The 135463-nt window shown below is 38.4% G+C and overlaps 3 protein-coding genes across 12 annotated transcripts; all 3 read right to left on the bottom strand.

The window, feature by feature from the left end:
* Window positions 1-7305: 7305 nt before the first annotated feature.
* MDM2 (MDM2 proto-oncogene) lies at window positions 7306-31729 on the bottom strand. 7 transcript variants are annotated; one of them, XM_082351677.1, is made up of 12 exons: window positions 31334-31717; window positions 30763-30831; window positions 30545-30629; window positions 27758-27832; window positions 25506-25639; window positions 23428-23477; window positions 20116-20183; window positions 19892-19988; window positions 15890-16050; window positions 12022-12177; window positions 10898-10975; window positions 7306-9217 (listed from the first exon to the last, which is right to left on the bottom strand). In XM_082351677.1, the coding sequence occupies exons 3-12, from the start codon at window positions 30623-30625 to the stop codon at window positions 8642-8644; spliced, it is 1476 nt and encodes a 491-aa protein (XP_082207803.1). In that variant the 5' UTR covers window positions 30626-30629; window positions 30763-30831; window positions 31334-31717; the 3' UTR covers window positions 7306-8641. The 7 variants fall into 7 exon arrangements, with proteins under 7 accessions (XP_082207803.1, XP_082207802.1, XP_082207804.1 ...); XM_082351676.1 differs by having other exon boundaries at window positions 30763-31004; window positions 31334-31707; XM_082351678.1 differs by lacking the exon at window positions 30763-30831 and having other exon boundaries at window positions 31334-31729.
* A 20858-nt stretch (window positions 31730-52587) lies between these two features.
* SLC35E3 (solute carrier family 35 member E3) lies at window positions 52588-79691 on the bottom strand. 3 transcript variants are annotated; one of them, XM_082351730.1, is made up of 5 exons: window positions 79053-79688; window positions 78106-78216; window positions 74032-74190; window positions 70281-70363; window positions 63480-65936 (listed from the first exon to the last, which is right to left on the bottom strand). In XM_082351730.1, exons 1-5 carry the CDS (start codon window positions 79452-79454, stop codon window positions 65750-65752), a joined length of 942 nt encoding a protein of 313 aa, XP_082207856.1. In that variant the 5' UTR covers window positions 79455-79688; the 3' UTR covers window positions 63480-65749. The 3 variants fall into 3 exon arrangements, with proteins under 3 accessions (XP_082207858.1, XP_082207856.1, XP_082207857.1); XM_082351732.1 differs by lacking the exons at window positions 63480-65936; window positions 70281-70363 and adding an exon at window positions 52588-53212 and having other exon boundaries at window positions 79053-79691; XM_082351731.1 differs by lacking the exon at window positions 78106-78216 and having other exon boundaries at window positions 79053-79690.
* Window positions 79692-81933: 2242 nt separating this feature from the next.
* NUP107 (nucleoporin 107) lies at window positions 81934-125481 on the bottom strand. 2 transcript variants are annotated; one of them, XM_082352949.1, is made up of 28 exons: window positions 125337-125481; window positions 123507-123598; window positions 122914-123000; window positions 122137-122255; window positions 118541-118685; window positions 113944-114047; window positions 111426-111553; window positions 110684-110732; window positions 107964-108035; window positions 107475-107563; window positions 105351-105429; window positions 103481-103594; window positions 99840-99930; window positions 99327-99403; window positions 97374-97433; window positions 96174-96319; window positions 95998-96046; window positions 93314-93383; window positions 92875-92993; window positions 92125-92163; window positions 91673-91823; window positions 90813-90925; window positions 89775-89877; window positions 89157-89317; window positions 88371-88496; window positions 87870-87983; window positions 82637-82804; window positions 81934-82268 (listed from the first exon to the last, which is right to left on the bottom strand). In XM_082352949.1, exons 1-28 carry the CDS (start codon window positions 125342-125344, stop codon window positions 82161-82163), a joined length of 2781 nt encoding a protein of 926 aa, XP_082209075.1. In that variant the 5' UTR covers window positions 125345-125481; the 3' UTR covers window positions 81934-82160. The 2 variants fall into 2 exon arrangements, with proteins under 2 accessions (XP_082209075.1, XP_082209076.1); XM_082352950.1 differs by having other exon boundaries at window positions 122137-122252.
* Between the last annotated feature and the right edge of the window lie 9982 nt (window positions 125482-135463).

Genomic DNA, 135463 nt, shown 5'->3' with positions numbered 1-135463 from the left:
CATAAGGCAACTGCTAACAGCTATAAAAGAGGAAATCGACAGTAACACAATAATAGCGGGGGGCTTTAACACCTCACTTACACCAATGGACAGATCATCCAAACAGAAAATTAATAAGGAAAAACAAGCTTCAAATGACACAACAGACCAGATAGATTTAACTGATATTTATAGGACATTCCATCCAAAAACAGTAGATTTCACTCTCTTCTCAAGTGTGCATGGAACATTCTCCAGGATAGATCATATCTTGGGTCACAAATCAAGCCTCAGTAAAGTTAAGAAAACTGAAATCATATCCAGCATCTTTTCTGACCACAACGCTATGAGATTAGAAATCAATTACAGGAGAAAAAACGTAACAAACACAAACACATGGAGGCTAAACAATACGTTACTAAATAACCAAGAGATCACTGAAGAAGTCAAAGAGGAAATCAAAAAATACCTAGAGACAAATGACAATGAAAACACGATGATCCAAAACCTCTGGGATGCAGCAAAAGCAGTTCTAAGAGGGAACTTTATAGCCACACAAGCCAACCTCAAGAAACAAGAAAAATCTCAAATAAACAATCTAAAGTTACACCTAAAGGAACTAGAGAAAGAAGAACAAACAAAACCCAAGGTTAGCAGAAGGAAAGAAATCATAAAAATCAGAGCAGAAATAAATGAAATAGAATCAAAGAAAACAAGAGCAAAGATCAATAAAACTAAAAGCTGGTTCTTTGAGAAGATAAAATTGATAAACCATTAACCAGACTCATCAAGAAAAAGAGGGAGAGGACTCAAATCAATAAAATTAGAAATGAAAAAGGAGAAGTTACAACAGACACCGCAGAAAATATAAAGCATCCTAAGAGACTATTACAAGCAACTCTATGCCAATTAAATGGACAACCTGGAAGAAATGGACAAATTCTTAGAAAGGTATAACCTTCCAAGACTGAACCAGGAAGAAATAGAAAATATGAACAGACCAACCACAAGTAATGAAAATGAAACTGTGACTAAAAATCTTCCAACAAACAAAAGTCCAGGACCAGATGGCTTCACAGGTGAATTCTATCAAACATTTAGAGAAGAGCTAACACCCATCCTTCTCAACCTCTTCCAAAAAATTGCAGAGGAAGGAACACTCCCAAACTCATTCTGAGGCCACCATCACCCTGATACCAAAACCAGACAAAAATACTACAAAAAAAGAAAATTACAGACCAATATCACTCATGAATATAGATGCAAAAAACCTCAACAAAATACTAGCAAACAGAATCCAACAACACATGAAAAGGATCATACGCCATGATCAAGTGGGATTTATGCCAGGGATGCAAGGATTCTTCAATATACGCAAATCAATCAATGTGATACACCATATTAACAAACTGAAGAAAAACTGTATGATCATCTCAATAGATGCAGAAAAAGCTTTTGACAAAATTCAACACCCATTTATGATAAAAACTCTCCAGAAAGTGGGCATAGAGGGAACCTACCCCAACATAATAAAGACCATATATGACAAACCCACAGCAAACATCATTCTCAATGGTGAAAAACTGAAAGCATTTCCTCTAACATCAGGAAAAAGACAAGGATGTCCACTCTCACCACTAGTATTCAACATAGTATTGGAAGTCCTAGCCACGGCAATCAGAGAAGAAAAATAAATAAATGGAATACAAATTGGAAAAGAAGAAGTAAAACTGTCACTGTTTGCAGATGACATGATACTGTACATAGAGAATCCTAAAGATGCCACCAGAAAACTACTCGAGCTAATCAATGAATTTGGTAAAGTTGCAGGATACAAAATTAATGCACAGAAATCTCTTGCATTCCTATACACTAATGATGAAAAATCTGAAAGAGAAATTAAGGAAACACTCCCATTTACCATTGCAACAAAAAGAATAAAATACCTAGGAATAAACCTACTTAGGGAGACAAAAGACCTGTATGCAGGAAACTATAAGACACTGATGAAATAAATTAAAGATGATACAAACAGATGGAGAGATATACCATGTTCTTGGATTGGAAGAATCAATATTGTGAAAATGACTATACTACCCAAAGCAATCTACAGATTCAATGCAATCCCTATCAAATTACCAATGACATTTTTTACGCAACTATAACAAATCATCTTAAATTTGTCTGGAGACACAAAAGACCCCGAATAGCCAAAGCAGTCTTGAGGGGAAAAAATGGGAGATGGAGGAATCAGAATCCCTGAGTTCAGACTCTACTACAAAGCTACAGTAACCAAGGCAACATGGTACTGACACAAAATCAGAAATATAGATCAATGGAACAGGATAGAAAGCCCAGAGATAAACCCACACACCTATGGTCAACTAATCTATGACAAAGGAGACAAGGATATACAATGGAGAAGACAGTCTCTTCAATAAGTGGTGCTGGGAAAACTGGACAGCTACATGTAAAAGAATGAAATTAGAACACTCCCTAACACCATACACAAAAATAAACTCAAAATGGATTAGAGACCTAAATGTAAGACCGGACACTATAAAACTCTTAGAGGAAAACACAGGAAGAACACTCTTTGACATAAATCACAGCAAGATCTTTTTTGATCCACCTCCTAGAGTAATGGAAATAAAAACAAAAATAAACAAATGGGGCCTAATGAAACTTCAAAGCTTTTGCAAAGCAAAGGAAACTACAAACAAGACGAAAAGACAACCCTCAGAATGGGAGAAAATATTTGCAAATGAATCATCGGACAAAGGATTAATCTCCAAAATATATAAACAGCACATGCAGCTCAATATTTAAAAAACAAACAACCCAATCCAAAAATGGGCAGAAGAACTAAATAGACATTTCTCCAAAGAAGACATACAGATGGCCAAGAAGCACATGAAAAGCTGCTCAACATCACTAATTATTAGAGAATTGCAAATCAAAACTACAATGAGGTATCACCTCACACCAGTTAGAATGGGCATCATCAGAAAATCTACAAACAACAAATGCTGGAGAGGGTGTGGAGAAAAGGGAAGCCTCTTGCACTGTTGGTTGGAATGTAAAGTGATACAGCCACTATGGAGAACAGTATGGAGGTTCCTTAAAAAAAAATAGAATTACCATATGACCCAGCAATCCCACTACTGGGCATATACCCAGAGAAAACCATATTTCAAAAAGACACATGCACCCCAATGTTCATTGCAGCACTATTTACAACAGCCAGGTCACAGAAGCAACCTAAATGCCCATCTACAGATGAACAGATAAAGGAGACGTGGTACATATATACGATGGAATATTACTCAGCCATAAAAAGGAATGAAATTGGGTCATTCATAGAGACGGGGATGAATCTAGAGATTGTCATACAGAGTGAAGTAAGTCAGAAAAACAAATATCATATATTAATGCATGTATGTGGAACCTAGAGAAATGGTACAGATGAACCAGTTTGCAGGGCAGAAATTGAGACACAGATGTAGAGAACAAACGTACGGACACCAAGAGGGGAAAGCTGCAGGGTGGTGGGGGTGGGGGTGTGATGAAATGCAAGATTGGAATTGACATATATACACTAATATGTATAAAATGGATAACTAATAAGAACCTGCTGTATAAAAAAATAAAATAAAATTCAAAAATTCAAAAAAAAAAACTATAGGACATCGATGAAAGAAATTGAATATGACACAGACAGAAAGGTATGCTGTATTCATGGATTGGAAGAATTAACATTATTAAAATGACCATACTACCCAAGGAAATCTACATATCAATCTAATCCTTATCAAAATATCAATGGTATTTTTCACAGAACTAGAACTAATTCTAAAATTTGTATGGAAACACACACACACACAAAACCCTGAATAGCCAAAACAATCTTTAGAAAAAAGAACAAAGCTGGAGGTCTCACGCTCCCTGGTTCAAACTATACTACAAAGCTAGTCATCAAAATAGTATGGTACTGCCACAAAAACAGACACATGGATCAATGGAACAGAATACAGAGTCCAGAAACAAACCCACACACTTATGGTCAATTAATCTGTGACAAAGGAGGCAAGAATATACAATGGGAAAAAGACAGCCTCTTCAATAAGTGGTGTTGAGAAATCGAGACAACTATATGCAAAAGAAACTGGACTAGGCTCTCACACTATTCACAAAAATAAATTCAAAATAGATTAAGGACTTAAATGTAAGACCTGAAACCATAAAACTTCTAGAAGAAAACAGGTAGTTTGCTGTTTGACATTGGTCTTAGTGATTATTTTTTTTTTTTTGCATATGTGTCCTCAGGCAAGGGAAACAAAAGCAAAAAATAAACAAATGGGACTACATCAAACTAAAAAGCTTTTGCACAGCTAAAGAAACTATCAACAAAATGAAAAGACAACCTACTGAATGGGAGAAGATACTTGCAAATGATATATTTGACACAGGATTAAAACCTAAAATATACTGGTATAAAGAAGTCATACAACTAAGCATCAAAAACACAATCCTATTAAAAAATGGGCAGAAGACCTTAACAGATATTTCTCCAGAGAAGACATACAGATGGCCAACAGGTACATGAAAAGACGCTCAACATCCTTAATCATCAGGGAAATACAAATCAAAATCACAATGAGATATGCCTCACGCCTGTCAGAATGGCTATTATCAAGACAACAAATAAGTGTTGGTGAGGAATCCTAGTACACTGTTGATGGGCATGTAAATTGCTGCAGCCATTACAGAACACAGTATGGAGTTTCCTCAAAAAACTAAAAACAGAGCTACCATATGCTCCAGCAATCCCACTCCAGGGCATATATCTAGAAAAAACCAAAGGCACTAATTCAAAAATTTACATGCAGCAGGACTTCGCTGGTGGTCCAGTGGTTAAGACTCCGCACTTCCAACGCAGGGGTCACAGGTTCAATCCCTGGTCAGAGAACTAAAATCCCACGTGCCTCGTGGTGCAGCCAAAAAAAAAAAAAAGTACATGCACCCCAACGTTCACGGCGGCACTGTTTACAACGGGAAATATATGGAAACAACCCAAGTGTCCATTAGCAAACAATGGGTAAAGAAGGTGTAGTATACACACACACACGGAATATTAGCCATAAAAAATAAAATCCTGCCATTTGCAACAACATGTATGGACCTAGAGAGTATTATGCTAAGTGAGAAGTCAGACAGAGAAAGAAACACACTGTATGCTTTTACTTATAAGTAGAATCTATAAAACAAACACAACAAAACAGAAAGAGTTATAGATACAGAGAACAAACAGGTGGTTGCCAGAGAGAAGGGAGGTGAAAGGAGGAAAGAAGTAAGTGAGGGCTATTAAGAGGTACAAACCTTCAGTTGCAAAGTATTTAAATGAGTCATGGTGTAAAATTTACACTGTGTGGATTATAGGCAATAACTATGTAATACCTTTGCATAGCAACATATCATAATGAGACTTACTGTGGTAATCATTTGAAAATGTATAGCAATACCAAACCACTCTTGTGTAACATGAACTAACATATTGATAGTACTGCAGGTCTTTATACTTACAAAAAAACCAAATAAATAGAAGAGATCAGATTTTTGGTTACCAGAGGTGGGGAGTGGGGGGAGAGGGAAATGGATAAAGGCAATAAAACGGTACAAACTTCCAGTTATAAGTACTAAAGATATAATGTACAACATGATATATATAATTAACAGGTGGTATGTTATATATGAAAGTTAAGAGAATAAACCTTGAGTTGTCATCACAACAAAAATTTTGTCTTTAGTGTTGTATCTATGAAATAATGGATGTTCACTAAACTAATTGTAATAATCATTTCATGAATGTAAACAAGTCAAATTATGCTGTACACCTTAAAACTTATACAGTACTGTATGTCAATTACCTCAATAATACTGGAAGAAAAAACTCATTATGGGAAAATTGCCTATAAGATCCAATAATCACATTTTTTAAACAATTCTTAAACATTTAATCTTTTATTTGTAAATCAATAAAACGTATGCTACACCTAAAAATTTAGACAATCAAGACTGCATTAGTAATGCATATATATGGTGAATGAAACTCTATTTGCACCAATTTGAATGTTTTGTAAACAGCAGAATCACTGAATAATATACAGTTGCCCCTCAGTATCCATGGTGAATTGGTTCCAAGATGCCCCCCCCCCGCACCCCGGGACACCAAAATCTTCGATGCTCAAGTCCCTTAGATAAAATGGTATGGTATTTGCATATAACCTATGCACATCCTCCCATATACTTTAAATCTCTAGATTTAAATACCTGACACAATGCAAATGCTATGTAGCTGCCAGTGCACAGCAAATTCAAGTGTTCTTTCTGAAACTTTCTGGAATCTTTTTCCTGAATATTTCCAAACCAATGGTTGGTTAAATCCATGGATGCTGAATCCACAGGTATGGAGGGCTGACTGTACAATGTTTATAATCTCATCTTTATTTCTCTGTCCTCAGAGAGGATCAATTCTACTTAGTTCTAGTTGAAGTATTATAAATCCCAAATTAATAAAGCTTTACTGTATTTGAGGACCACTCTTTGGCTAAGGTGCTGATCCTTCAGCCATTACTTACATATCCATACATGGGTAAGTCATATGTGTGTGTGGTTTTTGTTTTTAAAGTTTAATACAATGTTCTGTAACTGGCACACAAACTTGCTGTGCAAAATTATCCCTCAGTTCTATTCTAAACTCACAGCTGTTAATTTTATTGTCCTCACCTGAGTATGTACGACTGACATATATGGGAGAAATACACTGGGACCTTAAATCAAAGTTGTTATTTTCCACTATTTCGTTGAAGATTTAATATAAATCAAGATGTTAATCTATACAGTTTGAGAGTTATTTCAGAATTTTATGTTCTGATCCTGTCATTCTTATAGGATGTCATTCTTATAATTTTTGGACAATTTAGAGAGAAGTTAGGACAATTTCAGCTAGTATAAAAACAAACAGTCCTTCTGTTTATTATATCCCTTACCATATCAAAGAGACTGGAGAATGAGAAATATGTAAGTGCTACTTACATAGCACCAAAACGATCTACCTATTTCTTTTATCTAGAAAGAATACAGTAAGTCCCCTGCAACAAACGAGTTCAGTTCCGAGAGCCCGTTCCTAAGTCCAATCTGTTCATAAGTCCAACAAAATTAGCCCAGGTACCTAACACAACTAACACAATCGGCTATATAGTACTGTACTGTAATAGGTTTATAATCTTTTCACACAAATAACACATAAAAAACAAACACAAAAAATAAAGAAAACATTTTTAATCTTACAGTACAGTACCTTGTAAAGTACAGTAGTACAGTACAACAGCTGGCATACAGGGGCTAGCATCAAGTGAACAGGCAAGAAGAGTTACTGACTGGAGGAGGGAGAGGAGGTGGGAGATGACAGAGCTGAAGGATTGTCAGCAACAGGAGATGAGGGCAAGCTGCAATTTCACTCACACCAGACGCTGATGGCACAGGTTCTGGTTCCTTGCTGGATTCAATTCTACCTACCCTCTTGAAAAAACGATCCCATGATGTCTGGGTAGCAGCTCTTTTTTTCTCCTCATAGGTAACACGGTAGCACTGGACTGCATTCTGAATGGCTGCTGCAACCTTCGTGTACCATTCTATGTTCGGGTCCTGTGCCTCAAAAACTAACAGTGCCTCCTCAAATAAAGAAAAAACCCTTGCCATTTTCTGCGTCGTGAATCTCTGTGGTTCTTCTGTTACTTCTTCCTCTTGTCACTCCACTCTCTCAATTATTTTCACTTTTGTTTCCATCAGCAGTACCAGCTACATCACTGCTGCTTTTATGCTTGCTTCCGGACATCCTGGGCTTGAAATAAAGATACTATACTACTGTACTCTATAAAGTACACAAAAGCACAACCATTTGTAGAGGATGCACGCACGTGACAATGTACTCCACTCACGTGACCTTTCGTGACTGGACATGCCAGCTCACGTTCACATCTTTGAAAGTTGGCAATTTGAAGGTTTGTATGTAGAGGACTTATATTTTAAGAGGCTCTGAAAGACTAGAGAAACTAAGGATTGGAAAGTTTAAGAGTATGTAAAATTTAAATATTAAATCTTTCACACGAACTTTTCCTCCTTACATGAAAGGTACTGAATAAGTTACATTTAAATGTCCTACTTATATATTTTTTAAAATGTAAGATACTTCTCATTTAAGAGAAAGTGGAAATTATTTAAAATAATGAGCGGTAGGAATTTCCCTGACGGTACAGTGGTTAAGACTCTGCACTACCACTGCAGGGGGCGCGGGTTTGATCCCTGGTTGGGGAACTAAGAGCCACATGTGGAGCAGTGCAGCCCAAAAAAAAGAAAGGGGTAGAGGGGCAAAGGATGAACTCTATATCCAATCCAAATTACATTAAAACCCAAATATAAAATATCAACAGAAGGGGCATTTTCCTAAAAGGAAGTAACTATTCACTACTGGGAGAAATCTACATGTAGTAAGATACTTTCTTGCTTTGATACAGCTAAAAAAATAAAAATAAATTTCATGTCTAAATTTTGGGGTTTATATAGTTAGAAATATATAATTCTACTTTTATAGGTAGTTCAACTAGGGGAAATAAGTTAGCACAATCATTTGAATTGGTTGTCTGCATACGGGGCAGGGCTTATTCCTTTTTTTTAGCTTCTTTGCACATGTAAAGCATGCCATAAGATGTCCTGTTTTGCCATGGACGATGCAACCATTTTTAGGTCGACCTTGGCAAATCACACAAGGTTCAATGGCATTAAGAGGAAAACTAGATTCCACACTTTCTTCTTTGTCTTGTGTTTCTTCCCTCTCAAACTCTTTGACATCTTCTTGGCTACTATAAATGATACTATTAGAAGTTGATGGCTGAGAATAGTCCTCACTTTCTTGGGATAGGGAGGCTTGTGTGATCTTATCATCATTTTCCTCAACACATGATTCTTTGGAATCATTCACTGTAGATTTCTTACAGTCAGGGACATCAAAGCCCTCTTCTACTTGTGCTGAGTTTTCTAGTTTGGCTTTCTCAGACATTTTCCCTTTATCTTTCCCTTTATCTTCAGGAAGCCAATTTTCACGAAGGGCCCAACATCTGTTGCAATGAGGTGGAAGGGGAGGATTCATTTCACTGCATGAAGTACACTTCCAATAGTCCTTCAAGGAAACAAGACAGTTAGCTTCTGTAACCCTTCAATAACCAGTCACAGCAACGCTAGCAACTTGTTCAATATGTCTAAGGTAAAATGTATCATACAGCTCAATTTTCAGCATTCCATGTCTTATATAAAGCACTCAACAGTCTTTCCTCAAGCATGAGCTTGTAAATACATTTTTTTCCCAGCCAAACTATGCTAAGAATTCTAAAATGAAAAACGTATTCACCATGACCTTAACCATGTACCTGTAAAGTTATCTGTTCAAGGACAGCGTTGGTTCATTTCGCTGAAGCAAGTGCTATGGGATCTTCTCTGTAATGAGGCCTGTACCCACTCCACTGCCTTAAAGGCTCAAACCTGATACGGTGCCCAGTCCACCAAATCAATCTAGACAAAACTATCAACCAGTCTGCCATTGACTAAGACTCTCTTAGAAGTGCTCTAAAACCAGGGCTCAACTGGGTGTTCCCTAACTTCACCCACAAAGGAAATGCTAAAACATTCTTTTCAGCAATCACGGCCAGCTAAACTCTGCCATCCTTGTCACTATCCAAAATGTATGCCCCTTACTTGTCTATCCTTTTCTGTGTTCTCGTCTCTGTAACTGCTCATTGCTTCATCCTTATTCCAACTTATTTCCCAAACCTTTCCACCCACTATGCAATCTGGATAACAAACTCCCCCACATTCCAAGCCTCTTTACTGAACATATCCTTATCTCCCTGCCTTACGAGAAGCATGGTTTTTGCCTGAGGACACTGTACATGTAAAACTTGCCATAAGAGGTCCTTCCAAACTTGCCATGAATAATGTAACCATTTTTAAGTTGCCTGACAAATGACATAAGATATTAGCAATAAGGGTGGAAACTATTCATTCTCCCACAATGGTTCTCTCAAGTTGTAAAAGCAGGTTATCTACTAAATGATAAAACCAAAGACAAAGGTCTTGTAATACGGGAAGAAAGTGCTTCAAGAGTCCGATAAATTACAAGACTATGTCTAAAACATTTCACTCAGCCTGACATCAAATGACTCAACTAGTTACTTGAATTATTTTCTAATATAGCAAAATATTTTCCTAAGATTTTACAATTTCTCCTCCTTTTTAGTATTTGGATAATTAATAATTGTTTCTATCTCAGAAAGAGAAAAATGAGATTTCCTATCCAAATATAACAAAAGGCAGTATTAAGAACAAAAATTAAAGCAATGATATTTAGTTAAAAAAACACACATCCAATACCTGAGGAACCCTGTGAAGCATGCAATGTAAATGTTTAAGTCCAGATTTCTTTAATAGAAAATCCCACCACATTTTCTAATACAAATCAATATGATATTCATATTTGATAAGATTGGCAAAATGTTGGTAACTGTTAGACCTGAGTGATAAGTACAATGGAGATACATTATACTATTCTCTATGCTGTACATACCCAAAATTTTCCATAATGAAGTTCTTCAAAAGTTCAAATTCCAACACAAAAAAACTAAAAAGTATAGCAACAGATCCCAACCCAATAAAAGAACAAAAATATTTTAAATCATTAAAACTTAAAAAAAAAATGTTAACTTTATAAAAACTACCTCATGTCAAGTAGTAGACTAGACATATTTTTCTAATCTTGACTTCAATGTTATTGTTTGATTCCTTGAAAAAGTAAATGTATACTTACAGCTAAGGAAATTTCAGGATCTTCTTCAAATGAATCTGTATCACTCTCCCCTGCCTGATACACAGTAACTCGATATACCTAAGAAAAAGAAAAAGAAAAAGAAAAACAAACAAAAAAAAACCATTAGCATCAATTCATCACCTTTTTTCTTCAACCAGTAAGGCTTCTTAGTGATAAGTCCTAAACAAACAACATGTACTCAGTCATCCCTCCGTATCTGTGGGCAGACTGGTTCCAGGACCCCCAAGGATACCTAAATCTTCAGATGCCCAAGTCCCTTATGTAAGATGGCATAGTATTTGCATACAATCTATGCACATCCTCCCCTACACTTCAAATCATCTCTAGATTACTTATAATACCTAATATAAGTGCCATGTGAAAAGCTGTAAATACAACGTAAATGCTATGTAAATAGTTGATGGCCCACAGCAAATTCAAGTTTTGCATTTTGGAACTTTCTGGAATTTTTTTTTTTTACTCCAGTATTTCCAATCTGCACTTGGTTGAATCCGCCAATGTGGAACTCGCAAATACCGAGGTCCAATTATGTTATATATGAGAAATCTGAGACAAAGGTCCCATGGAATGAGTGAATATAAAGGGGGAGAAATGGAGGACAGTAAAATCCTCACCCACTATGGTAAAAAGTCAACATACAGGGATGTTTAAAATGAATAAAGTAAAATATTCAGTACAAGCATTTTTGTTTTATAAATATGGAAGTATTAAATTACAGTGAAATAGCTAGAAATGTTGAAGCTGGTCACTTCCAGGAAACAGATCTGGTGATAGTATGTGACTTTTAACTGCATGTGTGTTTTACTTTTTTATAAATTAAAAATGAAAAAGGAGAATTGAATTAAATATTTTTAAAAACGAGTAGACTATTGTAAGAATGCTCATTAAGGCCTACTGAATTCTTGACATTAATTTTTAAAAATATAAATAAGACAACAAGGAATTACAAAGCCTCAAGTCCTCAAACCAATATTCTAGTTTGAATAAATCAAGAGTCAAAGATTGTGATGCGAAATCTGAATACATTATTATTTCAATCTCATCAGTCAACGAATATGGAAAGTATTTAAGAACTTTAAAATATAATCAGAAAAAAAAACTACCTCATCATCTTCATCTGAGAGTTCTTGTCCTTCTTCACTAAGGCTATAATCTTCTGAATCAAGAGACTCAACTTCAAATTCTACACTGAATTGATCTGAAACTGAATCCTGATCCAACCAATCACCTGAATGTTCACTTACACCAGCATCAAGATCCTAAAATCGAGGGGGAAAAAAAGTGACTTAATGTACATTACCTGTTGGCCTGTAACAGCTTAACTCTTCCCTGTGCACCTAATTCCCCCTCAGTTCCATCCTGCACACTGACACTAGGTTAAGCTTTTGGGTTATGATTAGATAAATATTTTCTCTGTTCAAAACCCCATTATATAAAAGAAAAGGCCAAATTCCCTTGGCATTCAAGGTACATACAGGAAGTCTATATTAACATTTTCATATTATATCCAACTAGACACCCCCCTACCCCCACTAAACAAGAACATTAACCAGATCTAAATTGTTTCCTAAACCAAACTTCAACTTCCACACCTTCCCTCTCTAGCTGGAATAACTTCACAGTTTTCAAATTCTGCTCATCCTTTTTTGCCAAAGCCTTTGTCAATACTATAACTAAAAGAGCACTCCCCACCTTTAATTATCTGTACTACTTATATTATTGAGTATTATATATTTCCACACACAAATTTCACAAAACATAATTTTGCACACATTTCTTATCTGAATTATACATACTGTAAGAGTTAAGACCATGTCTCAATCATCTTTATATCTTCCAACTGGTAGAATGCTAGTAGCTACAACACATACAATAATTATGATTTATGTTTAATGAACTTTGAGAATAATTTCTTTGGAAGAGCTTTGAGATATAATTTTTTAAATCTATTTTTAAAATTCTGTATTTGCTCATGTGATTCATTTTAAAACTGATTAATAGTATAAGAACCTAAGAGAACCTTCAGTCCCATAATATTTGCCATCAGTGGCTAAGGGTAGGAACATACACAAAGAAGAAGGCTAGAACCAGAAAAAGTACTTTGGTCTAGTAGTCAGGATACATACATTCTTATTCTAGATTTGCCACAAAGTAACTTTCAACCTAGACATATTTAACTTGTAAAGGCCATAGCTATTTCATCTATGACACATGAGTTTGGATTAAATGATCTCTAATATTCCCATCATTTATAAAAACAAAAACAAGGTATTTATTTTACAACCACTGAGGTCAAAAGACTGTTTTAAACTGTGATGATAGGAAAGTAGTAGTAAAAGCAACATTCATTGAACTGCAGTTCTAATTCCTAAAAAAAAAGGCTCTATTAACAATCACATTAAATTCACAAGTCAAGCTAGAATACAATAACAGCTCTAATAACCTAAGAAACTGGACACTTCAATTAACTAGGCTTTAGTGTACTATGTTTAGAATAAGGGGGTAAAAATCACGATAAACATTAAGTCTCAGAAAGCATCTTCTATGGCAGGAGTCAGCCAACTGTGCCTCACCACCCATCTATTTTTATAAATAAAGTTTTCCTGAACACACCCGTGCCCGTTGTCTATTAGACTTGTTGTCTATGGCCGTTTTTGCCTCACAGCCGTAGAGCTGAGTAGCTGAAACAGATACCATATGGCCTGCAAAGCCCCTAATAGTTATTATCCATCCCTTTACAGAAAAAGTTTGCCCACTCCTATTCTAGGGTTCTATGAAGAAAGCAAAATTAAAAGTAGTTTTCAGGACTTCCCTGGTGGTGCAGTGGTTAAGAATCCGCCTGCTAATGCAGGGGACACAGGTTCGAGCCCTGGTCCGGGAAGATCCCACATGCTGCAGAGTAACTACGCCTGTGCGCCACAACTACTGAGCCTGCGCTCCAGAGCCCGTGAGCCACAACTACTGAAGCCCGCGCACCTAGAGCCTGTGCTCCACAACAAGAGAAGCCATGGCAATGAGAAGCCCGCGCACAGCCCCAGCTCGCCACAACTAGAGAAAGGCCTCGCATAGCAGTGAAGACCCAACACAGACAAAAATAAACAAATTTAAAAAAAAAGTTTTCAAAAGTTTTAGCTAATGTTCAAAAAAGAAAAACCTAAAAACTTTTAAATACTGTATATTTAAAAAGTATCAGACAGGCTTGATCTGGAAAGATCTTAAAATCCCTGTTTTTCTGAATTCCAACTGTGACAATTACTAGTTATGTGATCTTAAACAAGTTATTTGAAACACCCAAGTCTTAGTTTTCCCATCTATAAAATGGAGTTTGAGGCTGCTGAGGTGATAAAATATGTTAATTGCCTGGTATAGAGCCTAGAATATAGCCTTAGTTCTCCCAATGTATTAAACCCAAAAGAAAGAAAAGATGGGAGGCAAATGCACTTTCCTGTAACTCCCTTCACAAATTGGTGAATGACAAGACCAAATAATGTGACGTAAGCTAAAATGAAGGAAAAAAATTAGCCTTACCAAAAGCTTTCACAACTAGGGACTTTGCCTGAAAAACAACAGATCTTTAATAGAGAGGATTTTTAGAAGAGAGCGTAGAATAGGACTAACAAAAAGAAATACCCTCTATACTGCTTTGATAACAAGGCAGTGTCCCAGGTAGAAAGAACAAGGACTTTTAATACCATTTAGCTAGAATTCTGAAACAACTTTAACAAAGACTATAAGTTTAAATGGTGCATAGTCGTTGTATTAAAACCATTCGTAAGGAATAAAATTATCCAAACATGAAGTTGGTGACACATCAAGTTTTATTTAATTGGATTCAATTTTTAGATCACACATATTTGCTCTCAAGAACCTGTATATTTTTCATAGCATTTATTCACTGTTTTAATTATTTGTTTGATTGCTGATGACCTATCTCCCAATGAGGGCAGGGATCATAACTACCTTGACCACCACTGTATCTCCAGTGCCAAATGGAACCTGGCATAGAAAAGACACAAATATCTACTGAATGAAGAACTTGCTCTTGGAGGAGCTCACCATGCCATCTAGTGGTCTACATGAGTAACAGCTCTATTAAATACTAACTCTAGAAGGCGCCTCTGCATCCATAAAATCACTGCTTTGGAAGAAAAAAAATGTAAAGATAATAAAGAATACATAAAAAGAATATGGTTACTATCACAATTGGTTCAATCCTTTACATCTTCTAGAGAACTATAAAATAATCACTAATATCCAGAATAATCACCATGAGATGTTGCCATATCACAATAAAGATCCCAATTTTAATAACATTTTAAAGACAAATGTGTAATGACAAGAAAGAAAACATTCCATTTGTCAAGCATTCTTGTTAGCAAAAACTTCTTTATAAAACTTCCTTCAGTGATATCTCTTAAGAATGTTAATGCTGGCTAATACTTTGGAATATTGTATCAATGATCAAAAAGTACTGATACTTTCCCATCATGCATGCAATAATATACCAATATTTCACAGTCTTATTAAAAAGACCTTCCCTGATGTCTAGACCTACGTATGGCAAATGTGGAGATCAGGCTATGTTCACTTACTTGCTGAGAGCTGTAATAAGATATTTTTACTCTAAATATGCGAGACAAAATTGCTTAGAATCTTAAGGTATCTTTGGTGCAGTGGCCCACAAAGGTTCTCCAATACGTAGGGTGACATTAATAACTAACATTGGTACTAATTTTACCAGCACACTCCAGTGCAACTCCATTATCTTCCACCCTTCTCCCCAAACCCGGGGTTGGGAGTGGGGAAGATCTATACAGTTTCATTTGAAAGAAAATTTTACCAAGTGTATAGCAGCAATCAAGCAGCAATCACATATCATACATATGCATTCTATCTGGATGCTTATTAGGACTGCCAGAACTAGACTTTAAAAATAAGAGAGTCCTGTTTTATTTAAAATGAGAGGATTACCGGATTTGACGGAGTCCCTGTCGATTCACTGCTACTGCTTCTTTCACAACATATCTCCCTTATTACACACAGAGCAAGGCTTTCATCAAAGGAAAGGGAAATATTATCAGATTTGTGGCGCTTTCTTTGTCGTTCACCAGGTAATTCATCTGAATTTTCTTCTGAATATGTAAAGAAAAACAAGTTAATTAAATTGCTATACTGTAATGTATTTAGAAATTGAGCTGTTTTAAGTTACCTATCTGTACTAAAATTGTTTCAGTGAAATTAAACAGAGAAAAATAGTGAATTACTGTTTCAAAAGTCAACACTCTTATTGGATCTGTCCAACTTAGAGTTACAGCAGAACACTACATTTTTAAAAGCTTTTTAAGCTTGTTTCAGAACTTTATCAACTCACAATTAATTTAATCCATCTAGACCTTTTATTAACCAGTCTACGATTTTTCTGTCAAAATCAAAATTTAGGATATAAGATTTCACTTTTTTTCCTGGAAAGAACCAAAACTGTTTAACTTACTTAGAAGGTATTCCTAATGTTTCAATTTCCTTAGTATCCAGTATTTTCAACAGGAATCAAAACCAGTTAAAACTGGTCCATTTTATTTTATTTATTTAGTTTGTGGCCACGCGGCATGAGGGATCTTAGTTCTCCAACCAGGGATCGAACCTGCACCCCCTGCGGAAGCACGGAGTCTTAACCAGTGGACGGCCAGGAAGTCCCTGGTCCATTTTATTTTAAATAAGAAATTATCTCTGACTTAAAGTGAGAATGTTACCAAATCTGTCAGGAACATAAATGAGAGTCCTACCTTACACCAGACATAAAAATAAATTCCAAGTGGATTAAAAACCAAACACAAGGAACAAAACCATCCAACTACTTATAAAAGAGAATATACCAGGGTGGGAAAGTATGATGTGACACTACAAAGCCCTCAAGAAAAAGACTATCAAGATTTAGTTACTTAAGGCTTACATGGCAAAATAAAATACTATAAAAAAAAAGTTAAAAGGCAAATGTCAGACTAAAAAAAATCTGCAACATATAATAGAAAATGGTTAATATCCACTTTATACAAAGTCCTCCTACCAACCAAGTAAAAGACAAACTTAATTTTAAAAAAAGTCAAAGATATGAAAGGGCAATGCATAAAACACAAATGACTAATAAACACATGAAAAAATGGCTTACCTCCTAGTGATCAAGGAAATGCAAATTGAAATGAGATACCATGTTACTTACACCCATGAGAATGACAAAACTTAAAATGAGAGACAGTCTCTATACACTACTGGTAAAAATGCAAAACAGTGTAACATTTTATGGGCAGTTTCTCTATCCTAGACAAATATCTGCATAATCATTTAAGGATTTATGAGCAAGGGTGCTCACTGCAGCCTTACATGTTAAGTATCTAATAGGGTTATGAGATTAAATATAATCCATATGCCTGAAACAGGTACAGCTCACACCTTTGCTCACTCCATTTCCCTCTCTTGACCTTCCTAGTCAGAAGTTATCTCTTCTTCCTCTGAATTCCCAAAACACGCTTATATCCTCTACTTTAATTTTGTATTTATCTCTACAAGATCACAAGTTATTGATATAAGTTATTAATGTTTGTATTCCCTATAAGAAAAGGTGATCTTGGTTGAAAGATGTGGGCTAGAAGGCCAAAACCATGCTGTTGATCTATATTTTTTAACTCTATTAATAACATTTGGGGCTTTTTTCTGATTATTAAAGTATTATATTACTCATAGTAGAACTCTCTAAAAAATAGAAAAAAATTTAAATGTAAATCATCTATAATATTACCATTGAGATAACTACTATTAACATTTTAGCATAATAATTTTCCAGCTGTCATTTAAAAAATTTATTTCCGTCTAAAAAACATATTTATATCACACTATATGTATAATTTGGGGTTGTTCTCTTTTTTTTTTCCTTTGGCCATGCCACATGGCTTGCAAGATCTTAGTTCCCCACCCGGGGATCAAAACCAGGCCCCTGCAGTGAAAGCACTGAGTCCTAACCACTGGACTGCCAGGGAGTTCCCAGGGGTTGTTTTTTCTTAAACATTCTTTTACATTATTTTTAATGGCTGCAGAATATGGTATCCATAATATAGGTTCATCATAATTGAACCATTCAGTCCACAAATCTGAGCACCTTCTTCCTGTCTGGCACAGTGCTAGGCAGTGGGTATACAAAAATGAAGTCAGCCATCATCGCTACCACCAGAGGAAGTTTACGTTCAAACATCAAGGCAACCAAAATACGATCATTTACAAGCTATAATGAGTGCTATGAAGGAAACAAGCAGGGTGCTAAGGGAAAGAATAACAAGAGGGGATCCACTTTTCCGGGTGGTTAGGGACAGCCTCTCTGAGAAAGTAATAATTAAGCAAAAATAGAAAAATGAGGAGCTGGTCTTACAAGACTGAGGTAGAAGAACTTCTGGCAGAAAAAAACTGTGCAAACAGCCTTAAAGCAGGAAAGAATGCTGACTTGTTTGAGGAACCAATCAGTGCAGTTAAAACACAGTGAAGGTGGGGAAAAAGGCCAAAAACCAGATTAAAGGTAGATCAGGGCCTTGTAAGCCAACATGAAAGTGTGAGTTTTATTTGAAGGTCAATGGTAAATAAACAAAGTGGGGAAGTGACACAATCCAATTTACCTTTTATGATCCCTTTTGGTACTGCGATGAAGGACAGAAAGAGCAAGTAACTAGAAACAGAAAATCAGAAGCTGCTGCAGTGGTCTCAGTAAGAGATGACAATGGCCTGGACTAGAGTGATGACATTCTCTAGCATCATATATGTTTTCAACTATGAATAATGCTAAAATTAATATCTCTACATATAATCTTTGCATTTCTGATTATATCCTTAGGATAGATTCCTAGAAGTGGATTGCTGTGATAATGGTAAGAACGCCAAGCCTTTTTATAATTCATGAAGGTTAACCAATTTACACCAACTGATACACCAACAGTGCATCAGTGCCAACACAGTTAGCAAGGATAAGTTAAAAAAAAAAAAATCATCTTTCCTAATGTGAAAGACCAGAAAAGACACCTTTTTTGCATTTTTTTGTTACCTATAAACCTAAATCACTAAAATCCACTCCTCCTCATATTTATCAGTCATTTCTATTTACTATGAAAAAACTTTTTTTTGCAAGTTGGATTTTTAATACTTTTCTTATTGACTTTTGGAAACTTATAATAAGGATATTAACACTGTCAAATTTAAAGTAAATCTATTTCAATATGTTGTAATTTTTTTCATTTATCTTTTAAACTCATCTATCTTTTAAACTCATTTAGTATTCATTTTGGCATAAGGCACAGATATAACTTGATTTTTTTCCCCCCAAATAACCATTTGTTCTACTCCCATGTATTTACTCTGCACTTGCTGCCCTTTGCCCTCATGTACAAAACTCTACTCTGGGTTTATCTATTCTACTTCACTGATTTGCCAAACTCTTTTTTTTCACCTGAATCATACAGTTTTAGTTATCATAACTTTCATCAGGCAACCACCTCCTCCTCTACTCTTTTCTCTGTTAAAAATGCTCTCAGCTATTTTCTTTACCTCGTCCTCATTTCTAAGATGCTATTTCTCTGTTTTTAAACTCATTGGTGTGTTTTATTTATTAGAAACAACAAATACTTTAACTGCTAAGGTGACTAAGAATGATGACTAAAATAGAGTTTATATCCTTGTCCTCTGTTATCGTGCACAGCAAAGAGCTGGCTAACTATAAAATCCAGCAGGACACAGTAAACTGTGCCTGCTGTAGTCAACCAGAAAAATGTTGCTAAGGAAGCAATTTGTAAACCAAATAAATCATATAAAAATAAGAAACTCAAATTCATTCATCTAAACCAAAAAAGCACAATTTCATTAAGCCTAAATGCACTAATTTCAGTAAAGAATGAACACTGAAAAGCTGTTTGAAAGTGCCAGTTAAATATTCATATATACCTGTCTCACTAACTGCTCTCCTTCTAGATGAGGTAGATGGTCTAGAAACCAAATCTGAAGATGAAGGTTTCTCTTCCTGTAGCTCTTGCACAAGGTCCTAAGCATTCAAGGGAGAAAAAACAAAAATAAACCCACAAATTTATAACACCAAGAAGCTAAAAATTCATTGTTTTAAACACTCCCAATTTTCAAGAAACATCAAAGTAGAATGAGTTCAAGATTACCTTTTGAACACTCCCACCTTCAAGGTGATACCTGTTTTCACTCACAGATGTGCCTGAATCTGATGGTTCTGACAGAAAATAAAAACAAAGAATCACAAACTAGGAAAGCAAGGGTTATTCAATAGATGTTATCCAGAACAAACTCCTCATACAATTTAACCTTTTAACCAACACTGAACGTGTAGTCTCCCAAGTGCCATCCTTTGCTGAATACTAGAGATGTAAATAGATAATTCAATTTTAATATAGAAGATACATAAGAATAATTATAAAGTACAATAAAATAAGCACACTAAAAGAAGTATTATAAGATAAATTAATGGAGAAGACGAAGCAATGGTTATTTGGTAGAGATGCGGCAAGGTCTGAGTAACAAGCAATCAGGAGAGGTTTCATAGTAGAATATGTGGAAGTACGACTGGGAAAGGCTATTCCAGACTGAGGAAACACTGTGAAAAAAGCATTCAGAAGTGAACTACCAGTGTTTGTTGCAGGAACTACAGGTACTTCATTACTATGGGAATGTAAGCAGGATCATAAAGCATCCTGCCTGTCTTGCTAAACAGCACAAAGATATCAACAAGCAATACTCCTGCCACCAATCCCAAATCACTGCAACCTTCCCAGCTAATACTTCACATTCCTCCCTAAGGCACTGCTCCAGCCACGCACCATTAAAAAGGTTTAATCTAAGAGATAAAACTGATTTGCTAGTTCACAGCAAGTACTTTACACCCATCGAGAGATAAGGAACCCCTAAATGGTCACTATAAGCAGAAGAGTGACAACTCCCTCTGCCAAAATAGGAGAAAAAAGAGAACAGAGGCAGGGAAACCAGTATTAGCAACTGCAATAACACAAATGAAAAGCATTAAAGTCTAAACTAAGACAAGGAAAAAAGATCAATTCCAGAGAAATTAAAAAGGTAAAAACTGACAAAAACCTGGTGTCTGACATACAAGGCAAGGGAGAAAGGAGTCAAGAATTCCAAGATTCTACCTTGGGTGGATAAGTGGGTAGTATCATTCAAACTTCAGATGATGAACAGATTTGGATGGGAAGATAACAAACTGAAAAGTAGATAAAACTTTCAGGTAGGTAGGTTTAGTCTGTATGTGGATGTACAGACTTGGAGCTCAAGTCAAAATTTCAGATGTGGGATATATACCATCACCTAAGATCATAATCAAATACCCTTTACTACTCCCTTGGAAACATTTTCGTCTTAACACTGAAGCCCGCTCTGAGTATTAACATTTTGAAATTATATGCATTATCATAAGAGTTTATTTATTTTTTATATTATGGGCAAGGTATTATACTGATTTAAGTTGTCCATATAAGTAGGTTATATTTTGTTTTAGTATAAGAGATGTTACAAAACAGATGTAATAAAAAGGAAGCACTAGGTGTGACAAGTTTGAGAACAATGATATAGGAGTTCTGAAGTTAATTATATTAAACTAAAACCTGAAACAAACTCAGAATGGAAATAACATAAGTAATCTACAGGTTACCATCTCATTAATATAATTTTCCTAGCAATCAACCAAGATTTAAATGAATGAATGAATACATCAGGGATAATAATACTTCAGAAAACTGAAAATACTACAACAGATACTGCAGTTGTTTATTTGCCTTCATTTGATTTCCTTTGATTTGATTGCCTTTTTTTGATTTTTTTTTTTTTGTAAAGGGCTTTGTAAAACAAAATGTCAAGTCACCAGCCTAATAATTACTTCTATTCCGGGATAAGACGGTGATGCCCTTTTCTGGGTCTTAAATCCTAACTTTGGAAGAATAAGTATTCAATTCAACAAATTTACTAAACATCGTATTAATAAACACTGTACTGTGTAATGCAGACTGCAAACCTGAATAGGACACACTTGTATAAGTAAGTGTAACAAAGTAATATAACAATAAAATCTAGATACGAAATAATGGGAGCACTAAGGAGTGGTCAGTTCGTTCTGTAAAGTAAACAAGCTTCTGAGAACAATTCTTAATTATAGATCAAGAATGGACTTCGGGCTTCCCTGGTGGCGCAGTGGTTAAGAACCCACCTGCCAATGCAGGGGACATGGGTTCAAGGCCTGGTCCGGGAAGATCCCACATGCTGCAGAGCAACTGAGCCCGTGTGCCATAACTGCTGAGCCTGCGCTCTGGAGTCTGCAAGCCACAACTACCGAAGCCCGCGCACCTAGAGCCCATGCTCCACCACAAGAGAAGCCACCGCAATGAGAAGGCCATGCACTGCAACGAAGAGTGGCCCCTGCTCACCGCAACTAGAGAAAGCCCGCGCACAGCAACAAAGACCCAATGCAACCAAAAATTAAAAAAAGAATGGCCTTTAAGAAGCCTGTGGTGCAACTACTGAAGCCTGCGTGTCTAGAGCCCATGCTCCGCAACAAGAGAAGCCACCACAATGAGAAGCCCGCACACCGCAACAAAGAGTAGCCCCTGCTCACTGCAACTAGAGAAAGCCCGCGCGCAGCATCAAAGACCCAATGCAACCAAAAATAAATAAATAAAGTAAAAAAAAAAAAAAAGCCTGTAGTGCCAGCTCCTACCAGCACTCCCAAGCAAACTGTGTACATCTCTTCCCAACTGCATGTTTGTGGCTGAAAATGGTCATGGTGAGGGTATTTATATTATGGAAACCAGTAACCGCAAATCAAGTCTCTCCCCCTGGAGAGTGGATTGTTAAACATTTACCAGCATATCACTGTGTATGTTTAGGTGTATCATTATGGAATAAGAACCTAGCACTTTCATCAGATTATCAACAGGGTATGTTACCCAAAAATAACCAGTTAAGAACTACAAGTCTAAAGGAAGGGAAGTAAAATGGCACTTACCTGAACAAACTGGTAAACAAAGTTTTGTCTATTATAAAAAACACACAAGACAAGGACCCTTCCATTCAAATGGCCCTACCTAGGTATCTGTATTACTTCCCAAAGCCTTTGAAAACGTTTCAAGGTTTGCTCCTATCTCTACTATGCAGAAGATTTTGAAATTATCTACCTTTCAAAACAAATTCTAACCTGATATCCCAAGGCTTAAATTTATGTAATAGGATATTTAAATATCCACTGCAAATAAATGTGCATAAGAAACTTAGTATTCTGTTGTTTTAGCTCATATGTATTTCTTCCTGTTAAATTTATCATACCCTTACTATAATTAAATATACAATGAGAGCAACTTTTAAAGAAAATCACAATTATAAGATGTCTGCACATCCACAGAATGTCTTTAATATATTTTTACAGTACATGCTTATGGAATTCAAAATGAACTTACCCTGCTGATTGACTACCACCAAGTTTCTATAAATCATTGTATATATTTTCCTTGTAGAGAGAAAAAAAAAGAGATGTACATTTTAAAAATGTATTAAACTAGACTTAACAAGACTTTTAAATGCATATTAGTATAAACTATCGTGCTACAACCCAAAGTTTAAATCACTACATTCAAGTACTGATAAGCTTCTAGACACTAAAAACCACCATAATAATTATTGCACAGTGATTAAACACAGCCACTTTTAATAATCACTAAGGTCTCCCTAGTGCAAAGATTTCACATCTCCATTTCCTGAAACATGCCTTGTTGAGACTTTAGCAAAAGTCCCCAGAGAACTGGTGTGAACACACGAGGCAGGTTAACATACTTATTTTCAAACAGAAAAGAAATTATCTAGCTCCGGGCATAGACGAAGACTGCCTAAAAAAGTAGCAGGTTATGCAAAACCCATTATATAGGAACTTCATTATAGTTTTGACTTTTATCAACCTTAGACCAATCATCTAATGGATTTTCTTCCTTGATCTGAAAAGTTATTAAAAGATAGAGCAGTATACAGTCATTTAATACAGACTGAGTACCAGTCACTGTTCTAGAAATAGGGGAAAACAAAGAATGAAATAAAAACGAATCTCTGCCCTCCCGGAGCATAAGGAAACAATTCATTTATGCCAATACTCAATGAAGTCATGGTACATTTTTCTTTTTTATCAACTAATGACTTTAGAGAACATTTATTGGTCACAAGATATCATTTCTAACTCTCAAGGTTAAGGAGAAAGTGCCAATCCCAACTAATTTTTTTCATTCTTGGGACTGACGATACAGCTCCTTAAACTCACAAAAAAAATCGATATTCCTACTCATATCTTTTTCCCAAGTCAGTAGTTTCCCCAGTGTTGAACCTCTCAACACATTAGAATTCAAGTCAAAGATAATTTTAAATTTGTGCTTTCAGTATCAGAAATTACAGCTCCAAACATTATCAAGATTCAATACTCAGATGGTGCAAAATTATCAATATAGTTATTTCTTAAACTTATAAAATTAGAGCTTATATCCCAAGGCCAAGTATAAAATAACATAAATATTAAACATATCTGTCAATGGAAAGAAGCTTGTATATTAATTTAAAAGCAGGATGAAATTAAATATAGTATGTTCACAATGGGGTTAAAACACATCTGTGCATAATATATTGTAAAAACAACAAGTAAAAATACCTTTCAATGGCAAATTACACTCTTTTTTTCCCCTATCATTAGCTTTGTCTTTTCTTAATATTCAATAATGAATATATACATATAATAATAAAGTTATTTTAAAGTTATAAATATCCCACTTAATTATCTTTTTAGCTGTAATATTATTGAGCATTAAACACTAGTAGAATCTAGGTAAATGTTTCAGGTGAAAAGTATTCTTCTCATTAATTAAGATACACTACAAAGAGACTAACAAAATGAAACAAGGAATTCCACATGTAAAGTAAGAATGACTGAAAAAAAATGTCTTCAGTTCCTGGTAGAGTAATTCTAGAAATGTTATCTGGGTTAAATTCAGTTGATTAAGTGCCATAATGGCATATGAGAAAGAAAATGATCTCCAAAGTAACTAGGGCTCAAATTTAAGCCATTACCACAGGGTATTATAAAGACTGTCTTTGGAAGTGACTGCAATAATAATATTTTTTTAATATGCAGTTACTGTAGCTCATATTTAGATGCTTTCCATGTGCCAAACACTATGCTTTTTACACATTGCCTCTTTATAACCTCCACATAAGGTATTTATATTATTCCTACTTCATATTCAGGGGAAACTTAAGGCTTAAAGAGGGTAAGTCAATTTACCTAGTCTAACAGCTAGTAAATGACTAAGCTGGGTCTCAAACCCAGGCTTGTAAGATTCCAGAACTCAGGTTCTCAAGTAATATGCTATTTTACTAAGAAATTAAATTTCAGCATCTTTTATATATATTATAACAATTTTCTCTGACAAAAGGGAGTAAGGATGGAGGTGAACTGAAATGTTTGCCCAGCTGGCATTTTACAATAGACTAAAGAACTTACCTGTGCTCTTTCACAGAGAAGCTTGGCACTCCAAACAAATCCCCTAGAAGATCATTTGAACAATACACAATATGCTGTTGTTTCTCATCATATAATCGTTTAGTCATAATATACTGGCCAAGATAAAATATAACCTGAAATAGAAATACGATTTCTGAGCATTAAAGAAAATTAAATGTTAGTTTCAAATACATTCAATAACATCTCATTTATCTGAAGAGGGTTAAACAACCAGCAACCACATCAATAACCATCTAAATAACAACCATTTTGTACTCCTAAAAAAAAAAAAAAAAAAGCTGATTTTATATATTTTTCTTTTAATTTGATCAAAGTAGAGACACTGCTTCTGATTTACTTAAACTTTAAAATGTGTCTTTTTTTTTTTTTTTTTTGGGCAGACTTTAACTTTGCCCAAATATCTAGGTACTACTTATTAGGAAGAAAGGAAAAGGCAGCAAAATGCAAAACCACTGATCACAATGAAAAGTTGCAGAATCAAAAACATCAACTAAAATATAGTAGTGACCTGGAGTCATTTAGTCAATAGTCCTGCACACCATATACCTCGACAACCTCTGAGGTCATCACAGATGAGAAGACAATGACCAATTACATCTACACAACAGTTTGGGAGAATTCAGTGAATGAAATAAACCCTTAAAGATATCATTATAATCTACACAATAATCAAAATAATGACCCTGAATCATGCACATACAGTTAAATTATATTTTGTGTGCTCCATTAAAACAAAGTAGGCAATACATTTTTAAGACATCCACATACAAACCTATTAACAACCACCTAAACACATATGGTGTTTTACAGTTTACAATGTACTTTTACAAGTACTGTCTCATTCTTCTGATTTTTCTTAGAATTGTTATCACCACATGAGAAATAAGAAACTGACTCGGTCTTCTGACTTCTAGCCCAGTGTGCTTTCTACTACCCCATACTAGCTTTCATTACTCTCCCACATACCACAGAACAAAGATTCTACAACTGAACACTGTGTCAGACAATATATACATCCCTGTTACACGATTTAATATAAGCATTCTAAGTCTTTATGATGACCTTGATCAATTTTCTCCTTATTTCTACCTACTATTAGTCATACTTTTTTGTTTCCTTAACTGGTTATATAATGATAATGTAAGGTTAAACCCAAGTTAACATCCCAAAAACATCATCTACCTTGACACTTCCCTGCAAGCACCGTCTACAGACTTAAATGGCTAAGCAGGCTTCAGACTTAAAGGAATATTCCTATGTGACTATGGATGGAAGAGATGGTAGACAGTGGAAAGGAAGAAGGAGGAGAACCTAGACTCTTTCTACCAAACATCCCATAAGGAAACTTCTGAATGTGGTTAAAAAGGAAAAGGGTCTGGAATCTTTTCCTGCCCACTATCCTGATGTAAGGTCCTTCAGTGTTTTAAGTAATCTGAGCCCCATAAACTAAGTGTGAGAGATGGGGAAGAGGCACATTTCATTCACATCGAAATTTTCCCCAAGATGGCCCATCTCTCAATGAACAGCATGCTTCTGTGCACAAATTTAAAGCTAGAGCACAATACATTGAAATGTATCCATTAAATAGAACATATGTTCACGAATCAGCTCACCTCTATCCCAGAAAGATCAGTACACTGTACTCATGTATCTCTAGTGCAGAAGTTCTTAACCTGGGATCCATGGATGCCCAATAAGTCCTTGGATAGAATTCAGGGGGTCCATTAATTTGGATGGGAAAAAAAATGTTTGTCTGTATTTTCACTAACTTTTAACTGAAATTTAGCTTGCCCTTCAATTATGAATATAGGCAACAAATCACAAAGTATTAACAATAACTGTGATTTTGTCACCAATAAAATCACAAGCGTTTTTCATATCATACATACTATGCTTGATGTAAACGTCTCAAAATATCAGTTATGCTCCTCACTACTTCCAAATTACATTTATTAGATCTGCTGCTAAATCTTAAGACTTTACCAGTGCGTCAAGTGGGTTCACAGCACAAAATGGCTAAGAACCCCTAAAGAGTTTCCCTTTGTCTGAGTTCCTGGCTGACAAATGAAATTCGAGTATAAACTGAATTTTCAGCTTCAAATTATAGTCCAAATGACCACAATACTTAATATTCCTGCTTACTGAAAATCCCTCTATATGGCCAATTTCTCCCCGTGGCTATATGTAACTAGTAAGACATTAAGTTATCTTTTTAACTTAGTTCAGCTTACCTCTTTCATAGTATAGGTGTCCTTCTGTGCACCAACAGACTTCAACAACTTCAAAAGCAATGGCTTTGGTCTAACCTATAAAGGACAAAGAGTTGCTATTATACTTCCAAATTATTCCAGAACTATAAGCCTGCAGGAAACTCATCCATAAAGAATTTCAATAAAGGTAGCAAACACAATGTTATCTCACAAGGTTAGAGACCTCAAAAACTAAGTCATAATGTTTTCACTAAATGTAATAGACTATGTAAACTGAATACCACAGACTGTGTTTGGGAAGAAAATGCTGGGATCTAATTATTATGCAAATAATCACAGAATCCTCAAGTATCATCAGTTGCCATCAAAAACAGTACCCATGCCAGGGCAGTGAAAATTATTCTTTTCCCTCCAGCTATTTCTATCATCTGCTTATTACCTTACAAACTCAATGGTAAATGGAATACCCCAATGAGCTTACTATAAGCTAAATTACAAAATACGAGAGAAAACAGTAAATCTTTACGGTGGGTGCTTTTACCAATCTTTTCTTTCTACAGATTAGGTTCCTGAAGGCTGGGGAACTTTAACCCAAGCTGACACGGATAATTAAGAACAGGTGTGGAGACTGCGACTCACATCCCTCAACTGCAAGCCAGCATTTTCTTCCTACTATAATATCATGCTGCCTTTTAGTTGGTCTACATTCTAAATATCTACTTGACAAACATTTATTGAGCTTCTGCCATGCACCAGACAGCACTGGATACTGCACACACACACAAATGACAAATAAGACATATGACCTGTATTGAAGGAGCCAGCCAACTAGATCAGGGTTCAATTTTTTTCTTTAAAGAGCCAGACAGTAAACAGTTTATAGCTTTTCTCACCAGATAGTATGACTCAGAAGCGTAAATTATATGTAAACCAATGGGTGTGGCTCCATTTCAGCAAAACTTTATTCACAAAAGTAGGCAGCAGGCCAAATTTGGCACATAGGCCGTAGTTTGCCTGCCTCTGACCTAGAGGCTTTGCAAGTTGTACTAAGAAAATAACTGGCAAGGGAGCAGGGATGTAATGTGTTTATGCTCTTTCTCCCTATCTGTTGCTGTATCAAAATCTTCAAAACTCAAGTATCTTTACAACTACACAGCCACCCCTATACAGACTGGTGCCTCCGCACTCCCTTCAATATACTCCCGTCTTGTCTAACTTTGAAATCTGACAGCAACCCAGTTTGGGATCTAACCCTCAAAACTAGATTTAAGAAAACTGCCTATTTCCAGTTAATCAACAGAATATTATTTAATAACTGAAAGTTATAAAATATACAATAAATGTATTGAATCATTAATTGTTCTGATCATATGTTTTTTCCTATGGGCTTACACATGCGCTTTACTCTCAGGCTATTTAAAGAATGAATTATCCCAGAAAACAGAAAAAGTTACTTTTTTCCCTCCTAAAATTTTATATATATTAACTTCAAATTACATAAAACAACTCAAAGTAAAAGTCTCCAATGGAAAGCCATCAGCTTTTTGTTGACTAAAAAGACATCCATTAATAAGAAAACTACTATGAAAGACAATACCATTATTAATCTTACATTTAAGAACAGAAAGATAAATTCTAGATGAGAAAAATCTAGATGTAAAAATAAAAAATACTAGAAGAAAATACAGCAGTATATCTGTATAATCTTGGGATGGGAGAGTTCTTCCAAAACATGATATGAAATTCAAAAGCCAGCAAAAGTCAAACTTTACTTTATAAAAATGTTCTCAATGAGAAAAAGAACAAATAAGCAAAGTTAATTTTTAACATTTGTAAATGATAAAAATTAAATACACTTGAAACACAGAGACCTATTACAAATTGTTAAGAAAAATACAATAAGCCTAAAAGAAAAGTGTATAGATAAGACCAAGCAAACCTCAAAAGAAACAAATGACTTAACCAATGATGTGATGCCCAACTTCACCAAAGATTAGGGAAATACACATTTAAACAATAATATAATACCTTTTGCCAAAAAAGGGCAAAATAATAGTGATAATATTCAGTTTTGACAGAGAGGAAAACTATTACACATAACACTTGTGTTAGGATACATATGCAAAGCAGCACCATCTGTAATACTCAAAAACTAAAGGCAATTTTAGAAAACCTATCAGTAAAGGCGTAAATTTCTTAAATGGTACACTAATGCTGTGCATTACCATGCAGCTGTTAAAAAAGAATTCTGTAGGTTTTATTGATTGACATAGATGCTATTTGCTTAACATCTCTAGTATAATCCTATTTTAGTAAAACAAACTGAACCGCGACAGATTAAAACTCACATGTGCATATATATATGTGGGTATGCACACAGATAAAGATCTAAAAAGGAGAAATGGTCAAAACAGAAGACTGGAATTTTCAGTTTTTAGCTTATACTTTTCTGTAATGCCTAACATCTTTACAACAAGCATGAATTATTTCTGTGACTTCTACAAAAGTTAAATACTGACAGGTCAAAACAGAAAAAAAAAACCAGTCATATAATAAACATAACTTCAGCATCCATACTTAATAAGATAACGAAACTGACTTTTAATTCAGTGTGGTAAAAAGCTAAGAAAATAAATATTGATTCTTACAGTTAACTTTTGCTCCACAGTTATGCCTGAGTGGCAGGAATTTAAGCTATGTACTACAACTTCACTAAGAGCCATGCTATAACTGGGGTCTATGAAATCTAGTTGATCACCTCATAAAATAAATTTTTGTTAAAGTTACACCGGAGACAAAAATACCAACCAGGGTCTCTTGTTCCGAAGCTGGAATCTGTGAGGTGCTTACAGCACCATCAGTAGACACAGACATGTTGGTATTGCACATTTGCCTACGAGTACGAAAAGAAAACACACGATAAAAACTTGAAATACTGAAACACCTGTAAAAAAAAACAAAAACAAAAAAGGCAAATCATATAGAAATGAGATAAATAATGCTTTTATTAGCAAGTGGGTCCTCACCTGGATCAGCAGAAAATGCTACAGCTCGGTGACCACAGGCTCTCTCTCTCAAACAGCCAGTGAATACAGCTGGAGAAAGGCATGGTTTAAATAGCCCCAGCTGGAGACAAGTCAGGGCTTAGCTCCTTCTACTGCCGACGCGGAACGTGTCCGAACTTGACCAGCCCCACAGGAAAAGCTGAGTCAACCTGCCCCCAGTACCAGTCCAATCTCGCCCAGACGTAGCGCCCGGTAGATACAAGCTACCGAACAGGCACCTGTCATTATTTTGACGACACCCCCCCCCGCCCCTGCAGCGCCCCCCGCGCACTTGACCTTTACCCCCGTGCCCGCGGAACCCCCTCCCAAACCCCCGCCCGCTGGGAGCGCGGCCCCAAAAACCAGCCCTCCTCCCGAGCGACGACAACCTCGCCTCCTTCCAACAAAACCTCCACAGACCCATGTGCCCGGCGCCCCCCACCACGAAATGCACAAAGGCTGCGCGCGGGGCACAGGCGGGGGGCGACAGCGACCGGGGAGACCCAAGTCACAAAGCAAACCCAGAACTGCCCACGCGCTTCCAGGCCGATACCTGCTGCTCACTAATTGGGGTTTGCCGCGCCTGGAGTCGGAGTCGGCGGGGTGGGTGAGGGAGCTGTCCCTCGAGGCTCCCTAGTTCCCGTCACGGGGCGCGCGGAAGCCCGACGCCCTGGGCCTCGGCGACCATTCCACTCGCCGGGCCCAGGCCGCCGGGGCGCTCGAACGCACTAGGTCCGGAGGAGAAGGAGGTTCCTAGCGGCGAAAGCGGCAGGACCTCGGTCAGAGGGGTAAGAGCTACCCCTCAGGCTAGGCGTCTTGCTCCATTTTCCTTCCAGTCACACCGGGCCGCACAGGCCCCCAAAGATGCCGAGCTGGCCGAGGTGCGCCGGATGCGCGCCCCCTGCCGTCCGAGCGCAGCTCGCCGGAAGCCGCGGCCCATCCGGGCTTTTGCGCGCGCAATCCCCGCCGCCCCCGCCCATTGGGGGCGGGGCTGGGCCCGACAGCCTCGGCGAAGGGGGCGGTCCCGGAATTGGGCAAGCGGCCTCGGCCGGTGGGGAGGGGTTGCTGAGCGCGCGCGACCCGCCAGAGTCGGTTGCCCGTTTTCTCGGGGGGAGCTGAGCCCTGGTACTTCCCGCCGCCGCCTGGTTTGGTGCGCCAAGCTTGGGACTTCTTTGTCCCTTGGCGCTATTTTTGTATTTCTGTGTTTGCACCTCCCTACCGCAATGGAAACTCAGGCAAATACGTATCTAAGTGCCGCTACCAAAAAAGAAACCACAATTAACAGCTGTGCGATATATTAAGCCCGCACCGCCAGCCGCTGGAGTTGTTTTTTTAAAAAGTATGATTAAAAATAGCACAGTATGGGCTTGTTCAGGGATGCATACAGTATTCTAGTTGGAGGAATAAAAGGCTGGTGGTTACCGTTAGAGATGGGTGGGGTAAAGAACGGTTACTCTATGCTTTTAGAGTGTTTGGGTTTCTTTTGTTTATATGATGAATGTATTCATTCCCATTAAAAATATCTGTTTCTATATTAGGCATTCAGTTACTGAAAGACTCACCTACTTGCCCCTTTTGGCACATAGGCATGGCAGTCTCAGATATGAGCCAGGACATGAGAATTGAGTTGGCTCACCCCAAAAAGCACAGTCATCGCAAAGAACAGCTTCTTTGGCAAGGAAGTGACTAGCTCCTTGTGAACGAGGAACTTTTTGATAAAGTTACATCTTTCCTTTCTCCCGCACCCTAGCCTACTAGAAAGCAATCTTCCTTAAACATAGTGGTCGCTCAATTAATTTAATTGCTAACATTATCTTCAGGGATTTGGTTTGGCTTTTTAAAAAAATCTCCTCTTTGTCAAATCAAATATAGTGAGGTTTCTGGTTGTAAAAGCGTGTGCTTGACACAGGACAAAAGAAAATCTCAAGAGATGGAGAAAATAGCATAAAAAGATAAATTATACAAGTTGGCATTTGTTAATGCCAAGTGAAGGAACGGGTATGTGCTACAAGAGTTCAAAGACAGGATTGCTCAGTGAATACCCAGGTGGTTCAAAAAGGCCTCAGACACGTTTAGATATATCTTGTGGCTTGAAGGACGGTAAGACTTAAATTAAGACAGAGGAGAATATTCCAGGCACAAGAAAAATATTCTCCAGAAAGCCCAGAAGTGAAAATGTTGTTTTGTTTCTGTTTTTTTTTTTTTTGGCCGTGCCTCGCAGCAGGTGGGATCTCAGTTCCCCGACCTTGGATCGAACCTGCGCCCCCTGCAGTGGAAGCGTGGAGTCTTAACCACTGGACCGCCAGGGAAGTCCTCAGAAGTGAAAATGTAAAGGACCATTTGAGAAACAATAAGTTTGACTTACAACCAAGGAAAAGAAAAACCAAGAAAAAAAAATTTTCAGAATTTGGAGGTTCCTTAAATGTCAAGCAAAGGAATTTGGGCTTTGGACAGGGTAGGCAGTGGTCAGGGGGGAAGAACGTAAACAAGTGAGTTGTTTCAAACTGTTTTTAACAGCACCACCATGACCAAATTCATGAATAGCATGGCCAGCCTCCTCTGGACCAACTTTCCCCCTTCTCTTTGGCCCTGTGTTCTGAAAAAATCCTCCTGGCAGAATTAGTAGAGCAGAAACAAAAGGGCAGAACTGATAGGATTAGTCTTTTTCTAATAATGGAACCAAAAAAGAAGGGCAGAAATGAAGTGATAGGATTTGGAGTGTTGGGGGAAGAGATGAATGAGGCAAGGATTCTATCTTTCAAGGAATTGATATTGAAATTTTACCGAGTGTACGAAGCACTCCCCAAGGCCCCTATTGGTGAACAAGATGGTCATATCACCTGCCATCATAGAACTTAGCAGGATGACTCTGAATTTCCACCCAAAGAGAATAATGATACTGCTGACCAAAAGTCTAGAGGAAATGAAGTTGAGTTGTTGAGTTTTAGATGATGTACCACAGAATGAAGAGTTCAGTGGTAGAAAATGTAGAACTGAAGCTCAGGCTGGCGACAGAGCTATCAAGGTGATGGTTGGCTCCACACTTAAGACCTGATGAGTTCCCCAAAGGAGAGAAGAGACTAGATTGGGATAAGGCAGCAGGGGAACAAACAGCAGAGAATGAGAGGAATGACCAGAAAGCCAACCAACACAGGACCGTATGGTGGCGTCTTAAAACCAGAGGAGCCGGGGCTTCCCTGGTGGCGCAGTGGTTGAGAATCTGCCTGCCAATGCAGGGAACACGGGTTCGAGCCCTGGTCTGGGAAGATCCCACATGCCGCGGAGCAACTGGGCCCGTGAGCCACAATTACTGAGCCTGCGCGTCTGGAGCCTGTGCTCCGCAACAAGAGAGGCCGCGATGGTGAGAGGCCCGCGCGCCGCGATGAAGAGTGGTCCCCACTTGCCGCGCAACTAGAACGAAGACTCAACACAGTCATAAATAAATAAATAAAAGAACGTGAATTTCTAAAAAAAAAACCAGAGGAGCCAAGCAATAGTACTGAATACTGCAGAAGTCAAAGAAAACGAAGAATGAGAAAACACACTGGATCTGCTCACTCTAAAAACAGTTCCTGTTGTTTGTGACTTTACCGTTATGAAAAAATGCAGACCAGCTGCTGCTGTTTCCCTGCATTCCACTGTTGTCCTATGTCACTCTGCCCTTGCTGTGCTTCCTGGAGGCTTCTCTGGGGGCATCTTCTGCTTAATATTTCGTAGCATTGTTCTTGACATCCTCCTTTGTTCTAAGAGATGGAGATACCTTGAGCATCTTTATGTTCTTGGCACCTAAACTCTGCAGACACATGCACAATAGACTTCTATGCTGGTCCAAGAACCATTTCATACTTGCATTTATTAATGACAACTGACTAATCTTTAAAGAATGGTAGAAAATAAACAAGATTTATCTCAGAAACAATGTTTAGAATGCTAAAAGTTTTGCAGTATTTATGAGACCGTCTAAAATTACAGAATTAGTTCAAATGCCTCATGTATTTGCAGACATCTGGAGATAGTGTTATTTAAAAAGCAAAAACCCAGCAAATGGTGGCTATAAATACAGGGTTTTTATTTCTATTTGGAGAATTAATCAACTAACTTTTTGTTTATTTTGGCAAGATTCAAGTATGCAGAAATATTCACAAAACAATTAATATCCAATGTAACCACTGCCTATAATACACATTTGTCATTTCTGCTTTGGATATATTTTAAAAAGGGAACATAAAAAAAGTTGAAATTCCCCTATTCTCATTCCTAATCCCATTCCCCTCCCTCTCTTGAGACAATAATAATTATCAACTTGATGTTTATCTACTGAGTCCACGTTTTTATACATTGCCTCTATAAACAGCACAATAGACCATATACACATACATATAAAAGGAATTGCTGGCCCATAGGGTATTAATCTTTATGGTAAGTTTCAATATCTAACAGGGAAAGCTGTCCTTATCTTTTTCACTATTGTTTTGGCTCTTCTTGAATGTCACTTTTAGAATCAGTTTGTCTAATTCATAAAAAAGAATCTTACTGGGATTTTGATTCAAATTGCATTGGATTAATAGATTAAATTGACATCTTTTCAGTTTGGATTCTTCCCAAATGAGAACATATCGTATTGTTCCTTTTTTTTCACGTCTCTCTTTTACATCCTTTAATAATGTTTTAACATTTTCTCCCTAGGTCTCTAGTATCTTTGGCTATTTTTTCTGAGGTAATTTATAACTTTTATTGCTATTATAAATTATATCTTTTTTCTGTTTTATTTCTAGTTGGTTATTTTTGACATATGGGACAATTATTGATTTTTGTATTTTGATCTTAGAGCCAGCAACACTGCTGCATTTTGTTTTATAAATATAACTAGCTTTTCAGTAGATGCTTTTGAATTTTCTATGTAAATAATAATCTCATCTGTAAAAATCAATTTGTCTCTTCCTTTCTTATGTATATGTGTGTGTGTGTGTATATTATATATATATATATATATATGCAGTTGTTTTTTTGTTTTTTGTTTTGCCAGGCCGCGTGGCTTGCAGATCTTAGTTCCCCGACCAGGGATCAAACCTGGGCCCTGGGCAGTGAAAGCACAGAGTCCTAACCCCTGGACCACCAGGGAATTCCCTTATTTTCTTGTCTTAAAATCATTATAAAAATTATTTCTTCAGGGAATAGTAGCAATGAAAGTGGGCATCCTTGTCTTATGCTGGACTTCAATAAAAAATGCTTTTAAAGTTTGATGTTTGCTGTAAGTTTTAGGTAGTTGCCCTTTATTACACTATAAAACTTTCCTTCTATTCACGGATTTTTTAATTTTTAAAATATATGAATAAGTGTTCAGTTTTATCAAATACTTCTTTATGCATCTGGAGATGATCAAGTGTTTTTCTCCTCAGTCTGTTAATATGGTAAGATTATAGTGATACATCTGATAATATTGAATCATCCTTATATTTACTCAGATAAACTCTACTTAGTTATTAGTTACTTAGGGCTTTTTTTCTCTTTTTTAAAGACACTGATGAATTAAATTTGTAACAAGAATTGTGCAACAGGATAATATGGAGCATAACTGATGTCCTGTCCTCAGAGGTTACCAGAGGCTACAGTCCTTAGAGGATTTCAGTGGGGATATTGTACTGTTGAGGACAGTTACTCAGTTCTCCAAGACTAAGTTCAAATTAGGCCCAGTTCTTGACTTGAGACTCTGGTTCCCACAGGGACAATACAGGTTCAGCCAGTTTGATAACTTTTACCATTGAGAGTTTAAAGGGAGGACCAGGAAAAAATAGGTCACCTTTTGGAGGAACAGAGAGTTTATAACATCCCATACCCCCAACTAAATCTGAAACTTGTGATCATATCTTGTCTGGAAGTTGATGAACCGCTCAACTGGCAGAAGAGACATAGTGAGTTTGAGTAGCATCCTCTGCCTTGATGTGGAAAGTTTGCAGGAGTTTCTCACAGGTCAGTGGTCCCTAAGAAGATGGCAGGGGTGTTAGGAGTTTTACTGGTAGCCCCTAAAATGGACACTGCCTTGTAATAGAACCCTGGCAGCAAAAGACTGTAGGATATGTATGGTAGAATGTGCTCAGTTGGGGCAAAAGAAATTGAACTTCATTCAGATCCCCCTTGTCCAATTTCCTGCCAGGACCAAGCCATAGGACCCCTTTGGAGAACTAGCTTTTGGACACCTGCCACATGGAGGGAACTGATGTCCAACTGGTATTAAACAGGAATCCAGGACAACCAACAGAAAGGGGACAGAAATATCTCCATCATTTAGCTGGGATTGTTCATATAAAGGAACCATGATTATGTACAACTCATATAAGGGAAACAAACTTCAAGGGCAATCATTTTCCCCTCCTTCCACCTTCCCAACCCAATACCAAAGGAGTAATGTAGTGGTTCTCTATTGCTGTGTAACAAATCACCACAAACACAGTGGCTTAAAGTAACACAAATGTATTAGCTCTCAGATCTATGTATCAGAAGTCCAAGTGAACTCAGCTGGGTTTCTCTGCTCCAGGTCTCACAAAGTCGAACTCAAGATTGGCCAGCTTGAGCTCTCATCTGGAGGCTCTAGAAAAGAACCTGCTTTCTAGCTCATTCAGATTTGGGCCCATATTCAGATTGTGTTGATTATAGAACCACGGCCCCCTTTTCCTTGCTGACAGTCAGTGGGGGCCACTCTTGGCTCCTGAAGGCTGCCTGCATTCCTTGACACATGGCTCCCTTCATCTTAAAGGTGGCAACAGTATGTTGAGTCGCCCTTATAGAGGCATATCTCATTTTATTGTGCTTCGCTTTATTGCATTTCACAGATGTTGCCTTTTTTTGGTTACAAATCAAAGGTTTGTGGCAATCCTGCATTGAGCAAGTCTATCAGCACCATTTTTCCCACAGCATTTGCTCACTTCATGTCTGTATGTCATGTTTTGGTAATTCTGGCACTATTTCAAACTTTTTCATTATTATTATATATGTTATGGTGACCTGTGATGAGTAATCTTTGATGTTAATATTGTCATTGTTTTGGGGCGCCACGAACCGCACCCATATAAGAAGGCAAACTCAATCGATAAATGTTGTGTGTGTTTTGACTTCTCCACCAACCAGCCATCCTCCTTTCTCTCTCCCTCTCCTTGGGCCTCCCTATTTCCTGGGACACAACAGTACTGTAATTAGGGCAATTAATAACCCTACGATGGCCTCTAAGTGTTCAAATGAAAGGAAGAGTCGCATGTCTCTCACTTTTAAATCAAATGCTAAGATTAAGATTAGCGAGGAAGGCATGTCAAAAGCCAAGATAGGCCAAAAGCTAGACCTCTTGCACCGATCAGTTAGCCAAGTTGTGAATGCAAAGTAAAAGTTCTCGAAGGAAATTAAAAGTGCTACTCCAGTGAACACACAAACAATAAGAAAGCAAAACAGCCTTACTGCTGATATGGAGAAAGTTGTAGTGGTCTAGAAAGAAGATCAAACCAGGCCACAATATTCCCTTAAGCCAAAGACTAATCCAGAGCAAAGCCCTAACCCTTTTCAATTCTATGAAGGCTGAGAGAGGTAAAGAAGTTGCAGGAGGAAAGTCTGAGGCTGGCAGAGGTTGGTTCCTGAGGTTAAAGGAAAGAAGCTGTCTCCATAACATCAAAGCGCAAGGTGAAGCAGCAAGTGCTGATGTAGATGCTGCAGCAAGTTATCTAGAAGATCTAACTAAGATCATTAATGAAGGTGGCTACACTAAACAACAGATTTTCAGTACAGATGAAACAGCCTTCTATTGGAAGAAGATGCCATCTAGGACTTTCATAGCTAAAGAGGAGAATTCAATGCCTGGCTTCAGAGCTTCAAAGGACAGGCTGAACCTCTTGCTAGGAGTTAATGCAGCTGGTGACTTGAAGTTGAAGCCAGTGCTTATTTACCATTCTGAAAATCCTAGGACCCTTCAGAATTATGCTAAATCTACTCTGCCTGTGCTCTAGAAATGGAACAACAGTGCCTGGATGACAGCACATTTGTTTACAACATGGTTTACTGAATATTTTAAGCCACTGCTGAGACCGGCTGCTCAGAGAAAAAGATTCCTTTCCAAACATTATCGCTCACTGACAATGCACTTCATCACCGAAGAGCTCTGATGGAGATGTACAAGGAGATTCATGTTGTTATCATGCCTGCTAACCCAACATCCATTCTGCAGTCCATGGATCAAGGAGTCATTTTGACTTTCAAGTCTTATTATTTAAGAACTACATTTCATAAAGCTTTAGCTGCTATAGATAGTGATTCCTCACAGTGAATCTGGGCAAAGCCAATTGAAAATCTTTTGGAAAGAATTCGCCATTCTAGATGCCATTAAGAACATTCATGATTCATGAGACAAGGTCAAAATACCAACATTAACAGGAGTTTGAAAGAAGTTGATTCCAACTCTCATGGATGACTTTGAGGGGTTCAAGACTTCAGTGGAAGAAGTAACTGCAGATGTGGTGGAAAAAGCAAGAGAACTGGAATTAGAAGTGGAGCCCGAAGATGTGACTGCATTGCTGCAATCTCATGCTAAAACTTGAACAGATGAGGAATTGCTTCTTATGGATCAACAGAGAGTGGTTTCTTGAGATGGAATGTATTCCTGGTGAAGTTGCTGTGAAGATCATTGAAATGACAACAAAGGATTTAGAAAACGCTATCAAACAGCATTGCGTGCTGCAGAGAAATCGTTCATGAAGAGAAGAGTCACCAATGTGGTAAACCTCACTGTGGTCGTATTTTAAGAAACTGCCACAGCCATCCTAACCTTCAGCAACCTGACCCGTCAGCAGCCATCAACATCGAGTCAAGACCCTCCACCAGCAAAAAGACTACAAGTCATTGAAGTATTACATGATGGTTAGCAGTTTTTAGGAATAAAGTATTTTTAAATTAAGGTTTGTACATTGATTTTTAGACATAATGCTACTGCACACTTAATACACTACAGTATAGTGTAAACATAATGTTTATACTCAGTGGGAAACTAAAACATTTGTGTGACTCACTTTAATGCAATATTCACTTCTCTGCAGTGCTCTGGAACTGAACCCACAATGTCTCCAAGGTATGCCTGTACTGTGAATCTCTGACTCACCCCTCTGCTACCAGCCAGAGAAAACTCTGAGCTTACAGGCCCCTATGGGACTTCCCTGGTGGCACAGTGGTTTAGAATCCGCCTGCCAATGCAGGGACACGGGTTCGATCCCTGGTCCAGGAAGATCCCACGTGCCGCGGAGCAACTAAGCCCGTGCGCCACAACTACTGAGCCTGCTCTCTAGAGCCCATGAGCCACAACTACTGAGCCCACGTGCCACAACTACTGAAGACCACGCGCCTAGAGCCCGTGCTCGGCAACAAGAGAAGCCACTGCAATGAGAAGCCTGAGCACTGCAACAAAGAGTAGCCCCCACTCGCCGCAACTAGAGAAAGCCTGCATGCAGCAACCCAACGCAGCCAAAAATAAAATTAAAAAAAAAAAAAAAGGCTCCTATGATTAGAATTGGCCAACCCAGACAATCTCCCTTTTGCCATGTGATGTAACATAATCATGGCCCTGCTGACAACTTGATTTCAGACTTCTGGCCTCCAGAACCCTGAGACAATAAATTTCTGTTGTGCTGAGACCATCTAATTTGTGGCACTTTGCTAAGACAGCCATAGCAAACTAATATAGTTAGTTTCCAAGACTTACCACTCAGAATTATGACTAATGTAATTTTGTATTGAGTAAAAAATTATGGTACAACTCAGAACTGGAAAATCTGGCTTAGGCAGAGATAGGTGTCTTTGAATGACAGGTTCACACGAACTTCAAATTAAAATCTCACAAAAGTAGTACTGCCTTGCAGGACTGTGGAGTAGTCTTTGATGGCGTTAGAATCATCCTCCCAGGGCAAGTTGGGGTGGTGGTTGCCCTGCTCAGTGGATGCCTTGAGTGGGTCAGAGAATTCCTGCCCTGGAGGTCAGCAGTCTCTGCTTGACTACTCCCTTTAAACTGTTGCTGGTCGCTGAGGTGTTTGGCATTGTCTAGCATCTACAGCTGGCTCCAGATGATTCTACTGTTGATGCTCAAAGTGGTTCAAAAGACACTGTGCCTTCTCCATGATGAGGAGCTGCCTCATAGGCACATGGACCTTCATGTTTTTCCTCATGTGGCCAAACCTAGAAGGGGAAGCCAACTTCTATTTGTCTAGCTCCTAATTCAGGTCACCCTAACACTTGTGGGCTTCTTTGTTTTTAATGCCATGATATTTTTTGTTTCTTGATTGTGAGCCAACACTATCACTTACATAGATTATGTCAGACATTTTGGGTCAAACTGTTCCCTAGAACCCAAAATAAGCAGCAGAAAGTTAAACAGAAAAAGCACAAATGACCCATCTTGCAGTACATGCTCAACAGAGGATAGCTCAGGATACTCATTGGCTGAGAGTCTTGGCAGCATAGTACACTTACTCTCATTGGCTGGAGCAAACAGGACAACTGCCTTACCAACTCTAATTGGCTGTGACCGTAGATGGCACTGAAAGGATGAGGGAAATAGATCTGTAAACAATATTGTAATGGATTATTATATAACTAATGAGGTTGAAAATTTAACTCACCACAGCTCAGACAGGCAAATAAAAAATAACACTTTAATTTTGTCTACAATTATTTCTGAGGCTGTACTTGGAATATAATAGGAAAATTAATTAAATGTCCAATATTATTTAAAGCTGGTTATTCAAATCATTTGAACAGTGTCCAGTCTCTTTTATTTTACTATTTTTAAAGGTAAGTCATAATTATTTTTTTTATTATTGAAGTATAGTTGATTTACAATGTTGTGTTTCAGGTGTGCAGCAAAAGTAATTCAGTTACACATACATATATATCTTTTTTTTCATATTCTTTTCCCTTATAGGTTATTACAAAATATTGAGTATGGTTCCCTGTGCTCTACAGTAGGTCCTTGTTCGTTATCTCTTTTATATATAGTAGTGTGTAATCCCCAACTCCTCATTTATCCTCCCCCACTTCCCCTTTTGGTAACCATAAGTTTGTTTTCTATGTCTGTGGGTCTATTTCTGTTTTGTATATAAGTTCATTTGTATATATATATATTTTAGATTCCACATATAAGCGATATCATATGATATTTGTCTTTGTCTGACTTACTTCACTTAATACGATAATCTCTAGTTCCATCCATGTTGCTGCAGTGTCCAGTCTCTTTTAAATAGAAATGTTCATAGGAGCTTGTGGTATTTAACAGTTTATCCTAAGAGTTTCAATGATTAGTCATGCAATAAATAGTCTGGTTTTAAAAAATAAATAGGTAGGTAGATAGATAAATAGAAATGCTCATCTTTCTTTTAGATTTCCCTCATCCCTTGCTTTTCTAAGTTGGTATGCTAGTATTGGGGTGGGAGTGGAGGTGGTCCTGGCATGTGTTGTTCTGTGTCAATTCTGCTCACATCTGTTGCTTTCCAGCTGGCTGATGTCCTTTGACCATCTGGTTACTCCACAGTCTGTTAGCTTCTGATGCCACAATCTAGAGCTTATAGCCCCAACCCTACTAATAAAGTCTAATCCTATTCCCTTGCTCTGTGAGCCCCTTGGCTTTAGCACTTACTCACTGCTTAGATTTGGGGGCTCCCTGTTTATTTCTGGTACAAAAGAAAACATCTCTTTCTTGATTTCAAGTTATGCTATATATGTACTTGTGTGTATTTAAATTTATATTTATATGTATTTAAATTTTATTTGATGTTTTATGCAGCATCTCTAAGTGTTTAAAGGGAGTATACATATTTCATCTACAGCAGTTATTAATCAGAAAACAGACTAAATTTTTAAAAATAAAATTAAAATAAGTAATACACAAATTATCTTTGTTAAAAAAGGGGGCATCATTATAGATCAGAGCAAATCCCCGTCAAGTCCCACCCACACTCCTGTCCCTCATAGAAATATATCTGTAACTTGCTTTTCTACCCAACTGCATGCTGTGGAGAGCTATCCAGGTTGGCACAGACCTACCATACCCTTTAACTGTCTCAAACCACCACATACACAGTTTTGAGTGTATACGTTATTAGCCATTCTTCTATTCATGATTCAGTGTTTCCTGTTTCTCCATATGAGGAACTCTGCAATGGACATGCTTGTACATGTTTTCTTGTGCACAAGTGCCAGTGTTTTTCAAAAGTAGAGACGAATATCTGGAATGGCTGGCTCACAGCATATGTATGTTTTTATTTTATTCAATATTGCCAAATTTCCCTGTTCAACGTGGCTCTGTCAGTTTTATATTCCCATTAGCAGTGTGTATGTATGTCTTCTCACACCCGTGTCAACCCGTTTTATTAATGGATTTAATTTTTGACAGTATAATGGTTGAAAATTATCTCAATATTCTAAATATAATCAAATTTTCTTGATAATTGGTGACATTCAGATTCTTTTTATATGTCCATTGGCCAATTGTATTTATTTTTCTATAAATAACTTATCCTATGATTTTTTTCCATGTTCCCATTGGTTTATTTGAGTTTTCCATTTTTGTAGGTGTGTATTATGGTTCACAAACTAATCTTTTCTGCGTTATATGTATGGCAAATATTATCTCCTAATCTGTCGCTTGTCTCTGAACTACACTTAAACATATTGGACATATTATTGAAGGCTTATGACGCCTTTTGTAGTAGAGAACTTTTACATTCTGTTCGAATTTATCCGTCTTGATGCAGTCAAACATATCAATTTATTCCTTTACGTCTTTTGCATTTAGGGCCTAGTTTAAAACGACTTCTAGTTTCCCAGCCATAAACGTATTCCCCTACGTTTTCTTCTGATGTATTTAGGGTTTTGCTTCTTTACGTTTGGGTCTTTAGTCCCTCTAGAATTTATTTTCATGAATGGTGTTAGGTAGAGAATCTAACTTTATCAAAAAAATGATCAACTGTCCCAAAGCCATTTACTGAGTTGTTAGAACTTCCCCACTGAAACTGACTCCATCTTTATTGTACATACCATTCTAACTTGGGTGAAATAGCCATCTGCAGGCATAACCCACACTATGAAAAGGCTTACACGTCGGCTGCTGAAACTAGGCAAATACACCAGACTTATCTAAGAGAGCAGGATGTGTCCTTAAAATCAGAATAGTAACTTAGTTATTTCAGAGCCTCTCTGGAATAATACAGTTGTCCCTTGGACTCCACGGGGGATGGGATCCAGGACAGCCCCACACCAAAATCCATGGATGCTCAAGTCCCTTATATAAAATTCTGTATTTGCATATAATCTATGTGCATCCTCCCACATAACTTTAAATCAGCTCTATATTACTTGTAATACTTAATACAATATAAACTATGTGTAAATAGTTGTACATACCATCTGATTGCTATGTAAAAAGTTGCCAGTGCACGGCAAATTCAAGTTTTGCTGTTTGGAACTTTCTGGAATTTTTGTCCCCAAATATTTTCCATCTGAGGTTGGTTGAATCCCCGGATGCAGAACCTGTGAATACGGAGGGCCAACTCTATATAGTAAAGGAGGGTTACATTTATATACTGGAAGCATATAAAAAGGAGAAATAAATAGTAAGAACTTGATCAATTCACTAGAGAAATACATAAAATTTTCCAGGCCTTTCCATAGTTTGAAAGAAATAGCTTTCTACCTTAGTCTACTCCCTTCTCTCTGATTATATGCCCATTAAACTTTCAACTAGCTTCTCCAGTTTCATAGGTACCTTGATGCAAAAGGAGGGGAAGCCCATAAAGAAGATATGAGTAAATCTATCTTTCTTAACTGAAAAATTGATACTCTGTTGTACAAATCAGTCCTTTAAGAGACTTTAATTGTGTAGTTTAAACAGGTCAAGCCATACAGTTTTCTGGAATTCTAATTCTGTGGTTTTATCTCCAGTGCTTGCATAGTGTCTGGTATACAGAAAATACTCAGTACATTTTTTGAATGAATGGATGGCTAAAACCATTGTTTGGTTAGGTTAACAGTTGAAATACTATGAATCATAGTCGTTTCCCCCCCTAGTATTACTGTGTAAATGATTTCTTTCTGCAGTAGAATACAGGCCTGCAGCTTGAAGTAGAGCTCATCACATTCAAGGCAGATCGCAAATACCTCATTCATATTTACTCACTCATACAATAAAAATTAACTAAGTACCGATTAACCACGGTGCTAATCTCTGGGGAATACAATTAAAAAACCAAAAAACAAAAAACACCACAGTTCTTGTATTTAACCAGAGTGGAAGGTAGAGGGAACTGCAATTGCAAGTAGTTGAAGTTCTAAGCAGCAGATTGAACACAGTGGGGAAACCAAGCTATCTGCACTCAGAAATGAGAGAAGACTAGCAGTCATTAACTGGAGAGGACCATGGACCTCCAGGGTCCCACTCATTCAGCTTAGGTTCATGTGTCAAGTACAAAGTTAAAAACTCCAGGCCTTTCCAGAAGACTGGGGAATCACACAGATTAGGGGATCAAGAACTGTTGGACATTTAGGTGCTTTCCAATTTTTTGCTATTATCAATAGTTCTGTGATAAACTTCCCTAGACAAAAATCCTTGTGCACATCTTAACTTCCTGCAAGTGGATTCTTTGGGTCAAAGAAAGGCTATGTCAATTTACAGTTTTATGAGCGATATAAGAGGGTACTTGTTTTCCCATACCCTTGATTACTAAATTTGGAAAGATATGGAGTTCTAGGTCTCTATGAAAATGAAAACAAAATGTTTGCCAATTTTATATGTTGAAAATTTCCATTTAACTTTTCATTTCAGAGCTATTTTCATCAGTTAAAAAAACTTGTATGGTGTTTATAGGAAAAGGAATTCACTTTACATTATATTACAATGATTGCTGGAGTCTTGTTCGTTTGTATTAAAATTCCTAAGTTGATGGGACTTCCCTGGCGGTCCAGTGGTTAAGACTCCATGCTTCCAATGCAGGGGGCGTGGGTTCAATCCCTGGTCAGGGAACTAAGATCCCACATGCCACTCAACCGGCCAAGAGAAAAAAAAAAAAAAAAAAAAAATTCCTGAGTCAAATCAGAAGTGCGCTTTAACTTGTGGGTTTAAGGCAGAGGTGTCTTAGAAGGAAAAAAGACGGAAAAGGTTAAGACAAAAATGTAAGACGATAGGAAATGGAGACAAAAAGAGCAAAAGTGAGAAAGGAAAATGATGGAGACATGAGAGGGCCCGACTCCTGCCACCATGTGCCCTGCTTGTACTAGCCCACTTTCTTGTGTAGTTGCCCTGTCTGATGTTTTCGGTTCGAACATTGAGCAACTACAGCATCCTTTATCATTAGAGGAGGAAATGAAAGAGCAAGCATAATTACAGGCTGAGGAGTAATTACTGGGGCCAAAATGAGAAATCAGCACAGAATGTTTCTTTAAAGGGAAAATCCACATGTTGAAACTTGCTAAGTCATCAGGATTCTAGGGCTCTGACCCTCTGACGTTAGTCGTTCCTTCCTTTTCAACGGTTCCCTCCCTAGTTTTCTAACTGGTCATTATGTCGTTAATAAACACAGCAGGGCCCTTCAAATCTCTCTGAAAAGTCTGAGAATGAATTCAAATTCTAATAAGCAGCATTTCTGAATGTTGAAAAATAAATCAGTTGACTACTTATTTTATTTCTTTCTTCCTCTTAGGATTTTCCCCCTTTAAGGGAATTCACTGAACTAAAATTTAAAACTTTGAAGAGGCTTTGGTTTTAAGATGACAGAAGAGGAAGTTTCTTTATAAATAAGTTTAAGGTTTAGAAAACCAACGGTAGCAATGGCTCCCTCTAACGACCAGAAAATGCTACAAACTAACCGTGGTTTTGTTTTCAACCTTAGAGGCTGTCATTTCTTCTAAAAATCTTGGTCAGGCTGTTTTCTATCTTTCATCACCTTACTTAAAGTGTCCTCATCACTTTTAAGTTATTTAGAGACATAAATCTAAATACGTCACATAAAAATAGGAAAAGGGACTTCGCTGGTGGCACAGTGGTTAAGAATCTGCCTGCCAGTGCAGGGGACACGGGTTCGAGCCCTGGTCTGGGAAGATCTCACATACCGCGGAGCAACTAAGCCCGTGAGCCACCACTACTGAGCCCGACGTGCCACAACTACTGAAGCCCGTGCGCCTAGAGCCCGTGCTTGGCAACAAGAGAAGCCACCACAATGAGAAGCCCCTGCACCACAACGAAGAGTAGCCCCTGCTCGCCACAACTAGAGAAAGCCCGTGTGCAGCAACGAAGACCCAACGCAGCCAAAAATAAATAAATAAATAAATAAAAATAGGAACAAAAATTAACAATTTCAAAAAGTACATTTCTGACTATTTTTTAAAAGTAGGGCTGGGGTAGGGGGATTGGGGAGACGTTGGTCAAAGGGTAAAAACCTGAAGTTAGAAGATGAGTAGGTTCCGGGGATCTAATGCACAGCACTGTGATTATAGTTAACAATATTGTAGTATATATTTCAAAGCTGCTAAGAGACTGGATCATAAAAGTTCTCACCACAAAAAAGAAGTGATGATTATGTGAGGTGATGGAGGTATTAGCTAATGCTATGGTGGCAATCATACTGCAATATATGTATCAAATCACATGTTGTACCTTAAACTGACACAGTTTTATATGTCAATTATATCTAAATAAAAATAAAAAATAAAAGCAAGTTAAAAAAAAACCCAAAACAAAAAAAAAACAACAAACAAGATAGACCAATGGATATCTATTTAACAGAGTATTCCATCACTGAAAACTTTACAAACAGTAAGTGCTGGAGAGGGTGTAGAGAAAATGGAACACTCCTGCACTGTTGGTGGGAATGTAAATTGGTACAACCACTATAGAGAACAGAATGGAGGTTCCTTAAAAAACTAAAAATAGTAGCAATCCCACTCCTGGACATGTATCTGGAGAAAACCATAATTCGAAAAGATATATGCACCACAATGTTCCTTGCAGCACTATTTACAATAGCCAAGACATGGAAGCAACCTAAGTGTCCATCGACAGAGGAATGGATAAAGATGTGGTACATATATCCATATACGATGGAATATTACTCAGCCATGAAAAAAGAATGAAATAATGCCATTTACAGCAACAGGGATGGACCTAGAGATGATCATACTAACTGAAGTAAGTCAGACAGAGAAAGACATACATCATATGATACTCATATGTGGAATCTAATATTTTTTTAAAAAGATACAAATGAACTTATTTACAAAACAGAAACAGACTCACAGACACAGAAAACAAACTTAACGGTTACCAAAGGGGAAACGTTGTGGGGGTGATAAATCAGGAGCTGGGGATGAACACACGCACACCACTATATATAAGACACATAACCCACGAGAATCTACTGCATAGCACAGGGAACTCTGCTCAGTACTCTGTAATGACCTATGTGGGAAAAGAATCTGAGAAAGAATGAAAATATGTATGTGTAGAACTGAATCACTTTGCTGTACACCTGAAACTAACACAACATTGTAAATCAACTATACTCCGATAAAATTTAAAAAGAAAACAGAGTATTGTAAACCTAAAGAAATAGGAATCCAGTTCAAGAGGCAAAGCGTCTATTCGGGATCAAAGAATTGCAATTTGGGGTACACAGATTTAGATAGAAACCCAAATAGGGTCTTGATTGCTGGAGAAGGGCTCAGGGTTTTTACGGGGAAAAGAAGAAGATGGGGTAAGTTGTTTTTTAAGAGGAGTTCATTGGTGCAAGATGAGGTAATCGATCAGGTGAAGTGTTCATTGGTAAAAGATGAGGAAAAGCTAGCGGTCTCTAGGTCAAAGTCCATTGATATGTCCTGGTCCTTTCAGCAGAATATTCTCATTTCTTTGCTGACTTCTTGGATTGTTGGCAGTTTGGTCCAGTTCAGAAGTCAGAAAACAGGACATGCAAGGCAGTTCCTCTGGAATACCTGCTCCAGCTCTATTTTAAATGGCTCCACTTATATCATCTTCTGCGGTATCACTTTACTTGATTCGTGATATGTTTCTACATCAGTGGATGTTTAAAAACATTTATTTCTAAAATTTCAGTAAAGCCGATATGACTTCAATTGTGGAAACAAATCCCTTAAAATTTAAACACCAATTTTTTAAAAAGTAGATTCCTTATAACAATTTAAAATAAATAAATAAGGTTAAAAAAAAAAAAAAAAAGGAAAGTAGGATCTAGATCAGAACTGTGTCCGGCATAGTCATTTAGCAATAATGTGGAAAGGAAAGCGTCCGTGACCAGCTGTGTCAGGAGTCTCTTGCATTGCCACCGCAACCTTCTCAGCCAGGTATCAAAATATTTTAAGCAGGAATTTGGCTGTGGTCCTTAACTCATTTTTTTAAAACAAATATTTATACAGTACAAGATGTCTGAAAGACAGCCTGATCAAAACACAAAGTCCCCGCCTTTTTGGAGCTTGCAGCGCAGTGAAGGAGAAAGGCTAGAAACAAACAAGTAAATATATAATTGCAAATTGGGATGAAGATTTGGAAGAAAAAGAACTAGGTTCTTAAAAGAGAGACTAACAGAGGGGCATCTGGACGTAGATGTAGACACAGCCTTCCTGAGATCTGCATTAGGGGAAGCTATCTAAGCAGAGGGTGGGGAGAGCTTTGCAGGAGACAGAAACTCTGACAGAGACACCATGAGTAATGATCATTTGATTAGTCAGAGAGCTGCAGCGTTTGGGGACATGTTAATATTTTCTTGTTCATATATGTGTCACTGCACAACAGTTTAGTATTTTGCATAGGGCTGTGTTCTCTGGACTTTAGATTGACAGCTCTGTGATGAAAGGGAATGTCTTCCATTTCTTTCTACTTTCCTGGGTTTATTAGCACAGTGTGCTGCACGCAAAGGACTCTTGACTCATGCTACCCACCGAATAAAGGACTATTTCTTTGAGTCTGCCTAGTTGGGAAAGTCCCCTTGGTTAGACTGCTTCACCCATGGATTTTGCATTCCTAGCATGTAACAGAGTGTCTGCCATAATCAGTGCTCAATAAATATTTGTGGAATAGTGAATAAAAGACCAAGTGGCTGAATAAATTTTCCACTACATTCAAATGTGTATTTCCATGTGTCCAGTGAAACCACTCATTTAGTCGTTCAGTCATTAAATGAATAATCAATGAACAGGGCGTGCCAGGCATTGTGCCAGGGCTGGGGGTACAAAAGTGAGCAGAAACAGACAAGACCTTGCCCTCGTGGAGCTTACAGTCTACATATTACAAAAGTCAGAGGTAGAAAATTAATCAAGCATGTATTGTATTTTCTTTATCGTCAGGAGAGACTAGGCACAGTGTCACACCTTGATTTAGCCACATAATTTCCAGAAGCCCAGAGCAGGGCTCCTTGGTGAGTTGAAGCCAGAGTCTACTATTCAGGCTAAGGTACAGATGGTGAAACCCTGGACTGGGGTTGGCCTCTTATAAGAAACACAGTTCTGTTGCAATCCAGAGGACAGACTGCCCACAACCAGGGAGCAAGTCTGATTTCAAGTGACAGTGACTTTTGGAGCCAGGTTCCATCCTTCGCCCAGTGCCTGCAGATTGGGGTGGTGATGAACTGAGAAGAAGCAAAGCAGAGAAGATTCCACAAAGAGAGGATTAAAGAGATGCCACGGGTCAGCATCATCTCAAGAATGTGACATGGGTGGTCTCACTGCCCTTGTTTGCAGGAAGGTTGCCCTTTCCCATCAAAGCTGACAGTTAGGTCCCCTTACTGAGGGCTGGGGTGGGGGTGAGGGAGTGGAGGGGTATCTCAGGCCAGGTTGGCTCCTAGAGAGGAAATTACAACCTTCCTGCTTCTCTGCATAGATTTGGCCGTAGGACGCCATCCTTTTGCAACCTCCCTATCAGACCACCACGGAGGTTAGACCAGTCGCTCAACAACCAACCTGCAAGAGGAACTTGTGGTGAGTAGACTGCTCAGCTTCAAAGCTCACTGCTCTTTGTTTACATCGCATTTAGAGTAAAACAAGCTTCATAAAGAATCAATGTATCTCAGACTGCTCACATTGAGAGAGAAAAAAAATTTTTTTAATTTATTTATTTATTTTTGGCTGCGTTGGGTCTTCGTTGCTGCACACGGGCTTTCTCTGGTTGCGGTGAGTGGGGGCTACTCTTCGTTGCGGTGTGCGGCCTTCTCATTGCGGTGGCTTTTCTTGTTGCGGAGCACGGGCTCTAGGCGCGCGGGCCTCAGTAGTTGTGGCACACGGGCTCAGTAGTTGTGACTCGCAGGCTCTAGAGCACAAGCTCAGTAGTTGTGGCGCACGGGCTTAGTTGCTCTGCGGCATGTGGGATCTTCCCAGACCAGGGCTCGAACCCGTGTCCCCTGCATTGGCAGGCGGATACTTAACCACTGCGCCACCAGGGAAGTCCGAGAGAGAAACTTTTCAGGAGAATTATTCAGAGAAACTCCTTTCACTGAGCTGATGGCTACTGTTCCTTCCTCAAATGATAGATTCCCGTCTGTGACTTGATAGCTTCTAGTTCTCCAGACCCAAAGTAAAGAGGGATACATCAGATATACTACACACACACACACACACACACACACACACTATGCGTTTATGTGCACTAACAAGAAAGTTTTCCCTATTGAGTGATTATTTTCTAAAAAAGAGGCTCTAAAGATTTACGAGTATAGGTTCCATGGCCATACCGCCTGGTGTTCTAGCTCGACACCAACTCTCCCATTCTCTGCATGCCTCAGTTTCCTCATCTATAGAATGGGGATAACAGGATTATTGCAAGGATTAAATAAGTTAATACATATACTGTTATTATTGTTAATGATAAAAACATGGAAATCCCCCCCTAAAGGAATTTTAAGGGCCATAAAAAATAGTGCTGTTATCCAGTCCTGACTGCCTTCTTTCTTGTCTCTCTCAAATGCTAAGCTCTTTCCTGCCTCAGAGCTTTGGCCCTTGTTGTATCATCTTAGAAACCTCTTCCCCAGCCTTGTGCATGGCAGACCCCCTCATCCTTGAGCTCTGGGCTCAGATGTCACCTCCTCAGAGGGGCCTTCTTAAAAGCAGCCCCTCCTCCATCCCTCGAGACTGTCTATCACAGTCTCCTTTTTTTTTTTTTTTTTTTTTTTGGCTGTACTGCAAGGCATGCGGGATCTTAGCTCCCCGACCAGGGATCGAACCCGTGCTCCACTGCAGTGGAAGCGCAGAGTCCTAACCACTGGACCGCCAGGGAAGTCCCCTACATTCTCCTTGTTTATGCTCTTCACAGAGTCGATCATGCTCTGAAGTCACCCTGTTTACTTCTCTATTTGTCGATTGTCTTCCATCACTGGAACTTAAGCTCCACAGGGGCAGTGACGTTGTTGTCCTGTTTGCCATGACATCATGAAGGCCTCAGGCAGCGGTTCTCAAAGTATGGTCCATGGACCCCCTGGAAGGGTCTTGTAAGGTCAAAAGTCTCTTCGTTATAATAGTTAAGACTTCCTTTGCTTTTTCACCGTGTTGACTTTTGCCCTGATGGTGCAAAGGCAATGGTGGGTAAAACTGTTGGCCCCTTGGCATGAAGTCAAGGCCGTGGCACCAGCTGTACTAGCAGTCATTACATTCTTCTTCACCTCCATGTACTCACAGGAAAAAAAAAGCCAGTTTCACTTAGAAGTCACTTAAGAATGTCCTCGAAGAAGCAGTCAAAATTATTCATTTTATTTAGTCATTTCCCTTGAGTACGTGACTTTTCAGGATTCTGTATGATAAAATGAGAAGTACACATAAAACACTGGCTGTACACTGAAGTACGTACATTGGTTATTTTCAGGAAGAACTCATGCCTGATTGAGTTATGAGCTGGAGTAAAGTGCTTTTTTCATGGACATAATTTTCAGTAGATAGAACAACAATAAATCATGGACAGGAACACGGAACTAAAGATGTGGTTTTGAGAATTACCAGCTTAGAACTGATAGTGAAAGATAATGTCTAATAAGTATCTGACACTGGTTTACCCACTGGTTGACAGACAAGTTTTCTGCTCTCAAGGAGCTTTTTTTTTTTTTTTTTAATTTTTAAATTTTTTTATTTTTGTCTGTGTTGGGTCTTTGTTGCTGCATGCAGGCTTTCTCTAGTTGCGCTGAGCAGGAGCTACTCTTCTTTGCAGTGTGCGGGCTTCTCGTTGCGGTGGCTTCGCTTGTTGCGGAGCACGGGCTCTAGGCATGTGGGCTTCAGTAGTTGTGGCACACGGGCTCAGTAGTTGTGGCTCACGGGCTTAGTTGCTCCGCGGCATGTGGGATCTTCCCAGACCAGGGCTCGAACCCGTGTCCCCTGCATTGGCAGGCGGATGCTTAACCACTGCGCCACCAGGGAAGCCCCTCTCCAGGAGCTTCTAAGAGAATAAAGAAAGAGGTCAGGATGGAGGTTTGCTGAATATTCAAAGCTAGGGGCAAGGAAGTAAAAGAGAAGTCAACAGGAAACCACTTAGGAAATGCATTAGTTAAAGAAACATTTCTGCAAGCAGTATTGCTTATTAGCAAAGCAGAGCGGTTACGGGCTACATGCCAAAATGTTGAGACAATCCTCTGATAACTGTAACTGTAATGGTTTTATCCAGCAAAATGAGATTCTACTCACACTAATACTACTTTAAAGGATCTTGCTTTTCTTCCTTTAATAGAGAATCCTTGCTCGCCCAGAGAATTCTCAACACGAGAACATCCTGAATTAATGGGCAAGTGTCAATACCACAGGTATCCCTAATTACGAACACTTTGTCAGATTCACAATAAGAATGACGATTAATTTTTCATCCCTGTGTCACATACATCGTCGTATTCATTCCAAAAGTGATTTAAGTAGATGTATAACTGATTCGCTTTGCTGTACAGCAGAAACTAACACAACATTGTAAATCAACTATACTCCAATAAAAGTGAATTTTTTAAAAAGTGACTTACATTTATAGTGCAATCACAAATCTTATTCTTTCAAAAATAATCCTCTTAATAAACTCAACTTGCATTTTTCTTCCCCAAAGACATTGGCCACAACCGGAGTTTAAACAAGACTTTCTCCCGTCGTCCGTGTTGTGACTGTGCATGCATTCTGGGTTAGCCCAGAGCCTGAGGCTGTTGAGCCTGAATCAGTGCCCTACGAGGCAGATGCTGGAGAAGACAAGTCTCATTTTCATAGGCTGAGGGCAGCAAACTGCATTCCTTCAACCTCAAGTGTCATGGAGAAAACTCTTCCAATTAGAAAAGAAGGCTCCCGGAAAAGCATATGGAACATTTTTAATTTTAATTAAAATTTTAGAAATTATGCATTGAGATTTTAAAGTAAAATTTTAGAACTAATTTAAATAGAAGTGGGGAGGGTGGGAGGGAGGGAGATGCAAGAGGGAATATGGGAACATATGTATATGTATAACTGATTCACTTTGTTATCAAGCAGAAACTAACACACCATTGTGAAGCAATTATACTCCAATAAACATGTTTAAAAAATAAATAAATAAATAAATAGAAGGAGTAACAGATCTAGGACAACCAGCTGTTCCGCATTAGGAATAATATTAGAAATTGGGGCCAGAGAAGTGGCCCAAAATGTCCCTCTTGGTCACTCCATGTTTAGCAGCAACACATATTTATTTATTAATCACATGTATGTATGTATTCATTCATTCATTCTTTTAATCTTCCTGAGAAGTTCTGCAAATGGCTTCACCATTTCCCTCCTCCTGAGCTGTTTTCCTCACACTTTGCTTACATCCTTTCTGGTTCCAGCCACATATCTTGGGTCAGAGAGTCCACTCCTAAGACTTCTAATCTCACCTGTAGTGACTTCCAAAGCCTCCTTGAAGCCACAAGATCACCTGGTTCAACACCTGTACCTTGAAATCTGATCATTCAAGATTCCAGTCCAGGGGGACTTCCCTGGTGGCACAGTGGTTAAGACTCTGTGCTCCCCATGCAGGGGGCCTGGTTAGGGAACTAGATCCCCATGCATGCCGCAACTAAGAGTTCACGGCACGACTAAGGAGCCCACGAGTGCAACTAAGGAGCCTGCCTGCCAACAACTAACGAGCCCATGTGCTGCAACTAAGGAGCCCGCGAGCCGCAACTAAGAGCTGGGGCAACCAAATAAATAAAATAAATATATAAAAAAAGATTCTAGTCCATTCTCAGCATTAAGTATCCCAAAACAATAAAAGGTGCCTTAAATTGTTCGTTTGTTTTTGTTTATTTATTTTTAGGCCATGCAACACGGCTTGTGGGATCTTAGTTCCCTGACCAGGGACTGAACCACTGGGCCACCAGGGAATTCCCTGTTTTTATTATTTTAATAAATGCACACAAGACAAAAAACTCTTCAACCTACCAACCATTTATAATACCATCTCTGTTAATCTTTACTGTTAAAGGTTCCACAAGCACTTGAAAAGAATGTGTGTCCTCTGCTTGTTGAGAAAAGGGTCCTCATGAAACCTGTTAGACAACTTCACTCTCAGGCCACTTGCTCTATCCACTTCTGACAGAGGTGTGTTAAAAATCTCGATTATCCTTTTAATTTTATTATTGCTTGTTATGTTGTTCATGATTGTTTTCTCTCTGTTACACTTTTCCTTTGCTTTTTTTTCCCCCGTCTTTTCCAACTTTCTGTTGAAGAGATGCAAGGGAGGATCTGGATGCTTGTTCCAAACTCCTGCTCTGATGGGAAAAAACCCAGTCACTTCTGGCACAAATGTACTTTTTGAAAGTGGAGAAATAGATTTAGCCCCTCATGCACTCTCCTGCTTTGCCTGCGCGAAGTCCAGAAGTTTGTCAAAGGATGAGTCCTCATCCTTCACCTGTCACCTCTGTGTTTCTGGCCCTTCCTGAATGGGAGAATGGAATACAGGAGCAACGAAAGACAGCGAGACCCGGAGGGTGAGGCAGAGCACAAGCAGCTCCTGCAGTTTTTGGTGGACAATTCAACCTTGGATTTTAGGGATAGCTCTTTCATTCCTCCTTCTCTCTCCCTCTCTCTGCTTTCCTTCCTCTAAGGTAACATTGAGGTTTAGGGGGAATTCTTCAGGGAATTAATAAAAGCTGCTGTAGGGAAATGCATTCATTCGTCAAGTATTTAAGTGCCTGCATTTGTATAGATCAATGAATAAAACAGACCCCTATCTTTGTGAAGCTTACACTCTGGTGTGGGGACGGACAGTAAACCATAAATATATGACTATGTTAAAATGGTACAGTATAAAGTTACAAGTTCTATGGAAAAAAGAAAAAAGTATAGGGCAGGGTAAGGAGAGTCCAGATTGCTGGGAGTGAGGGTGAGGCAGGCCTCGTGGAAAACGCGAGGCTTTTGAGGAAAGACTAGAAGGAAGTGAGTTAGCCACACAGACAACAAAGAAAGGGCTTCCCAGGCAGAGCTGGAGCAAACGCCCCAAGCTGTGAGTGCGCCTGCAGCGTGCAGGGGCAGAGTGTGAGGGCCGATGGCGGGGGCAGAGGAGGGGCTGAAGGGTGAGAGGAGATGAGGTCACACGCTACATAGCCCTGAGGCCGCTCTGAGGATATGGATTTTTGAGTAAAATGGGGGCATCACTGCTGGGTTTCAAGCAAAGGGGGGACACGACAGGATCGCTCTGGCTGCTGTATCGTGAACTGTGGGGAGTTAGGGTAAAAGCGGGGAGATCCTTTAGGAGGCCATTGCAATATAAGTGGAAATGGATGAAGAGGTTGGATTCTGGATATGTTTGGAAGGTAGAGCCAACCAGCCTGCCAGACTGGGCAAGAAGGTAAGTAAAAGAGAAATGTCAAGAATGACTCTGAGATTTTTCATCCGAGCAAACGGTAAGGGGATGTTGCAGGAGGAGTGGGTTTGGGGTGGGGGAAGATCAGTCTGGTTTTGGGTGTGTCGGTTTGAGATATCTATTGGACTGCCCGGAGTCTATTGGACTGCGGAGATGTTGAGGAGGTCATCGGACTAACGAGTTGTATATGAGATGCCCCAAACTTTCCACCTCACGTGCTCTCCTTGTCCCTCCACTAAACTCCAAGCCTCCAGTGGGCAGGGGAGGTCTGGGAATTCAAAGCCCCTAAGAGAAGACCTGCGGTCAGCCAAGTAACTGAGAGGCCAGGCTTTAATCACAAAGCCCCTCATAATCAACTCACCTCATGGCCCAAACTCCGGCCATCTCCTTCGTATTCTCCCCACAAGGGCGGAGGCAGTCCTGCACGAACTGTTTGAAGACGAGTTTTTTACTTTCAGTCCATTGCAGAGTGATACTTTTGTAAAAGACAAAATCAAATGCCTGGCTATCATAGCAGTACCCAACTGCTACAGAAGTTTCTCAACACTGATTCTCAATTTCTGTACGTACTTTGTTTGAACAGGTAACAAACTGCTCATGGGCTGGCACTGGTCCACAGACCATACCTTGAATGGCACTGGCCTAGAGGACTTTTATGGCCTGCATGATCCAGGAGTAGTTCATAAACCCTGTGATGGTCATTCTTTGAGTGAACTTCATTTCTAGCAGGTTCTAGATGTTCATCTTGACTTCCTGATTTCTCTGACCCCTTAGGGCAGGGAAATTCAGACTGTCCCACTTGGATGTGCATCTTCACACCAGGGAAAAGGGGGAGACCAAGGTTGGGTTAGAATGGAGATAAACATGACAACATTCAGGAACCCATGAGGAGAGGCCATACTTCTCCACAGCCACACAGCGCTGTGTCAGGGGAAGAGTGGACAGAAGTTCTAGCTCATAGTTTCCTCGGCAAAATCCCTGAGTTTCAGAACAGCATTGAGCTTTTTCGAGGTGTAAGAAATTCACAGGCTTGACACCCCTGTGAGGAATGCTGTTTGAGTACAAGCGCTGGATGTCCTCAAGATGTTCTTTGATTACAGAAGAATGGTCCTCTGTTTGGCTGAATTCTCCATGACAAACATTCTGTGATAATAAGCAGACATTTCCTTTCAGCACACAGGTCCTCACCAATGTCCACAGTCCTGTGTGTGAGCACTGGGAGACCTTCTAGTGAAGTTCCCTCTTCCTATGGTTTTATGGAGGCCCTGGACCATTATTAGAGTGAGTTTTTCCTAGGTCCTCTTATTGAATATCTGTAGAACCTTCATATTGATGCCCGGCTCCAAGATCTAGGCATGACCTTGTAGTCATTGGTGATACTGCTTCCTTCATCTACCAACTTAACTTGAAGAACTGGGGGAAGTAGTGGGGATGAGGTAGTGACTGAATAGGTGTAAGGTTGCTGGGGCAAGGGGAGCATTGGGTAATTGGGGATGACCAAAGTCAGGGAGCACAAAGAGGATGGTGGAGGGCAAGGTAGGCCACCTCCCACTTGGTTGGAAAGTTTGTTCCTGGTTGGAACTGGTTCACTCACCCCAAGCCAGCAATAGCCCCATGTTTGGACCCCATTCGTGAGTCCCCAGGTCCATCAGATCATTCCCTCTCTTCCATCCACCTCACTCGCTGGGGTTTGGTGCTCTATGGAATGCAAGGATGGCTGGGGTCAGGCTAGCCACTAGCCTATCTTCACTTTTAACCAGTTACATTTACTTATTGCTTCCTGGATTGTAAAATCTATCAGATAGATCAAGTCCTCCATTTTTACCCCTTTTTACCCTCAAAAGTTCACTGGCATAATTTTAGCTGCAAGTATCAATTAAAAGTGGCTTAGGGCTTCCCTGGTGGTGCAGTGGTTGAGAATCCACTTGCCAATACAAGGGACACGGGTTCGAGCCCTGGTCTGGGAAGATCCCACATGCCGCGGAGCAACTGGGCCCGTGAGCCACAACTACTGAGCCTGCACGTCTGGAGCCTGTGCTCCGCAACAAGAGAGGCCGCGATAGTGAGAGGCCCGCGCACCGCGATGAAGAGTGGCCCCCGCTCGCCGCAACTAGAGAAAGCCCTCGCACAGAAATGAAGACCCAACACAGCCAAAATAAATAAATAAATGAATAAATTAAAAAAAAAAAGTGGCTTACACAAATCAGGGTTTATTTCCATCTAGAATAAGAAGACTGGAGATAGGCAGCTGATGGCATTGCTTAAGCAGCTCAGCACTTCTGGATCAGGTTCTTTCACCGCTCCTTTACCAATCAGCACAATTCTAGATATCCATGTTCTGTGGATGTGGCAACATGGTAATAAGAGAATTTAGCATGTCTAGCCTCTAGAGGGTAGGTGAACAAAAACAGGGATAGGTATTTGGTTAGGAAACCAACTGTGTCTTCCATAGCATTTTTGCCTACTTTTCTCTGTATAATGTTTTGGTAAATTGTATAAAGCATTCCGATTCTAACAAATATGGCCAAGGCGTCACTCCATAATTCTCTAAGAACTCCAGTCCCAAGGTTAGTCTTGCTTCCAAACTCCAGGCAGAGATAAACCTGGAGAGTCTGCTCATTCCTGTGGTAAACTGCAGCTCTGGATATCCCAGGAGATCTCAACAGACTCATTGATTTTGAGCCTCCCATCTCTTGGGTTAAGGCCCACCCATCACTCTCCTGCACTGAACTGCTGTCTCTAATTTTAAACTGAGAAAACAGGAATTGAGAAAACAGGAAACTGACTTTTTGGGGGTAGTGTAAGAACGAACAGGAAAAAAATGAAGACATTTGGTTGATACAGATCATTTGATTTTAAAAGGAAAAATAATCTCACGTAGGTAACAAAATAATTCAAAATTTAGAAGTGAATATGAATCTAAAACTGCTCTTAAGAAATAAAGTCCTATTTATTTATTTATTAAAAAAATTTTTTTTTGACTGTGCTGTGTGGTAATTGTGGTATGGGTATTTCCTAACCAAATACCTATTCCTGTTTTTGTTCCCTGACCAGGGATCGAACCCGTGCCCCCTGCAGTGGAAGCATGGAGTCCTAACCACTAGCCTGCCAGGGAATTCCGATAAAGTTCTTTTTAAAAAAGGCATAGTCCTGGTTGGTTAAATAACTATGCAGGCTTGTTCTTGTGGTATACCTAGTATTTATGAGATATTTTTAGTTAAATAGAAAAATGTGAATTACTATGGTTTGGGTGATGTTCTGTTTTCCAAATTAAAAACAGTATAGCAAAAAACATCCTCCAAATACCCATAAATAATTAGTTGAATTGGCAATAATTCACCTCCCAGTGATCTCATGTGAAGTGTAAAGCAGACTGGATAAATCAAACGAAACCATGTCTTCTAATGTAACAAATATGAAAATTAATGTTTTGCATAGACTTTTAAAAAACAATATATGAGTAATGAAGTGCATATGAACAAGAAAACAGTTCTCATAAGGACCAAACAAAATCTTTCTCATTAATTTAATCTAATATGCTCTCAATGTAAGTGAATGAGAAATTACAATTTTAATCTGAAAAAGCAGAATCAGGGGATTCTGAAGATGGAGGGTCCCTTGGAAATCACCTGGATCCAAGCCCTCATTTTATAAATGAAGAAACTGAGACCTAAGAGGCAAGGGAGTTGTCCAAAGCCAAAGGCCACCCTGGTCAAAAAGGCAGAGTCTGGACTGGAGGCCATGATCCTGATGTCTAAGCCAGCCCTGCTCCCAAACAGACTGGCCTTTCTCTTGGCAGGTTTCTTTCCCCTTTGTGAACCTCAGCAGTGATAGAGACAAGAAAATGCGTAACTGATCACCCCTTAGTGGGCTTGCAAGATTGTTTTTTTCAAGGTATGCTGGTGGTTCGCAAAAGTTAACTGTTGATTTTATTAATAGCAACCCACATTTCAAGTATATTCAGGAGCCAAAAACAAAACTCCTTTTCAGAGTAAAAGATCATCCCTGTTACAGAAGTATGTGCACTTCTTCCAGGGTTACACAGGGATATTTTGTGCTTTACAATTTTAATCCTGTAATAATAAATTAGCATTATGAAAAAAGTCGTAGACTCACACACAAAAAGCCCCCATTCATGTCAAGCAACATTCAATATTGCTTGAAATATTGCAGTTCTGCAATAGCAACAGAATTGTCTATACCCTGGGATCCATTTCCTTAACTCTCATACACTGACCACTCAGCTTTCTCCAACCCACTTTTTGCCTCCATCACGCCACTGAAACAGCCTTACTAAGGTCCACAGTAAACTGTCAATAAATACAGTGGTTATTTTTCTGTGTATGTCTATCCTGACCTCTCAACAAAACTGTCACCTTTGGCCATCCTCTCTCCCATTATATCATCATCCTTGTTTTCCTCCTACCTCTTTGACTCTTCCTTTTCAGTTTCCTTTGCAGAATTACCTACCACTGCCAGTATATGCTGGAGTTCCTGAAGGCTCAGTTGTAGACTTTTTGCATTATACTGTCTTCCTAGGTAAGCTCATCCTGGTCTATGCTTTCATCCTCATCAGGCATACTCCAGTAACTACCCGTTTATCTCCACTCCAACCAAAACTCTCCTGTCCCCAATAAGACATACAGATGGCTAATAGGCACATGAAAAGATGTTCAATATTGCTAATTAATAGAGAAACGCAAATCAAAACAATGAGATATCACCTCACACCTGTCAGAATAACCATCATCGAAAAGTCTACAAATAACAAGTATTGATGAGGATGTGGAGAAAAGGGAACCCTTGTACACTGTTGATGGGACTGTAAATTGGTGCAGCCACTATAGAAAACAGTATGCTTCCTCAAAAAACTAAAAATAGAACTCCCACAGGATCCAGCAATTCCACGCCCAGGTACAAACATATCCAGAAAAAAATGAAAACTCTAATCTGAAAAGATCCACAAACCCCAATGTTCATAGCAGTACTATTTACAACAGCCAAGATATGGAAGCAACCTAAGTGTCCATCGACAGATGAATGGATAAAGATGTGGTGCGTGTGTATACACAGACACACACACACACACACACACACACACATATATACAGAAAATGGAATATTAGCCATAAAAAAGAATGAAATTCTGCCATTTGTAGCAACGTGGATGGACCTAGAGAATATTATGCTTAGTGAAATAAGTCAGAAAAAAAGAAGAATGTATATAGCAAAACAGAAACAGACTCACAGATATAGAAAACAAACTAGTGTTTACCAGTGGGGAGAGGGAAGGGGGGAGGAGCTCCTTAGGGTTATGGGATTAAAAGAAACAAACTACTATGTATAAAATAGATAAGCAACAAGGGTATATTGTATAGCACAGGGAATTATAGCTATTACCTTGTAATAAATTTTAATGGAATATAATCTGTAAAAATACTGAATCACCAAGCTGTAAACCTGAAACTAATATTGTAAATCAACTATACCTCAATTAAAAAGAAAACACTCCTGACTTCTAGACCTGTATATCTGATTACTTGATTAATAATTTTAATTGGATTTCTCAAAGATGCCTCAAAATCGAGATGGCTATGTATGAACTCGGGCTCCATCCTCCCCACCCCAACCGTCTTCTCGCGTTTCCTACCTCAGAGAGTGGCGCCATCCTCTATCGAGCTGCCCAAATCAAACACGTGTGATTCTTGACTTGATCCCCTCCATATCCAATCCATCTCAAGTCTACTTGATCCCATCTACTAAATCCCCTTCATCTACCAACTTCGTCATCTCACCACCACCCCTTCAAGCGATCACGTCTCCTAGCATCTCTCTGGTTCTCTTCCAACTGTTTCAAAACGAAGGGGTCGACCGTGGTGACGTTTAGAACACTCCCTTCTTGCTCTTACTTGATGCCTAACAACGCCTACAAGGTCCTCTATGGTCCGAGGCTGGCCTCCCTTTCCAGTCTCGTGTCATACCACATCTCCCCTTCCCTGAATGTAGCCGCTACGCTCCATCGTTTTTGCAGTTCTTTAAACTCATCATAAACTCCTCCAACCAATGGGCCTTTGTATGTGCTATTCCCTTTTATCAGAATGCAATCCCCCTCTCTTTGCTTAGCTAACTTCTATATGCCCATCAGATTTCAGTTCAGTTGTCCTTTCCTTGTGGACACCTTTGCTGACAGCCAATCCTGGGCCAGATTCTTTTGTTATATGCTCCAGAGAACCATGTCCCTTTGAGTTTGTAATAATAAACTCACATTTTAATTTAATTAATGTCTATCTTTTCTGGTAGACCAATGTTTCTTAAGATCACAGGGAACACAGGAGTGTCTTTGCACAGTGCCTAGCACAGTATTTGGCACAAAATATATGTTCAATAAAACTCTGTTGAATGAATGAAATGATCATTGTATTCCTGACGTTAGCAAGTATAATCCAGTTCAAGTTTGGAAACAGAAATGCAAAACAGAATCTATCTAATAAATCTGGTCTTCATTCGTTTAATCAGACTTTCTCCTTTGGCCATAATCATTCACCCAACAACTATTCACCGATGGGGTCAATGTGGAGTGCTCGATTAGTGCTGTTGCTTTTAAGTAGATTTTTTTTAGAAAAGATGACCACTGATTTGAAACTAGCAAGATTTAAAAAGTATTTTTAAAAATGCAACAGGAAAAAGCTTGCTTCATTTCATAGGAAAAGATTTCTCCTTTATGTTATTTTAAAAGGGAGATGAGGATCTTGTTTCATTAGATGCTGCATATTTGGGAGCTGGACAGGCCACTGTTACCCCTGCATATACACAGATGCCATCCTTCTTCTGCCAGTTCTAACGTGCAACTTGAAAGTAAAAACATCAGGTTCTCTTTATTTATAACAGGCAACAGCTGAAGCCCAGTCATCGAGTATACAATAAAAAACAAGTGCAGTTACATCCGTAACAAAAGGACAGCCAGCATGTTTTCTTCCATAGCACTGCATTTCTGGTTTGTCTCTATGGTTGGTCCTTATGGTCTGGTACATTTTTTCCCCAGGAATTTCCTTTTCAATGGGAAGATGGTCTTCAGGGCAAAAAATGTTTATCAGACTCTAGTTCCAGGAGTACATATTTTATTCACTTATAAATACATACCCCTCCATGCTATCTTGTTCCAACCTTCCTTGCATTCCTATTGACATCAGTCATTTATTATAACTCTCCAACATTTATTATAAATCCCCTCCCCAAGTTGTATTTACAGTTAAGAAGAATTTGTACATGGCACAAATCAACTCAGCTGTTAGTGCACAGAAGTCGCATAATCCTCTGAAATGCTGAAATACTTTTCTCCAGCTTTTGGGAAATAACTATATGTTAATTTAAACATACACAGAGAACATTTCTTAGACAAACGTAACTCCTGAGGTTCATCTGGCAAGACAATCTGCTTTGTATTTCTTAGCACAATAAAATGTATCTTTGGAAACGGAGAAGAACCAAAAGTATTTAAAACAAAAACAGAAAACCACACATAAAAATCACACAACAGATTGACTGATACATTGAAATTCTGTCAAAATAAGATTTTCAGTGAGGCTTTTCATTTCAAACAGGCCAGGAAAAAAATAATCCTAAAAGGCATATTTTATACATGTGGTTCTTCGTCCTCCTAAGTGTTGTGTTCTCACTTGAAGTTTCTAAACAATGTTTAGAAAAAGAATTATTTATTACAAGAGGGATTACCTGTTTCAGTCAATTTATTGTGAGAGGTTATCAACAACTGCTTTGAATTCTCAAATGTCAAACGTTGGAAGGCAGAAATAGACTTTGCAATTAAATATGTGGCACAATTATTTCCTTAAGTATCATGTATTTCCCCTATAACATTTTTTTAAATTATCCCTTTAAAAAACTCATGGAACTTGTTAAATATTGACTGTTTCTCTACTTCTCTTTCAAATCTTTCCTCGTATCTTCATCAAGCTTCTGCTTAGTCTTTGATAACATTTGCCTTGACTTGCTGCTCAAGAATTTTCCTCAGCCCCCTTAGAAAGGCTGACATAGTTCACTCCAAATCCTTCAGTGCCAAAGAAAGCTCGACGGATGCCTCACACGTGGCGGGTAGGGAATGACAGCAGGAAGGTAGTCTTAAGAAATTACCAACATGAAATGCTCAAAGAGGCCAGAAGAACAGTCACCAGGATAAGAAGAAACCTGCTCAATTCCTCCTGTAGTCTTTTCTTTGAGCCATTTAAACATGGAGCTATTTTGTTTTTTAACTTCATGTATAGTTTCTAGAGTTCACTGAGAGCTCAAAACAAGAGAATACCTACAGAAACTGTATTTTTTTTTAATAACATCTAACTTCTTACATCAATTTTCTACTAGAGAAATGGTACTTTTAGAACCGGATTTTGGCTTATGGTCCCCTTTACTACACTTTGCTTTCTAGAAATGTTATTTCATATCTATAAATGAAAAAAGCAGGAAGTTATACTAAAACAACTAAAATATCAATAGAAATGCTAGCTTTAAATTCTGACTTGAATACTTTGGCCTAAATTATAACAGAGCTCACATTGGGGACCACCTACGAGCAAGTAGAGGAGTCCTATGTGTCCTTCCTTAAAAACCACTACACGTTTGTAGTACAGTGATCTGAATTCCTTTGTCACCATTACAGAACTTTAATTTCATGTACTTCATTTGATATAACCAAACATTCTGTATACTTCATAGAATCATCTTTGAAAAGAAGCATGAGCCATGTTTTAGAGAATTACGTTTTTTAAAAAAGGTACTCTAAAAGAGAAAGTCATATTTATTTTACTTTATTTTTATTTAAAAATTTTTTTAATTTTTGGCTGTGCCACATGGCTTGTGTGATCTTAGTTCCCTGACCAGGGATCAAACCTGCACCCTTGGCAGTGAAAGCGTGGAGTCCCAACCACTGGACCACCAGGTAAGTCCCAAGAGAGTCAGATTTATGAATAAAATTTCCTTTGCTTAACTTCTTTCAAACCATCATTTAATGCATTTTGCAATATAATTTTTGTTTCATCTTTGAAAGTAACTTGCACACTTAATACTTTTTTTTTATCTTCTTCAGGCGACTTTCTTTTCTCTACGAAAACCTAATTAAGGACGTTGCACCAATTTACTCTTACTTCCTTCCTGTTCACTGAGTTTAAAATGGGTATAGGCAAGAATGCCAAATAGTGTACATAACATGCCAAGACCCTGATTAATGGACAATGGGTCCTTAAATAAAACATATCCTCCAAATAAAGTAATGCAGAACTTGAAGTGTCCAAACATGTTATAGCTGAGGTTTTTGGATAAGGATAAAAAAGAACAAGCTAGATGTTATATTCTCACACACACACACACACACACACACACACACACACACACACACACACACACACACACACGAAGCAAAGGCTTCCTGTGCCTGGAGAGAAGTGCACGAAATGCAGACTAAACAGCGGCCCCACCCCTGCCCCCATCGCCCCCTCTCCCACCCCGTCTAAAGAACGGGAACTTCAGTGAAGTGCTGGCTTGATCCTAGCTTCTTCAGGCAGGTTTTAGCAATTAATCAGTGACAGGAGACTGCCTCAACTCTCCCTGTTGACCTCTCCAAAGAAGAGAAAAAGGGCTGCAGTACAAGGGTGGGGAAGGGATTCAGAACAAGGTACACAGAAGGTCTTCTGTAGAGCAATTTGTGATGCTGTTTCATGGCGCCATTTCTAAACTTCCCTTGGCAAATAAGGTGAGACGTGAAAGGCGCCAGATGGCTGACGCAAGGTCAACACAGCCAGTGTGCTTAAGTTTAGGGGGGAATCGGGGACACAGGATGGAACACCACTGAGCACCAATACATGCCAGGCACTACGCCAGGTGCATATATAACACCATTTTATTTAAGCATCACATTTCCCTTCACTGTGGTATCACTCCTCCCATCTACAACTGTAGAGGCTTGAGGATTTTAGGTAACTTAGATCGCAGAGTTAGTAAGTGGCAGAGCCAGAGGTCAAACATAGATGGGTCTATTTAACTCCAAAGTCCATGTTTGAGACGAGTAGACTGCCAGTAACTTGCTGCTGGATTAGGGTGTTTCCAAATCACTGTTCATTTAAAAGACAAACTAAAGACACACAAATGGTTCCTTTATAAATTATTCTCTTCCCGTATTTTAAATAGTTTTTTATATATGGATTAGTACTTTATTATTTTTCAGATGTCTGATATGTACCCACCTACTCTTCCTAAAAACAATACTAGAAAGAGCGACCACTCTGTGCCTCAGCATCATTGTGAGGATTAACTCAGCTAATGTGCGCGAGGCTTCGAGCACCCAGTAAGCACCCTATGGGTCAGCTATCAACAGCAGTACTTAGGCATAATAAACATCTGCCAGGTGCTGGACACATTCTCTCAAGCACTCACCCAACTTTGTAGGTACCACAACCCCCGTTTCATAAGTGATGAGAGTGAGACCCGAGATCTCCCACGACTCACGCAGGCCCACAGGCAGCGGCGGGGCCGGGCTGGCACACCTGGACCTGTCCGACCTCAAAGCCCAGGCTCCCTCCTCTGTTCTGAGCCCAACTAAGCAGCTTGGAAGTTGCTTCCGAGCAGGAGAGCAGGGGCTGAGTCACCAGGGTACCTGTGCTGGCCTGACCCAATAGGGGTAATTTTCCTGCGGGATGGAGGACCTTCCCAAGGAGGTTAATTATAACCGTAATAAACCAGGCTTCGTTCTCAATTACGAGCTATCTTCAAGTGAACCGGCTCTCACACTTCAGCATTTCCTTACTCCTCAGCCTCGCTTTGAAGTGGTCATGATCTGTTAAAAATATTTATACGAGAGGAAAGGCAAATTTAAAGAAATTCTTCAATGAATCCTTTTGTAAATTAGAAAAATAAAACAAAACGGGAGCAATCTATACCCGACATCTCCAATTCCTCTCTCTAATTCTCCACTCTGCTCCGCTCAGCTTCCACCTGGACACGCTGAGTTCTCGTCAAGATCGCCAGTGCCCTCCACCGCACCACACCTCTTCCTCCATGCATTTCCAGCCTTCCTCGAGCTTGACCTGTCAGCGGCCTTGGACACAGCGGACTCCCCTTCCTCCTCACTTGGTTTCTACACCCTGTCCTCCTTCCTTCCACCTTGATTGCTCCTTCTCTGCCCCTTCCGCCTGGCTCCTGTCATCTCTCCAAACTCTAAACACTGAGGTGACCCAGGACTCGGGCTGTGGGCGCCTCTTTTTCTTTCACTTGTTTCCTTGGTAATCTCAGCCAGGCTCACTGCTTCAAACCACATCTACACACTACTAACTCTCTCCGGAATACCTCCAGCCGAGACCTCGACCTTGAACTCAGGCTCATTTTACCCAAAACTGAGCACTTGGTCTTCCTCCCCACCCCCAAACCTCCTGGGGGCTGTCCTATTTCAGTCCATGGCAACTCCACCCTGCCGGGTGCTCAGGCCCAAACCGGGTGGCAACCTTCTTTCCTCTCTCATTCTCCACATCCAGTCTGCCAATAAAACCTGCTGGCTCTACTTGAAAATATATCCAGAACCCAATCACTTCTCACTATGTCCACTGCGACTGTCCTGGTACCAAACCACCATGGCTTCCTGATGGCTTCCCTTCTTCTCTTGCCGCTTTCAGTACAGTGGTTCCCAACCAGCGGTGATTTTGTCACCTGGGCAAGGTCTGGACACATGTTCGGTTTTCATAATTGGGGAAAGGGATGCTACTGGCATCTAGTGGGCAGAGGCCAGAGATGCTGCTAAACATCCTCCAGTGGACAGGAGAGGCCTGTCCACTGGACCAAAAAGGCCAATAGCACTGGAGTTGAAAAGCCCCCCCGGTCTGTTCTCAACACAGTAGCCGAGAAGGATCTTATTAGAACAGACATAAAATCATGGCATTTCTCTGCTCAAAACTCCAACGCCATCCTCTCTCACTTGGTGTAGGAGTCCTCGTGTGAAAGTTCTGCTCAGTCAGGCCCCCTGTTACTCTTCAGGGACAAAGAACCCACCCTTTGTTCTTCCTGCTCCAGCCACACAGGCTTCTTGTTCCTTCCAGCCTCTCACCTGCTGTTCCCTCTGCCTGGAATGCTACCCACCTTGCTCTGCACAGAGCAACCTCACTTCCTTCAGGTCTTTACTCAAAAGTACCCGTCTTGCTGAGGCCTTCCCGACTACCCTCCGTAAAACTGCATCCCTGCCCCCAACATGTCACATCCCCTTTCCTGCTTAACCTTTTTCTCCTTATCACTTAACACAATCTAGCCCTGTATATGCCCATTTCTTACTTTTCTTGTATATAGCCTGTCTTCCTCCCCAGAACTTAAGCCTGTGAGAGCAAAGATTTTTGTCTCTTTGGTTCACTACTATATCTCCGGTGCCTGACAGACAGTAGATATTCAGTATGTGAATATTTATTAAGTCAAAGAACAGTTTATAGTGGGCATTCAATAAGTATTTGTTGAATGAATGAATGGATGTTCTTAATCAGGGCACATACTTGGATGCCTTGATTTGGCAGCATGGTGCATAAATCCTGGGGCTAGACTACCTGGGCTCGAATCTGGACACCACACTTCTCAGCTGGGTAACTCCAAGTGAGTTATTCAACCTCTCTGTGCCTCTATTTCCTCTTCTGTAGAATAAAATGATAGAATTTATCTCTTCGAGCTGCTGTAAAAACTAAATGCTTAATACACACAAGATGTTTGGAACAGTGCCTGACACAAAATAAACATTTATTAAGTGTTGTTTATTTTTTAATTTTTTAAAAATATTTATTTATTTATTTGGTTGCACCGGCACCTTATTTGCGGCACGTGGGCTTCTTAGTTGTGGCATGCAAACTCTTAGTTGCGGCATGTGGGACCTAGTTCCTGGACCAAGGATCGAACCCGGGCCCCCTGCATCGGGAGCACAGAGTCATAACCACTGCGCCACCAGGGAAGTCCCCAAGTGTTGGTTTTTTTAAAAAAAATTATTATTATTATCACTGTTATTTACTGATAGTTGGCAAATACGCTGCTTTTTTACTTTGTTGACATCTTGGTCTTCACTCATTAAAAGCAAAATGTTAAAAATGGGCAGTTGAGTTTGATTCAGACATTCAAGTCATGACTCCACTTCTTGATTTGAAGTAATATTGAGAAAAGCAGGCACACCCATAGCCAGATAAGTACAAAAACAAGCTCAAAAGTCAGAGTAACTGGTCTGAAATTATTTTCTGTTATTTTGATTAACCACACCTTTACCTTATTATTATCGAACTATCGATAACTGAAAAGTGATGGAAAATATAAGTATCCACCCCATTATTCACTCAACAAATATTTATTTAACCCTACTATGCACAAGGAATGGTGCTCTATGTTAATTCTGATAAGGGAAAAGGTCACCTATTCCCTAAGAAAATTCAAAAGCATTTATCATACAGAAAGCTAACCCATTTCCCCAGTTCATAGTTCTTTAAATTTCCACAGACTCTAGTAAGAGACTAAAAATAACTCACTCTACTCAATTCAGGCATGCAATAGAAAGTGTGAGACTCAAATAAGGAAATCAATGTGACAGAGTTTTGGAGAATATAAAAGACTACGCATTTGTAAGTTGTTAGGAAAAGGATACGTGACTGGTGAAGTGTTCCCAATGATCCAATAAATCGATAAGTTCACCATGAAAGCTATTACTCCAGAGAGCAGGACCATCAGCTACAAATAAACCAGAAGAATCATTAATGCAAAGCAGCTGCCATCATTGCAATCATCAAGTGAAAATACATTTCATCAGGCACTTCTATCAACCATTAAAAACAAGATTTTTAAAAAGAGAGAATCAAGTTGGGAGACAGCAAGAACTGAGGGTTAAAGAGCAGAATGAGTAGTATGCACAAATGTAATTTTGTCTACAAAATGCAATGGAAAATTCTCCAACAATATCCTGCCTCTGCATGTAAATCTCCAGATTCATTTTTCTTATCTATCCAAAGAAAAATTAGTTTGTAATAATTTCTTACTATTAAAGTAATATATATTCATTACAGAAAAACCAGACAATAAAGATGAGCAAGAAGAATATAAAGAATTCTTTTTTTCCTTCTAGTTGTATTGAGATATAATTGACATACAGCTCTGTGTAAGTTGAAGGTGTGCAGCATCATGATTTAATTTACACACATTATGAAATGATTATCACAGCAAGTTTAGAGAACATCCATCATCTCATGTGCATACAAAATTAAATAATAGAAAAAGAAATAGAAAAAAAGGTTTTTTCCTTGTGAAGAGAACTCATAAGGAATTCTTTAAATCCCAACCACTCACCACTATTAATACGTTGGTATATATCCTTCCAGATCTTTTTTCCACTGAATTGTTCATATTTATTCTTATTTAAATTCAGTCAGTAGACATTCATTAGGTATCTACAAAACTAGGCCAGGCCTTGTAAGGAACACAATGGGTTCCTGCCCTCAAAGATCTTAGAAACCGCTTGAGGACATGATAAAAATCTTGATAATCATAGCTTATACTTATATAGTACTTATTATGCACCAAGAATTGTTCTAAATATTTTACATAAATTAACTCATTTAATCATTGCAAACAGCCATGAGGGAGTAAAATATCTTCCCTTTTTACAGACAAGAAAACAGAGCACAGAGAGGTAAAGCAACTTGCCTAAGACACACAGCCAGTAAGTAGAAGGGCCAAGGTACTGGAGTCCCTGCTGCTAACCTGCTCTGCTATGCTATCTCTTAACCACATGAAAGAGACAGTGCAATACTGATGATGAACAGCTGAAGATGAACAGCTCAGGCAAGAAAAGAAAATGAGTCCTGAGCTCTACCTCATTAATAGGCAAACAGACGATAGGTTCTGTAGGACTCTCTAGACAGGAGATGTCCTTCTGGGCTGCGATAGCAAGAAAAGTCTTTGGATTTCAAATGCATGTTTTGATTACAGAAAGAAATAACGGGGGCAGGAAACAGTATGGGTCAAAGCATGGAGGCATGAAAGCCCAGGTGTGTGCATGGGATGGTGAGTAAACCGACTCGGCTGAGATGGGGGACCAAAGCGGCTGTACCACTGTAGACACACACACAACATTCTGTACAAACGTAACCCACAATTTCATTTTAAAAGTTATAAAACCATTTTCTATTTCTGAAATAAGAGAATCTAGAGAAAATATTAGTTATAATTTGAATTAGTAAGAAGTTTAAATTCCAAAGAAAATGTCATATTTGAAGATTCTTTCTGTCCCATGTGGGTTTTCTCAGTTTTTAAATCAGTGCAGTCAGAAGAAGACCAGGGGAATTGGATTTGCAGCCTATTTAGGTAGAAATAGTAACACCTTATTTGTTTTACAACAGTGAGTTCCATTAAATCTTCAACTAAGAGAAACTTGCTCCTTAAAGATTTTAAAAACTGTTTCTAGAAATGTGTCCTTGTTAATTTTATTGAGCTCACAGGATGTCACATGCCAATTTCTTGATGACCTGGCACATCATTAAAAACACAATGACATGCTCTACTTTGAGGCAATGATGCCCTCTAGGGACAAGAAGGAATGCAGGTGACTTTCCCTTATTCAATGGCCTCAGACTGCTGTGCTCTTGTTTCTTTGACCTTTTTTATGGCCTTTCTGCTGAGGTCCTCGTTTTCACATCTGTCAGAGGGCCAGTCACATAAAGCCTCTCCCCTTCTAGTCTAAGGTGCTCAAGCTGCAGTGGTTGATAGGCAAGATGACCAAGATGGGTAACTTTTGTAAAAGCAAGAGAAGATATTACCTGAGAGATGGTCCAGTGATTTCCACCTTGGGAAAAAAGCGCAAATGCTAAAGTATATGAATTCGAAACAACTATCAATCTGCTCACAGGCAGCCTCGCAGGGTGGTTAAGAATGTGGACTTTGGATCTGGAATGCATGGATTCAAAGTCTGGCTCTGCTGTGGACCTTGAGTCAGTTACTTAACGCTTTGTCTCTCAGTTTCCTCATCAGTAAACATCTAATAAAGTTGTTATGAGGATCAAATAAGTTAATATTTGCAAAGAGCTTAGAATAGTGCCTGGAGCAGAGTAAGGGCGATGCAATTTGGATAAATCAACACCACCAGCAGAAAAGACGTTCCCATTGATTGTGTTAAAAGTATGGGAAGCAGAAGTTCCTTTCCTAAATAGGGGGATTATACTTTCTAACTTTATTAAAAAAATGTCCCCAAAGTACAGGTCCCTTTGATCTGGCAATTCCACTCTAGGACTCTATCCCATAGAATAAAAAGCAACAGTTCATGAGGACACATGTACAGGATGTTTACTGTAATACTGTTCATAGTGGTTAAGAACTGGAACTATTATACAGGTACTGAAAGAATGATTTGAAGGGATTTGCATGGGACACTGTTAAGTGAGAAAAGCAAGATACAGAAAATCATGTGTAATATGATCCCACTTCTGTAAAAAAACCAATGTGTAATTTATGTGTACATACGTGCATGTGTGCCTGTGTATGTTGTATGTGTTTACATGTGGGTATGCACAGCACGGAGAAAAACATGGAAGAACAAACACTAGAGTGTTAACATGACTTATTTCAAGGGGCAGGGGTGAGGTAATGGGATGTTGATGTGTGTATGGGTAGGAGGGCTGAGGAAAAGGAATCCATGATAAAAGCTGCATATATAGGGAATTCCCTGGCAGTCCAGTGGTTAGGACTCCACGCTTCCACTGCAGGGGGCACGGGTTCGATCCCTGGTAGGGGAACTAACATCCCACATGCCGTGTGGCACAGCCAAAAAAAACCTCCCCAAAACCCAGCATATATAATACGGTTACATACATATGAAATTAAACATACACACACATGCGTGTGTCTGTGTATATGAAAGAGATCCATGAAATGATCATCACCAAAACGGTAACAGTGTTTATCTTAATGTGGCAGGATTCGGGGGGATCTTCACTTTATAATTTTATGTATGTTCAAAAATGCATACAATGAGCATGTACTACTTATACTATTACAAGAAAATCAACCAAGTTATATTTTCATTATTTAAAAAAAAAAAAAAATGCCCGAAGTATTGGTGGGTAATAGCCTGGCGGGCTCAGCACAGTAACCAGACATCAGAAGACCTGAATTCTAGTCCTGGTTTGGCCACTGACTGGCAATTTAACCCTAAGCAAGTCCTTCAATCTTTCTGTGCCTCAGTTTCTCCATCTAATGAATAATCCTTACCTTGCCTCCCTTAAAGGGTGATTATAAAGACTAAATGTGAGAATGGATCTGAGCTAGTGCTCTGAAAACTAAATATTGCATTAATAATGGAGAAATTATTATCATCTTGTTTCTTAGACACCAAAACAATTAGAACTTACCAAAGCAGAGACTGACCAGGGACCAAATATTCCTCCTTCTGCGAACACCGGCTCAAAGAAGGGCACGGCGACCAGCAACATGGCAGATGACATCGGGGCCTGGTAGTACAGCAGCTGCATCGAGTTTACTTGCAATTCATGCTGTTTGGCTCCTACCCACTGAAAATTAGGAGAGAGAACGAGTCAGGCAGAAAAAAATAGCATCACTCAACAAACAAAAGATGCAACTCTAGCCACAAACGTGGGAATGTGAGGCAGGGCAGGGCGAAGAGGAAATGTCTAATGAGTCTACAAGATTTCAAAGATCAATAATATATATGTATATCCTTTAAGCTCCCTGGATGAAAGGAGCTTTATAAATTCAATGTCTGATAATCTATTTTCTTCTCAATTATAAAGGAGAAAAAAAATCCTCCCTTCCCTCCTGATCCGAGTAGATGGGGAAAGTCAATGCATACCAGGGCCCACAAGCATCAGCGATCGTGGGAAAATTAGGCAGGAATGGAAATTTCTAAGCAGGCTAATATTTATAAGCAGGATAAGCAGGAATACAGATGCAGTGTCAGACTTCATTTCTTTCTAAAAATGGCCCCCAAAACGAAGACTGGGGGGCAGGGCGGACTCTAATTACAGATTAGACAGAAACCTCAGTTATCCCAGGTGGCTGCCAGTATGTGTGGCCAGAAAGGTATGTGAGGTCTTTTCATTCACTTCAGAAAACCCAATCGATGGTAGAAGGAACATTCCTCTTTATGGCTGACGTTTCTGTGGGTAATCCCACACCAATACTCCTCAATAAACTAGATAATCACAAACTTTAAAAGACTATCCTTCTGTAGAACCAACACCCCAAAGCCTCAAATCCCATCAGTTCTCAAAATGCTTCACAAAGATAACTGAAAAGGAGGCTTTAGAGAAAGCTTGATCGGACTGTCTGAATAAGATCTGGCAGGAACAGCCAGGCTTTTGAATAACTGCTCCTACATAATCCTTTTTCCTGTAGGTCCGGGTATCCTGTTACATAAACGCTAAGTCTATAGAAATTCACCAAGACAAAAATAGAAGAGCAAGAAATCTGAAGCATACTCCTGTCAGCCTTAATAAGAGTCTGCTGTGAACATGAAGGACAAAGAATTGATTCTTTTGCTTGGGACACCGCAGTAAGCAAAAATGAATGCAGAGGGTATGTGCACAGCCCTGTGTTGCTCCAGCAGCCTCTCTGGGCAGCTGTGTGTCTCTGACACAGGACAGACAGCCTGGAATGGTGGTGACTCTCAGGCCTCCACCTGCCCTCACTGCCGTGAAGCCTGGCTTCCGCCCACCAACCCTCTCATGAAACTGCTCCCCAAAAGGGCACCTTCACCTCTAGTGGCCACACCGAAGGACTGCCCTCGGTCCCCTTCCGGCCGGAGCCCTCTGCAGAACCTGCAGATTTCTCTTGGAAGAACTTGACTTCTGGTTTGCGCTGCTTCCTCACTCACCTGTTCCTTCACTTACTATCTGTAAGGGAGATGTCTGGCTTTCCTCTTTCATCTCCCTGACTGATCTTTTACTATCCGCTGATATCTACAGCTCTGACCTCCTTCCTTGAGCATCCTTCAAGTCCCACCTTCAACAGCTTACTGGCCATCTTCAGTCAGATCACCTGAAGGAGCTTGTTTGAGATTAAGCTGATTACTTCCTTCTCCAAATTAGCTCCTCCTGTGTTGGTCCAATAATTAATGACATAATCTCCTCCAAGGATCAGACTCCTTATTTTCCTCATTCTCACATTCAGTTAGGTCCTACTAATTCTTTCTCCAAAAGGTCTCTGAAGTCTGTTTTTCCTTTCCACGTCCAGTACCACTGTCCTTGTTCAGGTCCCTCCTGTCTTCCCCTTAAACCATGGAGCACTTCCTGACTGCTCTGCCTGTCACCCTGTCGTCCCTCTTATTCATCCTTCACTGCCACCAGAGTGAAGTTTCTAAAACACAGGGAATGATCAAGTCACTGCCCATCTGAACTCCTCTCCTGGTACCTGTAGGATAAAGGGCACACTTCCTCAGCATAACACTCAAAACTCTGCCATCTGGTCTCACCCACCCCTCAGCCTTGTCTTTCCACCACGCAACTGGAGTCCGGTCCCACCAAACAAATCAAGTTCTCCAAAAATGCTCTGTACTTTCACACATCATTGCAAAGAAAGACCTCTGCTCTATTTCTTTGCTAAGCGAATTCCTGTGCATTCTTCAATTTAAATTGTTAACCTTCCCATAAAGTCTTACCTCACTACCGCCCTCTTGCAGAACTACCACTTCTTCCCTGGTGCTCCTCAGAACTTGCCTCATACTCTGAGCTATACTACTTGTCATCAGCTGTCTCCATGTGTTTCTGCAATGCTGGATTATAGCTGCCCTTTATCTTTATATCAAGGTCGAGCATAAAGCAGAAGAAATGTCTGCTGAATGAATGAAGGAGTCAACCATCTTTCTACAACTAAAACTAATAGCTGGTCATTCATCTCTTAATTCCTTTTAATGCCCTAGCAGTATAAGAAGAAATAACTTAGAAATTATACCAGGTTACAATGGGAAAATACAACTTTCCTTAAAATGAATTTTGGGAGGGAATACACCTATTCTGTACCAGTACTTTTACCATTTACTGATAATCAAAAACTCTGCCCATGACTTAGTCTACAATCATTCCTCGGTCAATCTCATTTCAAATATCTACCTGAGAGATACACAATCCTTTGATTCCACCCTATAGCAATTTTGAAACTTGTGTGAACAAAATGGTCATATTGGCGCGGACAGTGAGTGCTCTGAATTGAAGTGATGTGTAAGGAATACAAGAAATTCTAACGTTCAACAAATAAAATTTCTTGCTATATCTAATAAATAATTAATCCATACTGGGTCAAAAATAAAGTCCATTTAACAAAAAAGAGAAATAGGAATGTTTACTTACTGTATCTAATTAAAAACTTTAAATTTAAACTCACTGAAGTATGCCCAAATGCAATTTTCTTAAAGCACAAACCTGAGCTTCCTCTGATTTCTCTCTGCAGTAAAAGACAGAATATCTTGAGGCCAAGTGACAAGATTGAGCGGGTTCTCCACCCGCTCATGTCACTGCTCTCTTTCATTTAAACTGCTTCTCTGCCACTAAGAAATGTATTCAACCCCAGAATTTTCACATAACGATGTTTCTGAAATGACCAGTACTAGAAAATTTAAGATGCTAAGGCTGTATTATTAAACTCCTAGCATTCATAACAAGAATGCCTTAGTTTATAACCAGTGGATGTTTATGAAAAAGGTAAAATTGGTCACACATTTTGGCTCTGATTCCCCATATGCAGGCACTGGAAACCAGAATTTCCAGTCCAAGGTTTTCAGTACAGAGGAAACACTGTTTCACTGTACCCTTCGCCATTCACTATTCTTTTCCCCACTACATAAGAAACAAACAAAAATACTTGTTGAGATTTTATGGTAATGAAGTAAGTGAATCCATGAACAAATGTCAAATAAATGGCCGTTACAGGCAAGGCACCGCGCTAGTGCAAGAAGTGAAATACCCATTGCTATAAAATATTGACGGAGAAAAATGATTAGAATATACAAGCTGTAACAGCAGCATATCTTCTGAGGCAAAGATTTATAAATCTCAAATTTTCCTTTCCTGTTCAAATTTCTGCACCTGTACTCACTCCTTCACAGTAATGTCATAATTAAAGAGTAAATGGTAAATACAACCAATGGACTCAATCCTCAAGTAAAAAGTCTTACTATTCATTTTGTAAAGATTTCCCAGAAAATAATATATATACCATCACCCCAAACTCAGACTGTTAAGCATGGGTAATATACACTTACAAACAGGTAGGGAGGTACTTGGTGAGCATCATACACCCAAGTTTCTCTGTCTCCTTTCTTCTCTTCACCTTGAGTCAGACAATTTATGCAATTATGCTTTCTTCCCAACAGTCTATTGTCTCTATACTGTATTGTCTAAACCTTGGGGCACAGCTTCAAAATTTATGAAATCTGCTAAAAAGGGCACATAAAGAAAAAAAAAATTACCAACCACTTGATAAAGGGATGTAACTAAAACACCAAGAGCAGCAAACACCGTTCCAAGGAAATTAAACTTCACATCGTAATAAGAATTTAGGATTACACCTACAGTTATAGGAATCTGTAAAGAAAAAGAGGTAAACGTTGTTCAGATTAAATTTATGAGACATAAAATTAGTATTCCTTTCACAGTGTCTTGAAAGGTTAATCATAAAAACATCATTAGGAAACAATGAACCTCTATAAATATTTTTTCCATTTAAAAAAACGGACTGGTAATCCTGTTTCTTCAAAATGAAATATGATAATTCTATATTTACGCTCACATTTAATTCTATTTAAAATTCTGGGTAAAATGAGTCGATGCATTACACTTTGCAAGAAAATACCACATGCGTGCACATAGTAGTAAATGGACCCCAAAACCAGTGTCTAAACAATATATAAACATAAACATATAACAAAAGCATTAAGATTTTAAATGCTGTAAGTTATGAAGTGCTAAGATTATTTTAGTCTATCTTATTTAAAGACGCTGAAGCCTCTGCAGTATGTCGCCGAAAACATATCCTGAGACTTAACATTTTACGTTTATCATAAACGTTTTTCAGTTTTTCAGTTTGAGCTTTTGCACTTAATCCCATACAGATTTGCATCACCCAACACAGCTTTCTTTTCTTACCGATCATAGCATTTAAGGATTTCCATCAAACAGTAGTTATTAAAACTCACACAAGCACACTCTACTGGGCTAAAAGCCCAATAGAGCGCCAAGATGGCTTTTTTTCACCTTCCCCAAATAAGCCTGAAGTTCACTTGCTCACAAAGGACTCGTGTGGATTTCCAGATCACGGGAAAGAGCGTGGCGCAAGGTTAACCATTCAAATTTCCCGGGGAGAAAGACTGTCCAGGAGGTGGGTTGTTAGAGGTGCGCCTCGCCCAGCTGAAGCTACTCACCAGCGTGAGCTGTAATTTGGTGGAGAAGGTTTTCTTATAGCAGAAGGTCTGGATGACTATGATCACCGGCGTGGTCATGGCCTTGGCCAGCTGATAGGTGCCTATGGTGTTGTTCTGCAGAGATAAGTTGGTGAAGACCACGAAGCCACAGAAGCTGAGGGCCAGGAGGAGGAGCTTGGAAGGCGGCAGACTTTTGGGGGCAAACATGTCCAGTTTCTGGCAGACGTACAAGCCCAGCCAAGTTACCACGAAGTGCACCAGGGTCAGGCTCATGTTGGGGAAGCCGTAGTGGACATAGATCCATTTGTTGAGGAACACGATGCAGATGGACACCAGTAGGTTGAGCAGGAGCCCGGCGGCGATGCGCCCGCTGCCTCGTACTCTGTCCGCCAGCGCTGCCATGACCCCCGCAGAGCGGGGGCCCTTCACCCTCGGAAAGGGGCGCCCGGCCTATCTCCAGCTGCCCTTTGCCTCCTCCTCCGTCGCCGCGTCCTCGCAGCCCCCGGCTTTACGGTCCGGCCGGGGAGAGGCATGCAACCTCTGGGTCCCAGGCAAGCAGCAGCCTCAGCGGATCACACATGCTCTGCCACCGCCCATTCAGCCGGCGACTACGCGGCAGCACGTCTCGCGCGCTCCGCCCCCTTCCGCCCGCGGCCACGTGACTCGGGGAGCCCACGCTTCCGCCCTTGAACAGTTCAGGAAGCGGCCTCTACCTGCGCAGGCGCGTTGAGCTCTGGGTGCGGAGAGCTGCGTCCTTGGTCCACTACCTCCTGGGTTACCTAAACCTGGCTGCGCCAATCTGGGACCCGTTTCTTGTTTGGTATTTTCTGTGTCTGTTGAGTCGACTTGCTAGGTATTGTTGGTGCTGAGCAAATTTAGCCCTCGCCAGACAGGGGAAAGCATTACTTCTTGAAACCATATTTTTAGACATTTTATTTTAAAACTCCAAACATACAGAAGAGTAGACAGTATGATGAACCCTCATATACTCATCATGGTTAGTAAACTATTCAGATTTTTTTTTTTTGAATCAATGTTTGGTTTTTCATCGTCCTAGAAAAGTGTCCATTTTACTTAGATGTTCTAATATACTTGGTCAGAGTTGTATATGGTATTCTACCATATTTTCAATTTATTTCATCTGTTGTTACATCACTTTACTTATTCTAAACATTATGCATTTGAGTGAAACTTCTGGGTTAAAGGGTAGATGGTTGTTTATAATAGAATATTTGAAAAGGCCAATAAAATAGACAGTTATCCACAAGAATAGAAATAGTCAAAACTTTCCCCAAAGATTGTACCATTTTACATTCCCCAGCAATGTGTCCCAGTCACAGTTGCTCCACATCCTCCCAAACATTTGGTTGTTAGTCTTTGATTTTAGCCATTCTGATGGATGTATAGTGGTATCTCATGGTTTTAATTTGCATTCACCATTGACTTGAGCACTTTTCACAGGCACATGGTTAGGTATGTTTTCCTTTAAGAATCATCTGTTGTACTATTTTGCCCACTTTTAAAAATTTTTTTGGCCTTTTTATTATTGAGTTGTAAGAGTTCTTTTTTTTTTAATTTTTTTTAAAATTTATTTATTTATTTATGGCTGTGTTGGGTCTTCGATTCTGTGCGAGGGCCTTCCCCAGCCGCGGCAAGCGGGGGCCACTCCTCATCGCGGTGCGCGGGCCTCTCACTGTCGCGGCCTCTCTTGTTGCGGAGCACAGGCTCCAGATGCGCAGGCTCAGTAGTTGTGGCTCACGGGCCCAGCTGCTCCACGGCTTGTGGGATCTTCCCAGACCAGGGCTCGAACCCGTGTCCCCTGCATTGGCAGGCAGACTCCCAACCACTGCGCCACCAGGGAAGCCCTGTAAGAGTTCTTTATATATGCTGGACATGAGTTTTTTTGGTCAGTTATCGTCCTGCAAATATTTTCTCCCAGTCTGTGGCTTACTTATTTTCTTAATGTCTTTGAAGAGCAGAGTTTTATATTTTGATGGTCTAAGTAATCAATTTTTTCCTTTATGGTAATTGCTTTCTGTCTCTTGTATAGGAAATCTTTACCTACCCTTGGGTCCCAAAGATTTTCTCTATTTTTCTTAAAGGTTTTACGGTTTTAGCGTTTATATTCAGGTTTATAATCCATTTACATCATGTTTTCTCTTAGAGTCACATTCTCTCTTTAGGTCATCTCCCATTTATAACTCCTACACTCTAGTCAATTCAACATAAATGCTGATTCATAAACATGCATTTACCATTTGTAGGCCTTGCTCATACCGATTTCCTAATCTGTAGTGCCCTACCCTTCTTGTGCTTTTATCTCTGTCTTTGCAAATTCAGTGCATTGCCCAGACCCCAGCTCAAATGCTACTTCCTCAGAAACCTCTTAGCTGGAAATAGTTTCTTCCTGCTTGGATTACTTGTATTTTAAAATGGCATTTAAAAATATATTTATTGTATTTCCCCTGCTGGAAGGGCTAGATGAGATCTTACTCACTGTGTATTCCCCAGTTTATTCACTGCTTGCTGTGTGCCAGATACTATTCTAAGTCTTCACATGCTCCAACTTATTTTAGAGCAGGTTTGCTGAATGAAAGTTAATAAATAAATGAGAAATGTCTTCAAAATAAAGGAAACAATAGCATAATATTATTTTAGAAAACATTCTTGCTATGTTCATCTAATTAACTGTAATATTTAAAAAACACCAAATTTTATGATGAGGACTTATATACCTGGCTTAAAAATGTATCTACTTTCCATCCTCTTTATTTTAAGATTTCAGAGTACTTATGATCACAGGGAAAAAGTAGGATAACAGGAAATTTAATTTCTTATTACATAATAGAGGGACGTTCCTGGAATTCATACGAACAGAAAATTTTAGTTTTTATATAGTTTTATTAATAAACACAGGGAATTATATAATACATTAAATTTTCAAAGTGTCACCATAATATTCTTAAAAGTACAAAATTCAATGCCTAAATTTCATAAACATTTTCCCCATAAGGCAAAAGAAAAAACCCAGTAATTACAAATATATATATTTTACAGAAAAACTTCCATTTATCATGGAAATTATTGAGATTACAAACAGCAGACGAATTATGACTGAATTTCATATCCTAATGGATCAAGTCCCTGGTCTAGGAGCATTAGAGAGGATTCTCTTAACTTCTGTAGCAATTTCCTTAGTTCTTCCTTAGAAAACACCTGATTTTTAAAAAAGAGAAAAATGTTAAGAATGAGAACAAAAAAGAGTGTGAATTTACAGTCACCTAATCAACCTGATTAGCTTAATGCAAGAAGAAATTCCTCTTTAAGATTTATGTAGCCAGAGGCCAGTATATTAGGATAGCCCAGGACTTCAAAGCTACTTCTCTGGACCAGTCTATATACTTCTAACTGCTTAGAAATGTATACATATTTTGGATAAAAAAGCACAAACATTAAAACTGGATCCCTACTTTAAGAAAATCTAAGAACATCTAAAGAACATAAACACATCTCACAAACTTAAATATTATTACAGAGGTTATCAAATCACTAAAATTTAAAAGTGCAAATGCTCTAGAACTTACCAGATACAGCTTGTGGCGCTCAGAGGATACCATATCCGCTAACTGCAGGCATTCCTGATACTGACCAGTACTATGCAATATGGTGTGAAGCAGAAAACACAACATTGGCAGACAAAGCTTTCTCAGTAAAACCATTTGATATGTTCTTTCATGGTCTTCCTCAGCATCCTACAGACAGACATCAAGTAGTCATTCTAACAACTTTAAGCTAAATACTCTTACAAAAAAGTCAATGAATCAAACCAAAAAGCAACAGGTAAAAGCTAAAGTGTTTCTGTAAAGCTTATCATGCTAATTAAAAATAAAACAAGGCAGGGTTTCTATCATGGTATCTTCAGAGGAGTCAGAAGTCTGATAATGAAAACAGAATGCTTCTGAGTTTGTACTACATCTTAAGTAAAAACATGCATAAAAGGAAAAACAGAGACTAGAGCAAAAATCAGAACAGAAAATAACAACCGTTCCCCTGGATATATACAGAAGGAAATACAGACAGATACCAGGAGGACTGAGAGGGCTTTTCATACCAACAGCAGTGACTCCTGATGGGAAGAAGGATCAGGATGAGGGGAGAGGGGCACAGGGAGGACAACTTCATTGCACATATTTTGTTTCTTTAAACAGAGAATGAATTTATGATGTCTTTGTATAATTTATTAAAAATAGAAAAATTAAAAGAATCTGAAGATTTGCATGGGACAGAACTAACAGATACATGAGGAAAACACTGTAGAGAAAACAGTGAGCATTTCTTTATAACCATACAGGGATCTTTCTAAAAAATTTTGTGGGTACTAAGAGTGCAGAAAAAAGAACAGATCTTTTATGCCCACTACATTTTCTTATAAAAAACTGAAAACTAAAATAATTAAAATAATAAAAAGGTACCCAACTACAATAGAATTTCTGAAATAATCTTAAAAATTAGAAGGAAATCCATAGGACTCATAGTGTAAAACAAAACAGAAAACAGGACAAGCAAAAATACCAACTGGTCCTTTGAAAAGCCTAATAAGACACCTAATTAATTAAAAATTTTTTCCTTATGACAATTATATTAACCACTAAAAAATCTCTTCATGTGCGAGACTATAATATTAAATTGCTAAAACATTTTCAAAGGTAGATGTAAGTGGAGGTGTGAAGCAACAGAATGTAATCTGGAAATTATACCAAGGAATAATTGTACTAAATCTGACATAGGTCAGGTTTCCACACATATGAAAAATTAGTGTCAATCTTTTTGTCCTGTTTTGAGATATAGATACATAGAAGCAAATATTAAAACGCATGCTTTGTATTTTCTTAGCTTTAAAAGGGAAAGCACCTTCATTTATTTTCTCAAATAGGAACTTACCACCTTCAGAGGAGGATTTAAAACACCTCAAGGTCTTACTCATAATTCATATTAGTGAATCCTACTAGGGGTAGTAAGAATAAGAAGACTGCTTCTTTCTGGGTCACTCCATTTGTACTCCAATGTACTCTTTCCCCCTATGCTAAAGAAGCAAAGTACCCCTGGCCCCTAGACTCCTTTCCACCTGCTTATTGATAACCTCGTTTCATAGGATGGATTCTAGCACCTGCCTCTCCGAAATCCTGTTGCTGCCAAATATCAGGGTGTGATCTCTTCTGCTGACTACAAGCGATTTCCATACCAGTGGGTTGGCTGCTATCAACCATCAACCAACCAGAATCATGCCTGATGGGCCCAGCAATTTGCCACAAGGAAAAGGGAATAAATTGCTCTGCTATAACCTATGATATTTTTCTCATCTGAATAAAAAATCCTGTAAATTTGAAAAATTTGAAAAATCCTGTAAATATATAAAACAAAAAGATTCTTTCCATCAGGGACAGGTAGTGCTTTATATGTGAGAAAAGCTCATTAACTGATATGTGTTGATGTGTTTATGTACATATATGTGCATATATGTATATGTCCTACTTAGGATAGGGGGTTTGGGGGTGGGGCAGGGTCTCTAAAGAGAGATGACGCTGGAGCAGACTGCTGAAGGACGTAAGGAAGCCATCCATGCAGATATCTGGGGGGAAGAGCACTCTAGGCAGAAGAACGGCAAAGAGGCCAGAAGGCCAGAACAAAGTGAGGGGAGAGCAGTAGGATGCAAGACTGGGGAGGCAGTCAAGGCCCAGCGGATGTGTGATCTTGTAGGTCAAGAAAAGAACTCTGGGTTTTATTCAAAGTGTAACGAGAAGCCATCAGAAGGGTCTGAGTAGGAGAGTCATACCTCTTTGATTTTAAAAGGATTACTAGCTGAACTATATGAGGAAGGGACTGCGTAAGGAAGAGTGGAAGCAAGGGAAAGACAGTTGAGGCTTCAACTAGAATGTGGTTGAGGCAGAGGTGGCGAAAAGTAGGTAAAGATGAGCTGCCTCCTCCATTCCCCCTGCCGTCCCTGTGTGCCACCAGCCTCCAACACGAATGGGCCCGTTCTGCAGTTATGTAAAAAGTGAGGTACAGATGTAAGAGTCAGCATATAAGGCCGGGGCTTTGTTGAACAGCTGTGCCTTGCACGTGGTGCTAGCCAGGTGAGTGAGTGGGGGCTGAAATCTAATCCATGCTCCAGTCTACAGGTCATGTGCACTTGGCATGGAATCTATCTGTGTAAGAGAATGGATACCATTTCCTAATTTTTATACAAGTGATATAAGTGCTATCAGGAGCCCTGAATAATTTCCTGCTTTGCTGAGTATGTAAGAGTATTAAGCTAAACTCAACTCAAAATATCATTATTTATCATTTGATTGTTCAAGAAATCTCTTCTTGTTTGGATTAGATTTGAAGAAGTGATTGAGACTGAATATTGATTTTTAAATGTTTGGTAAAACAAAATGGTATCATTCATAGCCTTCCACTCCTACTCTATTTTTAAAACACTCCAGAGTGTCTGTTTTGTGACTTTCACTATTTTTTTTTTAATTTATTTATTTGGTTGCTCTGGGTCTTAGTTGCAGCAGGCGGGCTCCTTAGTTGTGGCATGTGAACTCTTCGTTGTGGCATGCATGTGGGATCTAGTTCCCTGACCAGGGATCGAACCTGGGCCCCCTGCATTGGAAGCGCGGAGTCTCAACCACTGCACCACCAGGGAAGTCCCTAATCTAAGATTAATTATTAGAATAACAAAGATTTATGTATAAATAAGGCATCAAGTCTTTTCAAACCTTAAATACCATTTAATTAGCATTTTGCAACACTAAAATTTTATCTTCATGAGCAGCAGCATGAAGTAGAAGAGAAAACCCAAGGAACCTGCTAAAGGTTCAAAACTATTTATGAAGCCAGCAGAGTTACTCTATCAGGAATAGTAGCAAATAGGGGCTCAAATCTAGCCTCCTGTCCCTAATGTTTTTGCTTCTGGTCAAAAAAGGGAAGCCAGAGGAACTAGAAAAATGTAGTAGCAAAAACCAAACCAAAACAAACAATAAAAAAGGAGTGATGATCGCTTCTCAGCCTTTTGGCTAAGATCAAGTGTAAAAAAGGAGTGACTATACTAAGATTCAGGGAATGCAGAAGGAAAGATACCAAACATACTCCTGTGATTTTTCTGTTCAAAATAATATACCTAATATCCAAGAATCCAGCATTTACAATCCTTGGACAGATCATCAGGTCTGCAGAGGTAAAACTGAGTTACTCCCTGTTTCTGTCATGCCCCATGAGCAAGCCTCAATGCCTTTCCCTCACACCATTATTACCTGCAGCATCCTTCCTTTCTCCCACCTCAGCTCATCCAAATTTACCCAATTTGTTCAAGGTTCAGTCAAATGCTACACCTTTCAAGCATTCTGTCCAGATCTCTTCCAGGTAGCAGGAACCTTTTCTTTTCCTAAACTCACAAAATGCTTCATCTGTGCTTTTCTTATGGCACTTAGTACTTCTGTAACTGGTTTCTCAACCCAGGCTACACATTAAAGCTCTCCAGGTAATTAAAAAAAAAGAAAAAGCCAGCCAGCCCTATCTGAGACCAATTAACCCAGAATCTCTGGAAGTGGAACCCGGTATTTTTTTTTTAGTATTTAAAAATATATTTTATTTGAAAATCATTTCAAACAAACTAAATTACAACAATAGTACAAAGAATATCTCAATACCCTCACCCTTTGTTCAGTCTTTGCCCTGTTTGCTTTATGATTTGCATCTGTATGTGTATCTATAAATACACATTTTTTTAACCCTTTGAGGGCAAGCCGCCTAATCATGTTCCCTTACCTCTAAATAATTCAGTGTTTACTTCCTAATAAAGAGAAGTTTTTCTAATATAATCACAATGCAGTTAACGACGTCAGGAAATTTAACAGTGACGTAATACCTTAACATCACTGACTCAACACTCTCCTTTATAGCATCTTTCTTCCTCCAATGCAGGAGCCAGTTTAGGATCACGTACTACATTTAATTGTTATGTCTTTTCAGGACTCTTTAAAAAAAATTTTTTTTAATACAATTTTTAAAGGCAACATTCCATTTATAGATATTACAAAATACTGGCTATATTCCCCATACTGTACAATATGTCCTTGTAGCCTATCTTACACCCAATAGTTCCTACCTCCCCCACCCCGCAACCCCTATGTTGCCCCTCCCTCCCCACTCCCCACTAGTGGTAACCACTAGTGGAACCAAACCAGTATTTTTTAAAAGTTCTCCAGATCATTTAAATAGACAGCTCAGAGGTGAAAACCACTGCTTTATATATGTCTTACTCATTCTACTAGACTTATCTTCATATCCATAAATTGAGTTGAATACATATATAATTAATTTTTAGGTCCAGAACTTTAAAAAATTAGATTTGGGACTTCCCTGGTGGCACAGTGGTTAAGACTCCACGCTCCCAATACAGGGGGCCTGGGTTCGATTCCTGGTCAGGGAACTAGATCCCCCATGCATGCTGCAACTAGGAGTTCACATGCTGCAACTAAGGAGCCCACCTGCTGCAACTAAGACCCAGCACAATCAAATAAATACATAAATAAATATTTTTTTAAAAATTAGATTTTACTATCCTGAGTGAACATATTAAATATGGAAAAATAGTTTACCCAAGAGTCAAACATTCCTATATTCCCTAACTAGTATTTCAGGTTAAATTATGGGATGTTTAGTTATAAGTACAAAGGTTATATAAGATCTGTAGCTGCTCCTATTCAAAAAACTTTTAAAAAAAGACATTGTTTTTGCTTTTAGCTATAAACAATGCACACAGCTTACCTCTCTAACATCCACCATCCACCCTCCATCAACAAACAACAAGACATTGTACATTTTCTCCTTCACATCAGCAGTTAGAGCATCCAAATGCCCTTTCCAAATACCATAATCCATCTGCAAAACAAACATAAGGTAGATATATAACAGACTATAATGTATCTGTAAAGTACAGACAGGAATATACATATATGGAACATCATTCTAAATAGTTGACATTCAGTAAGCCAAATATAAATACAAACATCGATGGATTGCAGTTCAATAAAACACTAAAATGTTAACCATGTAAATGAGCACTATTGTCACCTGAAGGTATGTTTCATGTTTGGTTAATTATCTACAGAAAAGTAACTAAAGGGATGGCTTTTTTTCAAAGTAGAACAGTAATAAGGAAGATCACTTGTTATAATAGGAATATAACTGCTGAAAAAATGATCTCTTTAAATATATGACATGTATTTTTGAGATGCAATAGACATGTCTCATCTACATTCAACTTACTTCATATTTCTTTTCTTTGTGTTCATGAGCCACTTTCTCAGTAAAAGTTGCTTGAGGTGTCAAAGTAGGTTTTTGTGGAGCTGAATTCATATGCTTAAACCACTCATTAAAGGTTTCATGGGCTTCCTAAAATGCAAAATAAAATAGAGAAATACAAAAAAAAAACTGTTCACATATGTTCAACAAAGTTTTTGAAAATTTGCTTCTTAGAAATAATTTTTCAGTAGCAAGAAATAAAATCGTTTAATATTTCTTTTTTATACAAAAAAAAAAAAATCATGGTAAGTGTTTTGTTTGTGATGTTCACATGTTTACTTGTCTGTCTTCTTGACGAGGCTATTAGCTTCTAGAGGGCAAGGATAGAAAGACATCCAGAATTAGTCCTAGAACCTAGCCAATCACTTCATTATTTGTTGAATGAATTTTGAATGAGTATGTTGTTATTTTAGTCACAATACAGAATATCTTGCTTTTTTCAGTTATTGCCAAAAGCAGAAATGTTAAAGTTGAGAGAAGCATTCAAAGAATCTTAAGAAAACATACGTTTCAGACATCACACACACTATCTACCATGTGAAATGTTCTTAGTTGGTTAGCACTGATTAGAGGCTCATGCAAATGAAGATCAGGTCTTGTCTTCAAAGTTCTTATGGATCAGTCAGTCCCACAGTCGCAAGGGAGCTAAGATAATAAGTCAATCACCACTTCTGGAAAAACAGTTCAAGGTCTGAGAGTGAATCAGGAAAGTCATCATAAAGAAAGGTTTTGTGGTTTTTACAATCTCACCAAGTAAGCTCTAATGCACAAATGTTCTCGGATAGCGTTATCATCTTCAGCAGGAAGTGGGCTATCCATTCCTTGTTCCTCCCACTGGTTATAGATTTCTGCTATTGAATCCTGAGGAATTTTCACAAATACTTCTTTTGCAGCTTCGTGCTTTTTTGATGCTGTGAAAAACATATACAGTTTTTCAATACATATGGATTTCTGTGTCATGGTTTCTAAAGGAATCAAATTATTGGTTTGCAACTTTCACAGCTACCTGTAACCATTTCAGGTCTCAAGGTACTTCTGTTAAAGGTCTGGGTGATCTCTCTACTTAATGGCTGGGCTTTTCCTTATTTCAATGTAACAGTCACAAAAGGATTCATTAAATGCAGTTACTTTTACATACTTTTCTGTGTCTTAAAAAAAAGCAATTCAATTTTTTCAAAGCCTTGAGATTATATGCAAAATTGAGTAGGACATGAAAAGTCACTATTAAATATGTTTTGTTTCATAATACCAGCCATAACAGTGGCTGTTTTGTACCTTACCCTACTGGAAGGGTTGGAAAAACAAACAACAAAGTTCTAAAACAGAACAAAAACTTTAAAAAAAAAAGAATATAAAAATACAGCATACCCAAGAATTTCCTCATTATGGCATTGCCTTGTTTTAGTGCTTCCGCCCTCTGTGATGGGTCAAATACCAACCAGTCAATTACATCGATTTTTAAACGGTCCTCCTATTCATTTAATTGGAAAAAAGAAATGTCAATTGTGTTTTTTCTAAGATATTCTGCAAATTAGTAGAACCAGCTTATGCCTGTACTTCTAGTGAATATTTTCCCTCAGGTTATACAAAATAATGAAAGAAAATCGCTTTTCTTAGTTTATTTTCACATTTAATAGGTCTCTATTAAATTATAGAAAAAACTTACTGGACTGTGAATCTGGAATTATATATGTGATGTCCCACCAACTTAATTACGTAATTCCTTTAAGTGCTACTCTAAAATTTTTTTCTTTCCTAGATAAAATTTTCTATTCTTTTCTGAAAACAGGAATAAGTAAGCTACATAAAAGTTAGTGATTGATCAGGACTTCCCTGGTGGTCCAGTGGTGAAGAATCCACCTTCCAATGCAGGAAACTAAGATCCCACATGCCGTGGAGCAACTAAGCCCACGTGCCTCAATGAGAGAGCCCGTGTGCCACAAACTACAGAGCCCATGCGCTCTGGAGCCCACATGGCATAAACAGAGAGAAAAAACCCACATGTCACAACTAGAGAGAAGGTCACGTGCCGAAACGACGGGCCCACCCGCCACAATGAAAAGATGCCGCAATGAAAAGATCCCGAGTGCCGCAACTAGGACCTGACTCAGCCAAAAAAAAAAAAAAAGTTAGTGACTGATCAAGTATCTAGAATAATCTGATGAGCAAAAATCCAATGCTCAGGTTTTTTCTATTAAAGTAACTTCCCTTAACATAATACTACTATTAAGCAATTCCTTACACAAGACCTTAAGTTTGCTGCCAATTTTTATAAACTTGGCTGACAAAGAAAAATTCTTAAAAAAAGAAAGAAGCCAGAGTATTTTAAGGTAGAAGTTCACAAAAGCATAACATGAGGGATTATCATGAGTTATATAACACACCTCTCTCTTCCCCTCATGTTACCTCAGTAGTGCCAGTATCTAGGGCTGGGGCCAGGTCATGATGACTGAATTCACCATTATCTTTCTTTCGAATATTCTCAACTACGGTTTTTGTTATAGTTGCAATATCCAAATCTGAAGAATTTTTTGAAGAAACAAAAACAAGAATTAATCGTTCACACTAATATCCTCTAAACAGTCACAATGATTTGGTAAATTTGGGATAACAATTCTTTAAAAATATATAAAGTATGAAAGACATTATAAAAGAAAATGCCAAAATTAAAAGATATTTTACACAAGTTACAGTATAGGTTATTTCATTCCTAAAACAGAATTTCACTGAAAACCTCATTCCTTTTTTACCTCGTAAGAGAAATAGGATTTAAAACTAGAAGGCTAGGACTTCCCTGGTGGCGCAGTGGTTGAGAAGCTGCCTGCCAATGCAGGGGACACGGGTTCAAGCCCTGGTCTGGGAAGATCCCACATGCCGTGGAGCAACTGGGCCCGTGAGCCACAATTACTGAGCCTGCGCGTCTGGAGCCTGTGCTCCGCAACAAGAGAGGCCGCGATAGTGAGAGGCCCGCACACCGTGATGAAGAGTGGCCCCCGCTTGCCGCAACTGGAGAGAGCCCTCGCACAGAAATGAGGACCCAACACAGCCATAAATAAATAAATAAATAAATAAAATTAAAAAAAAAAAAAGACTCTAACTAGAGAATGTGTTTGAAGGCTCCTCTTTGAACTTGCAAAGTTTAGCTACTTAAACATATTATTCAATATGTAAAAAAAAAAAAAAAAACTAGAAGGCTAAATGTTACTAAAGCCAAAATGATAATCTGCCTACAAAGCCCAGTAGATGAAGTTCTCAACCATTTTTACCTGCTTCTTTAGCCAGCTCCAGGCAATGGTGGCGCTGTTCAAATTCTGTAACACCTTCCAAAAATAATGCATACTGGGCAACAGCAAGGTCTTGAGGCAAATGACAGGTATAAAATGCTATGAGATTTGTATGTTTCTCATTTATTAAAAGCTAAAAAACAAAAAAAGGATCAAAGTATGTCAATAATAAAACAAGTTCTAGGATCAACAGTGCTTTTTAAAAAGTTCACTTCAAAATTTCAAATATATTTAGGAGAGATTCATACAGATATAGATCTGTGCTGCTAAACAGAATTTTAAATTCCAAAAGAAAGTATTTATGACAATTAAAAGACCTTTATGGTTTTGATGACTCTCCTGCCACTAGATATTAAAATATTATCATTCTGATTTTTGTTTTCATTAAAATGGTAAAAAAAAAAAGAATATAATTGTGGTTTCTCAAAGTTTACCTGTATGTATGTCTTTAAAACCTCAATGGAAACTTCTTCCTTCATAGGAAAAAAAGATATAATTATTAAATTATAAATACAACTGCTTATGTGTACCAGCAATATATCTAATAAAAATTCCGCTATAATGATTTAATGACTTTTAATATTTACCACTGAGCAATAACTACATGCAATAACTAAGTGCTTAGCAAAGTTCATGTATTACCTTACCCTAATTCTTTGTGGGTAGTTACTATTATTGTTCACATTTTACAGAGGAAGAAACTAAGACCTAAGGAGGTTTTATTTACCCAGAATTACACAGCTAGAAGCTGCTGAGTAAGAATGTGAATCCAGGATTCTTACTCCAAAACCCAAGATTTCAACTACTGTATCATTCTGCCTTCTACATGTACTCTGACCAAAATGTTACCAATCATTTAGGACAGAAGAAAAAGAAAAAAGAAAACAAAGGTTTAAGATCTCAGAGAACTTAGTCTGGTTCAGTTAGCTTAGTTGGTTGATTTAGAGTTGGGTACTGATGAGGATTAAAGTTATAAACTGTCCAAAAACCAGGTAACCACCAGCATTCTGCAGCCACAGATTAGAACCCTAACAAGTAACCTGCAGAATTATCATCGAGTGACCATATGAGACTGTGGTCACCATTTCCAGAAAACAACAACCAAAAAGTAGCATGTTTTCCTGACAATAGGTGTATAAAGCATCAGTCTTGTAGAGAATGGTAAACAGCTCATTTTTATTTACTTTGGTCTGTAGTCCCAGAGTGCGGAAAAACAAAATGAGGTGAGTCATGAAGCGAAGGAGGTGTCCAGGTAGATTGCTTCTGCTTTTGGAAAGCCATTTGCTAAATTCCTCCATCAGACCTATAAGCCATCAAAGCAAAGATGCAACAATAGGGATAAAAATCAAAAGAAGAGATATAAACACTATCCAAGGACATTTATTGTATTCCTATACCACTACCAGTTCACTATCTCATTGTTAAGAACCATCATATAAAACAGACTCTGGATTAAATTCAAACTTTATTTTCTAAAAATTAAGTAAATAGTTGCATTCAGATAGGTTGATATTTATAGAGATGATAAAATGTGGTAAGTCATATGCACTGTTTTGATAACTTTTTACAAAATTACTAAAGAAAACAAAGAACTCATACAAAGTGAAATAAAATATATCTTACCATCAATGTCTCCCAGGATAAGGAATTTTTGAACTATATGATAATGCTCTTGATTCTCTTCCAGAACTCTCTGAAAAAATTTTTACATTTTCCATAAATCTACTATGGTCATTCTGCAGTATGTACTCATTGGTAAGCTAAAAATGTCAACTTTTGAAGGAACATATACAAAGAAAAAGCTGGAAATGAAGGGTCTTAGGAGACCAAAATAAAGTAAAATATGAGAAAGATACTGCCCTTGGAATATATACTCAAGGCTGAACATTATCTCTGAAAGCAGAGAATTGCAATAAAACAATTTAATCTCTGTGAATGTTATGAAACTTTTTTTATATTTTACTACAGTTTTCCTTGGCAGTCCATGGTGAACCAGAAAAGAAGGGCACATGCGACCAAATCAAATAAACTGTAAGATTTCCTTCAACATAAACAGTGGTTCTTGAAAGCATTCTTTGGGTATTCTCTTCTGCAAATGGCACCAAAAGTAACAAAACCCATCAAAATAGCGATTACGCACTGAGCAGAAAAAATTTACAAGTAACCTGCTGTTGGATTTTTTTCTGAAGCAAATAATTCATATATTTTTGGTCAAATATATTTTGATTTTTATTTGTCTAGATTTTCTTCCAGCATTTTTTCTTTTTTACATTCAAATGTTTGCTCCCTCTGGAACTGATTTTAATACATGGCATGAAGCAGAGATCTAGCTTTGTTTTCTTCCAGATGGAAAGTCAATTATGTCCATACCATGTATGTAAATAAACCATCCCTCTTCCTCTGAAAGGAAACGTCATCTCTGTCATCTACATCTATTAAGTTCTCATATATATTTGAATCTAATACGGATTTTCATATTCCGATGATCTATTTATTCCTGTGATAATTCTATACTGTTTTATTATATCTTTATATTGTTTTATTATTGAGGAAGGCAAATACCCTATTAACTATTGTTCTTTTCTCGCCATACTCACTTATTCTTCTACTTGGAAATTTTCTGTTCAGAAATAATGCCCCAAAGCATTAGGTTTCAATGTTAATTTTGGAATGACTGATATTTATATCAAATCACCTCATCCAGGAATGTGGTATATCTATTTATTTGTGTCTTTCAATAGGATTCTATAGTTTTTTTTATGAAGGTCCTCAAACCCTTGGTTAATTTTATTCCTGGGTATCTTATAGTTTTGGTCAGTAATTTAAATGGGACTTTTGCAGGGAGCTAAATCCTTTTCTAACTAGCTGTAACAATTACAAAAAGGATATGATTTTTTTCATAACTTTGTCTTGAATTTAGATACTTTAAAAATTCTCTTATTAATTGTAGTAACTTACTGCATCTTGAGTTTCTAGATTTACACTCTCATCATATGTAAATGCTCCCCCGTTTCTAAATTTGTATCTATTCCTTGACTTTCTTGTTTTATTTTCATTCATTGGAACCTCCAAAACAACAGACTGGGAAAAAAAACACTTGATAGAGAAAGCATTACATTTTTTTTACTATACAAAAAGCTCTTATACAATAATAAAGAAAAGATAAAATCCAACAGAAAAATAGGTGAAAGCTCTAAATAGGAAATTCAAAAATGGTCAATAAACATAGGAAAATTTGCTCAGCCTTATGAATAGACAGAGAAATACGAGAAGAACAGTGAGTTTCTATTTCCCACCTAATCTGATGGATTGGCAAAAAATAAAAAAACTGTGATATCTGGGACTAGTGAGAATGCAGGGAAATGGCCACATTAATAAATTACTTGTAGGAGTATGAATTAATTGCTACAACAAGGGAATTAACTTAATATACATATACCCTTTAACCCAACATTCCTGCTGCTTTCAGGAAACTTGTAAGAAACAGGACTAGTAGACAAGCATAAAAAAATAAGAATAAATAAACAAGAATGTTCATTGCAGTGCTAGAAGCAACCGAAATATCACCAAAAGGGGAATGATTAAAAAAAAGGATACGTCATTCTATAGAACATTATATACCTATTAAAAATAATAAGTTAGGTTAAGTTAAATCTATATTCACTAACTCAAAGACAGTATCATTAAATGGGGGGAAAAAAAGCGCCGTAGACTAATGTAGGTAGAATGATGTGAAAAACAACCTCAAAAACCAAAATCCTATACTGGAATATCTACATTATCTACATATATTTGTAAGATTATGGAGAAGGATATGTAGGATACATATCAATGTTTTATCATCTCAGTGAATGAGAATAACCATAAAGAGGTTGGGAGGAAGTTTTATAAAGGCCTTACTTACACACCTTTAGATTATTTTGTTTCAAGTACATACTTTGGTTATTTAAAAAAATTTTTAAGAATATTACTTTAAAAAATACTAGATTATTTTGAGATCTAGGAAAAGAAAGTCTTGTTAATTTTCCATTATATATTTTAATTTTTCAAAAAGAAAGGGATAAATTAGCTTACATGCATAACATATATTTAGATGAAACCAATCCTAAACCAAATAAACAGAAATGATGTATCATTTAAATATGCAGTTAAGTTTTTTCTTTTTAAAGAATATCTCTTATAAGAATAAGAGGTAAGGAAAGGAAAATATAACAAGATTTGACATACTTTTGTGCCTTTCAGCTACAGTGCACAACAATGTAACATTTAGTTTTGTATTCCAATTATCCTAAAATATTAATATTTACCTTTTTATCAGTAGCTTGAAGTTCTTCAAAAACCTTTTCTAAGGTCCAACTTTGAAAGAAAGAACAAGGAAAGGGATAAAATAACGCTAATAAATAATATGAACAAAGACTACAAAATAAAACTGCACAGAGAATACTACAAATCCTCATGATGAAAAACAAACCAACTCACTCACTTTGCTTCCAAATATTCTCTAGGGAGTTCTTCAGTTTCATCCAGAGTTATTACCGATGTCCGGATCTCCTGTTCTACCAGACTGTCCACCATCACCCGAAAGTAGGCCCACACTGTGTCTTCCCAGGTGTCACAGACAGGAAGCAGCTTTACCCCATTCCAAAACAGAAACATGCAGACATAGTCAACAAAAAAGAAAGGAAAAGCAGTTACACCCACTTATATGGACTATAAAGTCACTATAATGACATAAGACATTGTGGATTGTAAAATATCATACCAAAATAACCTCCTCCCTCCACCCCTCAAACCACATCTCCTTTTTTTTTTTTGGCCACACTGCACAGCATGAGGTGAGGGATCTTAGTTCCCCAACCAGGGATGGAACCCATGCCCCCTGCAGTGGAAGCTCAGAGTCTTAACCAATGGACCGTCAGGGAAGTCCCTCAAACCACATCTTCTAAGAAGTCTGAACTATTATGATTTTTTCCATGATGAGTACACAATAGCATCAATTTTCCATGCTGATATAAGATGGTGTTTCAACTAATTATGGTAACATTCCTCAAAACAGCTGTAAAATGTAGGGGGTAGTAGGAGTTGTGAGAAGCGCACACACATGTGAGACAATTCAAACAGTCATTGTGCCTTTGTGGAATACTTCTGGATAAAGCTATGGGAACCATAAGTCATCAATAAATGTGTATTGGAATTAAATTTACAATTCTTAGAAACTGAAATCTGATTTCATGTATTAAAACATCATTTGGGGGACTTCCCTAGTGGTCCAGTGGCTAAGACTCCACGCTCCCAATGCAGGGGCCCCAGGTTTGATCCCTGGTCAGGGAACTCTATAGATCCCACAAGCTGCAACTTAGAGTTTGCATGCCACAACTAAAGATCCCACATGTGGCAAAGAAGATCCCACGTGCCACAACTAAGACCCAGCGCAGCCAAATAAATAAATTAATTTAAAAAAAAAAAGTAAGATTAAAATAAATAAATAAATAAATAAAACATCATTTGGTGTATGAGATACATCACATTAAGTACCTCAAGTTACTATTCTATTTCATGATTATCTCTATCACTGCTATTATTAGTAGCTTAAGCTTATACGATTATTATATATGGTTATATATATGACATATATATATGATTTCATTCCATACAAAAAAAATTATTAAAATAAATTGCATACCTGCTTCAGATTCCCACTTAAAGCTGCATAAATTGCTCTCTCATATCTATTAAAAAGCTCCTGAAATACAATGAATATAAATAAAATTGAACTACTGTTTTTCTTAGTATGTCAACTTTTTTCATAATCTGGAAATCTGTAGTGTCTTCTAAAATGAACTTATTTACTCACCTGACAGTTTCTAAACTTTAGTAAAAGATCTAGTTGGGGAATAAGAAGGAAGGACCCCTTAGTTTGATATAGCCAATGCTGAAATCTTCCTGAAAAGTCAAATATCTAAATTTCAAATACAGAGTGAAAGCAGATTCAAATCTAATGGATGCTTTGATTATTTATTACAGTCAAATTTTATTCCAGATAGAATCTGTATAGGTGTTTTCCCCTATTAAGTTTCTAAATACCTAATACTACCTGATACTGACCTAAGAACAACATCCAAACAAGGCACACTTGGAGCCTGTCACGCATCCGTTTGCATCAAATTCCTAAGTAGAATTAATTATATTCATCAAATTATCCCATTTTACTTCTGGATTCTATTAATGACATTTCCTGTTTTCTCATCATCCAAACAAGAGACTTCACAGACTCTCACTATACAACTGAGTCCTCCTCTGCGTTGTTTCCAGTTTCTGGTCCTGACCATTTTTGTTCCCTTCTTTTCTACTCTCCATATTAACCCAGGGCAGGCCCTTATTACTTAGTGTCTGAATAACTCTGACAGGCTCCTAACTAGTTTCTCAGTCTTTAATTCGTTCAATTTTAAGCCTATTTTCCACTGCCATGTTAATCTTCTTAAAGCACTGCTGTCATGTGCCCTCAAGGTTTTGATGGCTCACCACTATCTATGGTACAAAGTTCCCATTCCTTAGAGCAGCACTTGAGGACCACCACTGCCGGCTCCTAATTTACCTTTTTCAATCATCTTCCCATTACAGTCAGTTCTGCTACAATGCTTGTTTTGAAAATGTGAATTTGTTCCAATGCAACTGATATATCAAGGAACGATTTGAACATAATATAAACTTCCCATTTCCTTATGCACAATTTTGTGCACAAGAAACATTAGCTGAATACAGAAAACAACACCTAACTGAACCAAGCCACTTGGAAATACACAAAACTGACACTCCTCAAACATCTACCAGCTCCCTGAGCTCTCCAGGTGTATGATAAGCTAAATCCATCCACATCAACTGTTACAATTTTGTTTCATTTCAGATAACCTCCTTCTATCACTTCTCAATAACTCACAAGCTGCAACCCTCTGACACCTCATTCCACAAGCAAACTCCAGTTCTTTTTCAAGGTAAACTGCCATATTTATTGCAGCATTTATGTGTTTATTTAACAGTGTGACACTGTGCTGTTTTTATTAAGTTTTTAACTTTTTATGTGTCACTGGTGGTTTTTGAGTACTGTGCTCTTAATTCCATTTTCCCTAAAAGCCCTGTGGATTTTCTGCACAATTTGTCATGCGGTAGTGATTTTCAGGAATGCGTAGGTGGTGTCATGACAGAACTGACTGTATTTCCTCTTGTGAGCCTTCTGCTCCAACCTGCTAAACCTACCTTCCCTTGAGTTTTCCCAACCTAGGCATCCTACTTAGAATTCCTTCCTCTGCTTTTCATGCCCAACAACTCAAATCCTAGTAATTTTTAAAAGATCGATTCAATTCTCTCTCTTTGGAAGCCAGCTCAGTGCTTAATCTGTGACTTCATTTGCTACATTTTTTTGTATTTTTGCCTTATTTCAGTGCTTAATTCTTAGTACTCAGTGTGTCTGAATAACTCTGATTCGTAAAGCCTGCCCTGTTCTTCAATTTGATTGGAAGTTCTTCGAAAACAGGAACTTTAGTCTTAAACTACTCTCAACATTTCATAGCATCTTCAGCAGGCCTTCAGTGAATTAAGAGTAAAAATCAGTATCAGTAAATATTTTATTATATCTTACATCTTCTGCCATTCTCCAACAACTTATTTTCCAAATGCATCTATATGGATTCCCTTCAACATGTTCTAATTCTGTTCCTATAAAACAGTAAAAGAAATAAAGTTTATAGTTTAAAATGAGATCTCCTAATTTCAACAATTTCTAAAAACAAAAGCTATACTTCACAAAATTGCCATTTAGAGCTAAATATATCCCCAACTCTCAGAATAAAATCAATTAAAATACCTCCGTTATTCTGTCTGAATTTAAAAAAAAAAAAAAATTCCACAAGGACTCAGAGGCAAAGAATATACAAATCAATTTTCACTGCAAAGTAAAGGAGCTGTTACAGTGGAGGATTACTGGACTGAATGTCAATACTATGACATAGTATGAGTGTGTTTCATGTTTGGTAATTGCAATCATTGTTGCTTTTGTTGTGGTCATCCATGTACAATGCTTGGTGTCAGTCGATTTATCTCTTGTAAAAATAAAATACAGTGTGTGTGTGTGAAAAAAAAAAAAAAAAAATACCTCCGTTAACGTTGGGGTCATGATAGAGCTTCCAGCCTTCAAGTGTTGCAGCTCTCCATGCCTGACCACAGCGTTTGCAGAGTCGTTGTGCCTTCAGAAACAAGAAAGAGCAGTTGGTCATATAACCAATGCAGTACTGAAGAAGGACTTGTGCCTTAGAGAAAAGTACAAGCAATTTATGAGGATTAGATAACTTATGGCATAGATGTCACAAAGGATGGTGTAGACAATCAGTAATGGCGTTTCACTTTAGCCATATGCATGTCTTTCTGTGGTCTCTGCCCGCCTGCCTGCCTGCCTGCCTTCCTTCCTTCCTTCCTCCCTCTCTCCCTCCCTCCATGTGGTCCCTCCGTCCCTCCCTCCCTCCCTTCCTTTCTTTCTTTCCCTAATAGTCCCTTTGCTCTTTGATTCTGGGCTTATCACTAGGTGTCCATGGTGCCCACAGGCATGTAATTCTGCTAGAGACAAGTGGGCTAAAGAGGCTGATGACCCCTGATTTATGTAAAAGTATTACAAAAACACTGTTAGTCTCTATAATGACAGGGTGCTATTGCTCATTCAGCCCATAAAGATAATATTTCTTCATGTTAAATGTGACCAATCAGATGAGCTTGACATACCAGTGAGATAGAAACATGTTTGTTGGTCCATCATCTCTTTAGGAACCATCTCTCCCCATTTAGTTCATATGGTTTGAGTAGGTCATATGATTCCATCTCTGAACTCAAGGATTAGGCATGTGATCTAACAAGAATCACTCCCAGGACTCTTGCCGGAGATGTTGGGAAAGAGAGACACTCCTTTTGCTGGGGTTGCTAGCTTGCAGGAGGATGTAAGGCTGGAGCTGCTGGTGGCCATCACTGACACAAATGGCTTCTTGAGAATGAAGCCACAGAGAGGAGTGTCAAGAGCCTGGGAGATACAGTATCCTAATGACATCTTCTAAGTCCCTGAATCTTGCTTTTACAACCAGATATAACCTTCTATACTTCTCTGTTCCATGAGACAATCAATCCCCCACCTGTAAGTAATTTGAGTTGGGCTTCTGTCATTTGAACCTACAGAATCTGATTAATACAACCAGTTAAGGGACTTCCCTAGTGGTCCAATGGTGAAGACTCCACACTCGCAATGCAGGGGGCCCAGGTTTGATCCCTGGTTAGGGAACTAGATCCCACATGCCGCAACTAAGAGCCCACATGCCGCGACTAAAAGATCTCACACGCCACGACGAAGATCCCGCATGCCGTGACTAAGACCCGGCACAGTCAAATAAATAAAAATAAATAAATAAATATTTTTAAAAAAATTGAACCAGTTAAAAAGTATCATACCCAAAACATCATTTTGGATTTATGACTTTTAAAAATTATGAAAGCTATGTAGCAACATGGAAAAATATTTTTAAAATATTTGATATGCTATCTAAAAAAGGCAGGACAAAATCTGAATGCAAAACCTTAAAAACATTTTTCTAAGTGAAATTAGCCAGACACAAAAGAACAAATATTGTATGATTCCACTTACATGAAATAGCTAGAATAGGCAAATGCATAGAGACAGAAAGTAGATTAGGTTACCAAATGCTGAGAGAAAGGGGAAATGGGGAATTACTGCATAATGGTTACGGAGTTTCTGCTTGGGGTGATGAAAAAGTTTTAGAAACATAGTGGTGATGGTTTCGCAACACTGTGAATGTAATTAACGTCACTGAAATTTACACTTGAAACTGGTTAAAATGACAAATTTTGTTATATATCTTTTATCACAATGAAAAAATCAATACTGTAATATACCAAAACTATCGACTTATTCACTTTAAATGGGTCAATTGTATGGTGTTTGAGTTGTATCTCAATAAAGATGTTAAAAAAAAAAAACCCTGGAAGTATACTATGTTTACGATTATATTAAAAAGATGTACGAAAGAAAAAGGTTTGTCAGTAAATTTTAAAACCCCACTATCTGTGATTATGTAAAGGTAGTGGGACCTTGAGAGTTTTTATTTTTCAAGGCTTTCAATAATGTGATTATATTTTTGTTTTTAAAAATACATCCTTGTTTGCCATTGTGATTCCTAGTATCCTGCACATCACCTGGCAGAGTGGCTGGGACTCAAATATTTTCTGAACAAATGAGTACGTGTTACTTCTTTTCTTTCTTTCTTTCCTTTTTTTTTTTGGGCCGCGCCACCCACGTGGCTTGCAGGATCTTAGTTCCCCAGTCAGAGACTGAACCCAAACCCTCGGCAGTGAAAGCTCGGAGTCCTAACCACTGGACCGCCAGGGAATTCCCCTTCTTTCCTTAATTAAAAAATAAGAATGATGTTTAATAATCCAACACTTACTACTATAAAAATTACTTAATATATGCTAGTGGTTTGTAACACAGAAGAACAAACAACACTTTGAGCTAACATATTTCTATCTAAAGAACATCGCCGAGAGTACAGCAAAACAGGTACAACATAATATCTGAAGCTTGAAGCTCCTATGCATCAGACTACCTCATCTAAAAAGTCCACAAAGCCATCCAGTAAGCTGTCTAATCACATACTTCACATCTTACACACAAGACCTTAACTATCACAAAGGAGGTTACTTTTTTTTTTTAATATATTTATTTATTTGTTTTTATTTTTGGCTGTCTTGGGTCTTTGTTCTGTGCGCGGGCTTTCTCTAGTTGCAGCGAGTGGTGCGCAGGCTTCTCACTGTCGTGGCTTCTCTTGTTGCAGAGCACGGGCTCTAGAGCGCAGGCTCAGTAGTTGTGGCACACGGGCTTAGTTGCTCTGGGGCATGTGGGAATCTTCCCGGGCCAGGGATTGAACCCATGTCCCCTGCATTGGCAGGCAGATTCCCACCCACTGCACCACCAGGGAAGCCCAGGAGGTTACATTTTAAAGAGGTGTTAAAAGGAAGAAATTTGAGGGGATCATAGTCTTCAAATGCTAGACAGTGTCAACTAGAAGAGCAATTAGGGTCAGACTTATTCTTAACTCTTAAAAATCCAAACTAGAAATAGGGACTTCCCTAGTGGCGCAGTGGTTAGGAATCTGCCAACCAATGAAGGCGACACAGGTTCGAGCCCTGGTCCAGGAAGATCCCACATGCCACAGAGCAACTAAGCCCATGCACCACAACTACTGAGCCCGTGCGCCTAGAGCCCGTGCGCCACAACAAGAGAAGCCACCATAATGAGAAGCCCGCGCACCGCAATGAAGAGTAGCCCCCACTCGCCGCAACTAGAGAAACCCCACGTGCAGCAATGAAGACCCAACGCAGCCATAAATAAATGTACTAAAAAAAAAAAAAAAAAAAAAAAAGTCTTCATTGAATTTGTTAAAAAAAAAAATCCAAACTAGAAATAATGGGGCTATGCCTAGGGTATGCAGTACACTAATGGGAAGGCAAAGTTTGACTTCTTACAAAGAATTTTCTACCAGAGTTGTGTAAAATGAAGTGCACTGCTTTCTGAAGTAATGTGTTCTTTATCACTAGAAATGTTGGAACGGGAGTTAGATCCAGAAATACTGTGAAAAAGATTACTGCATTGAGGAGGCACTCTCAGTGGTCACAAAGATCCTTTCCAACTTACACTCTGTGACTTTTTGATATTGGACAAGCAGGGTATACATCATTTACCTCTTCTGTCATTCCAGCACGAATCAGAGTGAAAAGATATTTAAGTAATCTGACTTCATCTTCTCTATCCAGATCATCAAGGGGCATCTTCTGTCTTATGGGAGCATCAGGGTCCTACAAAAATTAATTAATTAATTAAATCATCAACTATAAATTCTTTATATGCACATACAATTTAAACATCATCAAGAGATGATACATGTCTCCTGAATTACATACTGAAATAAATTCACTGAATTTAGTTAAGTAACAAAGGGAATGAAAGTGTCACAAGTGTCCCAAATAGCCACATAGCTGTCTGCTGCACATTCAAAACAGACTCTGTTGGCCCACAAAGGTGCATACTTCAGTTACGCAAGCTGGAAACAGCCCTAGCCCAGCCCAGCAGCTCCAGAAATTCTACTCATAATTCAAGCTGACTGGAGCTTTACCCTGTTGTAGCAACTACATGGCCCAGTTAATCCTAAACAGAATGAGGCCTAGATGGAGAATGAGCAGAGGAGAAACTGCAGGAATCACAATGCATTCTGTGACTAGAAGGTGTTCAGCTGGTTCTTTCTGAGAACATATGAGAAGAGAGCCCAGTATGGCACTAATGCTACACAAAGCACACCAACACCCAACAAAAGAAATTTTAAAACAGATTTCTAATAAATACCTCCACCCTCAGTTATTCCTACCAACTACCTTTCACAAATAAAAAGAAATGTGCCTTTGAACACTGGGGATAACATAGTGTCCTCACTTTTGCGGCAAAGAGCACACATGATCTACATCAGCGGTCCCCAACCTTTTTGGCACCAGGGACCGGTTTCGTGGAAGACAATTTTTCCACAGACGGCAGGGGGGGTGGGGAGGGGAGCTGGTTCAGGCAGTAATGGGAGCGATGGGGAGCGGCAGATGTAACTTCGCTCACTCGCCTGCTGCTCACCTCCTGTTGTGTGGCCCGCTTCCTAACAGGCTGCGGACCGGGGGTTGGGGACCCCTGATCTACATGATGAATTTGAGATGAAAAGCTATCTTAATGTGACTTTAAAAGAGGAGTAATCCTTATTCCAAATGTTACTGAGTAATATCATTATCAATTCAAAAACTGGAAGGCATAATAGGTCAATTGGCTAGTTTCACAAATATTTTGCAGACAGATATAATCATTCAATTATGGAACATGGTTTCTTTCTGGCAAAAGGAAATCACCACTTTCCAGATGTTAAGGGTAAATGATTTTTAGTTGCTTGCTACAGGGGTAATTTTGCTACAATTTATTACAAGAACTTTCAGTAGTTTCCAAATAATTTTCATCAAAACACACTTTTGTTACCAAATGGAATTTTACCTATTTTTTTCGACTGCTACTTACTTCTCTCACTCTTCACTATAAACATTTAATTCACATGCCTCCACCTATCACAAAGCTCTGTTCCTTCATTTCCACAATAATTAGACTCCCGTTCTTTTCAAATCCACTGTTACTCCTATAACTCATATCCTAGAATGACCCTTCTAACCTCAAGCTAATTCACAAAGCTTTATTTTTTTCCCCTGCTTTCTATATAAAAGAGCTTTCATAGGTCACCACCTTACAGCTGCAGAGTCAAACCTTGCTATAAAGTCAAAATTAATTTGTTTTAATGCTGGCAAATCAAGAACACTTTCTATACTTTCTTTTACAATTTACAATCTATAGGCCACAGATGGGTTCAAATATATGCCATCAAATTCAAACGCAACTTAGTACTTTTTAGAGTTAAATAGTATATGCAGCCCTTCAGGAAACTAAAACAATGATCCAAGAAAATAAAAATTCTCAGCCTTTAGGAATAAAAATCACTTAACTTTGAAGGCAACTTCCATTTCAAAGAACACTTACCAATTCAGTGACAAGAGGACGGACACTTCCTATGTAAGAAGAGAGTTGCCGCTGTTTCAAGGTATGCAGAGTATTTTCCCTTAAAGAATAAGTACAACTTTTTTTTAAACGAGGAATTTTAATAGGTCTACTTAAAAAAGTCAAGTCAAGGAAAGAAAGAGAGCACAAACTCAGAAAAAACATGCAAAACGCTAATATAAAAGGGCATTTTAGCTCAGATGACTAATGATGTTGAGCACTTTTTCATGCCTTTTTGGCCATTCACCTATCTGCTTTTGTGAGGAATCTGCTCAAATCTTTGTCCTTTTTATCCAGCTGTCTTCTTGCTACTGAGTTGTAGTTCTTTATGAACTACAGGTTCTTTATGTTTCTTCCAGTCTGCGGATTGCCACCAATTCCTTTTCTCAATGATGTCTTTTAATGAGGTTTTAATTTCGATGAAGTCAAATCAATCTCTTTCTCCTGATTACTGCTTTCTGTGACAATCGCTTATTCTCCAAGTCACAAAAATGTCCTCTTATGTTTTCTTCTAAGAGCTTTACAGTTTTAGCTTTTACATTGGGGATTATGATCCATCTTGAATTAACTGTTGGGTACAGTGTGAGGGAGGCATCAAGGTTAATCCTTGTTCACATAGATATGCGGTTTTTTCCTGCATGGTTTGTTCAAAAGACATTCCTTTCCCCACTGAATTGCTTTGATGCCTCATTAAAAACCAAATGACCACAGAAGTGTGGCTCTGTTTTAGGATTCTCTATTCTCTTCTATTGATTGGCAAGAAAAGGAGACTAACTCATAAAAAACTTGTAAAAACCTTAACAGGACATATTAACTTAAAAATTTTTTTTTCTGAAAATGAAAATTTCTCTTTCTCTCAGAAAAACCACAACTAACCAAGATTTAAGATTTAAAAAAAAAAAATTGGGCTTCCATGGTGGCACAGTGGTTAAGAATTTGCCTGCCAATGCAGGGGACATGGGTTCGAGCCCTGGTCTGGGAAGATCCCACATGCCACGGAGCAGCTAAGCCCGTGAGCCACAACTACTGAGCCTGCACGTCTGGAGCCTGTGCTCCCAACAAGAGAGGCCGCGATAGTGAGAGGACCCCGCACCGCGATGAAGAGTGGCCCCCGCTCACCGCAACTGGAGAAAGCCCTCGCACAGAAACGAAGACCCAACACAGCCAAAAATAAATAAATTAATTAATTAATTAAAAAAAAATTTGGTAGCACTAATTTCCTAGTTAAGCCGAGAAAAAAAAATTGATTTATAGACTTGATACATATATAATGTTACTGAATTCAAAGGCAAACTGAACTTTTTCTTTAAGTCTTGAAATAAACTGTCCCTTTAACCTAGGGGTGCTTGCTTTCTGGTTTCAAGGTCTTACAATAATTTAGAAGCACTGAAGGATGCAGGGGAAAGAAATTAAAAAACAAAAACAAAAACACATACAAGTAGCTAGAAACATGGGAGAATTGTCTTCTTGATAATCAAATTATGATTATTAAGAAAATATGGCAAAGTGATTGTTTGAAAACGTGAATCAGACCATGTCATTCTTTTATTCTCAAGGCTTCCCATCACACTTAGAATAAAGTCCCAAACCCTTACCTTGGCTACCTGTAAAAGTCCTATATAAGCTGGCTCTCTTCAATCTCATTTCCTACCATTCTTTTCTTTGCTGTGTTCACACTGGCCTCCTTGTGCAAATGCTTTACCTTCTCAGAGTCTCTGTAGTTCCTGTTCTTGCCCTGAACACTTGTCCCTCAAATTTTTGCATGTCTGGCCTCCTTTATTTCTTAAAAACCTCTTATTCTTATTACCTGTTACTTCCTTAGAGAGGCCTTCCCTGGTCACCTCTTCTACTTAAAGTAACTCCCATTACCATCCTCTATCCATCAACTCTGATTCTTTTTTTTCTTTCAAAGCTCTTAGCACCCAATAGGACATATATTTATTTGCTGTCTAACTCTCCTATACAATTATAAATTCCACAAAGGCGTGGTTTTTATCTGTTTTGCTCACAGACTGAGTTCAGTAAGAACTGAATAAATATTTGTTGAAAGATGAATAAACAAAATCAACATTAAATGACTTCAACAATAAAAGTTTAGTGACTTACCAATATACTGACTTTGCATAAAACTCAATATTATCCGAAAAATCTCCAATCTCATCTTTGGCAATGCTCTCCAACCAATCTACCACCAGCTAGGAAAGGGGGGGAAAAGGAGTATTAACTATAAAATCTGTAAGTATTTTATTTGAAGTAGTATTACTCCTACCATTAATTTTTTAAAAAAGGGTTTCTAATTCAAAAATACCAAGTAACAATTTTTTCTATCACTGTTTTTACTTTTTAAAGATGTATAAGTATTATGGTAAAAGATATTTTCTATAGGAATAATAGTTTTTAACAGGCTATTCCTGGAAATGGTGGGGCTATTATTTGAAAACAAAAAACAAGGTTCTTACTTCTTTTTAATTATAAATTAAAAGATCAAAAAGAAAAAAATTAAGAAAAAAGTTTGACTTAAAAAACTTCATTTCTTTTATGTCATTTACCTTTCTCCATATTTCACCAAAAAAAATGTAAAAATTCTAGTCATACCTGACTTTGTCGGACAAGTGAATCTCTCTGAAATAATGCTTCCACAACTGCTTTTTCACTGGCATTAAGAACCTATTAAAAAAAAAAAATGGTGGAAAGAAAGAAAAGAAGATCCTCAAGAACATTATTTCAACAGAAAGGTAAGAGAATCTGAAATAAGTATATTTAACCACCCATAACCATTTTAACATAGCAAATCTGTACATTCACCTTTGAAAAAATTTTATAAGTAAGTTTCAAACTGCTAGATCAATGTGCAGCTGCTCTTACTTGATATTTTAATTCTTGGTTATGCTTAAAATTTTTAAGTTCTATTTCCCCAGAGATGCTGTTTTCGGGAAAAATAAAACACAAAACAAAATGAAGCAAATCATAATAAAGGGTAGGATGCAGTCATGGGGCATATTAAGAAACTAACATTTAAAAACTTTAGGACTTCCCTGGTGGCGCAGTGGTTAAGAATCCACCTGCCAATGCAGTGGACATGGGTTCAAACCCTGGTCTGGGAAGATCCCACATGCCGCAGAGCAACTAAGCTCGTGTGCCACAACTATTGAGCCTGTGCTCTAGAACCCACAAGCCACAACTACTGAGCCCACGTGCCACGACTACTGAAGCCCACACGCCTAGAGCCCGTGCTCCACAACAAAAGAAGCCACCGCAATGAGGAGCCCGCGCACGGCAACAAAGAGTAGCCCCCACTCGTCGCAACTAGAGAAAGACTGCACGCAGCAACGAAGACCCAAAGCAAACAAAAACAAATTAATTAATTAATTAGAAAAACAAAAAACAAGGTAACTTCCTTCCAACTGGCAAAATCAAATGATTGATGGCAGAGTAAACATCTTCACACACTGTGAGAGTGTAAACTAGTACATTTCATCAGGAAGGCAACATGACAAACTCTATCAAACTTTGTCCCAACAATTCACTTCCAGAAATATAGGAAATACTCAAATACGTAGGTAAGTGTGAAGAATGTTCATTGCATTATTGATAACTATAGCAAAAATACTGGAAACAAATATGTCCAGCAGAATGTCTGAAAAAAATTATGGCACATTTATACTTTGGCATACTATGAAAAAATAAGGTAAACGTATACAAATTGACATGAAAAAAACTAAGAAATATTGATGAATAATAAAAAATTCTCAGTATAAGGTATAAATGAAATCATACTATATGGTAAAAAAGAAAAAAACACCAAACCAACCCCCCTCCCCCAAAAACTGCGTGTATGTATAGAGCAGGGAGACTAGATGAAGCTATTGCCATAATTCCTGCAAAAAATGATGAAGGCTTTGGCTTAAGTGGTGGCAACAGGAACAGAGATGAGAGTTCAGGGTCGGAACAGAAGAGCTAGAGTGAGCAAGATCTGATGATGGACTAAATTTTGAGATGAGGCAGAGAGCAGGGTCTAAACCCTGGCTACTCAGAGTGTGGCTTACAGACCAACAGCATCAGCACCACCTGCGAGCCTCTTAAAAATGCAGAACCTTAGGCCCCTCCCCAGACCTACTGAACCACAATCTGCATTTTAACAAGATCCCCAGGTGACTCATGTGCACAGTAAAGTTTGAGAAGTGCTGGCTTAGGGAACACTTGGGTTCCTTGGAAAGTTGGCTATGGTACCATCCACTGAAGGACCAAAGTGGGTTTGACTTTTGACAGGTTGGAGTTACAGTGCTTGAAAATTATTTTGCTTTAAAAGAAAGAAATACAGTTGACCCTTGAACAATGCAAGGGTTAGGGCACCGATCCTCCTTACACTCGAAAATCCAAATGTAACTTTACAGTTGGCTCTCTGTACTGCTCATTCCTCTGTAACCGAGGTTCTGTACCTGAGGATTCAACCAACTGCAGATCATGTAGTACTGCAGTATGTATTTAGTGAAAAAAATCTGTGTGTTAAGTGGACCCACACAGTTCAAACCCGTGTTGTTCAAAAGTTAACTGTAGAAGGTGCTGACTTTTGAAGGGGGGCAACATGGCTGAGTTCCCCTGGGTCTGCTGGGAGGAAAAGAAAAATATGGAAAGACCATTTACAGAATGAGACAGAGCCTGGGGACTCATTCCCTTCAGGCTCTATCTTCTCTCTGCTTGGAGTCTCTAGGAGAGAACAAAATATATTCTAGCGCTGCAGAAGAGTTTGCACAATTTAACAACTTGACTAATACCTTTACTAGGACCCAAGTCACTGAATCCTGCAACACTTCACCCAGACTGCATTAAAAAAAGGCTTCTGCTGAATGGCCTGAGGGATAACTCCCTCAAATTTCCTAGGAGGTCAATGTTTGATTTCGAGGATAATGAGGCATAGCCTTCATTGTCTTGGAGGATCCTTTGTCTGAAGGAAGGCATCTCTAGAACACTGTGGTTGACCTTCCCAAGGTTCAACTAAACATTTCAAAATGACATTCTCAACTTGATCTTCAAAAAAAACCCCACAAAACTGTGTGTGTATATATGTATAAAGATGCAGACAAAAATGTCTGGTAGAATACGTACTAAATTGTTAGAACAGTGAGAGGGATAAAAGAGAACTTTAAACTTTTACTCTATAATGTAGATCAATTTTGATTATTGTATCTTTTATTTACTTGTAAAATTTTTAAAATGAAGAAACTCTAGATGGAGGGTCAAAAATCAAATTCTACTACTAAAAATATTTGAATTTTTAAGCATTTATAAAGGAAAAAATTTAATATAAAACTTACAGTAATTACAAACATACTTTCATCTTCTAATGCAGACTGTATTCTGTCTCTGGGGAAAAATAACACAAAATGAAAAAGCCTTATTTCACATGAGTAAATGAAATCACCTTTTTAAGCTAGATACATGCAGAAACCTGCATTCCATCCACTGTAAACAAATGAGTTTCCAATTAACTTAGCCAACATGTTTTTAAAAGCAAAAATCAAGTAGTAAATGCCTTCTGAATCTAATACTGACATCTGAACAAAAATGATATTTACTGAAGATACAAACTGCAAAGTCTTTAATGGCTACCTGCTAAAGCATACACTTTTCAATATGTTTTCACAGGGCCAAAATGAAAAAATATAATTTTCTCTCAAGATTTTCTCATTAGGATGAGAAAGTAACAGAATGAGAGCCCAAACCAAGGAGCATCTGAGAGAAGAAAAATTTGGTTAACTTCTCCCAAACTTCCACATTACATAAAGTGTATCTGTCAGTTCTTTTTCTTAATCTATCCTCTTCTAAATATTGCCATATTTTTAGCACTTTCCTTAAATCTTTACACGTATCCAATTTTTGGTAGCTACCGGCTTTATGATTAATATTCCCCTTTCCTCGTTAACTCACTTCTGACAACTAAGGCATTAGAAATGGTAAGTATCACAAAATGACAGAACCTATTTCCAAACACATCTTACTCTAACTTCCAAGTTAATCTGCCAGTTTATTTCTCTTTGAAGTCCTACACAGCTTTACCTATACAAAGAAGCCAGCAGCCTCCACGTGACCATCTCCTGTTGAAGAAGCCAGAGCATACTGGCTGTTTTTGAAAACTTTTGAAGTCCAGGTGTTGCTCGGCTCACTATTTTACTCAGTATATTCACCTGAATTAAAAATACAAATGTAGTAAGGTTTTCTATAATTTTGAGTCACAACTTTGTATCTTCAAGTACATAGTGCTAAAACTAATTATATATATTTTATATATGTACCTATTTATATTATAAATTTTTCCTGTCTATTGTCTTTTTTAAATTGAGTGTAATATAACATTCCCACTAGAAATGGCCTTAATTTGAAGTAAGGTGTGTTTATGTGGGTATATATGTAAAAGTTTAACAGACTCTAGACTTCAGATTCAACAATAACAGCCATGAGTACGTTTTTCTCCTTGTACATCAACCCAGAAGATAAGCTAAATCTAACCTACACCCAACAAAATCATAACATGAACCAACAGAGTAGCAATGAAAATTAAAAGTAAGGTATCCTCAAATTTTATCTGAAAAATTTATACCATATAAAAAAATCAAGAAAAATATTTTCCTAAGACTGGTACCAAAACATTGTTGTTTCTAACCAAACCTTAACCAAAATCCCTCCTTGCTGTAAAACAGTAGTCCTTAGCCATTTGAGGACTTTTTGTGGAAGTCTAATGAAAGATATGGATGTTCCTCATAGAAACACACACCAAATTATTTAATAGGAGGTTTAAGGACCCAGGGTAAAAGAAACCTTTCTCAAAGGTTATGAATATTACCTCCTTATCAAAGGCAATTAAGAGACAGGATTGGTCTCATTCAGAAAATGAAGAATCACTACCAAAACAACAGGTTTCCCCACCCTTTAAAAAGTATTCACAAAGTAATGTTACTTCTGTCTTAAGGCCAGTGTTTAATAAAAGTATTATCTGTATTTCTCATTCCTTTAATAAATTCTCTATTGGAATCCTAACTCCAGTGATTCACTAGGTGATTATTATTGCTTTTGTTATTTAATGAAGCTACTGCTTTTATAATGGAACAATTCAGAAATTGGTTATTGAACTAATATTAAATGCTCAAAAAATATTGGCTATTACTATTATTTCAATTATTCTTGAATGCAATAGTTTCTTGAAGTCCTTTCCTTTCCTTTAAAAGAGACTTAATTTTTTGAGCAGTTTTAGGTTCACAGCAAAACTAAGTAGGAAGTACAGCGAGTTCCCATTACTTTCTGCCCCCAAATACACACAACCTAACCCCCCACTATCAATATCCAGTACCAGAGTGGTACGTTTGTTACAGTCACTGAAGCTACATTGACATGTCATTACTACTGAAAGTCCATAGTTTACACAAGGGTTCACTCTTGGTGTTGTACATTCTATGGGTTTTGACAAATGTATAATGACATGTATCCCTCATAATAATATCACACAGAATAATGTTACTCCCCTAAAAATCCACTGTGCTCCACTTTCCATCCTTACCGCCCTTTGAACCCTGGCAACTGCTAATCTTTTTATTCTCTTTAAGTTTTCCCTTCTCCAGAGTATCGTATAGTTGCAATCACACCATATGTAGCCTTTGCATATTGGCTTCTTTCACTTAGTGATATGCATTTCGGGTTAATCCTCATCTCTTTATGGCTTGATAGCCCATTACTTTTAAGGGCTGTATAATATTCCACTGTCTGGATGAACCACAGTTGATTTACCCATTCACTTACTGAAGGCATCTTGATTGCTTCCAAATGTAGGCTATTATGAATAAAGCTGCTATAAACATCTATGTGCAGGCTTTTGTGTGGACATATATTTTAAACTCTTTTGGGTAAATACCAAAGAGTATGAATGTTAGATTATATGGTAAGAGTATGTTTAGTTTTGTAAGAAACTGAGACACTGTCTTCCAAAGTGGCTGTACCATTTTCCATTCCCACCAGCAATGAATGAGAATTCTTGTTCTACACCCTTGCCAGCATTTGGTTTTGTTAGTGTTTTGGATTTTGGTCATTCTAACAGGTGTATAGTGGCATCTTGTTGTTTTAATTTGCTATTCCCTAATGATATATGATGTGTTTTTTTTAATTTTTATTTTATATTGGAGTATAGTTGATTTACAATGCTGTGTTGACATATGATGTTAAGCATCTTTTCCCATACTTATTTGCCAGCTGTAGATCTTCTCTGGTGATGTGTCTGTTTACATGTTTTGTCCATTTCTCAGTTAGATTGTTCATTTTCTTACTGTTGAGTTTTAAGTTTTTTGTATATTTTGGGTTTTCCTTTTTCAAAGATGCAGAATCCTTTTGTCCTTAAAAGAAATATTATACGGACTCTCAAAGTGTAAAAAGCAGAGCTGCTCTGGCTGACCTCCTAACCATGCCACACTTGTCACTACACCCCAAGACATCCTCCTTAAATTTGGCATAGAAATTCACAAGTTGATGCTGTTCAAAAAAAACTTAAGAGTACTGAAGTCTGACCAGCAATGCAGTGAAATTAACTTACCTGACTAATACAAATGTTTTCATACTCTTCCACAAGGTCAAAAACTGTAGTTGAAGAGTGCTTCAAAAAAGACTGCAGGAAATCAGAAAACATACTCATGGATGCTAGAACACAATAAAAAGAAAAGGAACAGAAAGAGTTAAATGACATACTTCTAGGTAATTCTGTTTGTTTTAAAAACTTAGGGCTTCCTTGGTGGCGCAGTGGTTGAGAATCTGCCTGCCAATGCAGGGGACACGGGTTCGAGACCTGGTCTGGGAGGATCCCACATGCCGCGGAGCAGCTAGGCCCGTGAGCCACAACTACTGAGCCTGCGCGTCTGGAGCTTGTGCTCCGCAACAAGAGAGGCCGCGATAGTGAGAGGCCCGCGCACCGCGATGAAGAGTGGCCCCCGCTTGCCACAACTAGAGAAAGCCCTCGCACAGAAACGGAGACCCAACACAGCCATAAATAAATAAATAATTAATTAAAAAAAAAAAAAAAACTTAAAAACATAGCTACAGATCCTTTTTTTTAACTGCTGTATTTTTAAAAATATATAATTGTGGTAAAATACAGATAACAAAATTTACCATTTTAACCATTTTTAAGCGTACAGTTCAGTAGCAGTAAGTACATACACAGTGCTGTGTTACCATCATCACCATGGGACCACAGAACTCTGCATTTTGCAAAACTAAACTCAGGATAACCAAGGCAATCCTGAGAAAAAACAAAGCAGAAGGCATCACACTTCCTGATTTCAAACTACACTACAAAGCTATAGTATTCAAAACAGTACTGGCATAAAAATAGACACATAAACCAATGGAAAAGAATGGAGAGTCCAGAAATAAACTCCCACATATATGGTCAATTAATATTTGACAAGGGAGCCAAGAATGTTGAATGGGGAAAGGATAGTTTCTTTAATAAATGGTGCTGGAAAAACTGGATAACTGCATGCAGAAAAACAAACTCAGACCCCTATCTTAGACCACTCATAAAAATGAACTTGAAATGAATTAAAAACTTAAATAAGACCTGAAACTGTAAAATTCCTAGAAAAAAAATGTAGGGAAAAAGTTCCTTGACACTGGTCTTGGCAATACTTTTTGGATATGACACCAAAAGCACAAGCAATAAAAGCAAAAAATCAACAAGTGGGACTATATCAAACTAAAAGGCTCTATACAACTAAACAAACAATCAACAAAATGAAATGGCAACCTATGGAATGAGAGAAAATATTTGCAAACTATATATCTGATAAGAAGTTAACCTCCAAAATATATAAAGAATTCATAAAATTCAAAAACAAACAATCTGATTTAAAAATGGGCAGAGGAACTGAACAGACATTCCTCCAAAGACATATAAATGGCCAACAGGTACCTGAAAAGATGCTCAACATCGCTAATCATCAGGGAAATACAAATCAAAACTACAATGAGATACCACCTCATATCTGTTAGAATGGCTATCATCAATAACACAAGAAATAACAAGTGTTGGTGAAGATGTGGAGAAAAGGGAACCTTTGTGCACTATTGATGATAATGTAAACTGGTTCAGCCACTATGGAAAACAGTATGGAGGTTCCTCAAAAAATTAAAAATAGAACTACCATATGATCCAGCAATACCACTTCCGGGTATATATTCAAAGGAAATGAAAACAGGCTTTCAAAAAGGTATCTGTACTTCCACACTTACTGCAGCGTTATTCATAATAGCCAAGACAGGGAAAAAACCCAAGTGTCCATCACCGGATAAATGGATAAAGAAGTGGTATATATATACAACAGAATATTATTCAGCCATGAGAAAGAAAGCGATCCTGCTATTTGTGACAGGATAGACCCTGGATAGACCCTGAAGGCATTAAGTAAGATAAATCTGACAGAGAGAGACAAATACTGTACTATATCACTCATGAGGAATCTAAAAAAGCCAAACTCATAAAAACAGAGAGTGGAATGGTGGTTTCCAGGGGCTAGAGGGTGGGGGAATTGAGAGATGTTGGTTAAAGGGTACAAATTTGCAGTTAGAAGATGAGTAAATTCTGGAAATCTAATGCACAGCATTGACTATAATCAATAAATCTGTATCACATAGTTGAAAGTTGCTAGGAGACTAGATCTTAAATATTCTCACCACAGAAATGATAATTATGTGATGTGAAAGTATGATGGAGGTGTTAGCTAACACTAATAATATGCAAGTGTATCAAAGCAATATGTTGTATACCTTAAACTTACAGAATGTTATGTCAATTATAACTCAAAAAAAAAAAAAGAAAAAAAAAATCCTAAAACTATAACTCCCCATTCTCCCCTTTCCCTAGACCTTGGCAACCATTATTCTACTTTCTATGTCTATGAGTTTGACTACTCTAGGTGCCTCACATATGTGGAATCATACAGTATTTGTCCCTATGCCACTGGTTTATTTCATTTAGCATAATGTCTTCAAAGTATATTCATGTTGTAGCATGTGTTTGAATTATATGCCACTGTAAGTATATACCACATTTTGTTTATCCTTCATCCATCAATGGACATTTGGGTTGCTTCTACCTTTTAGCCATTATGAATAATGGGGCTATAAATGAGGGAACACAAATCTCTTTAAAATCCTGTTTTCACTTCTTTTGGGTATACACCCAGAGGTAGAATTGCTAAATCATATGGTAACTCTATTTTTAATTTTTTGAGGAACCACCAGTTTACCATTTCACATTCCCACCAACAATGTACAAGAGCTCCAATTTCTCAACATCCGTGCCAACATTTGTTATTTTCTGTTTGTTTGGGGTTTTTCTGTTTTTGTGGGGTTTTTTGACAGTAGCTATCCTAATGGGTTCAGGTGGTGTCTCGTGGTTTTGATTTGCTTTTCCTTAATGCAAATTATTACTTAATAATGCAACATTACTGATGTTGAGCAAATTTTCATGTGCTTATTGGCTACTTTTATATCTTCTTTGGAGAAATGTCTAAAAGTCCTCTGTCCATTTTCAATTGAGTTGTTTGTTTTCTGTTACTGTTGAGTTGTAGGAGTTCTTTCTACATACTGAATATTAATCTCTTATGAGATATATGATTTGCAAATATATTCTCCCACTCTGTGGGTTTCCTTTTCACTCTATTGTTCTTTTGACACATATTTTGATGTAGTCCAATTTATTTTGTCTTTTGTTACCTACAAGTCTTTTAAGATTCCAAAATGTATTATTCAGTAGTCTGTTGACCATTACTACAAAACCATGAGCCAAATTTTGAAACATCTGAATTGTATTTTAAGTACACCATAACAAAGTAGCTGAGAAAGTTATAATAGATACTAAAATGACATGTTTTACTCAGGGAAAATACATACACTCTACTACAATACTGTATAATATTTAAGGCCTCAGCCATGGTTCATACTAAAAATGAAATATTTTATAGATTAAGTACAAAGTACTTTTGAGTCACTCAATATCTGAGTACTTACAACTGGCAAATACTACAAAGAAGCAGTGGTCACCACAGTGTTAAGAGAAGGGCTCTGGGACTTCCCTGGTGATGCAGTGGTTAAGAATCCACCTGCCAGTGCAGGGGACACAGGTTCGAGCCCTGGTCCGGGAAGATCCCACATGCCGCAGAGCAACTAAGCCCATGCGCCACAACGACTGAGCCTGCGCTCTAGAGCCCGCAAACCACAACTACTGAGCCCACGTGCTGCAACTACTGAAGCCTGCGCGCCTAAAGCCCGTGCTCCACGACAAGAGAAGCCACCGCAATGAGAAGCCCGCGCGCTGCAACAAAGAGTAGCCCCTGCTCGAAGTGACCAGAGAAACCTGCGCGCAGCAACGAAGACCCAACAAAGCCAAAAATAAATAAATAAATACATAAATTTATCAGGAAAAAAAGAGAGAGAGAGAAGGGCTCTGGAATCAAACTGCTTAGTTTCAAATCCTGGTGCCATCACTTCCTAGCCAGGTGAGCTCAAACAGGTTAATCTTTTTGAGCCGCAGTTTCATTTCCCTGAAAATGGAAACAGTTACTGTATCTATTCAATGGACCATGAAAGGAGTTAGTGTTCACACAGTGGTTAGCATACTGACTAGCACTCATATATGTTAGCTTATAATGATAAAATGAAGAAGAACCTATGTCATAATGTGCAGGTACAGAGACACTAAAAGCAAATTTTTTTTCCAAAAGGGAATGGTAATAGCCAATGTAAAGTTAGAATAGTCACAGTACTATTTGAAGAAACAGCACTAGCATCCAGGCCAAATAAAACACGTCAACAATGTCAGATAAAAATTAAACCAAAAGAAAAAGAGAAGCTCTTTCAACAGCACAAATATGGAAAGAATAAAAATATTAGAGACTAGTCTAATAACCTAACACGCTACTACTTATACTGAAAGATTAAACGGCAAAATGCCGCTCCAGCTGAGAACTAACGTGAGGTTCTCAACCTTCTAGAGCTACTACATCAAATGTCGTAGCCATTACCATAACTAGTTGGCTTAACAAAAAATATTTTTTAATGATGTTCAGGAATAGGAGATAATTTCCTTGATCTTAGTAAAAGGACAAGCTACTGTGTTACAAACGAAGTTTTACCAGCTTCTCCAGGATCGTCCTCCCGTAACATAACAGCACTGAGAGTTACATCCTCTGTTACACTGTGGGGCTCTGTGTTTGTGAAGAGCCCTGCACGCTGTGATGAGAATGCAGCGGCCCAATTACTGTCATCCAGATTAGTTACCTGAAAAAATAAAAGGAAGATACAGAAAAGTAACGCGGTTATTGCTGCTGAGTGAATAAAGACTTTAATACTATTAAAATTTTTTAAAGACCATAGGTATGTGTTTTTCACTTTTAAAAGAGAGCCATGGGGCTTCCCTGGTGGCGCAGTGGTTGAGAATCTGCCTGCTAATGCAGGGGACACGGGTTCGAGCCCTGGTCTGGGAAGATCCCACATGCCGCGGAGCAACTAGGCCCGTGAGCCACAACTACTGAGCCTGCGCGTCTGGAGCCTGTGCTCCGCAACAAGAGAGGCCGCGATAGTGAGAGGCCCGCGCACCGCGATGAAGAGTGGCCCCCACTTGCCACAACTAGAGAAAGCCCTCGCACAGAAACTAAGACCCAACACAGCCAAAACTAAAATAAATTAATTAATTAAAAAATAAAGGGAAATAATTTAAAAAATAAAAAAATAAAAAAAAATAAAAGAGAGCCATGGGGCCATTTTATTAAGGAAATCATGGCTTTTTTTTTTGGCCATGCCATGAGGCATGTGGGATCTTAGTTCCCTGACCAGGGATTGAACCTGTGCCCCCTGCGTTGGGAGCTCGGAGTCTTAACCATTGGACCGCCAAGGAAGTCCTGGTGGGTTTTTTTTTAAAAAAAAGGCAGTATATTCCTTCTTTTTTTAAATATCTATTTATTTATTTATTTATTTTTGGCTGCGCTGGGTCTTCCTTGCTGCGCACAGGCTTTCTCTAGTTGCGGCGAGCGGGGGCTACTCTTCATTGTGGTGCGTGGGCTTCTCATTGTGGTGGCTTCTTTTGCTGCAGAGCACAGGCTCTAGGCGCACGGGCTTCAGTAGTTGTGGCATGCGGGCTCAGTAGTTGTGGCTCGCGGGCTTAGTTGCTCCACAGCATGTGGGATCTTCTGGGACCAGGGATCAAACCCATGTCCCCTGTACTGGCAGGCAGATTCTTAACCACTGCGCCACCAGGGAAGTTCCAGTCCCAGCTTTTTTGTTTTCTTCTTTGCACTACCCCATACTTTAAAATAAAAAGCCAATAAAGATTCCATTTTGTAATATTTAAGCTGATATTAATAAGTAAACTAATATCAGCTTTAGTCCTATTGCTCTAGGACTAGTTCAAATCAATTTTTTAATTTTGGGAAATAGTACAGGATGAATGACCCAGTTTCTACAACAAATAAATGGTAAAGAAAAAAAGAATGATGGAGGAACTTATAGATTAAAATACTTAAGAGACATACCAAGTAAATGCAATGTGTTGAGCTTGTTTGGATTCTGATTTGAACAAACCAACTTAAAAAGTCTGACACAACTGAAGAAGTATGAACACTTAATGAAATACGTATTGTAATGAAAAAAGTACACATAAAATGGCTATTTGAAATGATAAAGGACTTACTCTGTGTGTGTAGGGAGGGGTAAGACGTGTTAACAATATTGTACTTACGTTAAAGAAAGCATCCTTATGTCTCAGAGATACCTACTTAAGTATTTATGGATAAAATGGTATGAAATCTGGGAACTATAATGTGGGGGAAATGCTTGTGGGTGTAGATGAAACAAGATCAGCCATATGCTGATAACTGTTGAAAGTGGGCAATAAATACATGGAGGCTTACTCTACTATTGTATTTTTGGACATATTAAAAAATAGTAATAAAAATCTTTTTTAAATTTACCTTTACTTAAAATCCAGGCATGAGCAACAATAAAAATGTACCTTTAAATCAGTCTCCCCAAGGAAAAATGCTAAAGATGGGTGCTGGGGCCCTATATATTAGTGAGGTAGTAACTATGGGCTGAGGAGAGCTTAGCTTCAGCTACCGAAGACTGATTGATAGTTCACTCCCTTCTGGATACTCATCATCATTATTATAAAGATCAAACTGAAAACCTTACACAGCAGTGATATCTTGCATTCAGAAAAATACTTTGGTCCATAACCAAATCTTGGCAGGTAGACACATGGTAAAATCAACATAGCAAATACTGTACTTCCTTCAGGGCAATCTGTATATCTAAGACCACTTCTCACAGCTGATATCAAAATTGGCAAAACAGGGACTTCCCTGGTGGTTTAGTAGTAAAGAATCCGCCTTCCAATGCAGGGGATGCGGGTTTGATCCCGGTCAGGGAACTAAGATCCCACGTGCCACAGGGCAACTAAGCCCATGCACCACAACTATTGAGCTCTCGCGCCTCAACTAGAGAGCCCGCACGCCACCACTACAGAGCCCACGCACCCTGGAGCCCGCGCACCACAACTAGAGAGAGAAAACCCACGCGCCGTAACAAAGAGACCACGCGCCATAAAGAAAAGATCCCGCATGCCTCAACGAAAATCCCGTGCGCCCCAATTAAGACCCGAAACAGCCAAAACAATAAGGAAAATAAATATTACAAAATAAAATAAAATAGGCAAAACAAATCAAGACAGTATCTTTGACTACAAAGTAATTTCCAAACATTTTGTAATAATCAGTACATATTTACTCTATCCTAGCCTTTAAAAGAGTAACAATTTTACTATTAATCTTGCAGTTCTGAAGCAGTAAATAATAAAACTCATCTTCTTTTGCTTAAACCCAGAAGCAGTCAATTCACTCATGTTTTTAAGAAGAATAAGAATAAACATTGCCAAAATAAACCAGTTTCATAAGCAAAGTAAAACTGTTCAATGACTAGATCACTGTTAGATATTAACACTCTAAAAATTCATAAGACTGTAATAAATATTTCTAAGATCGATTTAACCTTCTAAGACAAGGAGAGGTTTAACATGCAAAACCTCTTTTTAATAAGCACAGAGCCAAATAAAGAGCCATTTTTATCTTGTTTTTGGAACTAAATGGGCCATAATACTCTACTACTCCAACAAAAGTCTTCCGTTTTCTTCTTCTCAGTTAGATACAATTCTTTCTTTTTCTATAGGGTATTTTAAGCCCCTAGGTCAAGTCATTCTGTATCACAGTTTATAAGACATTTCTTTTGCTATTTTAACTATTGTATCACAGTGATTCCTAAAGAGTGTCTCATCTACTTCTCCCAAAATTTTCTCTTGTCTTTCCTTTAATGCTTTGTCCTTCTTCCTTATGACAGTCTTCATTGATTACTCCTGGCTTCCTTCTCTTCTATGCTTCTTGGGCTCAGCTTTTATACCAATAGCAACCAATCGGAATTGATTTATTCTCATCAGCAAACTGTCAGATTAACACATTTTGTCGGCAACTAACTGCCACTGGTGCCACAGCTTCCACCTATGACATGAGTATGTTTAAGGGTCTCAGTTTTCTGAAAGTCTTTCCAATCAAAAACTGATTTCAATTAACATAACCGGATTACTTTATGACAAATAAGACTTCAATTCTCATTAAAAGCTTTTTAGCTAAATATCTTACGTTAATAAAAAGGAAGAAAATTTCAGCCCCATCTTTCTACATACCATAGACAGATTTCCCAAGAACCCCGAAGACTGTGTAAGCCGAGGAGACCTCCCTCCAGTTCCAAGAATGCAGAAAACATCTGGCTGCCTTAGTAAGCTTCGGTTTGTTGGAGTAACTACTAGGAAGAGGTTAGTAAAAAGAATTCGAAATGCGTGAGCCTTGATCATGGAAGAAAACAAGCAAACAAACAATAAAGAATAATTTTCACTTTTCAATTATTTAGATTCTAACCAAATAAATACTTTCAATATTAACATTTCCATCATATGAAGATTCAACTTATTTTTCTAAATATGAACTTTTAGTACTACTGAGCCCACCAAGAAAAACTTTACTGCAAACAGAGATGCTTTCATTATAGCATAATTGAGCATAAAAAAAAGGGACACTAATGAGTCCATGAATTTGCCAAATTCTAATTTTATAAAGCATACTATAGTATAGAGGACATGGGCCCTGGAGTAAGCAGATTATGGTTTGAATTTTGGTTCCATTACTTACATACTTACCTAGCTATGTTATCTGCGTTAATCAACTTCTCTAAGTCTCACATTCGGTCTTGGCAAAACAGAGATAATACCTATGTCATAGTTAGTATGCATTTATGTAAAGAACAGTGACTTACACATGGTAAGAGTTCAACAAATAGTAACTGCAATCATTATTATTTGTTCTTAATTAAAGATAATTTATAAAATATAATATATATTATGGTATTAGTTGCTATTATTATTATCATTATTAAATGCTTTAAAAGCAAGAAAAAAAAATCTTACAAGGTTGTCGAAATGAGCTGGGAGTTCGGGGGATAACCTGGTCTCTTGGTGTAGTATTAGCAAAAATTTCATCTTGGGATGCCCGAACTACAGGAAAAGTTAAGAAAAGTTTTTCATGTAGAAAAGACACCATCAACCATATTTACACTATTCAAAATATGTGAATACATTTTTCAAGGGCAAGGTATTTTATGGCTACCATATTTTCTATGCAAAGAGTAAATAATTCCCTCTCCCCTTTAAATTCTCAGTTATCAGTCTTAGGTTGCTACACATTGAACTAAAAGTTGTTAGTCAGATTTCAAATAATAAAAAAAATCTAATCTCAGCAGAAGCTAACCACAGTATGATGGTTAGCAGTAAAATGGAACATCCTTATTTTCAGGGAAACATGAATCTCACTGAATTTCAGCATTATACTTACAAAAGAACACATCTGGGAAGTTAAAAAAAAAAAAAAAAACTAAAACTAATGTCCATAGCATTTTATTATTATAGCTAGTGTTTAATATCTCTCATAAAAAGAAAAGTCTATAATCCTGATTCTAAACATGTTGCAATTTTTATAATCATGCTTAAAATGCAAAGGATACTTAAAACTCTCTTCTGAGCGCTCTGTTTTCGTGCAGTCCGAGTCACCTCTGCCTCCCGGATCACAGGAGATGACATCTCTCCAAAGTCACTCCTAAAATGGCATAATCAAGCTCATGTGAATGAAATGAGAATGTAGCATTTGCAAAAAAACTTTATCATCATGATTGGACCAAAGGATCCTAAGTCAGCCAAGATGCAGATCATCCCAGTAGCCAAGTCTTTGATATTTTTGTTGATAATGCCCCTCTGGCTCCAAATCCTGCTTATCCCTCAAAGTCCTGCTCAAATTTTACCTGCACAAAGACTTCTTTGACTTTCTAATACTTGTTATTTTCTCCTGTGGAATTACTTTAACACGTGGAATCTAAATCTATATTATAACACTGTTTTAGATAACTGCTTCATGAAGGTAAACCTTTCCTCTTTGGATTGAGGTCCCTAAAATTGCAGGAACTCTTAAAAGAATCTTCTGTAGTTTCCAAAATACTTCAAACCATGGATACTACTATTCAAGCTGGTGACTTGGGAGGCTAAGTAAAAAAGAAATCTAGTAAATTGGAGAGAAATGATCCTTCAAGTTTTTTCTCCCCAGACTACACTAAGGGTGTCTCCTGTCTCAGCACTACTGTAGTCACCATGCCCTTGTCATTCTCTGCCCAAAGTCTAGAAAATAAATTGTGTGAATTAAGAGGCCTGTATCTTAAGACAAGAATCTAATATTCATTTCCTCTACTTGAAAATCTTCAGATATCTATCTCTAGCCTACAGAATCAAGTCCAAATTTCCTAGCATGGTTTTTACAATCTGACCCCAGCTTACCAGTTCAGCCTTATATTCAGCCACAAACATCACTCCATACAAACATACACTGCATATGACCATTCAGCTACGCTTTCATATCCTTACACCTCTGTACATGTTGCTTCTTTTACAGAGGCCTACATTTGCCCCCTTGGTCTACCTGGTGAATACTTACTCATCAAACAGCCTCCTGGAGTCTAGAGACACACAGATCCAGGTTGGCAACTTGGTTCTTCTATTTGTAAGCTTCCTAACTAACCAAGTTCCTTAACCTTTTTTAGCCCCAATGTTAGGTGTAAAAAGAGGATCATAGTAGCTATCCTGACAGGATTGTTAGAAAAGTTAAATTAGCTAATAATATATTTAAAGCGTTTAAGTTACCAGTGTAGGCTACTGCTACTATTCAAACACCAACTAGAAAGTATTCTCCTTTGAGAGGTCTTCCTGATACCTCCCATGACAGGGAGACTTCATTGCTCCCCATTTCTTTTCCCACAGAGCAGTACAAAAACACTTATCACTCCGTACTGCTCGGCTGTCTCCTCCACTACACATTCCCCCGAGGCCAAGAACCTTGAGTAACTCATCTTTTACGCAGGTGCCTGGCATAAGCCAGGATCATAGAAAGAATTCAATAACTATCTGGTGCTGGAACCTGTAATCAGAAAGTCTGGGCTGAGATCCCTGTTCCATCACTGACTGGCTCTGTGATCTCGGGCAGGTCACTCAGCATCTCGAATGCCGGGCCACCTCCTACCTCGCCCACCCCAGGAGCGAAAAATGTTGCGCGAAAGTAAGTAGGTGGCAGAGCCGCCGTGGGAACCAGGAGATCATCATTAGCCGTAACCCTTCCCGACCCAAGCGGCCTTTCTTCCATCAGCTGCAGTCTCCCAGCCCGGAAAAGGAGTCCTAGGGTCAGCACCCGGGCCCTCGTCGGCTTCCTCTGGGAGTCGGGTTTCACCTGTTTCGTTCCTCCAGCACCCTGGAGGTACAAGTGTCCGGGATCGGCCGTCACCACCAAAACTGACCTGTCCATGGCTATAGCCTTCTCCCACCGAGAACCTTGAAAACTCAGTCCCAGCCTAGCCGCCGCGTTTCAGCCTTCCCGCTCTCCGGAAGTAAACCCTTTGACCCGGAAGCACGTCCTCGCTAAGCCGCTGTAGAAAAAAGAGGCGAGGGGCGGGAGGGGAGAAGAAACAACGTTCCCATTCGGAGCATGCGCAACTTCTTCCGCCTGCCGCCGCTTGTCCCGTCTGCGCAGGCGCAAAGGTGTGCCAGCGGTTGACGTCGCTGGGCGGGGCGGGGTAGGACCGGGGTGGGGAAGGGGGCGGGGCCTGACCGTTTCGCCTCGCTGTGCGGCCGCCACTTTGCTTGACTGGCATTTATGGGCGTGGTCCAGGCGCCGGGGTTATCCTGCTGGGATACTTGACGTATATTGATAGTCTAGAAAAATGTGAAGTCATTTCCTGGTATTTTCTGTCAGAAACAGCCTGGACCTGGAATTCTGACGTGCAATCTCTGCGCTACACCTCGGGGGTCCCTGTCTCTCTCTTACTGTACTCACCTTGTTTGAACTGTAGTGTAAACCTCCTACAGTTTTTGAAATTGTTTTCCATAATGGCTATTTGTTCTTTACTTGGTATTTTTCCCTATTAAGGAGAAAACGATCACCTGTCTTAAAAAAGCATAAAAGATGTTGGTATTGCCCTCTATTTCAAAGTGCAGGATAGGCAAAAAGTATATTCTGGCCCTGAAGGAATCAGTCGAAGTTTTGCCTTAGGCATTTACATTCCACTCTAATCCTGGGAAATGTTCTAGGAAGGCTTCTTCATACCTAATTCCCGCTGAGACGACGTGGGGTTTTGAAGAAACGTGGCTTTGGGCTCCATCTAGGCTTGAAACCTCTGCGCTGCAGATTCCTCATCTGTAGAACAGAGGTAACGCCTTTATCGCAGAGTTGTTGGGAGGATTAAAACGAGATGTCAAATGTGCATTGCACATGGTAGTCATCGAAATGTTAATCTTCTTCTCCTCCAATAACTACTTGGGTCTCACCCTAGTGCTCTCTCATTTTTCCCATATCCTAATTTTCTTGTACAAAAGAACGCTTTTCTCTTATGGAAAATGAAATGTGGTCTTAATGGTTTTTGTCAGTGCCAGAGGCAGGTTTATTCAAAGTATGAGCCAGTGTTTCAGGTTCTTGCCATGTGTCCCCAGGCAAGTGAATGCCAATGCGTTTTATTCATGTAATGTACTTGAAGTGATTGACCATAAGGCACACAATAAAAGTGAAGAGCAGCTTTGGGCAAAGGATTAGCTCGGTGTTCAGTTCATATGCAAAGAGGGAACACTTGTTAAAAAGTGCACTGGGGTTCACTTTTGAAACACTCGATTAGTAGGCATAAACACCATACTGAAACTGCACAACTCGGATGGGATTCGAACCCAGCCAAAACTCAGACTTGGACTTGAACCCACTTTTAATTGAAATCCCACACCTGGTCTCAGGACTTAATGAAGCTCAGGGTCTTTATGTCTCGTTACAGAAAGAATTCAGTGAGAGACAAAGTGATAGGTAAGAAGTGGATTTATTTAGAGAGATACACATTCCACAGACAGAATGCAGTCCATCTCAAAAGGCGAGAGTGAGCCCCGAAATATGGGGTGGTTAGTTTATGACTGGGTAACTTCATAGACTAACAAGTGGGAGGATTATTCCAACTATTTTGGGGAAGGGATGGGGATTTCCAGGAACTGGGCCCCGGCCCACTTTTTGGCCTTTTATGGTCGTCCTGGAAAATGTCATGGCGTCTGTGGGTGTGTCATTTAGATGCTAATGTATTACAATTACAATGAGTGTATAATGAGACTCAAGGTCTACTGGAAGTTGAATCTTATGCCATCTTGGACCTAGTTGGTTCTAACCAGTTTATGTCTTGTCCTCAATAGTTAGGCATTCTTTTAATGTGCCCTGCCCCCTTCCCTTCTGTTTCAGTTTTACGCCACTACATTTTGGGGTGGTTTGTTATGTAGCAATAGATAACTGGAACAAGTGGGATCAGACTATAACACTGTTTTATAATCTGCTTTTTCACTTAACAGTATGAACATTTTAATCATATCAAATATTTTTCATCTGCATCATTGTTAATTTAGCCAAATATTTTGAAAGAGGAAAATTTGTCTCTATTTACACTGACAATGCAACTTAACACAGTCTGACTTCAACCCTCACTGCTAAAATAAAACTGCTCCAAACAAGGTCACCAATGCTCTCTTTGTCAATAAAAGTTTGTTTTTCATCTCTCATCATCTTGGGTGCATTTGACACTGCAGACCACTCTCTTCTCTGCCACAGTCCTGTCCCTAGGTCTCATGACTTTCCTCATGAGCTTTTTTAAGTCTTCTCTGGCTTCTCTTGACTAGTTTCCTATGTGGGCTTTTGAAATCTGCCTTTCCCTTAAATGTTAATTCATTTTCTCCAGAATTCTGACCTAAGCTCTCTTTTCTTCAACTCTGCACTGTCCTCAGGCTTTTTTTTTTTTTTTTTGAATTATTTATGTATTTATATTTGGCTGTGTTGGGTCTTCGTTTCTGTGCGAGGGCTTTCTCTAGTTGTGGCAAGCGGGAGCCACTCTTCATCGCGGTGCGCGGGCCTCTCACCGTCGCGGCCTCTCTTGTTGTGGAGCACAGGCTCCAGACGCGCAGGCTCAGTAGTTGTGGCTCACGGGCCTAGTCGCTCCGCGGCATGTGGGATCTTCCCAGACCAGGGCTCGAACCCGTGTCCCCTGCATTGGCAGGCAGATTCTCAACCACTGCGCCACCAGGGAAGCCCTGTCCTCAGGCTTTAAACTACCAACTCTTTCCTCCCAGATTCCCAATCTATAGTTCTAGCCCATATCTTGCTTTTTGTATTCCAGACTCATACGTCCAATTGCTTACTGGGCATGTTCACTTTGAGGATACAGAGTATCTGAAATTTAACATGTTCTAATTCTAAAACAGCAGTTTTCTTCTTTGAGCTCAAAACATTGCAAACATGCTATTAAAATTTCATAATATTCTTTTTATCTAAAGAAGTAGAATTACAGTAAGATTAAGTAATTTACTTCAGGTCATGGGCTTGAACTAAATTGAATCACAAGCCAAAAGGATAGTAAATAACATGAATCATGAATTAAATACAAATACCAGATTTTGGGTGAACCAAAACCACATGTAGGTTTTAAGACCTAGCTTGGCTCAGGAGACAATATTGCCTGGCGGTTAAGAGCAGTCTTGGAAATCAGGTTTCCCAGGTTTAAATCTCAGTTCTGCAGTTTATCAGCTATTTAACTATTCTAAACCTCACGTCTATATAAATGAAAATATTCTCTTAGGGTAATTGTGAGGACTAAATACAAAAATAGCAATAGAGCAAAGTGGTCAAAAGCTCAGACTTGAGAGTTGGATTGACTTGGGTTACATCCTAGCTCCACCACCGCATACCAGCTACATGACCTTGGGTGCAAGTGTGTGCCTCAGTTTATTCTTTTTGGGTGTAATAATAGTATGAAATCATAAAGTTGTTAGGAGGATTTAGTGAGTTAATATGTGTAAAGCCTTAGAATAGTACCAGGCATTATATGTGTGGCATATTATACATGTTCAAAAATTATCAGTTCATTTTGCAACATCAAACTTAAGACATAGAGAAAGAGACATTAGTAACATAGATTGAACTGAACTAATTCCAATCCTTTTTTTTTGCCTCTGATGCAGAAGCATTTTTCCCTGTTTATATAAAGATCTCAAAATAACTAATACTTTATGTTGATAAATATAAATATAATTGCAAAGTCTCCTTTTGTTCTCCATATAAAGCAGTCCAGTGGTTATAATCCTGAAGAATCCTTTATTCAACCATTCACAAATAATTATCAAGTGTCAATTATGTACCAGGCACTGTGCTTGCAGCTGGGAGATATTGACTGGGGAAAAGGACATTTGCTGATTTAAAAAAAAAAAAAATCATGTAAACCTACCTATTCAAATATACATAATTGATCATAAACTTGGAATACATAAATATTTTAGATTACCATTATAGTCACCAAATACAATTTGGCATTTTTTTTCCCCCCCTTTGGTCGTGCTGTGGCTTGTGAGATCTTAATTCCCTGTGGAGTCCTAACCAATGGACCACCAGGGAATTCCCTGGCCATTATTTTCTTAAAATATTCTTACTTAAAACCTGTTATGAGGTAAAACTGTTAGATCTCGTAAATTGATATTAGGGCTTGATTGGCAATGTTTTATTCTTTTTTTTTCCTTTTTGATGTCGACCAGCTCTTTTAGCTCTTTTATTTATTTATTTTAAAAAATTGTGATGACATATATATCACATAAAATTTACCATTTTAGCCATTTCCACGTGTGCAGTTCAGTGGCATTAAATACATTTCACATTATTGTGCTAGGAAATATTTTAGTCTTAAACATAGAAACCAAATTATAAACCAAAATAAATCCAAAATTATTTTTTATTTAATTTGGCTTCCTGCTCAAGATGCATCAGATCTTGGTAGTCAGAATAAAATGCTGACACACATTTAATGCACAAGTAGCAGTGATATTGTAAAGCAGTTATACATCAGTGATGGGAAGGAAAACAGAGCTTTGAATGGATTTTAGGGGGAATCTGCAAGATATGAGTTTGGTCCGGAGAGAACAGGGAGCAAAAATAGAAAAATGTTAAATTTCAAGAAGAAGCAGCTCATGAATCAGGGGAGTAAAAAAATATTTAAGTGTGGAGCGTAAACCGTGTGTGCCCTCGAAGATACAGATGTGTTATCGGAACCTCACATATAGGAGAAACGCTAATGGAAGGACTCCCTGAGACACTGATAGGAGTCTAGGAAAGGATGTGGTCATGGTGGTGATAGCAGGAAGCTATTGATTGAGTACATTATGTCTTTTCCGATATGACATTTTTTTGCCGGGGGTGGGGTGGGGGTAGTATCTGGTTTGAAGGAAAATGCTTTACCTTGAGGTCAAATGGGGTCAAAGTTTAAATACGGAGCCTAGTTGACCCTTGTGTGTCTATCTTGCCTGTAAAGCAGAGAGTGTAGTGTAGCGTAGTGGGTAGGGTCTTGTCAGTTCATATTTGATGAGTTATTTCACCTCTTTACACTTCAGTTTCCTCTTCTGCAAAACTGAGATAAGAGTATTGTCCTCAGAAGTTTGTACGCGTGATTAAATATTATTTATGTAGCAATTTGAGAGGTGGCACAGAACACAAAGACTCCTTGGGTTGAATCCTGGCTCCCCCACTTACTCAGTGGAGCCTTGAACAAACTACCTCTCTGCTTTTTTATAACATAAATGATAGTACTTACCTGAGAAATTTATCGTGAGGATTAAATGAGTTTACACAGACAAATCACTTAGAACAGCGTTTGGTCTATAATAATCAATAAACATAGACTAATATTATAATGCACCACGTATAGTAAATATTTAGTATGTGTTTGCTCTTTTGTTCGGCTCCAAGAAGGCAGGGACCGTATCTGTTTTATTCATCTCTACCTTTTGTCACTTTGTAGGTGCTCAAATTTTTTTGAATGAGTGGGTCATTTCCAATCAATACAACTGCATTCAATTCCTCAACAAATATTGTAATAAGAATATCTACATTTATATAATCAGACTGAATTTATTTTCATTTATATTATATTCTATCATATATAGATACCTCACAGTACTCTATACCAGTTCAAAAGAGTTCTTTGTCATCTTAGTCTTGTGGAGCTTAAAAACAGGAAGAACTCTTGAATAATTTATGTGTTATAGCTTCTCTTAATCCTTTCAAATTGTGTTCAATGTGAAGAGGAAAACAGAATGGTGAAATGTAAAACTTCATAATTTCAAGTTACTCTGTTATTGCTAAATTGTGATTTAAACAGTGATGTCTGGGAGATTTTTAACATGAAATCATAAATATGTTATTGCTTCTTAGAATTCTGACAGTAAGGGTGAGCTCAATACAGGTTTCACTGCAGCTTGTGCTTCTACTGTTGAAAGCATAGAGCAGTCAGTGACATTTTTAAGGTGGTAGTGAATTTGCTGACAAAAAGTTTGCCGGACAAATAAATCAATTGCAGTGACTCTTTACAGACATCTCAGGCGTCATCAATAGTGAACATGATATTGGGGGCGATCAAAAAACTAAAATCGTTAATCCCTGTTGATACAGGACATGCTCCAGCTAAACTACGAAACTATTATTGCAGCTTCTGCATTTTGCTTTGCTGTTTTCGCATACTTCTCTGCTTGGCATAGAAATTCTGTAAATCAAATACGCACTCACATTCCTGATGAATGATTTCTTAGGGCCTTTGAGACAGCATTGCTTTGTTCTGTTTTCTCTAAATAGCATGATTTATACTCTATTTAGCTTTTAATATGAAAAGAAGGTAGCTAGCATAAACCTTACCCCATAAATTCGACTGGCTAAAAAAAGTCACATTAAAAATTTTTTTTCGGGCTTCCCTGGTGGCGCAGTGGTTGAGAGTCTGCCTGCTAATGCAGGGGACACGGGTTCGAGCCCTGGTCTGGGAGGATCCCACATGCCGCGGAGCAACTAGGCCCGTGAGCCACAACTACTGAGCCTGCGCGTCTGGAGCCTGTGCTCCGCAACAAGAGAGGCCGCGATAGTGAGAGGCCCGCGCACTGCGATGAAGAGTGGCCCCCGCTTGCCACAACTAAAGAAAGCCCTAGCACAGAAACGAAGACCCAACATAGCAATCAATCAGTCAATCAATAAATAAATCTTTAAAAAAAAAAAAAAAAATTTTTTTTCTTATAATGGTCTTACTTCTGACTGAGCCCTCATCCTCCCTGGTTTGGTGGGTTGAAGGCAGGAAATTCAACCTCACACATCACAGGGGTTCTTTCCTCTTCTCTAGGGTTTGCATAAGAATCCATGCGGTGGCTTCTATGGTGCTAAGAACACAGATAATGGCATTCAGCCTTCATTCCACTTTACCAAATGCAGGTCATTGTCCAGATCTCTGTGTCTGACAGTCAGAAAGATGGGAGGCACGTGCTGCATACCCAGTGAGGTGGAAGAGGGTAGGGAGGGGTTAAAAGAACACAGCGAAAACTAACACATCATTATCTAAATGAAAACCTTTTGAGAAACAATGTAACAAGTAATTTAAAAACTTGAATGGATCCCATATATGTACAATTATCTTTTTCTATAAGTAAATATCCTCTAATTAGATGATCTATGAAAATGTATGCTATGAATCTATTCTTTAACAACAACACAATTTTCAAGAGGTTATTTATTTATTGGCCATGCTGTGTGGCATGCGGAATCTTAGTTCCCCAACCAGGGATTGAACCCGTGTCCCCTGCATTGGGAGTGCAGAGTCTTAACCACTGGACCACAAGGGAAGTCCCAAGGGGTTATTTTAATGATTGAAAATGTAGTATATTTAGTTTGTAAATCAAGAGCAGGCATGGACTTTCAAAATACTTTGAGGATATTTTGAGCTACAAACATATTGACATATAAGAGCCAACTATGCAGGTTCTATAAATAGAAGAGCATTTAAAAGCATAAAATGATAAAATGTAAGTATTGGCAGTGCACTATAATGCCAAGAAAACCTGGGTCTGTCTTGAACACTGCCCTTGAAACTTGTTAGGAAGCTGGAGTCTGTGCCGCAAAAGGGCATTAGGTACGTCTGTGCTTAGAAATCTGTCCTGGCTTCCTATTTGCAATTTTTAAAAGATTGAGTTTAATCTTCAGGAAACTGCCTGCCATCCTTGGGGAGTCCTTCTGCTTCTTTGTCCTTCACAAGATCAACTGAAGTTCTTCAGCTGTGTAAGAAGACTGAATTTCAGGTAATAGAAGAAAGTTAAACTCCTTTTGCTTTTTGAATGATGACTTAATTTTTTCTGATTTAGCTATGAAGTTATGACTTAATTTTTTAAAAAATTATTTTTACTTAAAGATAGTATAAGAATGTTAGGGAAAAAGAAATAATTCAAAAGTCATCCATATTACTATGGCTAGGACAGTTATTTTTATTATTGCACATTATCCCCCATATGTTGATATTCATATTTTACATATAGCAATGAGATTCATATAGCTTTTAAAATTTATATTCCAGAAACTGTTATTTACTTGACACTGACAATGAGGAATTCTCTATGCCTTTGAGATCCTGTTTTGTTTTCCCACAGCTGTATTTTTGCTTTTCTTCCCCTACCTACTCAGATCCCCCTAACTCTAAATTCCTCAACCCTCCCCTCCTCTAAAACCATGTTAACAACCTGGAATGTATTTTTCAGTACCTTTTCCAGGCTCATGTAACACACACACATGTAACACAATCCTTCCATGTATTTTGCTTTGTTCACTTTAAATACCTCATAGAAATCCCTCTAAATCAACCATTAAAAATCAAACTTGGGGACTTCACTGGTGGCGCAGTGGTTAAGAATCTGCCTGCCAATGCAGGGAACACAGGTTCAAGCCCTGGTCTGCAAAGATCCCACATGCCACGGAGCAACTAAGCCTGTGCGCCACAACTGCTGAGCCTGCGCTCTAGAGCCTGTGAGCCACAACTACTGAGCCCACACACCGCAACTACTGAAGCCCGCGTGCCTAGAGCCCGTGCTCCACAACAAGAGAAGCCACCACAATGAGAAGCCCACGCACCCCAACGAAGAGTAGCCCCTGCTCACCGCAACTAGAGAAAGCCTGGGTATAGCAACGAAGACCCAACGCAGCCAAAAATAATAAACAAATAAAATAAAATAAACTTTATAAAAAAAAAAAAATCAAACTTGGACTGCCCTCGTGGCGCAGTGGTTAAGAATCCTCCTGCCAATGCAGGGGACATGTGTTCAAGCCCTGGTCCGGGAAGATCCCACATGCCGCAGAGCAACTAAGCCTGTGCGCCGCAACTACTGAGCCTGCACTCTAGAGCCTGTGAGACACAACTACTGAGCCCGTGTGCCACAACTACTGAAGCCCACGTGCCTAGAGCCCGTGCTCCGCAACAAGAGAAGCCACTGCAATGAGAAGCCCTTGCACTGCAACAAAGAGTAGCCCCTGCTTGCAGCAACAAAGACCCAACGCAGCCAAAAATAAATAAATAAATATATTAATTAAAAAAAAAAAATCAAACTCTTTTTTTTTTTTTTTTGGCTTGTAGGGTCTTAGTTCCCTGACCAGGGATTGAACTCTGGCCTTCTGCAGTGAGAGCGGCGAGTCAACCACTGGACTGCCAGGGAATCCCCTCAAACTCATTTTTAATGGCTGCATAATATTCTCTGTTATGAATGCATCATAATTAATCATTCTTTTGATGGTCATTCACCCTATTTCTGTTTTTCTACTACACTGTAGCAGTAAAGTACATATATATATACTTTTATTTCTTTGGTGTAGCTATCAGGAGTAGGATAGCTGGGTCAAATAAGCCTACTTTGACTTTCAATAGGTAATGGCAGATAGCAAATTAAAATTTTTGCTTACCAAAGGCTCTACAAGGCACATTTCCATCAGCAATATATGACTCCTTTCTTGCCCTCTAACCTCTCCTCTGGGCTTGTGGTGTTATCTTTTTGCAAATTTTCCCCGTGTGTTGGGTTCTTTGGTATATTGTTTTGCATCTCTCTGTCTACAAGTTAGTTTGAGCATTTTTTTTTTTTAATGTTTATGGGCCATTTGAATTTGCTCTCCTCTGAACTGCCTAGAAATATCTTTCGCCCATTTTTCTTTTGGATTGTTTCATCTCAATTCTTAAGAACCTTTTGTATTTTATAGATATTAACCCTATATATTTTGTTATATTTTCCCAAATGAACTGACTTTGTAATATATTTTGTCAAATTTTAAATCTATAAATTCCTTAATTTCATTATCTTAATTTAAATATATAAAATATTTTAAAAATATTTATTTATTGACTGCTTCAGGTCTTAGTTGCGGCATGCAGGATCTTTCGTTGTGATGCGTGGGCTTAGTTGCCCCGTGGCACGTGGGATCTTAGTTCCCCAAACAGGGATCGAACCGGCGTCCCCTGCATTGCAAGACGGATTCTTAACCACTGGACCGGCCACCAGGGAAGTCCCATAAATATATAAAATA

This window comes from Balaenoptera borealis (genome assembly GCF_965194805.1).
Source record: "Balaenoptera borealis genome assembly, chromosome: 13".
NCBI lineage: Eukaryota > Metazoa > Chordata > Mammalia > Artiodactyla > Balaenopteridae > Balaenoptera > Balaenoptera borealis.
Note: the sequence above shows the minus strand (reverse complement) of the source record. Positions and strands in the feature narration are given on the sequence as shown.

What these genes read in the sequence shown, in the direction of transcription:
- MDM2 (XM_082351678.1), bottom strand. Translation starts at nt 30,625, where the DNA reads ATGTGCAATACCAACATGTCTGTGTCTACTGATGGTGCTGTAAGCACC. An exon ending in GGTGGTAGTCAATCAGCAGG is followed by an intron (nt 20,184 to 23,427) that starts GTAAGTTCATTT and finishes ATTTTCTGTCAG; the next exon opens with AACCATCAGATTCAGGCACA. An exon ending in TCTCAGATGAAGATGATGAG is followed by an intron (nt 10,976 to 12,021) that starts GTAGTTTTTTTT and finishes TCTTTTTCTTAG; the next exon opens with GTATATCGAGTTACTGTGTA.
- SLC35E3 (XM_082351730.1), bottom strand. Translation starts at nt 79,454, where the DNA reads ATGGCAGCGCTGGCGGACAGAGTACGAGGCAGCGGGCGCATCGCCGCC. An exon ending in CCTGGTCAGTCTCTGCTTTG is followed by an intron (nt 70,364 to 74,031) that starts GTAAGTTCTAAT and finishes GTTTATTTGTAG; the next exon opens with CTGATGGTCCTGCTCTCTGG. An exon ending in GGGAACACTTCACCAGTCAC is followed by an intron (nt 65,937 to 70,280) that starts GTATCCTTTTCC and finishes CAAAAACCTCAG; the next exon opens with CTATAACATGTTTGGACACT.
- NUP107 (XM_082352949.1), bottom strand. An exon ending in GTCCTCTTGTCACTGAATTG is followed by an intron (nt 103,595 to 105,350) that starts GTAAGTGTTCTT and finishes TAATTTTTGTAG; the next exon opens with GACCCTGATGCTCCCATAAG. An exon ending in TATCCTGGGAGACATTGATG is followed by an intron (nt 92,994 to 93,313) that starts GTAAGATATATT and finishes GATGGCTTATAG; the next exon opens with GTCTGATGGAGGAATTTAGC.